Genomic DNA, 144,179 nt, shown 5'->3' on the forward strand with positions numbered 1-144,179 from the left:
TCATTTTCCAAAAGTAGGGGAAATGCTGGGCCCTGGAACTCATCTGAAAGGACTCAGGACCTAAGAATCAACTCAGACTGTCCCAAGCTGCTCCAGACCAAGGACACACCGCTGAAGGGCTGAGTGAGGGCTGAAGTTCAGTTCCCATTCTCAGAACCACAGTGCACCCTGGGCTGGCCCTGACTGCTTGAGAGTTTTTCTAATTCACACACAAAAGCAGAGTACGGCCCAACCCTCACTAACCTGGCAGGTCTGGTTCATTGGCAGAGAATTACAGTGTGGACTGCAAATAGCAGATGGCCCACAGGAAGACAGCTGATAACTGGGCTCTCAAGTCAAGTTTGCGATCCACACAAGACCAAGGAGAAAATCTCAGAACCATTTTAAACTGATAGAAATTCTCCCAAACCTGAATCTCTTTCTGTCCTGATGGAGTCCATCTTCTTTCACTCACCAACTGGACAGATTTAACTTTGGGAATAAAGACTCAGCAGACTCTAAAAAGCTTCCTCAGAAATCATTTCACATCCATATCATAATTCCAGACTGAAAAAAAGAAAAAAAGGCAGAGGAGGGTGGAGGGAGAGAGCCTACATCTTTCTTCCTGGTTCATTCTAGTTTATTTTCCCAACTTCTGCTAACATGTTATTTTCTCCATTTTTAAAAAATTGATTTACAATGCTGTGTTAGATTCTGTTATACAGTAAAGGGATTCAGTTATACACATATATACACATTCTTTTTAATATTCTTTCCCTTATGGTTTATCACAGGATATTGAATATAATTCCCCATACTAAACAGCAGGACCTTGTTGTTTAATGCTATATGTAACAGTTTGCTTAATCCCAAACTCCCAGTCCATCTCCCCTCCCCCATCCTCCTAACCGCTGCTCCCGCAGCCACAGTCTCTGTTCACTATGTCTATGAGTCTGTTTCTGTTTCATAGATAAGTTCATTTGTAACATGTTACTTTAAATTCTTGAAAAGTCCCCCTTGAGATGCTTCTGGGACCAGACCCTCCAGAAAGGAGAATGGAACCAGCTTGCATCTCAGGGCCCTAGGGCCAGAGTATCGAAGCCGGGAATAGGGCCTTTGCCCTAAGTCACCAGCCACTCCTTTATCACACGTTTGATTCTTACACGTGCATCGTACAAATTATTTAAAATAATGTCTTCACTCTTTAGAAAATGGGAAAAAAAATGTTAAAAAAAAAGTAAAAAAAAACCACACCAGGGTGACCCTTTTTTTCTAACCCAACACTGGAACTTGCCCAACCATTGTCACGTTTGTTTTTCAGAGAATTAAATGGCACTGTTGTGCAGCTTTTCCCTCTCGGAGGGGTGTCCTCTCTGGCCGGGGAGAACGGGCCTGGGCCTGGGTGTGGGTCTCTCTCGCCCTCTAATGGCGAGAGTGAAGCAGCGCGCCCACCTGGGAAGATGGGCTGCGCTTTGCTGCTGACGCGGGAAGCGATCATTCTAGGGGAAGTTGAGGCTCAGTATTTCAACGACCCTGTCTCACTATCACGCGGTAACCTCAGTAAGAGGGCTGTGAGCCCTGTTCCAGAAGCTTCATAGGGCTTCAGACAATAACGAACAGGCTCCTTTGTGCATGAGACCAGGGAAGGTGATGGTAGCAGCAGGTCCAGGTGCAACGAGGCCCATTTCCATAACTTGATTTTCAAATTCCTCCAAGAAACTGTGTCGCCTTACACAAGCCAGGGTGCTTCCTGAGGAGGAGTTCATATTCTGGGTGACCCTGGTTCATTTCTTGCTTTTTCATATTTTTGATGGAAATGTGTTTACCGAACAGAATCCAGGAGAGGCATCGCCCCAAACCTCTAAGTTCTAAATGCGTGCATTGTTCCTACAAGCCCACAAGCTGTTTTGGCCAGCTTCAGCTTTCAAAAGCAAACAGAAAACCTCCAAGCAGATGAATTAAATAAAGCCATCCTCCATTCCTGATTCATGTAACACCAAAGGAAGGTGATTGACCATCCTGATTCTATATTGAGGGTGGCAGTGTTGGAGGAAGCGGCTGAGGGCTACACCCGCTCACGTGACCTGGCAACCTGACTCTCGTTCGAGATCAAAGCCAAGAAACTAACAGGGTAATTCACCCTCCAACTCCACATGAGTCGCCAGTCTAGACTGATCAAATTAATCAAATAGTTCCTCTGTCCTAAGAGCTATATGAGGCCTTGTCAGCCACCTTTAAAATTCATCGTGAAAATGATCACTCAAGTTTCTGACTTTAGAGCTGAGGAAACCGAGAGGCGGTTCAATGCCCACCCACCACCCACCCCAGGGCCAAGCAGCTGCACAGAGACTCTGGGCTCAGGGCATTACTGTAGGGCCGTCTCAAAGCTGGAAAGTTATTCCCGGACATTGCAGTCACTGTTAAATTGTGGTAGACTTCTCTTTGAACCAGGATGTGGGATGAAATTGTTGGTGTTCTGTGATTCCATAGAAACATTTTGGCGTTATTAAGAGGTTGAATTACCTCTGGACCAAAGGAGCAATTTGAGGGAGAGGGGAAAAGGAAAAGAGATAACTTTTGCTGCTGAGAATCAAGCTGTTTATGAGTTAATTGAATCATCGTTAATCTCAGACTTCCCTTACTTCCTAGGAGTTTGAAGTAAGGATTTCTGGGAAGATTTTAGGTCATTCTAGGATTTCAACTTTCGTTGCAGGAACCAGCCAGCTTAGGTAGCTGGCAGTGACTGTTTTCCCTGATGCTGGGTTTTATTTGCGATCTTCCTCTGCTCTGTCCGACCTTGGCCTTCTCCTGGAGAAAATGTTTCCTGATCCTGACCCTGACCTTGGCATCATTCCATACATAAACAGCAGCAATGAGAATCACACCCTTCCTACCAACCAGGATGCTCATGCCCACAAGGAAAAACGCCTCCAGGGAAGGGACCCCTCAGGGCTGTGACCAAGGTCCACACCCAATTCCATCTTCAGGAGAATGGAAGGACCCTCCCCCAACACAGTCACTCCTGGAGATGACATCATCTTCCAGGCCATCAAGGAACACAGCCCGGATCACCCCAGGGGCCCTGCCCTCCAGGGAGCCAGCCATGGAATTTTGTGATATGGATGCAGGAGAGACAGTAGGAGCCCTGCTGAGCATCACTTTGACCCCAGCTCTGGGTCTGGGTTTGGATCGGCTGTCACTAAGCCCCTTGGGGTTGCGGAACCTCAGCTACAGAATAAGCCAGCCTGAAAACTGGCTTCTGGAGTCCCTCGAGGCTCTAGAATTCCACAAACCTTCCTTGTGATGCCTGCTCATGTTGTGGAGGGCCAGTAACAGGCTGGCAAGCAGGGGGAGGGCGGGCCTTCAGAGAGAGAGAGAGACAAATAGCACAGGCTACCACTCTTAGGTGGAATCTTATTTTAAAATGATATAAATGAACTTATTTACAAAACAGAAATAGACTCACAGCTTTCGAAAACAAACTTCTGGTTACCAAAGGGGAAAGGTAGGAAGAAGTAAATTAGGAGCTTGGGATTAACATATTCATACTACTATATACAACCACGGAGAAGGCGATGGCATCCCACTCAAGTATTCTTGCCTGGAAAATCCCATGGATGGAGGAGCCTGGTAGGCTGCAGTCCATGGGGTCGCTGAGGGTCGGACAAGATTGAGCGACTTCACTTTCACTTTTCACTTTCATGCATTGGAGAAGGACATGGCAACCCACTCCAGTGTTCTTGCCTGGAGAATCCCAGGGACGGGGGAGCCTGGTGGGCTGCCGTCTATGGGGTCACTCAGAGTCGGACACGACTGAAGCAACTTAGCAGCAGCAGCAGCATATACAACCAACAAGGACCTACCATATAGCACAGGGAACTCTACTCAGTATTCTGTGATTACCTGTATGAGAAAAGAATCTTAAAAGAGTGGATATATGTACATGTATAGCTGAATTGTTTAGCCAACACCTGCAATTAACACAGTATTGTAAATCAACTAATACTTCAGTTTACTTTTTTTAAAAAAAGGTGGGGCCCTTGTTCTTGGTCTCGACAGCGGCTCCAAGATCAAGTTCATGGTTCCCAAACATGAACAAGTGTGAAGATTATCTGGAGGGCTTGTTAAAGCAGATTAATGGGTTTCTGATTCAGTAGATCAGAGATGGGGCCTGAGAATCTACATTTCTAGTTAGTTCCCAGGTGGCGCTGATGCTGCTGATTGGGGACCACACTTTGAGAACCTTTGGCCTTGAGCTTCAAAGAGACACCAAGTACCGCCCCCTGTCCTCAGGAGATGCGTTGAGAGATGGCTGAGGGATTGTACACCTGCTCTACCAGCAAGACCGGGGCTCCTCCAGATAGATGTCAAGACCTGCACCTGCCAACAGGTTTCCAAATAGTCTACAGCCTGTCTCCTGGGGTTAGTCTCAGAGGAGAACATCAGATCAGATCAGATCAGTCGCTCAGTCGTGTCCGACTCTTTGCGACCCCCTGAATCGCAGCACGCCAGGCCTCCCTGTCCATCACCAACTCCTGGAGTTCACTGAGACTCACGTCCATCGAGTCAGCGATGCCATCCAGCCATCTCATCCTCTGTCATCCCCTTCTCCTCCTGCCCCCAATCCCTCCCAGCATCAGGGTCTTTTCCAATGAATCAACTCTTCGCATGAGGTAGCCAAAGTACTGGAGTTTCAGCTTTAGCATCATTCCTTCCAAAGAAATCCCAGGGCTGATCTCCTTCAGAATGGACTGGTTAGATCTCCTTGCAGTCCAAGGGACTCTCAAGAGTCTTTTCCAACATCACAGTTCAAAAGCATCGATTCTTCGGTGCTCAGCCTTCTTCACAGTCCAACTCTCACATCCATACATGACCACAGGAAAAACCATAGCCTTGACTAGACGAACCTTTGTTGGCAAAGTAATGTCTCTGCTTTTAAATATGCTATCTAGGTTGGTCATAACTTTCCTTCCCAGGAGTAAGCGTCTTTTAATTTCATGGCTGCAGTCACCATCTGTAGTGATTTTGGAGCCCAGAAAAATAAAGTCTGACACTGTTTCCACTGTTGTGGTTTGCAGTTTTTGAAGAGCTCTGCTATACTTCTTTTTTTCATCCTGACTACCCTGTGATACATAGAAAAGAGATATTATTATCCATATTTTCAGAAGGGGAAACTGTAGTTCCTAGTGATCCCATCTTTGATCATATCAAAAAGCCAAAAAGCAGTGGAGGAGGGACTCATGACCCACCCCAGGCACTAGTGGTAAAGAATCCCCCTGCCAATGCAGGAGACATAAAGAGACAAAAGTTCAATCCCTGGGTTGGGAAGATCCCTTGGAGGAGGGCCTGGCAACCCACTCCCGTATTCTTGCCTAGAGAATCCCATGGGCAGAGGAACCTGGTGGGCTATCGTCCATAGGGTCACAAAGGGCCATACACAGCTTAAGCACCTTAGCACGCACAAATGTCTATGTATAACTGATTCATTTTGCTGTACACCTGAAACTAACACAGCATTGTAAATAAACTACACTCAAATAAAAATTTTTTAAAAATAATAAATTAAAAATACTTGATCATCAATACCATAAAAAATCCTTGCCCCTTCATTCCAGGGTTCTCACCTGTCACAGGGCCTCATATCCCTTATTAGCGATGCTGTGAGGCTGGTGTGGGGTGGGGTGGGGGCATGAGTTCTGATTGGTACCACGAGAGTTGAGCAGTCAGTCTGATCATCAAACTCCTGTCCCAGCAAGCCTGAGGCCCTGTGACAATATTCTAAGGGCAAAAGGAAGGACAGCTATCAATGGCTTTCTGGCCAACCTGAAAGTTGGATCACTAGCCTCCCAGTCCCAGTAGGCAAGAGACAGGCTGGGCCTAGAAGGAAGGCAGTGACGGAGCAGAGAAGGGCAAAGGCTGGTCTGTGTGTGGACTGGGGTGCAAACAGCCATAGTAAAAGGAGAAAAAAATTATTAAAATAAGCGTTTGACAAACATGTACTAAGGTTTTGGCAAAATGATTTCTAGCGAACTGAGAGCCATCCAGAGTTGCCAGTGGGGCTCTACCTTGATGTTTCCTTGGCTGGGGTTTCACGCAGTCAACCAGCGACTTTCTCACCTAAATCTGGCAGCACCTACACCTGTTCTTCAATACTGCATTGGTTTGAGATGCAAATTGCTGGCTTTTGAGCTAATGGTCCAACAGGGATGCTTTTCTGCTTCTAAACCTCCTGGCCCTACATCCACCCAAAGCATTTCTCCCCCAGCGTTCGGGGGCTGTGGACAGGTGCACTCTAGTCTCCAAACACCACCTGCCTCCTGGCAACGCCACACTGGGGTCGTGATTCCTCCAGTTTTTTGTTTTTTTTTTTTTTTTTAATAAAATGGATTTAATGGAGCTGTTTGTTTGTCATACACTTGGTGGCAGTCTTCATGTCTTCCTAAGCCTTTATTTTTTTTATTTTAAAAACGAGACTAGAATAGCTGCTTTATAAGGTTACTGGGAAGAAGAACGAGGCGTTGTGTGCCAAGAACCTGAAACAACGCCCATCGTGGGAGATGCACCTGCCTTCCTTGTTATGTTGGCCTTGTCTGGTGAGGGTGACCCTGGGACTCCGGAGGCTCCAGGCAGGGGCTATGTGCTGCCCGGGTCATATGATCTAAGAAGTGAGACCCAGTAGTGTTTCCTGCTTCAGGGTCTCCCTGTGTTCTCTTGTTGACCAAACAGAGGTCATGATGATAATTCCTGCCGCCTGGGAACGTCACAAGGATCAACTAAGTATCACCCAAGAAGCTGTTTCATAAGCCATGATGATCAGTTACTATATTCTAAGGGGCTGACAACCCTAGACAGTGAGTTAAAAAGCAAAGACATCACTTTGTGAACAGAGGTCAGTATAGTCAAGGCTATGGTCTTCCCAGTAGTCACATCCAGTTGTGAGAGCTGGACCATAAAGAAGGCAGAGTGCGGAAGAATTGATGCTTTTCAAACTGTGGTGCTGAAGAAGACTCTCGAGAGTCCCTTGGACTGCAAGGGGATCAAGCCAGTCAATCTTAGAGGAAATCAACCTTGAATACTCATTGGAAGAACTGATGCTGAAGTTGAAGCTCCAATACTTTGGCCACCTAATGTGAAGAGCTGATTCACTGGAAAATACAGTGATGCTGGGAAAGATCAAAGGCAGGAAGAGAAGGGGGTGACAGAGGATGAGATGGTTGGATGGCATCATCAATTCAATGGACATGAGTTGAAACAAATTCCTGGAGATAGTGATGGACAGGGAAGCCTGGCATGCTGCAGTCCATGGGGTCGCAAATAGCTGGACACGATGGGGCAACTGAACAACAGGGGCTGACATTTGAGGAGGGACCGTGACCAGGAGGATGAGGATGAAGGAAGAAGAACCAGGAAGATACTGTCACAGACTTCTCCCATCCTTAATTATGCCCAAAGGCAACCTGCTATCTTTGAAAAGTCCAGCTCCCCAAACACAGTGGTGTTACTGGGACTGGCTCATTCCATGGGCAATGGTTTACTGTCAGTCTTTGAAATGAGATGTTGCAGACTCGCTGTGTGTGTTCCCGGGTCAACAGCATGCAGAGATAATGCCAGATGCTACAGTCTCTGGGATGCATGTCCTCTAGGCTACAGGACCACCCATCCCACCCCAAGTCAGCCAGTGCTGCAGAGATGGGGTGGCCAGGGCAGGGGCCAGGGGGACTGCAGTTTTCCCCTAAGGCACTTCTGCTCCACCAGCTGAGGCCCACCGAGCAAATAGCAAAGTATATGGACACTTGCTGTCCAGCCCGGAGTGACCTTTGAACAGGCGAGAAAATAAATAAACACAGAAGAGTTAGGTTATCACAAGGTTCATTTTCTTCTAAAGTAACAAAAGTCACGACCAGTGTGTTGAAGTCTGATACCCCCTCTCTCCCTCCCCCTGCTACGGGGTCCTCAGTAATAACATTACGAGCTCAGGCTGGAATGTCAACTTGAACTTTAACATTTGTGGCACAATCAACCATAACTCCATTTAAGGTCTTTTTTTTTTTTTAAACTTGATTGAGTGTTTCAATTTACCCTGCACTTCCTGAGGCCCTTGGGTTAAAACAACATGATCTAATGCAGTGAAAACCAGCAAGAAAATATATTCCTTATTTCCAGTAGCACCAGGACACTTGAATCTACCCAAAGCACACTTCAACGGTGTTAATCAGCCTAAAGACCAAATGGTTTTCTCTCCTTTCTTTATGTCCACACAGTCAACTCAGAAGCCGACCCTGCCTCACCCCAACTTTTGTTGGCATATAAACATTCATAGTTTCAGGAACAACTAAGCGTCTCTTGGAGCTAAAAGAGTCACTGAGAAGTTGTGAGGCTGATTAGACCAGGTGGTGCTAGTGGTAAAGAACCCACCTGCCAATGCAGGAGATATAAGAGAGGTGGGTTCGATCCCTGAGTTGGGAAGATCCCCTGGAGGAGGGCATGGCAACCCACTCCAGTATTCTTGCCTGGAGAATCCCATGGACAGAGGAGCCTGGCGGGTTACCAGTGAGGCTGCAAAGAATCAGACACAACTGAAGCGACTAAGCACATATGCAGAGACCAAGAAGAAAGGAAAAAAGTTCAGGTTTCTGTATTTGATTCAAATTCCGTAACTCCTGCCAGGAGTGGTGGGGGTGGGGTGGGGTGGGGGGAGGGTGGCGGAAGAACTCTATAATACTCTTGAGAACATAAAACCAGGAAAAGGACCAGGGAGAAATTGGCACTGACTTGGGCTTTAAAGCAAAGACAGGACTTGGTAGATGAAAAAGAGAAAAGAGGACAACCTAGCGAATGGAGTCACACAATGAAGGTGGGTACACTCAGGTGAGCATGGCATGCATGCACTCAACAAGTATTAGCAGGGCAGGTACCACATGCCAGGAACCGGACCAGATCACGGAGACAGCGAGAAACTCAAATATCTCTTGGAACTTGCATTCTCATGAAGGCAGACTGACAGCAAAACATAGCTGACTAACATAAGGAGATGCCAGGTGGTAACAAGTACTCAGGTGGAAGAAGAGAGCGGGGAGGGAAGCAGGGAGCCATGAGCCATTGTCAGGAGTAACCAAGGGATGCTGTGCTGTGCTTAGTCGCTCAGTCGTATCTGACTCTGCGACCCCTTGGACTGTAGCTGCACAACCCCCTCCCCCAGACTTCTCTGTCCATGGGATTCTCCAGACAAGAATACTGGAGTGGGTTGCCATGCCCTCCTCCAGGGCATCTTCCCAACCCAGGGATCGAACCCAGGTCTCCTGCATTGCAGGGGGATTCTTTACCGTCTGAGCCACCAGGGAAGCCCAAGAATACTGGAGTGGGTAGCCTATCCCTTCTCCAGGGGATCTTCCTGACCCGGGAATCAAACTGGGGTCTCCTGCATTGCAGGCAGATTCTTTACCAGCTGAGGAAGCCCGACCAAGGGATACCTCTCTACAAATGACCATCTTAGTGAGGTCTGGGGGAGGTGAGGGAGTGAGCTGGGTAGCTCAATGGGGAAGAGCCGGAGAGGACACCTATTGTATATTCTGAGTGCTTCTGAGCAGTAAATCCTTCCTCAACAAGGGAGAAGCTCTCACCAAACGACTGAAGGTCTGGAAGCTTATCGCAGGGTCCTACCTCCAACTCTCCCAAACCCAAATTTCTCCAGGCAAGCTGCTCGGACTATAGGAGAACTCGGACCAGATGGCAACCCTCCAATACTGTAAATACAGCTGGCTTTAATACAAATTTCTGGAAGCTTGGTGCAGGAAGGCCACAAAATACAGGAGGTTTCTGCAAAGTCCGAGAACTTGCAGCATCACCACCCCAAATAAACTCCGAGGGAGGAGATGCCACAAGAAGGCTCTGGACATGGGGGATGTTTTCCCAGCTCCAGTCTAGATACGTCACCGTCTTCTGGTTTTAAGCCCAATCCCGATTCAGTTTTCTACAAAAATAAACCCTCCCAGCCCTGATCCTGCAACGTTGCTGAGTGCAGACCTCATCTGGCATCAGCAGAAGGCTTCCAGAGCTCATGTTGAATCAGGTACCCACGAGCCCCTGGATGAAATATCAGGCCCCATCCACAGGTCCTCTCGGGTGTCACTGGCGACGGTGGCTGTTCAAGGCTCAGAGGGTGTCTAATTACACCATCATCACAGAACTCGAATTCCTCACTCCTCCTTTGAGTCAGAAAGTGTCAGCATTGACTCTCAAGCAGCTGCCTTGCACACTTTGCGCACGCCTGAGTCTCAGCTGTCTGCTGAGGGTTCTCCCTCCCCGAACCCAGTTCTTTGTGAACTTAGATCCTAGACCCTCCCCAGGCTGGAGGAGAGCTCTGCACTCCCACCGTGTCTTCCCCACCCCCACCCAGGAGTCCCCATGCCCTTCGGCAGCCCTCCTAGGGCTCAGACACCCTCCCAGCTGGGAAGTCTTCCTTTGCCAAACCTACACACGGGACAGGAACGTCCAGTCTCATTTCCCCTCAGAGCATCCTTAGTTGAGTCACGGGATGGTTCAGCACCATCCCTCTGGTGATGTCCCTCCACCTGCCTGGGGACCACAGGAAGTCACGGCCTGAACCTCCCCTTACCTGAGTCATTCCAGGTCCTCTCCAGTGCTTGGTCCTGCTTGGCACAGCCCGGGCTTTTGGAGCCCAGGGCTGGACACCATGAGGCCTGGTGAGGGTCTGGCAGGGCAGAACAGCTGTCCCCCAGCTGGACTGCAGCCCCACCCGCCCCCCCTGCCCTGGTCACAGAGCTGGTGGCAGAGGTGGGAGGCGGGCATCCCGGAGCAGGGAAGTCTGTGTGGTGGGACACACGAGTCCATCGCTGTCATGTCTGGGGACCCCAGGGGCGTGAGAAGGTGCTGGACTCGGTGCCAGCACACAAGAGCAGATGCTCCAGCACCGGGTCCACCTAGAGGCTGCCCTTCTCCCCACAGGACAGGCATTCAGGCAGCTCCCCGAGGCAGAGGCCACAGCCTCACGGTCCCCGCGGAGCCTCCAGGACCGTAGTGCCCCTGAGCAGGAGGGACAGAGCCAGTGACCACACCTACCTCTTCCAGCCTTCCCCCATGGCCACTCGGCCCTGGACAAGGAGAACCCACCTGTCCGGCACCCCCAGCCCTTGGCGAAGGGCCTTCACCCCTGAGGTAGGGGCCCAGGCAGCAGCCTCCCCCAACACCACCACCCCACCCATCAGGGAGCACCCAGGACCAAGAAAGGGGCCCCCTTCTGCAGAAGTAAAATTGTTCCTCCCAAATATTTATTTGGCATCTGCCAGAGCAGCTGTGGGGTGAAGGTTCAACATAGTTTCCAGCACCTTCTATAAACCTGGGTTATGACAGTGTGGTCAGACTTCACACCTTAGCACTGGTGGCTGGCCCAGCCCCCTCCCCACGGAGAGGAGGTTAGAGGAGCTTATTAACTGGAGGAGGAGGGGTCCCTTAGGTCTGGGGGTGGGGAGAAGGGGAGAAGGGAATGGGAGGGGGCAGAACAGGGGCCCTGACTTCTGTGTACTCCCTGGCTTCGCTTCTACCTGCCTGTCTTTTCAGTGGGCCTCTAGAGGCTTCCACACATAGAAGTTGCGTGTGACTCCCCCTCCTCCACGACTCCCACAGAAGAGGCCTTTCTTTCTTGGAGTCCCATCTCCTTACTGCCCCACCCCCAACCCCCGAAGCCCCTGACCCTCTGACAAGGCAGGCTTGGTTCCTCCTGAGAAACAGTCAGCTGGTTGGACTCTGTTCAGTGGTTGGAGCAGAAGTAAAGAAAAACACAGACTTGGTCTCTTCACCTGAACGATGAAATCCGCTTTCGTTCAGACCTTCTTCCAGCCATCGTTGGGCCAGAGAACACCTGTCCGGTGGCCTTACGATCCGCTCCCCACTCTGGAGGGGCTCCGAGAGGGAGGGTCGGGATCACCAGAGGCGATCACAAGACAGCAGACGTGAGCTGCACAGCCCCAGGCCTGTGGTCCGAGCGTGGGCCGAGCCTCCGATGGGCTGGGGTAGCTTCGGTCCAGGGTACAGAGAGGGACAGTCAGTATCCAAGGAGGCACAGCGCCGTCTGCCCTGCCTCCTCTGACCGAACGGCTACCAGCCTACCTCGTGTTGGGGTCTGACCGCCAGGGGTCCATAAAGGGCTCATGAAACAAAGTGAAGTCGCTCAGTCGTGTCCGACTCTTTGCGACCCCATGGACTGTAGCCTACTAGGCTCCTCCATCCATGGGGTTTTCCAGGCAAGAGTACTGGAGTGGGTTGCCGTTTCCTTCTCCAGGAGATCTTCCCAACCCAGGGATTGAACCCAGGTCTCCCACTTTGTAGGCAGATGCTTTACTATCTGAGCCACGAGGGAAGCCCACGAAACAAAGGTGGGCTTTTCTGGAGTGTGACCTCGTTTGATGTGTTCGGCAGGTCCATAGGGCTTCTTTGCGTCCTTGCCTCACTGGGGTCCCTCCACCCCCAGAGGACCTAGGTCCTAATGAGGCCACACCCATGGTCACACCCCTGCCCTCACCTGCCCAAGACAGAAACCCCTCCCTGGCACCTCCCCTGGCCTTTCCTAGAGGACCCACCCAAGAGGCCAACATCACTGCTCCTCTGAGCCGCCTGAGGGCCATGAGGACTGAGTGGGGGCAAAGGGGTCCTTCCACCAGATCACAGTGGCCAGCGGGGCAGGCTCCCACAGTGACCCTGCATCGTCCACAGCCGGAAACCTCCCTACTGCACTCCTTGATTCTTCCCAGAACCCTGGGGTCACCCTGACCCCTCCCCTCTCACATTGTCACCCGGTCCATCAGGCATCTCGGTTGGCTGCCTTCCTAGTCCTCCCAGAACCCTGTGTCCTGTCTCTGCCAAGCCCTTAGCATCTCAAGCCTGGGCCACTGCAGTAGCTCCCAAGAGCCATGCTTCTCCCGCTACACCACTTCCATTCAGGTGTTCTCAACACACAGCCCTTGAAGATGGCAGCATGATGTGCTCTGACCAAAACCCTCCTGTGGACCTATTTCACTCGGAGTTAAAGCCAAAGTCCTCACGAGGCCTTCCGGGCCCTCTGTGGTCTGGATCTGGCCACCCACCCAACCTCACCTCCTGCCGGTCTCCCCTGCTGATCACTCCACCCACCGCACCCAGGCCTGCTCTACCAGGGGGCCTTCACAGAAGCTTACTCTTCCTGATGTCCCCCCAAATGTGGCCAGCTCATTGTCCTCCAAATCTCAACCCTGTGTTTCTTGCCAACTGTGCTGACCTCCACCACACCATTCAAAATGGCAATAACAGGGGACTTACCAGGCAGTCCAGTGGTTAAGACTCGGAGCTTCCACTGCAGGAGCCATGGGCTCAAACTCATGTCCATCAAGTCAGTGAAGCCATCCAGCCATCTCATTCCCTGTTGCCCCCTTCTTCTGCTGCCCTCAGTCTTTCCCAGCCTCAGGATCCCTTCCAGTGAGTCAGCTCTTTGCATCAGGTGGCCAAACATGAGCTTGAGTTTCCCTGGATGGGAAACTAAGACCTCACATGCCTCTTGGTCCCTCAAAAATTTTTAATTAAAAAAATCTTTTTAATGGCACTACATCCCTGCACCACCCATCCATCTGGATGTTCTTACCCTGCTCTGCTTTTGCTTTATTCCTACCACTTATCACCTTCTAACTCACTGTGTAATTTACTTAAGTATCACTGGAAGGACTAATGCTGAAGCTGAAGCTCCAATACTTTGGCCACCCGATGAGAACTGCTGGCATGCTGGAAAAGACCCTGATGCTGGGAAAGATTGAAGACAGGAGAAGAAGGGGGCAACAGAGCATGAGATGGTTGGATGGCATCACTGACTTGATGGACATGAGTTTGAGCAAACTCCAGGAGATAGTGAAGGACAGGGAAGTCTGGCGTGCTGTAGTCCACCAGGTCACAGAGAGGCGGACACGATTTTAGCAACTGAACAACAACGATGTTTACCATTTAGTGTCTGCTTCCCAGTGGAAGTGCGCATGCTCCACAGGCCAGGGAATTTTGAGTTCAGTGATGTGTCCCAAATATAAGGGACATTTTCTGGCATACGAGAAGGAGCTCAATATTTCCTCCCAAAGGGGCAAGAAGAATGTCACCCTTTACCAACAGACGTCACAGCTTGTATGTGGGCCCTGAAGCCACCCTTGCTGGTGCTGCCGGACCTTCCAGAGCCCACTGTGAGAACACTCCTTTCTGCTAACTTGTACGTGTGTCTGACTCTCAGCAGTGCTGCACAACTGGGATTAAACTGGTATCACCGGTTTAAGCCAAAGATGGAAGGAAATATGAAAAAAGGGCAGGAGGGCTGCTGGAGGCAGCCCCTTCGATGTAGTTCCAGGTCAGAGAAAGTGAAGAGTAGGAGGCATTCTGGTCTCATTCACAGACCTAGTCTAACCCCCAATCACACATCACTACCTGGGCAGGTGAATGACAAGAGACATGCCGTGCCCAGAGCAGTCACTTACGCAAAAATAACTAATGAGCTCAGTTTGCCCATCCCCATGATGCTTTCTCTTGACAGGATGGCAAAAATGAAGACCTGACTGAGGAGGAAACAAATGCACACATCCCTGGTTTTAATGGAACCTCCAAGCTGAGCCTCAGCTTGTCCACGATATCCTCTTGGAACTCAGCCCCCTTAGTTTCTTCATCTTCCAATCCAGACCCTTTCTGAGAACAGAAAGCCTAGCCCTAAACCACACTGTGAGTTTCTTGCAAGCCAGGAGCCTTGTGCCCCTGGTCTAAGGCATTAAGTGTTCATGGTTGTTGAGCTAGACTCTGGTTTCCTTGCCTGTGATCTAGCTGTTATTCCTAGTTCATCTGGGCTCCCATCCCTGAGGACCAGTCCTGCCATCAGCCCCTGGCTGGCATCTTTCTGTATAAACGGATCACTCTCCACTTTGGGCTGCTGTCCCCCTGGACTCCTGACCTGCCCCACCCACTTGCTGGCACTCTCATCAAATGACCCCCTTTTCCCTCCCTCTCCTTCTCCTGTTTCCAGTTAGCACAGTTTCTTTCTCCTCCAAACCAGTCTCCAGCCTAGGGGTACTGGCACGTTTGACAGTCAAGCTCACTTTTGTGATTAGAGTGGGTGATAGGTGACTAGAACCTGAACCCTGCCAGCCACAGCCTTTGGATTTATCGAGAGTAGATAGAGGGGGTAGGCAGATGGCTTCCGGCAACAGCACATCCTTCCTGAAGGTTCCATGTTGCTCAGATAAATTTTCCCCTTTGTTCCCAGGCTCTACCCCAATCCACTCATCTCCAAGTGAACAGCTAAGTGATGTGTCCATAGGGGCACCAGAATAGTGCCCTGAGGGTGTTTTCCAGCTCTGAAAACTCCAACCCTATGATTTAAACACTAAACAGTAAACTTACAAAGAAATAGCCAAAAACAACAAAGCAACTGCTGTATATAAGGCAAGCATCTCAGTGGAGGCAAATTTGAGCTATTGTTGTGGGCACTGTTTACCATTCCAACAGGCCCAGAACCATCAGATTCAATGGGAGGAGGAGAGCTCATATAAAGGCAAGAGAATGTACCATAGCTGTGATTGCTTCCAGCTAAGAGGTGGAGGGTTCACTCATTCAATCAACCTTTATTAATTAAACTCTTACATGCCAGGTCCTATTCTAGGGGCTGGGGACCCTGCAGGAAACAGACACACACAAGCCCTGCCTTTGTGGAGTTTATTCCTCAAGCTGAGGGAGTGAGGCCACAAATACATAAAAACTCAATCTCTGTGAGGTTGTGCCATCCTGCCCTGAATATGTGGTTTTGGATCACGGACTTCTCATTTCACTGGCTTCTCTCATCGTGGAGCACAGGCTCTAGAGTGCAGGCAACAGAGTCCATGGGCCTCAACTCCTGAGCCTTCACTCTAGAGCCTGTGTCCCCTGCGCTGACAGGCAGTTCTTAACCACTGGGCCACCAGGGAAGTCCGAGAGCCTGGATTTGAATTCAGCAAGTCAGACTCCCAGGGAGTGCTCACCCAATATCCTCCCAGAGGAAGTGTGTTCATTAAAATAAATTCCTGTCTCTTCAGTGTCCACTCACAGTTCTAGCAGCTATTTGAAAGCATAGCCACCTTCTCTCTCACCGCAGCCCTGAAGCCTGGGGAGCTTCTTGCCTGCTTGGCTGATCTGCCTGAATGTAGCCCAACACTGCCACCTAGTGTCACCAGCCTGGCAGCCCAGTCCGCAGCACACACATCTACTAGAACTGCTGTGGGCTTCCCTGGTGGCTCAGATGGTAAAGAATCCGCCTGCAATGCGGAAACCTAGGTTCGATCCCTGGGTTGGGAAGATCCCCTGGAGGAGGGCATGGCAACCCTCTTCAGTATTCTTGCCTGGAGAATCCCCATGGACAGAGGAGTCTGGTGGGCTGCAGTCTATGGGGTCCCAAAGTGTCAGACACGACTGAATGTCTAAGAACATCCCAAGTCCTGCTGCAGTTTCCCTCCCGTAACCGTTTCCGTGGTGGCTCAGATGGTCAAGAATCTGCCTGCAATGCAAGAGACCTGGGTTCAGTCCCTAGGTCAGGAAGATCCCCTGGAGAAGGGAATGGCAATCCACTCCAGTATTCTTGCCTGGAGAATTTCATGGACTGAGGAGCCTGGTGGACTACAGCCCCGTCCATGGGGTCCGACACGGCTGAATGACTGACACTATCACTATGACTGCAAAAGAAGATGCTTGTTGTAAAACTTTCAAGTATGCTTGTAGAGAATGATTCTGAAAACTGACTTCTACAGGGCAAAGCCAAAGGGGCCCTGACTTGACCCCTGTATGGATATTTCTCTAATTTTCCTTTGCTCCCAAACTCCACCACATGGTATCTGTTCTTGTGATACAGTGTTATCTGGTTATGTAAGGTAATGTCCTTAGTCGTGGAAGAGTGTGTAAAGGAAGGTGCTACAATGTCTACTCTGACTGTCAGATGGTTTAGGGGGGAGGTAGGGGACAGGGTGGTGAGGTTGTGAGTGATTAACTCCAGAAGGCAGCACACAGGTGTTCAGTGAACAGTTCTCTTCATGTTTCATAAGTTTGCTGTTTTTCAAAATAAAAAGTCACAAGCATTACTGGGATGTGTGGGAAGAGGGGCCAAGCATGGTCCCAGTGTCAATATCCAGACTCAGCTCTTCACTGCTCACCTGAAACCATCACAATAGTGTTCATCGGCTAAACCCCAACAGAAAATAGTTTACAACAACAACAACAAAGCCTGGTGGTCAGCCATCTTCTACTACCTAAACGAGACACAGTCCATAGAGATCGTGAAGTCATACACAGAGGGAGCTGGACTTCAGGTGACTTTATGAAGCTGACTGTCTTATTGCATGCTGCATGCTAAGTTGCTTCTGTCACGTCTGACTCTTTGTGACCCCATGGACTGTAGCCCAACCAGACTCCTCCGTCCATCGGATACTCCAGGCAAGAATACTGGAGTGGGTTGCCATGTCCTTCTCCAGGGATCTTCCTGACCCAGGGATTGAACCCCGTCTCACGTCTCCTGCATTGGCAGGTGGGTTCTTTAGCACTAGCGCCACCTGGGGAAGTCCTGACTGTCTTATTAGCTCACCCTTTTATACACCAGATAATTTATTTTCCTTTTTTGAAATTTCTCTTATGATTGGTCTCTGTCACAGTCAGTTGATGTCATATCCTAATTTATCCATTCCCAATGATGACATTTGGAATTCAATAATAAAAATACAGGTATATGGTGTATTAAAAAAAAATATCCAGACTCAGGACACTGTGTGTGTCCTTGTGTGGGTCTCGGGGCCTGCGTGCTGCTTGTGGACAAATCAGATCCCGGGGGGCTGGATTCCAGCCAATGAAAATGAGTGACTTTCCCTGCTGGATAAGCTTGGTGGCTCCAACCAAATAGACTATGGTAAACCTTACCTGGAGTTACAGACAGAGGTGAGGACATGAGTGAGGATTAGGAAGCAGAGAGGATGCAGGGGTAGGATCCTGCTGGGAAGCACCTGCCTGGCTTGAGCCCAGGTTCCCTCTTTCTTGGTTGTTACATGTGTGTAACATGTGTGCCCTCCAAATGTGTGCACATGTTACATGTGTAGCTTCATGCCCCCTCCAAATGCTCGCTTTTCCTTCTCCATCCAGATGACATTCCTCTTCTGTTTCACACGAGCACAGGAGAGGAGTCAGAAACAACACAGAAAGTAACAACAGGGACACTGGGAAGGGCCCCAAAGTGGAGGCTGAGCCCTTCTCCCGTGGGGCTGGGGGCACAGGGGGCATGCACACGGCGGGAGGAGAATCCTCCCAGAGCGTGATGGGAACACGTGAGCCGGAGGCTGTGTCACCCCTGAAGTTTATCACTCGCATCACCCAAACATTCTTGCTGTGGACAAACACTGAGCTAAAGAAAATGGTTAAAAAACAAAAACATGCAACTCTGCGTAATTGGAAGCAGCGTCGAGGTGGGGCACAAAGGCAGTGAAAGCATGGAGGCCTAACCCCTGGGCTGCCAGGGGATAGTTCTAGAGGGCTTTATAAGCAAGTCTCTATGTCCCAATCCACATCCCTTTTCCCGAGGCCTGCTGTTGTTATTGTTGTCTAATTGCTTGGTTGTGTCTGACTCACTGAGACCTATAGCCTGCCAGGCTTCTCTGTCCATGGGATTTCCCAGGCAAGAACACTGCAGTGGGTTGTCATTTCTTCTCCAGGGGATTTTTCCAGACTTAGGGATCGAACTCTTATCTCCTGCACTGGCAGGCAGATTCTTTACCAGTGAGCCACCAGGGCCCCCTGTGTGGTTTACCTAAGGTCACTGATGGAGACTGTGAAAGCCCCCACTGAGTGCAGCCCGTTTTCCTCGCGTGGCTGGTCCTGGTTGAGAGAGGGTCCGGTGGGGCTGCCTGCACACTGCCCTCCTTCTGGTTGTGTCCAGGGCGGGGATGACTGGCCAGGGGACTTGTCCATGTATTTATTAACTGGACATCGTGTATGGCACTAATGTTCATCAATCAGTGCACTAATGAATGCTTAAAACAGGTCTGGGGGAGTGAAGCCTGGTTGGAGGGTTAGCCCATTTCCGTGGTGTCACTATTATCACTGTGGCCAATTTCGAGCGGCTGATAGAAAGTCATTAAACATAGAGTTGGGAATAAATGGGCATCATTGCACAGTCAGTGCCCTTGAGCTTGGCTTCAGCATGTTACAACCACCACAGCAGTATTTCCCAAACAGGACTGAAAGTGATAGAGGTGATAAAAAGTCTTTCTTTCTGACTGAGATTGTGCGGGACTGCTTCCGGTGTAGTGTCACTGAGCCCCGGTGTCATGTGGAGCCTGACACGCTATCCTATTCTCTTTCCTCACATCTCAGCTCAAGAACTCATCATAAGAGAGGCTTTTTTTCCAGGCTCCGTGATGTAAAACCCCTCACCTCTCCCTTGTGGGTCTCAAATCTATTAGATTTTGTTTCCTTCATAGCAACTATTTCTGTAGGTATTAAGCATTTTGCATTGAATTCTAAATTTTCTGTGCATTTATATTTTCAATCTGTTTATGCCTTCTTCATTGCCTTCCCTGGAGCAAGCACTTGACCCGCCCAGTATAGAGCACATTTCTACAGACGGAACTCCAAGTTGTCTCCCTGCTAAGAAAATTCTGCCCTTGTCCTTCCTCCCATTTTCTTATTCTGACATCACCTGACCGTCATCGGGGCCCAACCCCTCAGTTGCTCCCACCACCTTCTCCCTTCACCTTTTGGTTAGATCTGGTCAGTTATTGCTTTCTTTGAGGTTTCTGACCCTGGTTTGTTCGGGAGTGTCTGCTGTTCTTATATTTGAACAACTCACTGTTAACACTTGGGTCACTTTTTCTCAAACATTGTTTAGAACGTCATAGACGAGTGCTCCATGACCTCCTGTCAGGAAACGGTGCTGAAATCGGTACCCTTTCTCTCGGTTCTGCTAGTGAGGTCACAGGGCAAGCTGGTCATTTGCTTGTTTGTGTTCAAGCCCCCGTTTCTCCCATGTCTTCCCGTCTCAGGGCTGCAGAGCGTGTGTGTGCCAGGCTCTCTTGCTTCTGCGAAAACTCTGCTCTGAAGCAGGGGAGGTGGGGAAGTGGGGTTTCTCCCACCCTGCTCAATTGGCAGCCTAGTCAGGGGACTCATGTTTTCCTGGGCATGAGCTGCCCCTCTGAGCATCCTCCTGGGTCTCTGCCTTGCTGGTTCCTCTAGTTAGGCCTGCCTTGGTTTATCGTCCACCAGTTCTACACTCCCACCTTTGGAAATACCCAGGGTGACTTCTTTCTGACTGGACCTAAGTAAGGGGTGACTAGATGTGCTGACCTCCACCAACAGTTCTATCTTCATTTCTCTCCAGCCATTACCTTTCAAAGATTACAGAACAGGCTTGTGCTTTGTTCATTGTTTTGAAGTTTGTGGAGGAATATTTTGGCTCTTCAAATACTTTGGTTAAGCACTGGGGGATATCTTATCAGCTATCTTATCCTATAATTCCATTGTCGTGTATTTTTCGTCCTATCTTTGGCACACTTGTGCTTGTGAATCAGGTAAAGAGATATGGGTGGAGCCAGAGACTCTGTATTCGCATTTTACAACTTAAAGCTTCTCCAACCACAGAAGTGCCTTCTGCTTATCACTTTAACAGTTTTAGCTCATAAACATGATGAATGTTAAGGTATCAAAGTGGAAAAAAAAAAAACTGAAATTTAATGAAGTGGCTTGTTGACTTGATATTTCAGAATGACTGCTCCATCTTTCTTTAATCATGAATTTAAAAATTTTTTTAAATGAATGCATTATGCTTAAATACAAATTTGAGCGATCCTAGAAAGCAAATACGTAAGCTGTATATTTCATTCATTCATGTAAAAATACTTGAGCACATTCTAGGTGCTGATTTTTCTAGGTGATGGGAATATGTAATACAAAAACCTTGTTCTTGCACCCTGCCTTTTTCATTAAGGTAAAAACCCTAAACTACCTAAATAGGATGAGAAAACTTACAGTCTTCTCACACCAACATGTGCTGGTCAAACTGGGCAATTAAACAGTAGGCACATTAAAACAGGAAAAAGATGCCCGTTTATGAAATTCAGTTCGGTTCAGTCCCTCAGTCGTGTCTGACTCTTTGTGACCCCATAGACTGCAGCACGCCAGGCTTCCCTGTCCATCACCAACTCCCAGAGTTTAAGTTATGAAGTATGTGCATGCTAAGTCACTTTAGTCGTGTCTGACTCTGCAACCTTATGGACTAGCCTGCCAGGCTCCTCTGTCCATGGAATTCTCCAGGCAAGAATACTGGAGTGGGTTGCCATCCCCTCCTCCAGGGGATCTTCCCGACCCAGGGACTGAACCCATGTCTCTTAAGTCTACTGCACTGGCAGGTGTGCTCTTTACCACTATCCCCACCTGGAAAGCCCTTATAAAGTACACCCAGTCACAAAAGCAGGGAATTCTCACATCCCAGTTGTTTCCCTCTAGGACTGTTGTTCAGTTGCTAAGTCGTGTCTGACTCTTTACGACCTGTGGACTGCACCATGCTAGGCTTCCCTGTCCTTCACAATCTTCCCAAATTTGCTCAAACTCCTATTTATGAATAGGTGATGCTATCCAACCATCTCACCCTGTTGCCTCCTTCTCCTCTTACCCTCAATCTTTCCCAGCATCAGGGTCCTCTAGGATGGGTATATGTAATAATGACACTTTTCTACCAGTGACACATCTTAGAATGTAGTAGGTCTACACCCATCCTAAAAGATACAAGTATCTAGTTGGAAGTCAAGGCATCATCTAAACGAAACAAATGGCCCCATCAAGGCTTCCTACCTTGTGAACCCTGGACCCAGTCCCCAGCCCTATCAGTCATGCAGTCATGCCCTACAGCAGAGACAGTTCCTGGCGGTCCATCTCCCTGTGCTTACCACATCAGAAAGAGCACCTTGCCTCTCAGGGGATTCTTTACTCCTCAAATGTATTACAGGAGGCTCTGATTATTACTGATTCAGTTGACTGATCATTTGAAACATTTCATAACACTAGCAATTAAGATGGGTTTGGAGTTAGGTTTTGATAACTAAGTCAATAGTGATTTCTTAGAAAAGAAAAAAAGCTAGTTGCTGTTCTTGTCTCTCAAGGTGAGAATCAAAATCACAACTTGAAGAAAAAAACTCAGTAATCTTATCTTTGTAAACTGACTCTGTCCACAGCCCTTTAACACTCATAATTCATTCAACAAATATTTATGGAGTGCTTACTCTGTACAAGACACTTCCAAAGAAAACTGCATGCAAGCTTAGGGATACTGATTTGGATGGTGGGGTGGGGGGCAGTCAGGGCAGGCCTCTGAGATAAGACTGACTGGGCGGCCAGCTGTAGGATCAGGTCTTTGTGGACAGAGGAAGAGAAGACCACCGGGGTGGGGGGAAAGGGGCACTGCAGCCAACAACGGAGAAACAGCAGAGAAACCTGACATGAGATCATGGTGACACTGGTGTTTGAACATGTAAGCCAAAGGAGTTTTGCATTTTGTTCCGTGACAGCCTGTGCACGTGTGTGTGTGTGTGTGTGTGTGTGTGTGTGTGTGTGAAACCTCGGGGCCAAGTTTTGTTTGGATTTTGTTCTGTGACAGCCTGTGCACGTGTGTGTGACAGCCTGTGCATGTGTGTTTGTGAGACAGCCTGTGCATGTGTGTGTGTGTGTGTGTGACAGCCTGTGCACGTGTGTGGCAGGCATTAGAACCAAGATGAAAAGGTAGGAGAGTGAGGTTGCCTCTGGCTTAGAGGATTGAAACCTCGGGGCAGGGAGCTCTCAGGTGTCAAGTACACTTATGAAGGCAGACCTGTGGTCCTTGGTGATGGGTGAGCACATGCTATTAGAGCAAATGTATTTGGATCTTGAGCAACTAGGGCAACCATACTGTCAGCTACTGAGAATGGGAAGGGTGGAGGATGAAAGATCCCCCCTCCCTCACCCTGTCTTTTAAGAAAATTTGCCATGTTAAGGCAAGAATTAAACTCACTTGTTGGAAGCTCAAGAAGAGCCAAGGGCTGGAGATAATCTGGGTGAAATCGACCAGAGTGGGATTCTTTAGGTGGATTGCATTTTTAGGGCACTCCCCAAGTTCAGAATCAGGGAAAAGGGTACAGCAAATCCCAACTTTAAGTCAAATTTTTCATTAAAATAATGTGATTAAGAAATTATATGAAACACGACTGGAACACAACTGCTATTAAAAATTCTGTAGTAACCTGGTATTTTAACTATTTTTCCTCAAGTGCATAATTTATGCACTCTGACTTTCAAAACAGACTGTTCTGAAATAACTGCACAATATAGTCAAAACATATTTATTACTTTTCAGTGTCATTTTGTACACTCCAGTACAAATACAAGAATATAGCCATATTTACAGTTATTGAAAAGAAATCCGTATATTCAAACCCCACATCTAAATACAGTAGCTTTAAGTCCTGAACTACAATAGTTCTGGTTTGCAGTGAATGACTTCGCCCCCTGCCCCCTCCCCTTTGAAATAATCCCTTAAAGGTTGTGTTTAAAGAGAACAGATTGTTTCTGATATGGGTTAACAATTAATTCTTTGCAAAGTGTTAAGCACCTCCTTTCCAAGATTTTACAATTATGAAGCAGATATATAAAATCTGGAAGATAAAAATCACTCATTTGGGCTATTAAAAGCAGCATAATGTCTTTAAGAAAAGGCTGACACAGAGTTTTCAGTGTGCTTGAAGTCTGGCGGTACAGCCTGTTATCAAATTAAAGGTTAGTCAAATTAGTTAAGCAGAAGACAAAGGGAAAAATAGGAGGCTGGCTCTTCAAGGCTAAGACTTTCTAACAGACCCACCTTCACAGAATATTTTATTACATCACTTTTTAAGATTTGAATGCAACACTACTAATGTCCCTTTTAAAATAAAATCCTGAGGTTTCCTAGGGGCAATTTGTATCTCTGTTCTCAAATTCTCTGAACCACGGTGTCCACAAAATGAGATACATGCTCAAAGCCATGGCAACAGGACAACTAAAGGATATTCTGTTGGAGTATAGTATCTATTTTAATAAATATCCCCTGGTTACCTCAAGAAGGTTAGTAGCTGGACACCAAGTCTGTATTAGTATTAAAGTGCAGTATTTAAAATAATTCACTACAGAATAAGTGAATCAAATAGTGTAAAAATATTTCCACAAAATTTTTAATTGTTTAAAAATTCACTGGGAAATTTCAAATTAGGCATCTTCTCATATATATATATACACATATATGTGTGTATATGTATATATATATATGAGCAATTCCTAATTTAGGGATAAAAACACTTTTTAAAAGTCCAAAGAATAAGGTGATACAGATCAATAAACAATTAGAAAATTAAATTCAAAGTTACTTTAAACCACAAGCCAAGCTGCCATCTGATGGGGAAATATCTGCCTACCCCATCATCTTTCCAGAAAAGACACAGGACTACATCAGTAAGGGTTCTAACTTAACAAAGCTCTTACGAATTTCATGTACATGCACTAATCAAGCCCAGCAAATATTAACAATCTCACAGATATTAACATTTCATGATGATATAATTTATGACATTTGTCTTTTCTTACATTTTATCCTCAAGTTACAATAAAAAAAAAAAGTCAGTTTCCAGTATGATCTTAATTCTTAATTACACTGGAATATTTTTGTATTTAGAAAATATCACATTTTACCTTTTTAAATGTATTAAGAAGTCTGAGCATTATCTTCTATACTTTAAATATGCTTAAAGCACAAGAGCATTTTGAATTTTTGCATCCCAGAATGTAGCAACAATGTCTAACATCACAAAGTAAGCCCTTGGTGCTGGCAGTTCTGAAAGCACATGAATGCATCTGCCTCAACAGGAAAAAAAGTCTCTAAATTGGATAAGATTTTGAACTAGGAGATTTTTCTGCATAAAGAAACCCTTGTGATCTGATTTAATACTGGCAGTGTCATGCTAAGGCCACGTGACCAATATTTTAGCAAAGAAAAAAAAAAGCCAAGGTAATTTTATAGTAGCAATAGTTTCTTTTTTTATTTTAATATACTTTAGGAAACAATATACAAAGCTGAGCTTTCCCACTGTCTCCAGGTAACAGCAGGAAGCTCCAATTACACAAATTTAGCGTTTTGTGATGGCTAAGAACAGCAGTCAGCACCAGACTTGAACAGTTAGCTACAACACAAACATCCTTCAAAATGAAATGTCATAATAGCAAGACAGGTAAACCAGGGTTTTAACAAATGACAACCACTTGGGAAGTGACTTAATTGTTCTTGTTGAATTTCTTATTTCATTAAATAGTCTTATACACATTTTCCTGTTAATATGCTTTAAACAAAACCTCCCTTAAGGAATTATTTCAATGAAGTATAAATGTTCAACAAGAATAGTTTTGATAAAGAATCCCCAGGTAGTTCAAATTCTAATATGCATTGACCGAAGGTAAAGAAAAATAACAATTTTTGTTTCTTTTAACATGTTTATTACAACAGATACAATTCACATCTGACTAGCTTTGTTTCCTCTTCCCTCCCACAACCATGTTCATTGGGCCATTTCCTCATATTTGAGCAATCAATGTACTTTCAGCACACATGCCCAGCAGTACTTTTAAGTCCATTCTTACAGGGTGCAAATGGATTTCAATAATTTATACAAACAAGTGGGTTATGCTCAATCACTGCAATTTTAAGCTACTGTACACAGGAATGAAAAGGTTATAGAAAAGTGCCATAGCAACAGTGCCTTAAGAAAGGAGAAAAAGAGGAGCCTTAAAAAATGGATAAAATCAGATCAAGGATTTCAGAGGGAAATGGAACACACGGGAAATGAAAAACATTTCTCTGCAAAACAAATGGAGAAGCACTGCTCTTGATCAGGTGCAAGTGTGGAAACAGTTGTTTCATGATATTTTGTACACTGCCCATATGGTTCAAAATCGCATCCTTAGACACAGATCGCCTGGCGCTTGCACTGAATTTTTGAAAATGCAAGATTTCTGAATGATAAATTAACCCCCCAAATTTTTCTTTAAAAAAGCTAATTTTGCAGACAGGTTTACATGTAAAAGGCTAGGTATTTAGCCACCTCAGCATTGATTAGTTTTGGATGTCTAAGCTCTGTTACACATGGCTTCCCATGGCTTCACTCTACAAAACATATTTACAACGTGAAGAATACATCTACAAGAAATCTACATTTCAAGGGTTTTACAAATCAATCTTGTATCTTTCCCCTGAAGTGAATCTCACAGACCCCGACCCCTTGTCATTTCCTTTGCCCAGCTTAACGGTCCAAAGTCTACTTAAATGCAGCTCAAAAATGTTAAGACTGGGCAACAGATTTACAGTTCCTGTTCTCAACACCATGTGCAATTATTCACATCTTCACACCATGAAGGAATTCTGATTTTTTAGCTTTTCGAGTTCCTTAATTTGTTGTCTCAAAAATAGTATCCTGAAAAATAAAAGATGGCATTAGAGCCCATGCAGTCATTATAAATTTTACAGAAAAAACAAACTTTTAACTATAAAAGTAGCTTTACAAAGAAAATGAGTAACTACTAGCTATGATGAAGTAATTTAAAACTGTTCAGTCTAGTTAGGACAAAATAACCATTTGAAAATATGACAAATATTAAAGCATTGGGATGACAAAAGTTAAAATATTTCCTAGTTTTCTAACCCTTTCTCAATAATTACGAAGAACAATTCTCAATATAAATGTAGGTTCATAAAAATGGAGCAAAGTCCAGCTGACGTGCATATTTAAAACAAAATATAAAAACACAAACTCCACAGCTAACTAGATTTTTATGAACTTCGTTAACACTATTCCTCTTCAGTGAACTGTGACAATTACTGCTTGATATCTACATGGTCAAACGTGGTTTGTGACCGTGTTTCAGTAGCTGCACATCTGTCGAGCAAGCCAAAGTAAGGTTTTACATATGTCAGAACTACTTTCGAAGCAATCCTAGAGTAAAAAAAAATCCCAACTGATATTCAGGAAGTGCTTCCAGACTTTTTAGTAGTTGAAAGGTTAGGTTAAAAACTCACTTTCCCAAGTTTACCATAAACCATGACTTGGCATCTGTGGTTTCATGACAAGATTACATCTGACACAGTGACTCAACACAGACAGGATGTGAAGCCACTCAAATGTGTCGTCAATTTTGTACAGGCATTGAAAAAAAAATAACCTATACTATTTAACACAATATAGAAATCCTACTTGAATAAAACACTACATCATTAAGAAATACAAGACAGAGTTAAGGTGAAAACAATTAAAGAAAGCACATATACATCATTAAACTTCCTAGACAACTAAACTCTTCATGTAATTTCCAAGAGATCTATTGATGCTTCAAGGACAATGTAATCAGTAGTTTGAATGTCAACTGAGATATTTACCCTCAGTAAGAGGGCACTGCTCTCAACCAAAGAGGGGACTCCTGGTAACTGGTCGCTGTCAACATCTCACTTTTTAAATAAAACAAGTACCTTATGTAGTCATTATCCAAGAAAAAAAAGTTTAATAATAAAGCATTTATACCATGGGTTAAGAGAAATAAAATCTAGATGCCATTACCATTAGTCAGGAATATTACTAAATTATGAAACAGTTCACAGTATTATGGAATGTGATATATCAAAGAGAACTTTAAATTTACTTCAGTGAAAAGCTTACCTTTGCTCTCGCAAAGTTGCTTGAATTTCACATACTCGGACTAAAGATCTTAAATTTTTTAATTCAGTACAAATTTCTGACATATGAACGCTTCCCATGTTATGGGCTTCTTCTCGCAATCTTGATGCCTATAAAAGAAATGAAAATCTCATGAAATATAAGTCACATTCACATACAAAATAGAGAGTGTAACTTTATATCAAGATTATAGAATAAATATTTTCTTTTAAATCCACAAAAATGCTCATGGATTTGGGTGGGCGGGGGGGGGGGGGGCGGTGGCAGGGAATTTTTTTTTTTTAAACCCATCTCTAATGGTGAAATGTATTCCTTTAAGATTTCACCCCTCAGGCTTCTTGAGAAGATACTATTTTCAGTCTCATGGTAGTACAGCACTAAGATAGAAGGACTCATGATTTGTGATTAATAAAAAATGCTGGATCGGCCAAAATGAAGTTCAGGTGTAACACTGATAAAGGGGCCTTACTGTATCCCTGTATCAAGAGATACACAATGCATGACCATGAGCTTACAGAACATTTCCGATGGTTAGTCATTTGATAAAACGAAACAGCCAGTGGCAATAACTGGAATGTGCTAGGGTTGGTCCTTCATCCCCAAGTACAAGTGTTTTCTAACTTTCAGTAGTTAATTGAACCTTGAACAAGAGGTTTACACTGTGCAGGTAGGCCCACTTACACATGGATTTTTTTTCCAATCATCAACACCGCTGTTCTACACAATCCACAGTTGGCTGATCTGGGGGTGAGGGACTGTGGATATGGAGGGCTGACTATAAACCATACTTGGATTTTTGACTGTGTGGAGAGTCAGCCCCCCTACCCAAGTTGTTCAAGGGTCAACTGTACTAAAAGGATCAGAGTAGCTGGCTGAGTAGGAAAAGCATGCTGGCTTTGAGTCGTATCACTCTAGTAATTGAGTGACCTTGGTACAGATCATTTGGTCTTAAGAGCCTCATTAGTAGAACAAAAAACTCATGATCTGCACTGGTCAGTAGTTTTAGAAAATGGAACAAATAAATATAAAGCACTTAGCACAGAGCTAAACGCTGAGCACTTGATAATGGGAGCTATAATGATAATTAGAATATGTGAAACCACAGAAAGTTACTTCACAAATATCCTGTAAGTACATATCAAATATTTTACAAAGTAACCACAGACAACCTAATGAGAAATTAGTTGTTTTAAAGACGGCTCGAATCCACAGGGTCTGGGTTAGACTTTCTCAAAGTGGAACTGAGCTGCCAGCAAACCACAGGCAGAACACCTGCTGTGACTGTGATGTACCTGCTTCTCCGCATGATCTGCAGGCCATCCTTGAACGTGCTTGATGAGATTTTCATTGAAGTGTGCTGCGAGCGTCGGTGTTAGTGAACACGGAGGTCGGGCAGAGGAGTTCTGTGGTACAACTGCTGTATTTGATGCGTTACTACTAGACGTGTGATTTGGACCAGGTGACGGACTTCTCTGGCTGCTATGAGAAAAGATAACCGAATGTGGAGCATGGTTAAAAGTGGTTTCTAGGTATCCTAAACATTGCCTGTCAATACCTTTCATTAACTTAAAGATACCCAAATTCCTAATATCAACTTATTATTTTAATATTAAATAAGTATAATTTCAAATCCAAAGAATACTTATATCATATTCCTAATACACGTCTGAGGTTAAAAGAGCCCTTTGAACAGTTATGTCAGGGCTGAATTTAAAATATCTGTACTCAACCAAACTTAACAGTGGAACCTGTGCCTCTGTATACTACAAACACTAATAAGGATGTGACTAAGCAATGGTCACATTAGAACAGTTGTAGATATAAGGCACATCAATATATCTTAAATACATGAAGACATGGAGGGTGAAAAGTTCAGAGGTTTTGACTGTTTAAAATCAGAGTAAAGTGTGTAATCAGAGGGTGAAATAATGTGAAGCAAAACAGACATTTTAACTGCCTCACAATGAATGAGTTCAGTGGCAAAATAAGACCAAAAATGGGGAACACTCTGAGGTTGCTTATCTTCTTTTCACCTGTATGGTTTGGGCCAGATTTGGGGATGTGGTGGTGAGAATCAAGAATGTAATACCCCAAAGCTGACTTGCTAGCTGCCTCACACCAGACTTTGCTCTGAATGAATTTCAGTTATTTCCAAAAATGAAGTCTCCCAAAAGATGAAGGGTTTTCATCACTAAGGATATTTAAAATTATACTGCAGCCACTAAAGACTAAAGGTTCAGAGCTGAGGCTATCAGGAAGGTCTGACACACATCAGTTGGAAAATACTGACCCAAGTTTCAGATGTGAGGTTTTTGGCTTTATCAATAAACTCAAATCTAAAACTGCTATTGGGAAGTTATCATTTCCAATGAATGAACTAGTATAAAACCATGTGCTTCTACAAGTGAAGTGTCAGATATAGTTACTCCCCCTGTATTCCATCAAGCAAAATTTTAAAGAGAGAGCCACTTTCTTCAAAATAATCAGGATTCACTACTAGAGACAATCTAGTAAGATTTGCCTTTGTAAATTTTATAATACACCAAACTATGTTAGGCTATCCATGGATTCTTCCAAGATCAAGTTCTACTATGCATATATAATATCCAAATAATATGGTAATATAAAGAAAAAAGTGTTGTTTCAACATACAACATCAACTTACTTTGAGCGCTGAAGACTTCGAGGAGAGACAGGTTCATGACCTTGCTGCTTGTCAGCAGTTACAGGCTGCTGTGTGGCCGACTGTGAAACTGGTCCTTGCTTAACTACTGGAGTACTAACCTGGAATGTCAGAATCTGGTGAGACAGGCTTCTACCACATAGACAAACAGCAGTGGAAACTAGATAAGAGCAAAAGTTCTGCCAATGAAAACTCCCCAATTATTTCTGTTCAGTGATTTTTTTTAAAGGTAAGAATTGTCTTAAATGTTCACAATAGGATTAGTATTAGCGATACAGCCACACTTAATTATGTAAACTATTGTCATTTAGGGCCCAAATCTTCAGATCCCTCCAAGTCTAGTTAGTAATCTTGAACAATATAAAACATGGAGATTTAAAGAAGAGGAATCAAATGAGTTTCCAAAGGTCATGTAGATAGAAGGAAGTTTTGAGGCTTAGATCTAATTTCTTCATAAAATGGCCCAGGGCCAATTACTTAAGCCAACCAGCTTAAGAAACTAGTTCTCCTGATTTTAAACCCCATTTTCTTTCTAATATACTGTAACATCTTTTCTGATTTACTATTACTTCTGTATCAATAAAAATAAATATATTACACCACATCATACAAATAAAGATGCTTAAAATTCAATCACAAATGAAGAGAATGTATAGACTTGTCTGTCAGAGAATGAGCTATGGCCCATATGCAATTTAACTGGAGTGGGCTTCAAAGAGATGGCACCCTACAGAGGCAGACCAAGAGGTCCATGGTTACCACTGTGGACACATACATTTTCACACACACATGTGACAGTCAGCAAGCAGTTTTCAATGTAAGTCCAAAATATGTACAAAAGCATGTTCTTTTATAAAGAACATTTTAATAAGATCTATATAAGATCAAATGCCCACTTACTTTTAAAGACAATCTGAAAGGTTTATAATCCAAAAAACTACAAGCCATCTGCCTACAGGATTTGAAGTTGACAATGTTACGATCAACTATAAACTCAACACAACCACTCATGCCGTATACAGCCATCTTTCCCTGTGCTCTTAGAATACCACAAGGTAAGTTATAAGCTCTAAGAATAGGTCTCTTGTGCTGAAACTCACATTTTAATTCTTCTCTCATCAAAATACAAGTAAATAATAAGGAACTACACAGAAAACAACTGTAACTCAAAATTTTAAAACAGCAATCTACAACATACACAGAAACATGACTCAAGTCGGGAAGGGATGAACCAACAGGAAGACCTAAGAGCTGGCCTACCATCCACTTCAAGCCATGTTTCAATACATTTTTATTTTTAGGCTTCTGCTTATGATTTTATCTAAGTAAGGCATTCTTTGCCATGAAAGTGTCAAAGAGCCCCCTGTTTTACAGCTTTGAAAAACAATTTCCCCATACAGTTATCAGGAAGAGTTCAAAAAAAGTTAAAACGCATACATTTCAACTTCCAAATAGCTCAAGTTTTACTGGTGGTATGCTACAAAAGCACAGAATGAGGATGACTGGGAACTGCTTATGAATTTGTGAGCAAGAGTCAAAGAATGCAACGTAAAATCCGACAGCAGCATCCTAAGGTCCTGTTCACAGCCCAGTAAGAACAGAGACTAGCAACAGTCTAACTGTGCTGTGAGGAGCCAACGACATAAGGTTTTATTTGGACAAACAAGCAATATAGCTTCATAAAATGGGCTCTATATTCAGAAAGACCTAATGAAAATGAAAATCAGACTTAATGATTAAGAGTTAAGTTTCTATCAAATGAAGCAAACAGTAGCTGATGTGAAAATTAAGACACAAAGCTCTTATCACAGAAATTGACTCATTTCTATAAAAAAGTACGGGGAAATCACTGGAAAACATGTTCTCTCACAGATTGGAGTCTAAAAATTCTACAAAAATAAGACTATTAGTAAACCTTCTTTATCCATGAAATCAATAAAGAGAAAACAGCATCAATGCAGAGAAGGGGCACCGGTGCAACTCACTCCTCCAAGCCCTCCAGTGGCTGAGATTAACCTGCATCTATTCTCAATCACCAGCCATGCATCCCACCACCTCACTCCCAAAAAAGGGCTCTTCCTCCATACACAGTCTAGAACACCATGAAAACTTGTTTTAGCCAGAAGTGTGTTCTTTCCCAATTCCCCTCAGAGGCGATGTACCTTCCAGTCAGTTCAGTTCAGTGGACTCTCTGCAACCCCACACCAGGCTCCCCTGTCCATCACCAACACCAGGAGATTGCTCAAACTCACGTCCATCGAAAGAGTGATGCCATACAACCATCTCATCTTCTGTTGACCCATTCCCCTGCCTTCAATCTTTCCCAGCATCAGGGCCTTTTCCAATGAGTCAGTTCTTCACATCAGGTAGCCAAAGTATTGGAGCTTCAGCATCAGTCCTTCCAATGAGTATTCTGGACTGATTTCCTTTAGGATTGACTGGTTTGATCTCCTTGTGGTCCAAGGGACTCAAGAGTCTTCTCCAACACCACAGTTCAAAAGCATCAATTCTTCAATGCTCAGCTTTCTTTATAGTCCAACTCTCAAATCCACACATGACTACTGGAAAAACCACAGCTCTGACTAGACAGACTTTTGTCAGCAAAGTAAAATCTCTGCTTTTTAATATGCTGTCTAGGTTGGTCATAGCTTTTCTTCCAAGGAGCAAGCATTTTTAAATTTCATGGCTGCAGTCACCATCTGCAGTGATTTTGGAGCCCAAAAATATAAAGTCAGCCACTGTTTCCATTGTTTCCCCATCTATTTGCCATGAAGTGACAGGACTGGATGCCATGATCTTAGTATTTTCAACATTGAGTTTTAAGCCAGCTTATTGACTCTCCTCTCTTACTTTCATCAAGAGATTATTTAGTTCCTTGTCACTTTCTGCCATAAGGGTGGTGTCATCTGCATATCTGAGGTTATCGGTATTTCTTCTGGCAATCTTGATTCCAGCTTGTGCTTCATCCAGTCTGGCATTTTGCACGATGTACTCTGTGAAATGTACTCTTATAAGTTAAACAAGCAGGGTGACAATATAAAGCCTTGGTGTATTCTTTCCCAATTTGGAACCAGTCCATTGTTCCATGTCTGGTTCTAATTGTTGCTTCTTGAACCTGCATACATATTTCTCAGGAGGCAGGTAAGGTGGTCTGGTATTCCCATCTCTTGGAAGACTTTCCAGTTTGCTGTGATCCACACAGTCAAAGGTTTTGACATAGTCAATAAAGCAGAAGTAGATGTTTTTCTGGAATTCTCTCGCTTTTTCTATGATCCAATGGATGTCAACAATTTGATCTCCAGTTCTCTGCCTTTTCCAAATCCAGCTTGAACATCTGGAAGTTCTCAGCTCACAAACTGCTGAAGCGTAGTTTGGAGAATTTTGAGCATTACTTTGCTGGTGTGAGAGATGAGTGCACCTGTGTGGTAGTTTGAACATTCTTTGGCATTGCCTTTCTTTGGAATTGGAATGGAAATTGACCTTTTCCAGTCCTGCGGCCACCACCGAGTTTTCCAAATTTGCTGGCATATTGAATGCAGCACTTTCACAGCATACTGTTTCTGTGCTTTATTGTGCCATCTTTGCATGAAATGTTCCCTTGGTATCTCTAGGTTTTTTGAAGAGATCTTTAGTCTTTACTATTCTATTGTTTCCTTCTATTTCTTTGCATTGATCAATGAGGCAGGCTTTCTTCTCTCTCCTTGCTACTCTTTGGAACTCTGCATTGAGATGGATATAGCTTTCCTTTTGCTCCTTTGCCTTTCACTTCTTTTCTCAGCTATTTTTAAGAAGTCCTCAGACAACCATTTTGCCTTTTTGCATTTCTTTTTTTGGGGGGATGTTTTGATCACTACCTTCTGTAATAATGCCACAAACCTCTGTCCATTGATCTTAGGCACTCTTTCAGATCTAATTCCTTGAATCTATTTGTCACTTCCACTGTATAATCCTAAGGGATTTGATTTAGGTCATATCTGAATGGTTCAGTGGTTTTCCCTACTCTCTTCAATATAAGTCTGAATTTGGCAATAAGGAGTTCATGATCTGAGCCATAGTCAGTTCCCGGTCTTGTCTTTGCTGACTGTATAGAGCTTCTCTATCTTCTGCTGCAAAGAATATAATCAATCTGATTTTTGGTATTGACCATCTGGTGATATCCATGTGTAGTCATCTCTTGTGTTGTTGGAAGAGAGTGTTTACTAACACCAGTGCATTCTCTTGGCAAAACTCGGTCAGCCTTTGCCCTGCTTCATTTTGCACTCCAAAGTCAAACTTGCCTGTTATTCCAGGTATCTCTTGACTTCCTACTTTTGCATTCCAGTCCCCTAAAAGCACATCATTTTGGTGTTAGTTCTAGAGGGTCTTGTAGATCCTCACAGAATCATTCAACTTCAGCTTCTTTACCATTAGTGGTTGGGCAAAGACTTGAATTACTGTGATACTGAATGGTTTGCCTTGTAAACAAGCAGAAATCATTCTGTCATTTATGAGATTGCACCCAAGTACTGCATTTCGGACTCTTTTGTTGACTATGAGGGCTATTCCATTTCTTCTAAGGGATTCTTGCCCACAGCAGTAGACATTTTGATCATCTGAATTAAATGTCCATTCCAGTCCATTTTAGTTCACTGATTCCTAAAATGTTGATGTTCAGTCTTGCCATCTCCTGTTTGACCACTTCCAATGTACCTTGATTCATGGACCTGACATTCCAGGTTCCTATGCAATATTGTTCTTGACAGCATCAGACTTTACTTCCATCACCAGTCACATCCACAACTGGGCATTGTTTTTGCTTTTGCTCTGTCTCTTCATTCTTTCTGGAGCTATTTCTCCACCCTTCTCCAATAGTATATTGGGCATCTACCCATCTGGGGAGTTCATTTTTCAGTGTCATATCTTTTTGCCTTTTCATACTGTTTATGGGGTTCTCAAGGCAAGAATACTGAAGTGGTTTGGTTTGCCATTCCCTTCCCCAGTGGACCACGTTTTGTCAGAACTTACCTTTGGCTGTGATGAAACAGGAGGAGTACTGATCAAAGGTTTGATGGGGACTGTGTTTGTCTGGGGTGTGCTTATCCTTGGAGACACATACGATCGTGGGGATGATGCGTCAGACGTTAAAGACATTGGAGACTGATTGGATGGTTGGGCTGTGAAGAGTAAAATAAACCAGAAACCTCTGTAATTGATGTGGGGCAGATCTTTACAACTCTGCACATGCCCCATAACCCCAAAGAGAACACCTATCTGAAAAAGTCAGCATCTCTACCCACTGGGGCCACACTAACCACATGACCCGTCAGAGACCAGCCACCCAGTGCAGCACCCACTCCAAGTCTGAACACAGTCTCGCCGGGAAAGCATCCTGATCTCAGCCTTACTTCTTGTCCCCCTCAGATTCCCACCCCATGAGACCACCCAAAGGGTCTCTCAAGAGTCTTTTCACTGCACTGGTTGATCAGCAGTCCTGCTCACTTGAGCAGCTTTCTGCACTGGGGCTCAGGCATAAATCAAGGGACGCTTTTATTTCCCATCTGCTCCTTGGTGTCACCTCTAACTAGACACCTGCACGGAGAAGAGGGCTGGCTAACTCAAGGCAGGACTAAAGCATTTCCACATCCTCTGATCAAAAATCATCTAACACCAACTGAAACCAAAGCTCAACTCGGAAAACAGATTCAATGATTCACAAAGATTGAGAGCATACCATAGTTTATTTTAGCTTTGGAGCAGGATACCTCATTAACGACTTACATGTTGAATTAAACATATATACAGCATAAGATAAATGTGAAAAACCTGTTTCATCTAAAAAGGTAAAGAAAAATACTACTTGTATAAAGCAGTGTTAAAAAATCAAAATAAAATTATCACAGCTACTTTTTCTTCAAAGATTAAAAGAAATCTGTTATTAATCTCACCTGCCTGCCTTAAAGACACAACTCTAGAGGTATCTAAAAATACATAAATACCTTGTGTGGAGAGCTGAGCAGCTTGAGAAATCAGAGAAGTTATGTTGAAAGCAGATGGTCCAGCAGTAAGAAATTTGTGAATTATAGACTGCAATGAGGCTTGTGTCACAGCTGCTGTAAGAACTAGAAACACAGTACATCTTAAATTCAAATAAAAACACAGCAGCATATGTAGTATTAGTAAAAACTTGAAAATTCAAATGAGAACCCAGAAAAAAAATTGTTTCATACTAGAATTCCCAAATTAAGTCTAGAAGACAGGAGTAATACAACAGGTTTAGACATGGGGAATGATCTGAGGCAGAGGCAAAGAAACTGAAGGGGCTTATACAATAAAACAGTAGAGTTTCCTTTCCAGTAAAATTTAGGTGTTCAGTTAAAGGAAAACTCCTTGAGATGTTTAAAACAGCAGAGTACTCACTGGAACTTCTGACTATACCAGGAACCTATCCATACATAGGCAAGGTGCTTAGTACATTACTTGGAATGAACGGGATAAACAGCAACTGTTTCATGCAACTGCTTTATTAGATAAGCTGAGCACTCAAATCCTACATCAACACCTACCCTCAACAATCTTTCAAAAATGAATATTAAAAAGCGGGGTACTTTGGAATACTATGTATTTTTGAAGCGTAAGATCTTTTATTATCAACATTTTCTTAGGCTATGGTTTCTTCAAACTGTTTAAAAGTCCTACTTTGTCTAGTAAAACCTTTTCCTATCAAACAAGAGAATACAAAAATGTTGAGAAGAATAAGACTGGAAGACTAATGACCAACTAGCCTGAGATAGCTCCATTTTTATGATAAAGGAAGAACTTAAACACTTAATAGTACTTTTAAATATATTATATGAAAATGTATGCAAACAAAATTTTGTGATATTCCTAAGATTTAATACTTCAATCTGAATGGCTTACAAACTATATCCATTTTTACTCAGACTTCTTTGAGGTGGCTGTCTAAATACTTTAGTAGTACACTGAAAAGCAAAATTGCAATTAACAATGCAATTTAACTAGGTAAAACAGCATAACATATCCATTACTTCCCTTCTCAGAGATGTTTAAGTAGTTCAAGAACTACCTGAATTCCTACTCTTAGCTTAGTCCTAGTAATTAGCATATTTAAAATACTTCAAATTATACAGGAGGCTTTTTGAAATATGTTAGAGACTAAGCGTTTCTATCAATTTTAACAAATACTCTTTTTTTCTGTCTTCATTAAAAAAAAAAATTCACCATAAACATTAAGTTAACAAAACAATTATAATTATCTCTGCTAACTACCAGGTACACAGACAAGTCTTGGAGAATATACAGAAAAAGTATTGCTAATTCAATCATATTTTAAAGCATGCAGTTCAACGTAAATTTCAAAATGAAACAAAGACCATTCCATATTATACTGGGGATTTTACTAATTATGTCATTTTGCACACTGCAAATGAACTTTTGAGAAACTGTTACCATGAAAATTTACCTTCATTTATTTTGGATATGTCCACATTAGAATTATTAAGTTGCAGCGTGGCTTGCAAAGCAGGAAGCAACTGTCTAAGCAGATTTGGGTCCTGAAGTAATGGAGGTATTGGTGACTGTGGAACAGGAGAGACAGGAATTGCTGAAGCGGATGCTGGAGGTGCAGACGTGGGGTTCAGTCCAGAGGCTGAAGATGTGGAAGGAGTTGTGCAAGAGTGTGATACAGCCTTGTCTCCTGATGTAGATTCTAAAGACAAAGGAGACAATAAGGCTGAAAACCATAACTTGAATACTGGAAATTGTAACCAACATCAAACAAGCAGGATCCATTCATGTGCCAGGTACCTAACTCAAGTAATCTCATTACCAAGGTACCACAGAGTGGACTCGGGAAATAGTTGGCTGACTAGATATGAGGTAGATATGTCACACTCTGATTTCATAGATGATAAAACTGTACAAAAAAAACTATGTAACTTGCTTAAAGTCATCAGGGAAGGCAGTGATGCTACCAAACCTGTATCTGAGTTTCAAAGCACCCCTCTGCTTGTTAGTAATAATGTCTCAAATACATGTACAAGCACATCTTGTTTTATTGCATTTCACAGTTACTGCCTTTTTCATCTCCCCCAAATAATGGAAGGTTTTACAGCAACTCTGTATTGCAAGTCTACCCACACATTTTCCCAACAGCATTCTTTTTAAACTAAGGTACGTATTTTTAAAAACTGGAATACAACTGCTTTACAATAGTGTTTTCTGTTGTACACCACTGTGAATCAACCATGTATATACTATATACACACATCCCCTCCCTCTCGAGTTTCCCTCCCGAGTTTCCCTCCCACCCACCCCCATCCCACCCCTCTAGAGGTTATCACAGATTTTAGTCATAATGCTATTATTGCACACTTAACAGACTACAGTATAATGCAAAGGTAACTTTTATATACACCGGGAAGTCTAAATATTCATTTGTGATACTTGCTTCACTGTTGTAGTCTGGAACCAAACTCTCAATACCTCCATGGTACTGTCCTGTATTGACTACACTTCCAAATAAGGTTCCATTAAGATATAAAGGGACAATACAATTCTCCAAGAATTAATTTATATGCATCATAAAGTAAGGTGAAAATGTTCATCACCATGAAAACAGTCTACTTAAATATGAAAATCAGAATAGGCATGATGGAGAGCAATCCCAGAATGGACTACAGATGTGACAAATAAGAGGAGACTCCTACTCTGAACTTTTATACTTAACAACTGAGTTCTAGAATTACATACTCCTCTTCTGGAATTAAATATAGAAGGCAATGAACTATCTCTATTTGTATCATTTAAAGGTTATCAGCACTAAAAAAGATTCTTTTAATAGCAAAAAAAAAAAAAAAAAACCCTCCCACAAAATCCCAACCTCAGTGTTTCAATGTACACAAAAAAATGTATAAAACATGCATGAAAAATTATCATAATTTGAAAGCTGTCATTGCAAATTATTTACATAGATTTAAGGTAACTGAAATTAAAATCCCAACAGCATTTTTGGTAGCATTTGAAGAGGTATGGGTTAGTAAAAGCCACAAACCTCTTTAAGAAAAAGAACACAGCTAGTGAAAATTTAAAACAAAACCAATTTAAGGCAGATTTAACTTTTATATATACATTTAAGTCTTAAGAAATAGTAGAGGAAAACACAGAAAAATAACTTTGATGTGAGGATGCAGAAAATGACAAAGAGCAAAATAATTACACCCAAAGGACTGGTAACCAAAATACTTTAAGGAATTTCTACAAATCAAAGAAACACAAACAATAGAAAAAGGAATGAAAGACATGAAAAGACAATTCACAGAATAACCTGAATGGCTTAAAAAACAAAAGATCCTCAACTTCAGTGATAATCAGGAAAATATATATTAAAAAGCAACAGAATATTCTTTCACATTCATATTTAGAAAAATGTCCAAAAGTCTGAAAATACCAAATACTGATAAGGAGTAATAGAAACAGCATCTCAGATGGAACCTAAACTCATATAACTACACTGGAAGATAATTTGGCTTCTCTAGAAAAACTGGAGGTACATGTACTTCATAACCCAGTTAATTCACCTTAGGTATACACCCTTAGAGAAACTCTAATGTATGTAAATTAGAATATTCAATAATTCTTGAAATGGTATTGTGATATAAAAAAAAAAAAATTTAGCACAAAACTAGAAACAAACCGTATGTCTACCAACAGGAAAAGGAACACAAACTGGTAGTTTTATATCATATTTTATTAATACAGTCACTTTAATGAAGCAAAGAATTAAAAACAGAAGGTAATGATGTTTAGACTAGATTATTCAAGATATCCATACACTCTTACAATCCTGGCAGAAAGGCTGTTTTAATTCCCCCTATAAACCCATTTCCTTAAGATTTTCAAGCTCATATACATTATACAACTGAATTAAGACTGCTACTATGGTATATAAAAGTTTCACGAACACTGTATTTGAATATCACATTGCTACCTAGTAAGTACAAATCTTTAATTCCAATTCTAGGAACTAAACATTTGTTAATCTTCATGGCCCCAAAGAAGTTGGGAATTAATAGCAAGCTTATTGCAAAATAAGAAAAAACCAAACCTCCTCTACCAGCCTTTTAACAACACTGTTGTAATGGTCAAAAGTACTAGGGACAATAGCTCTCTAACATATTAGACTCAGAGCTGCTTTCAGTACATTTCATGTATGTGCTGATCTCTTATGATCCATTTCGGTCTCCACATCTTCATTTTTGTAAGACAGATATATTCATTTTACAAAGCACACATTTTAAAGGAGGGTCTGTAAGTCTTAGGAGACTGCTTACCATGTTCAGCTTTGCTTTCAAACATTTGTTTGGAATCATAAACAAGTACAAAGAAACTTGTAGGAAATAAGATCTTTCTTGTGAAAAGTTACTACATTTCATGAGGCAATTCTAGACAATAGCACACGTTTTCTCCAGATCATTATACCTTAAGTTCAGCTTAAGGAATAAACAGTTTAAATATCTTAATGATGTTCAGAATGAAACAAGTTCTATTTTTACTTCCTTTATGAACAATTAAGTCAGTACTTATATCCCTCTGAAATGACCCTTTTGTTGCTTTTACTTAAGTTTTCTTCTGCCTTCAAGGACAGGAGTTGGAGAAGGTGTTATTTCCACATTTGTTTCAGTGCTGCTAAATCCAGACTGGAAAAATTAACAGGGGCTCGAAAATTCTTCAGTGTTATTCCTCATTCTAGGAAAAGAAGAACACTCCAAAACAGAAAACTAATACATATCACTCTCACAGAGATAATGTAATAATGTAAATAAATGTTTGTTTATCCTATGGATACATGTCTTTCACAGTTTAAGAGATTATTGATGAACAGTATGGAAACCAGTTGACACCACTATTTATAGGAACCTTCAGCAAGTAACATCTCTAAAGGCCAGAAATTCTCTTTTTAAAAGGTTTGATTTTGAGAATGACTTTAGCAGAATTACTCATGAAGTTTAAAAACAAAAAAAAGATACCAGAGCTCCACCCCAGTTCTAAAGAACAGAATGGGGGTGGGGAAGTCCAAGAATATGGTAAACTTGCAGGAGTTCTATGGGTGATTCTGCCACACCTTGTTGGTTATGAAAAAAAAAAGATATTTAACTTTAAAACAAAAGGAAACAAAATTTATATTTTTTTTTATTTTGTGTGTCTGACTTTTTTAAGGCAATGTAGCAATGTCATCCTACCATATTTTAAATTGAAAATGAATTGTTACTTTCCTAACTATATTTTAATTATTTGTAATTCTCTAACCAAGTAATTAATATAAGCCATGAAATAAGTATGTTACCCTTTGATTTTAAATTGGATATATTCACTTTGATAAAACTGTCTCTTTATGAATTAATCATTTATATTTTTATATTTCCAATTTTTACCAGTAGAGGGAGTAATCTACCAAAGACTAGACCATTCACATAGAAATGTTATTATAACCTAACTTTTCAAGGCTTAAGTAATATCCACTCACCTCTTCTAACTATAGATACCCTTTCAAAATACTCATGACAGCATATATTAAAGTCAAAATTTTCTGACCCATATTTTTCTGGTATGCCAAATAACTCCTCAATCTGCAAAAAGATCTCTAAAGAGACACTGCACTTTAAAGAATAAAAGGTACTGACTACATTACTAAACAATTTCCTACAATGTTCTGACAGTTGCTGCAATGATACTGAACAGGACACAGGAACAAAGCTCCAACAACTGACGCAACGAGGGCAGCCTGCATGTTCCACTGTGTAGGAACAGTTACACAGCGGGGTACAACATGGAGACATAAGGGAAAACAAAGTGTGTACAAGTATAATAAGGAAAAAAAAACCATGAAATAGCTAGGTGACAACACCTGGTATATAAGCTGTGACTGTCCTTATTTTATAATTCATAATTTTAAATCTTATGTCTGTCCATAACTTTTCTAAGCATTTAAAATGTACATAAAAATAAGTATGGTATTGATGTTCTATAACAATTATGCTTTTGCAACTTGGTTTTTAATTCAATCAGGGAAATCTCTGATAATACAAAGGACAAACCTACTTTAAAGCTTAACCGATTTTACTTAAGTGACCTCCACAATAATCATCTTACACACTTTTACCAACTGTCATTAATCTTAAGAGTGAAAAAAATATTTTAATTTCCAATACCAAATCGGTAATCTTTCTTTTGAACTTTCTTTTTTTTTTTTTCTTTTGAACTTTCATGCTGAAAAATATACAACATACAACTAATCATTTTAACCATTTCTGGGTTTACAATCCAGTAGTATTAAGTGTATTCACACTGACACACAACCATTATAATTTCACCTGCATAACTTTTTCATCTTTCCAAACAAATGCTCAAACAATTAAATAATAGCTCCCCATCTCACAAACCCTAAGGAGGCACAGCTCTAGTTTGTGTTCATGAATTTGTCCATTTGGGGTACCTCATAGAACTGGATCACAATAGTTGTCCTTTTGTGTTGCTGAGCATAAGGTTTTAAAAGTTCATCCATGCTGCAGCGTGTATCACAATCTTACTACTTTCTAAGGCTGAGTAATACTGCATGTATATATATATCACATTTTGTTTACCCTAGGATTGTTTCCACCATTTGGCTATTGTGAACAGCGCTGTTGTGATCCTTGGTGTATAAATATCCATTTGACTCTGTAGCTTTCAATTCTCCTGATTACACTTAAGCAAGAATCACTGGAGGATCCTACGGTAATTTTATGTTTCACCCGTTGAGGAACTGCCAAACTGTATTCCACAGCGGCTGTGTTTCAATGTGTATAAAGTGATATTTCACTGTGGTCTGATTTGCTTTCCCTGTTGACTAATGATGCTGAACACCTTTTTATGTGCTTACTGGCCATTAGATTATGTTCTCTGGAAAAATGTCTTTTGAACTCCTTTGCCCAGGAGGAAATGGCCACCCACTCCAGTGTTCTTGCCTGGAGAATCCCAGGGATGGTGGAGCTTGGTGGGCTGCTGTCTATGGGGTCACACAGAGTCGGACATGACTGAAGCGACTTAGCAGTAGCAGCAGCAGCCTATTTCTGAACTGGGCTGTTCACTTTCTCGTTGAGTCATACGACTGTATATTCAGGATATTAACCCCTAATCAGATGTGACTTAACAAATGCTTCCTCCCATTCCATGGGTGGTCATTTCACTCTAGAGCCTCCTTTGAGGCAGTTTTTAATTTTGATGAAGTCCAATTTATCTATTTTTTCTTCTGTTGTCAGTGCTTTCGGTGTCATATCCAAGATATCAGCACCAAATCCAGTGTCATAAAGATTTTACCTTGTTTTCTTCTAAGAGGTTTATAGCTTTTATCTCCTAAGTTAAGGCCTTTGTCCCATTTTGAGTAAATTTTTCTAACTATTCTAAAGCAAGACAGGCAATTTAAAATTCCTCTTCTATAATTGCTGGTTCATATCCTTTGCTCATTTTTCAACTGGATTGTTTTTTTCATACTGCTTTGATGAATTCTTAATGTATCCTTTAACATACTGTGTTTTAAATATGTTCCAAATATTTTCTCTTAATTCAGTATTTGCTTTCAACCTTTGTTTCTTGTATCTCTGTCACAGAAAAGTTATTATGAACTTTTTAAGGCAAATGTGTTTTGAGTCTGATTTAAAAGATCTTCCTTGACTCACTCTCAAGTTATAAACAAATATTTTCTAATATTCTTTCACCACCAGTATTCCCTCTGTCCCACTATTCAAAATGCCATCTTTATTAACGTAATTTTAGTAAACTCACTGACTAAATCAGACTAACCACCTCTCCCCATTAATGTCCCCAGTTATTCAAACATCTGAGTACCTCTATGGCCAATTGGTCTAATTTTATATGAATATTTAGTAACCCTAAAAGTAGTTTAAAGCAAAGCAAGGAAGGGCTGAATGGTGGCCCACTTAAAACCAGTTATGACCTCCTCTGTGGGCTTACTGCCTTAACATACACTGGAAAGTCTTTGAGTTCATTTTAACTTCACCCAGTCGACAAACGTCATCGAACACAAAAAGGAAGTTTAGGTGACTAACTTATACCTCATATTAAGAATGACTAATCCCTTTCTTATTAGATTAAGACTATAGAAAGTCAAAGTCGCTCAGTTATGTCCGACACTTTGCGACCCTGTGGACTATACAATCCATTAATTCTCTAGGCCAGAATATGGGGATGGGTAGCCTCTCTCTTCTCCAGGGGATCTTCCCAACCCAGAGATCGAACCCAGGCCTCTCGCATTGCAAGGGGATTCTTTACCAGCTGAGGCACAAAACTATAGAGCCAGCATGTGACTGACTGACTCTTAAGACATGCTAAATTTTCTGAGAAATTACTTAAGGCCACTGACTAGGTCTGCTTCTGCAGCTACTGTTTACTTTTCAAACTTATTTTAATAAACTGTAACTCAAAATTATTAAATAAGAAATTTTAATCTCTTCTGACTTTGGCACTTGTTTGGCCAAATCAAAAAACAAGGACCCATGTCTCCTGCCTATTTTGTCATTTCACAAATCTGGAATGGAGGGTGGAGTCAGGACCAGTTTAGAATGTTCAACGGGCTACCAATCTGTAAAAATTCAGCATTTTTTAAGCTCAGAGTTTCTCTGTACTCTGTTGTCCAATAAAGTAATCTTGCCACCAGATGTTCAAATGTTACTATAACAAAGATATAAATCTGTAAGGAGGTAACCTGACACCCTTGTTTCACTCTACCTAACATTAGAATTATTATTCTCTGCAAAACCAAACAGCTTCATAGTTCCTCCACACTTCTATGCCTCAAGCAAGCACAGAATGATTTGCCTTAGGTTCTTTTTAATGGAAGATACACTGGCATTACATAGATCTATTTCTGGTTTCTTTAATTAGATCACAACATATGTAACACTTCTTCTCCAAATACATTTTTAAACCATGACCAAGGCAGGTGCTTGCCCAGCCCTCAACAGCGCATTACCATTCTTTCAGTTTATTCACATATCACAAATACCGACTGCCTATTCTAGGGATATAGAAGTGGTCAGGACAGAGATCCTGCTCTTGTATTTTTTATTAAAGCATTCTATTGCTGACACCCTTAAAATACAGCTTAGTTACACTATTAGCACTTAAGACCAAGACCCATCTAATATGAACCATCAACCTCTTAATTATTTGTTAAGGAAAATCCAAACAAGGAAATCACTATGTTGATGAGAAGAGTCAACAGGAAGCTTAACTGAAATAACACAGATGTCTCAATTGAGGGGAAAAAAAAGTATTTCAAATTATGGACCTTTTTACAAATTTAGACTAACTGGAAAACAATCTGAAAAGATGCAAATTGTTACACAATTTATTTAAGGGAATAATATTGTTTCAATTCACATGCAAGGGGAAGTACTATTTTCCTTATACACACAGGCAATTCCAAGGTTATCAGGTTGCTTTCTAGAAGCTTAAAATTATATGTAAAATTCTCACATAAAGTTTGTGATCAGCAAAGACACTCTGTAGAATGTAAACATGAATTATTTGTAATCTGTTTCATGACGTACAATTTTATGGAAAGAACATGGATTTTGGAGAAACCGCATCTTACAGAATACGTTCAGACTTCAGCAATGTTCAAGCTTTTCATAGCTAACAGACAATTCTTTTCCTCACAATGTGGTTTTAAAGAATAAAATGTAATCAAAATATTTAGCACCAAACTAGGTATAGTTTACTTTTTATTATGTTAAGTTTCTCAGGAATGGTGCTTGAAGCTTTGAAGGAGGGCAGGGAGTGAAAAAAAGTACAAAAAGCAATAAATCATAATAATGTCTAACCCTACATAGGACAGTCTAATTGAAGGAACTAAAATAATAAAGTGGTAAGTGCAATAACAGACCAGAAGAAAAGTGTTTGAGAGGTTAACTGACACTGAGAACAGAAGGACATCATAGCTGGCTCTGAAAAAAAGAGTCCTGAGTTCAACAGAACAGGAATGGAGCAAAGAATATATCCTTTTCTGCAAACGATCAAACCATAGAAGAGCATAATGTGATCAAGTATAAGCTTTTAGCAGATGAATTATATAGAGAATGTAAGAGTAAAATACTGGAGGATCAAGCTAGTTAAGACAGATGCAATCAGACTGTCAAGGACTTGCTATTGTCTTACTGAGAAGTATGAACTTTGATCCTTTGGATAAAACCACTAGAAAATTTTAAGCCAAGAAAGAACACAACCAGTATAATGATGTCAATGCTAAGTGCACAGACTGGGTAGAAGTTATCACAATTATCAGTTATCACACACACACAGTTACCAGAGCACAGCAGTTATCAGAGGTTATTTCAAGAGCCATGATCTGAGTCTCATGGCAGTGGCAGTAGCAAGAGGAAGGACATACACGAATAAAATCTGGAAGAATCCAAGAGTTGTTGATGGATAGGTAAGGGTAGAAGGCCAAGAATGTTAAAGAACACGGAGTAGTTGGGAGGATAGTGTTATCGCTGAGAACCTGCAAATTAGGGGAAAGGAAGGCATTTGGTACATGTTAACTTCTGGATACCAACTACTTAGATAAAGAAGCAGACATGTGTGTGAGTTAGAAATAAAGATTTGGGAGTTACTTATGTAGACAAAGTAGTCCTAAGAATTGCCAGCCAGCAAATGAGAACATGTTAGGGGGAAGAAAAAAGAAAAGTAACACAGTAAGAGACTAAACTCTATCGACATTTAAGGAGCAAGAAGAGAAGAATGGGGAAATTGAACAGCAGCAGTATTCTAGAAGTCAGGGAAGAAAAGAATTCCAAGATGAAGGTAAGAGCTGAAAAAAAGGCTGTTAAATGAACAAGAGGTAAAATGAGATAAATACCAAAGATCTTTTTTAAGGCCAAAGGATTTTTTTTTCAAACTGAGAAAGGCTTTTAAAAATAAAATGTTCTGTAACCAAAATAAAACTGACAAAACTGGAAAACCAAACTTCCTTTAGAAAGTACTACTAACTAACAATTAATGCATTAAATCATATTTTCTAAGAAATTCTCTTAGAAATTCTCTTGGAAATTTAGTTCTGCATCAGGGCAAATATAACTTGTACAATGAATTCTGATACACCATCTTTGGGGAATTTGACAACATTTGGAATACCCTGCTTATGTACTATGCACTATATGATAAAGCATGGTTTAATAATGTGTAAAAACTGCTACAGGGGAAGTTCAAACAACATACATAAAAGGAGAAGAAACTAGAAGCGAAAGAAACCCAAATACTTAAATCCTTTGTCAACAAATTAAGTCAGTGTGAAACAGTGGGCCAGATATTACAGTAAAAGCTTAAACACTCAATAGGTCCTTGTCACATCTCCTAAACCCAAACGAAAGAAAAATTCCTCAACGGTTTACCGATGCTAATCTGCTAATGAGTCTAGTCATGAGAGTGATGTGTTTACTTAATGCCTTTAAATTTCCTTAGTTTCATAAAACAGTGTTAAGTCTGGGACTGTGACTGGCCTATACAAATATGCTTATCCCATCACCGTGCTTCCCATTATCCATCATCTCCCAATTTTTTTTCTAACTTTTTTGAACATTCTATGGTTATTAGCACAGAGCTGGAATTTGGGTTGCAAATTTTAACCTCTTCTTTCAACTAAGTCCTAATTCAGACATAAAACTCCTTATCTTATGGCCCATAACTCAGCTGTCTAATTCACAAACTGAAACCAACAGTTGCGTGTTATGTGAAAAATGACAAGTTTTTAAATGTCTCTCTTTGTATTAAATTTTAAGTGAAAACTGAGACAATTTCTAGAGTAAATCATGAAGACAATGATCACAAAACACCCAAAATTACTTTTATACAAGTGTGATGGGACACTCATTTAGCTTTAGCAAGTTGTTTTATCCATTACTGTTATAAATTAAGCACTTGACTTCAAAGTGTTAAATGCAAAACCAGTTCTGAGGCTCCATAATTAAAAATAAAGAGAAAAAAACTAATTACAGCTAACTCAAGATCTAATCTATGCAGTAACATTCTAAAAGACTTTTTAAACGAATTTATAATTCAGAGTCTCACTGAAGCTGACGGAAATCATGTCATATAATCAGAAACTCACACTACAGTTCAACGTGCAGCATCTAGTAATAACGGCATACCTTTTCTTTCTGTTCTCTGAGCAGGGACAGAAGATGTGGGTGTAGGCAGTTTTGATAAAGTAGATGCTCCATTAGCATCAAATGATTTCTTTGGCTGGTGATCAGACTGTAGCGTAAATGGACTAGAAGGAACAGTGCTTGGGGTAGCAGTTGGATGAACCACTGGTTTGATGGGGTGCTGTACTGGCGTAGAACTACTGTGAGTCTCTGCTCTTGGCAGTCTGTAGTCTCTGTCATTGTGTCTGCTTGTCTGAGACAAAATATTCTGTGGGAGCAAACTACTGGCATCACTGGAATGCTTGTCTTCCACTTTAGTTCAGAGTTCGGAAAAAGAGATGTCGGAATGACGGAAGGGGGAAGAAAAAAGATTACGTTAGAATCCTGTCTTTAACATCAGCTAATTTAGCAACATACTTGTACTTACATCTTTTCTATAAAACTGCAAGCCCAGTTAGTGTCTGCAGTTTTACCACTAGCATATAAACATCCAAATACTGGAAGAGGAATTTCAGATCGACTATAAATATTAATTCTATACTCAGATTTCAAGTGGGCTACTAGTTTTGGGGGATTCTTTAGAACCACACCATAGTTCAAACAGAATATTTTTTTAAAAGATCAATATATGGATTTATAACATTTTACTCAAATTAAAAAAAAATATTTTAAAAACAGAAAAAGCAAATGATCCATTCTTTTAAAATATGGATCTTGGCTCTAATTGACTGTATCATCCACAGTGGTTCAACTGCAAAGAATTATTAGTTAGCCTGATTTTTCTGAATACTGAAGCAGCTAACTAGTGGGCTCTAAAGTTGTTGGTACTGGGGCTAAAACAACCTCATTTAGGGATGGCTGAATTTGTGAAGAACTCTCCATTCAGTAAGTAAATCAACTCATACTTTAAAAATGCTAACAAATACCAGAGTTAGTTATAAAATCAAGTTATAGATAATGCTATCTGAAAATAGAAGCCCTATATCTGCAGCAAAGTCAGAAAAATATACTTATGTTAAAAACAGATTCTCTTCCAACTTAAAGCCACAAAAATAAATTTTAAACTCAAAATACTTTTGCTTTTGCAAAATAAGTACAAAAGAAGGAAAATCTGAACAATCACAGTTAAAGAAAATCTATATTTATCAAAAATTCTCCAGCCTAAATTACAATAGTCTCCCCAGTAACTAAAGGATTAAAGCAACTTCCACGCAGAAAAACATCTTAAGATTCAAGCACATGATTACCAAAGGATGCCCTCCCTGTTGAATACAGTGTTATTTTTTTCCAATTCATGGTTCCTCCAAGTCTAGAGACCACAAGAGCACAAAGAAGGAAGTATGCTTAAACTACAAGTCAGTTTTCAAGTTGGCAATGTACACCTTCTAACATTATAGCCAAATAAAAGGTACTGGGTATAGTACTGGATACTGTAAAAAAAAAAAAAAAAACAAAAACTTTAGTCATTATCAAAACAAGGTCTTCTGACTTGAAGACTTAATGAAAATCAGGGTTACAGAAGATGCATTTATTACTGTACCAGAAAAAGACTGAGCTGCCACATCAGATCACAAACATCTGCTCCATGATATTAAATTATCAGTAAACTATCAATTTGAGTGCATATACAACTTAAAAGTTTATTCTAAAGTTTCTTCCTGAAAATAACACTACCACAAGCTTTTAGAGATAGATTTAACAGTTTAAAAAAAAAACAAAAACAAAACATGCCCAATTCCCATCAACCTTGTCACTTTCCTCATGAAGGAAATGCCCTTTGTTCTGTATGACTACAGCCAAAATGTATTCAGATGAAAATTAAAGATACTTCTCACATGTGTAAACTTTGGGGGTGAGGGGGGGACACAGCAGCAAAATCATAGCAAATGAGAATGCTACGGCCCCAACAGTTTTCTATTACTCACAACTCAAGACGAAACACGGTTCAAGTGACTTGATCTGCACATCCCCACAACAGGAACACTAAGCAAGTGTCTGGAAACACGATTGTCACGACTGGGGCGAGGAGAGGAGTGCCACTGGGATCTTATGTGTGGAGGTGGGAACAAGCTCTACATTCTACAACAGAGGACAGAATCCACCAAGAATGACCTGACCCAGAATGTCAGTAGTGTCACTGTTGAACACACCAAGGTAAAGTTTCTCTAACCACAGAGCAATCACTCTACGAGGCATAAAGATTAAAAATCAAACAAAACACAATACAACCACATCAGTGCAATTACAGTAGCAGCGATATCAAATTTAAAATTTCACCTATACAACTTCAGTGTCAAATTGTGGATTATTTGCAACACTGCCAAAAAACCCAAAACCCCAAAATGCTCTTAAAAATCCTTTCTTCTACCTTTCTCTCTTTACATGTAAAGTGTTCCCAATCCTCCTGCTCCCTGCTCCACACCTCTTTAGTGGGCTGTTAGGAAGAACAAAGCTTTAAGTGCTACCTTACATGCATACCAATGTACCAGACACAGAGGAAACTCTCCCAGCAGTTTTTGGTAGACAAAGTACTTCAAAGGCTTAGTAGAAGTAGAAGCAGAAGTAGAAGCAGCAATACAGCTAAAACCCTTTCTCAAACATTGTAAACTCAAAAAGTGTAATATATGACTACATTTCAACACAAACACAGACCCACTCTCCTCCTCTACACTTCTAGGAATTTAACTAAGTTATCCGGTAAGTGGGCAAGCACAGGAATAGCAGCACTGTTTACTGTAGGAAAAAGCTGAAAACCATACCAGTCTCCACAGACAGAGGATTATCTACCGGACATGAGCATGTCCAAAAAACATGTTGAGCATGCAGTCAACATAATAAAAGTTAAATTATAAAATGACAAGCAAATATATGTTTGGAAAAAAAAAAAAATTTTTTTTTTTTGGCAGTGCCTTAAGTCATGCAGAATCATAGTTCCTCAACCAGCGATCAAACCCCTGCTCCCTGCAGTGGAAGCACAAGTCTTAACCACTGGATCGCCTGCGAAGTCCTATATCCTTGAAACATTATTGAGTAGAAGAAAAGGTTAAGAACAGTAACATAATCTGATTTTGATATAAAATACATACACATGTAGTTTTATATACTATTATATGCAGCTAGAAAATAAGTTTATGTCTACAAGTGTTCCTGAATCATGAGATTAAAATATTTTCCCTCTTTCATTTTTAGTAACAAACACGTCTAACTTCTGAAATCATAAAGAAGAAAAACTGACTTCACTTCCGAAAGTAAAAACAAGACAGAGATAATTTTTAAAAAAACTATGGTTTTATTTTCTTAAAGATATTTTTTAAGCAGACAAAACTTGTATTTTCACTTCTGTCAACGTTTCTATTAGATCTCTAATTACCCGCAAGGGAGGACAAGTGCCTAGGTTATTTTGGAGGAACAGACACACTAGACGGTAATCTTTTCCTCTCTGGGAATCACCAGCCTCTTGTGTGGAGAGGCCCACCCTAATAACTAAAGTATGTTACCTTTACACCCAACTAGCCACTCTCCTGGATGCCCATAATTTATTCAAGAGGACCACAAGCTGGGCACTATGTATTTTTTAATCTGGAAGGAAAAGCCACTCATTTTTAGTTATTCACCAAAAGTCAGTTACTTAAGTAAAATGAGACTACAACCAAAGTCTTCTGTATCAAAATACAATATTCTTAATTTCTCAGAGTACCTTAAACCATTTTTATTTTCTAAAACTCAAGTACAATTTAATATAACAAATTTAATGTTTCCAGAAACACATTTTAAACATTCAGCCCTACAGAACTATATTATCTGTTTCACCTTTAATTTTTCCCATCAAAAGTTCAATATCCTTTATTGGGACCAAATATATACCTACTTTTTTGAGTTACAGAATGAGAACTCAAATATGCTTAAGTCTAAGAATTTCCAAAACACATCTTAAAATTCTCAAAACTTGATAAAGAGCCTAAGAATTCTATGTGGCATTTAAATTTTATTCTGGGCAAGACAAGTCACTGGGAATAGAACATATGTGGTAAAATCTTTAAATTCAAACTTTACTTGAATTAAAAAAAATAAATTTATGTTACCCATATTGTTCAACTTGGACAAAATCTGACCTTAAGAGAACATGAAGGTATGCCCACAGTACAGAGATAGCACACAGATCTATGATCATTATGAAACCATTTCCAGATACCAGGATAAACAAGTTTTCTCACTGGCAACACAAAAACAGGCATTTCATGTCACTATCTGTGTACCTTTGATTTAATTATTAGATTGAAATCCAGGAAGGTTTGCAGTGTCCAGTTTAAATGGGGGAGAGGGGTGTTGCGGCAGCATGAAATTTTACTTTTTAACCAACTCAGTGGCATCATAGCCATTATGAGTAGTGATGAATACACAGGTGTATTCATTCTACTATGTACTATTATATACTCTTTCCCTTTTCAAGAAACAAAATAATGTAGGTTACAAGGACAGATCCAGCATAAAAAACCTGTTATGTTTCTAACTATTTTACATTATAAGTGGCAATGCACATATATCTGTAAACTACTGGAATGAATCAAACACTACATTAGTTCAAAGAAAAAAATTAATACTTACTTCCACTGGCAAACCCACTAGTGGCTGTTGCTTGCATCACCTCTCTTCTGTAATCTCTATCTTTTGGGAAGCTATTAACTGCCATCTTGTTTGCTTCTTTTTGTCTCTGTTCTCTAAAAATAAAAAATAAACCCATAAAAATTACAACAGATACAATGAACCTACACAACATTCTGGTCAAATGCTTAAGGAAACAGTACATTGAACATCAAAGAACAAAGCAGTGATGTCATGTAACTGGTGTGGGACCTGGGACACAGCAACAATAGTAATGCTTCTCACTGACGGCAACATTACACTGATTATTTACATGCCATGAACCCCACAACTCAACACGGTAACAATAATTCTACATTCTACATGACGGAAACACTGTCCTACAAGATGAAGAATTCGAATACAAATTATAGAAAAGATGAATAAATGTAGATCAATATGTTTTAAAATTAAATATACTGTTTACAAGGACCTTGTGAACAGCTGCTCATCTGTCCTAGTTTTTTGGTTTTTTAAGAGAAATTATGGAAAACACAGACAATGCTCAACATTTCAATTAAGTAGAGAAGTGATGAATAGCACACTAAGAAACCTAAATGTAGAATGTTTAGCATCCTAAGATGTTAGCCTGTAGAATCAAGAATGAGAAATACTGTTCAATTAAGCACAAATACCTTTCAAGCCACTCTTTTGGTTTTTCCCATTGTGAAACTTCTGTTCGACAATTATAGTAGTATTTTTTCCCAGAAGAGCTAATATGCTCAGACCAGTCATCTGCAGAATCATAAGGCTTAAAAAAAATTAGAAAATGTTAATGTAATCATTTGATATATCAAGAATGTAAATGGTTTTATAAAGCACACATAGGGGAAAAGACCTGAGACAAAGGTGCCCTCATCTGAGATGGAATCATCTGCATGTACACTTAAGGAGCTCTTAGTCTAAGAAAACCTTCAACTGTAACAATGGTACACTCTATAAAGTATCAAATTAAACAGTTCAGTATCTTTACTAGGTACAAGAAAGACATGAAATTAATATCATACTGACCTTAGAAAAGCATTACAAAACCCCCATTAACACAATTTTAACTGCTGAAGTCTAGTCATACAGAGAATCCACTCAACTGACTGACCTGATGGCATGAAAGCACATCAGTTCTGAACACTTTAAGGCACAACAGTAATCTGTGTAACAGAGAACAACCTGCTTGTATTCACTGTTACTTAGTGGGGGATAAAAGCATACACAAGAAAGCTTCAGTATAAAGACAGGATATTAAAAGCTATGAATTTGCTCCAGCTTCACAATCCACAAGACATGTCAAGTATTAACTGAACTTGTCTCACACAACATACAGGATCATCAGCAGTACTCATTTTCCCAGAACTAAAATTGCTCTGTCTTAGTTCTCAGATACAGTCTCTTGCTGGTCATTTCATAGACACTATAAAATTATCATGAAATTAAAAATTACCTGAAAGGCCCAGTTCTCATGGAACTAATCTCAACAATGTAATGTTTAACTGCCTGCACTGGCTCCAGGAAATCTGGTAGAAATCCTAGTATTATATGAATTTACTGATAGCTGTTTACCAAGGAGCTCTGAGATTAAAATGAAGCAAAGGTTATACTTTGGGAGTTCATCCTTCTTCCTTGCTCACCACTGTGCAGAGGGACACAATTTGAACACTTTAGGAAATGAATTCTTATGCACTGCGTATTCGGCTTGAATTCAGCACATAGGAACAAGCTGAGAGAACATGTCCATACATCACAAAACTAATGAGTGATAGAAGAAAAGACCAAAACTCAGGTTTCCGGGTACCTATTATTTCCACTAAATCAACACCAATTTTGGAAATACCACAACAATTTTGAGCATAGCTGAAGAACACTGCAGATTCTGCTCTCAGGCTATTTCAAAATTGTGAAGCTGCCGGAAATCAGCCCAGTGCTTCCAAATCTCTAGAGATCAGGGGAGAGTCAACTCTCAACACCCACCCGACTCTAGCCAGGAGAAGTCTTCACCAGGCTGCAGGAACCCAATCCAGAAGGCAAAATTCAAAAGGGTTCTTCTCTACCATCTACCACCCCCTAGATCTAAATTATTATGCTAACAAAGCCCTCTATGGATGTATTTGCAAGATTTGGTTTGCTGGGCAGGTGATTACATGGAATTTACTGGTTCGGTCTAAAGAGGTTGAAGGAGATTTGGTCTAAAGGCTGACAGAGGACACCAGAGTAGAACAGAAAGGTCTAAGCCAGTGCTCTTCAAAAGTGATGGTTATGCAAACTGTGACCTGTCCTGGAGGAGACATCAGAATATATATCAACACACTGCTTCCCGAGCCCAAGGTCTTGTTTTAAAAAACAAACATATACCATACCTCAACTAAAGAGTGTATTTAATGACAACTAATTTCCGTTGTGGCACAACCTGCAGGACAGTGAGTTAAAAGTTCACAGACGAGAAGCTTGAAGAGCACGGGTCTATCAAATCCTAGGTTAGTACAAGTTAATATCTTACTTAACAAAATGCGCTCCAGGGTACAGCATTACAATCACATACTAGCAATTAAGTTCATCTTCTCCACCCTATTTCTATCCCTCAAAACAGGTTAAGGAAGAAACTTTTAAAGAAACAAGGAAATTATTTAAATGCTGATATGCAAAAGCAGGTGTTAAATGTTTTTCCCATTGTATTATTTTCCACTTTACTGAGGTATAATTGACAAATATAAGATATTTTATTTAACCTGGGTTAAAATAATCTTTTTTTTTTAAACCTGGGCTACCTAATATTCATCAATGCATCTCTTTCATTACAAAAATATTAATGAATGGTGATTTTATATTTTACTTTACTACTCAAAAAAAAAAAGTCCATTAGAAGTGATTTTAAGACATAGTTTGAAAGTAACCTTCAGATTACTTCAGATTGCTAATGTTCAAAAGCCAGCTTCTCAGGTAACATTAAAATCAGTTTGTAAAAAAATGCCATGCCCACTGGGTACATTATGATGAAAAAGACTACCACTTGAAGGTTAATTATATACCTAGAGTTGAAATTTACAGAAAGGGGAACCTTGATTCTAAAAACACATGACATTTAATCCCTGTTCTGTTGCCACTCACATACTGAAATCCCCTGACACCCTTTAGAATCTGGATGTTGCAAACTTTCTGATGCCCATTATTTATGCTGATTTCATTATGCCAATCTATTTCCTGAAAATCAAGATAATCAGAAACTGTTTTTCCTGAATAAAGAATTTTTTTTCACCAAAACAATGTCCACATGGCCCGCCTCTGTCCTACCAGCAGATGAATACAAAATCTAAATAGTCAGTGATGAAGGGAACATGAGGTTAGTGCTAGACTGTTAAATTAATGGGGCTATTTTTCACAAAAATGGATACTCATTGTAAAATATTGAGTATATTTCTTAGTGAAAATGATTCAGCAGAAGCAGTGTGATGATAACACCTGTCAAAGTTTATCAAGCTGCTGTCTGGATCTCAATACCATCCTTCTATGTTCTGTGATGCTAAGGCTGGGACAATGCAAATTACTTTCTACTTAGCCAGCTGGCTTTCTGTTAAGAGTCTGCCAATACCAGACATTAGAGGACTGAAGGGCAGGAGAAAGCAGCCACAGCGGATCCCAGTTTCTAGCTCTCAATCCAGAATCAGAAACTTTCATTATATCCCTCAGAGAACTGTGCTGGGCTCCTCCTCTGAGCAATTAGGTTCTGATAACCCCCAACCTCTTCCTTTTGTTTCCAGTCCTCAAGGGTAATCACTATCTATGCTACTTTTTGTTTTCTGTGTTTGAAATTCTGTGCTGAAATAACCAGTATGATTTGTTTTCATAAACATACCTTAATACTTAAAACTAAGCACAGTGTTTTTTATGAAAATCATTGATGTCCCAATTTTCTCTGGAAATGTACTAATAACACTGATTCAACAAGAAACAAAAAATAATAAACTCCAAGAGTTTTAAATACCACTTAAGGTACGATAACCACCTGAATAACCAAGGCAATGGCTGTAGGATTCAACCAATACTTCCCTGGCCTTTCAGTTAGTTGTCCTTTTGTCCTTCCTGTAACGGATTTTCCACACTGCTATCTGATGGTTTTTAAATTGCAAATATAGCACTTCCCTGACTAGGCCCTTGAGGAACTCTCCACTGCCTTCAGTACAGTCCATGATCCATGGGAAGCAGAAAACGCTGTGTGATCTGACCCCATTCTCTCTGTAACCTGAACTCCTACCATTTCTCCACACCAGCAAAACCTGTGTTCTCCAAACAAAGTGCTTTTTCACACTTCTATGTCTTTGTAGGTGCTGTTCCTTTCCATGCTACACGAATTCCAGATCTCTTCCACTACATGGATTACAGTCAGCCTGTTGGCCAGCACAGCCTCTTCATCCAGGCTCAGTCCCCTCTGGAGGGCTCCCCCAGGACCTTAACATGTACTGATCTAATGGTTTACGGACCTACAGTCAGTCTCCACTTTTTTTTCTGTTCTATACATAAAAAATCTAGCATCTGCTTGGAAAGTTGAAATGTTATTTTTGCATGAATGTATTGAACTTTCATTTGAATCCTAACTTTAAAAAGTTCAAACTACTTCATTAACAATTACTTCATTTTTAGAAAAACCTACAGTACCTCACTGGGTTTGATGCCTTTCAGGACCGAGATCTCTATTATCACTAATGTTTTATAGGGTATAGAATATATAGTAGATACTCAACTTATAGATTTTAATAACAAAAGTTTAAAGATTATGGGGAAAAAAGCTCAAGACACAAGTTTCATAATCTAAAGTTCTTTGTATCTCAAGTATCACAACAGTAAATTTTGCTCCACAAAAGAATGTTAATGAAACAATATCAAGATGGCATATTCAGACTATCCTCAGTTTTAATATTAAAGCTAGCTCATTAGTTCAGGTGCATTAAGATCAACATTGATTTTTAAAAATTTTGCAATATATTCAAAAAACAAAACTGCAAACGTTTATATACTTACTGCATCTGAAGTTTTGCTTGGATTATTGCTTGGATTAGAAGAATGTGAATTTGAACTATGAAGAGCACTGTGGTTGTGTGAATTTTCTTGGGGAGAGTAACTGGTCCCTTTAAAAAATAAAAAGCAAAGACAATTTTAAGTAAGTCATAGCTGATGTTTATACTGGGCTTCTGTCATACTACAGATATATCACTAATTCATCATTGTAAACCTGAATTTTTATCATTTCTAGGAAACTGTAGGTTTTTTTTTTTTTTTAAATTACAAGTTGTATTAAAGACACAACATACATAGAAAAAAGGCCAAAAGTTCCACTAATGAGAGAACAAAAGTGACAATTACCCAATTATCCACTGTCCATGGAATTCTCCAGGCAAGAATAGTGAGCTGAGTTGCCATTCCCTTCCCCAGGGGATCTACCCAACCCAGAGATCAAACCCGGGTTTCCTGTATTGCAGGCAGATTCTTTACCATCTGAGCCACTAGGGAAGCCTCAATTATCTAGTAAGTTTTTGCAATTACTTTTCAACTTCTTAAACAGTTTCCACACTTGCTTTTTCAAGTTTTGACAAATTTTAACTAAAACAGTATAAAGTTTTCAAAAGTTAAGTTTCAGGGAAGGTGCTTGCTTTCAAGATGATGAAAATGACATCATATCTCCTCACAACAGGACAGTTGCTTTAAAGTAACTCATGAATTTTATGAACCATGACCATCAGGGATGCCAGTTTTATCTTAAGAAAAGCCAAGATCTAAAAATCCAGACTTGATTAGTAATACAAAAAGCTCCACTACCCAAGTCTAACTGTTAGTATTTCAGTTTCATTCCATCAATTTTTCATCATAAAGGTAACATAATTCAACTTCCCACCTACTCCTTGTCCCAAAAAATGAACTAGCAAGTGGTATGGGGGCTACAAGATAATGAACAAAAGCTGGAAGCAGGAAGAGCAATTTAGATGGTCCAGTGGCCCTGGAAATTAATTAGCAGTCAGAATCAGGGTGGTTATGAGAACAATTGAGTAAGAATTAACTATTTCGATCAACAAGAACAACTACAGACCTACCTTTGTTTTATTGGGCTTTGCTTTACTAAACTTCACAGATACTGAGTTTCGTACAAATTGAAGGTTTGTGTCAATCTTACATCTATCAGTGCTATTTTTCCAACAGCATTGGTTCACTTCTTATCTCTGTGTCACATTTTGGTTAATTCTCATAGCATTTCAAATTTGTTCACTGTGATTATCTTTGTTACAGCAATCCGTGGAGAGTGATCTTTGATTTACTACTGAATTTGTTTTGAAACACCACAAACAACACCCACACAAGATGGCAAGCCTAAATGATAAATGTGTGTGTTTTGACTGCTCCCCCATGTCTCCCCTTCTCCACGGGCTGTCATTTTCCCTGAGACACACAGTATTGAAATTAGGCCAGTTAATAACCCTACAATGGCCTCTATGTGCTCAAGTGAAAGGAAGAGTCACATATCTCTCACTTTAACTGAAAAGCTAGACATGGTTAAGCTTACCGGGGAAGGCAGGTTGAAAGCCAAGACAGAAAGCAAATTGGGCCTCTTGCACCAAACAGTTAGCCAATGTGAATGCAGGAGGAAAGTTCCTGCAGGAAAATTAAAAGTGCTACTCCGGTGAACACACGAAGAAAGCACAACAGCATTACTGCTGATGTCGATAAAGTTTGAGTTCAGATGGAGAAAAGATTATACATACTAGCCACAACATTCCCCTAAGCCAAAGCCTAGTGCAGAGCACACTCTTCAATTCTATGAAGGCTGAGAGAGGTGAGGAAACTGCAGCGAAAAGTCTTAAGCCAAGAGGTTGGATCCTGAGGCTGAAGCAAAGAAGTTGCCTCTGTAACATCAAAGTGAAGCCACAAGTGCTGATGTAGAAATTGCAGCAAGTCACCAGGAGATAAAGCTAAAATCTTACATTCATGAAGGTGGCTACACTAAACAACAAAATTTTCAACATAGATTGAAACAGCCTTCTATTACTTTCACGGAGAGAAGTCGTCAATGCCTGGCATCAAAGCTTAAAAGAACAGGCTGACTCTCTCAGGAACTAAGGCAGCTGGCGACTTGAAGTTGAAGCCAATGCTCATTTACCACCTGAAAATCCCAGGGCCCTTAAGAACTATGCTAAATCTTCTCTGCCTATAAATGGAACAAAGCCTGAATGACAGCACATCTGTTTACAACATGTTTTCAGCCCACTGTTAAGAAAAAAGACTCCTCTCAAAGTACTAGGGCTAACTGACAATTTGCCTGGTCATCCAAGAGCTTTATGGAAACATACAAGATTCTTGTTGTTTTCATGCCTGGTAACAACTACTGTGCAAGCCCATGGATCAAGGAGTCATTTCAACTTCCTGTTCTTTTTCAGAAATACATTTCATAAAGTTATAATTGCCATAGACGTGAGTCTGACTGACCTAGGTAAAGTAAATTAAATACCCTCTAGAAAGAATTCATCATTCTAGATGCCAGCAAGAACATTTATGATTCATGCACATTAAGAGGTCAAAATATCAGCATTAACAGGAGTATGGAAAAAGCGCATTCCAACCCTCGCAGGTGACTCTGAGACTTGTCAAGACTTCAGTGGAGGAAGGAACTGCAGATGTGGTGGAAACAGCAAGACAACTAGAAGTGGAGCTGCAGATGGGGCTGAACTGCTGCATCTCATGATAAAACCTGAATGGATGAGGAGCTGCTTCCCATGGATGAATAAAGAGGTTTCTTAAGAGCAAAGCTACTGCTGGTAAAGATGTTGTGAAGACTGTTTGAAATGACAAAGGATTTAGAATATTACAAAAATTTGACTGATAAAAGCAACAGCAGGCTTGGAAATCACTGACTCCGATTTTGAAAGACGCAAAATGCTATAAACCAGGACTGCATGCTAGAGAAACATTTGTGAAAAAAAGAGCCAAGCCAGCAAACTGCACTGTCTTAAAGAAATTGCCACAGCCAACCCAGCCTTCAGTAATCACCACCCCAATCTGTCAGCGGCCATCAACATAGAGGCAAGACCTTAAGATAAGGATTCCTGAAGGCTCACAAAATAGCATTTTTTTTTTTTTAGTAATAAAAGTATTTTAAAATTAAGATGGTTGTTCAGTCGCTTAGGTGTGTCTGACTCTTTGCAACTCCATGGACTGCAGCATGCCAGGCTCCCCTGTCCCTACTATCATTCTGGAGTTTATGCAAATCATGTCCACCAAAGTCAGTGATGCTCTCTAACCATCTCATCCTCTGCTGTCCCCTTCTCCTTTTCCCTTCAATCTTTCCCAGTATCAGGGTCTTTTCCAATGAGTAGGGTCTTTCCATCAGATGGCCAAAGTACTGGAGCTTAAAGTATGTACATTTTTTAAGACATAATGCTATTACACACTTAACAGTCTATAGTATAGTATAAACTTTTACATGCACTGGGAAATAAAAAAAACTTGTGTCTCACTTTATTGCAATACTCACTTGACTGAAATGGTCTGGAACCAAAATGGCAATCTCCCCAAGGTATGCCCCCAAATGGGTAAGAAAGGTGGATTAGGACAGAAGACAACCTAAGGTTTCACATACTCAACTGGAATGGTCAGCAGATTCTAAGAATTCAGAAGTGGAGCAAGAAGTCTGTTCCACTGGAAAGGTGACAGGTAGGGGACTGGCATACAGTAATGTAAAAAACAAGCTCAGAATGAGTAACAGCAAGGCAAGAGGAAAGGGAATAACCAAGATTTAACGTTGGCTACAACACAGCTTATTGGGGAAGCTAGAAGCAGACTCAGAGACCCAATAAAGCTAATGATACGACAAAAGATATGTACTTAGGAAAATATAAGGGATACAAGAGGAAAATTTCCCAACAAAACAAGACTGCTGCTTAAGATGCCTAGTGGTTTCTTCATCTACTTGTTTAAATGTACCTTGTTGGATAGTATGTATTTATGTAAAACATCCTCAACTTTTAAAAAAATACAGTAAATAAATTCTTCAATAAACATTTTAAGACCAAACACAATCGAAAGAAGCAATCAGTCAAGGATAAGCTCCGTGTACAGGGACGTTAACATGCCAGCCTGAGATTGCTATTCTTAGAAAAGTCTGCTTGCACAGTTGGTCCTCGGCTAGCACAATGACTGTTCAGGAGGGTTCCCACAACAGCAACTGTTGAGTGGTTCACTGTGCCTAAGCCTTTCTGCAGATGATATGGTTTATGCTGAATACCTGCTTTCCTACTGGGAATCCAGACTTCTGGTTCAAATCAGGCAGAGATGCCTGCATAAGAATCCAAATCCAATAAAAACCTTGGGTACCAAATCTCTAATAAGCTTCCACAGTCCACAACATTTCACCAGTGTTGTCCCAATCCGCTGCTGGAGGAAGGAAGGGTGTGCTGTGTCTCTCTGCTGGGCCAAGACTCTCAGAAGCCTGCACCTGGTGTCCTCCAGACTTTGCACCACATGCCTTTTCCCTCTGCCGACGTCACTTTGTGTTCTTTCGCAGTTATTAAGACAAAGCCGTGGTAATGAATGTTAGGTCCTGTGACTCCTCTTAAGACAATCACCAAGCCTGGGGGGTGGTCTGGGGACCCCAACACATTCAGTTAAAAAGAAAAAAAATCCAAATTAAGACTTTTAAAAAGAAAATTTCAAATCTACACCAAAATTTGTACTTTTCAGGTGTAAACTTAAAAACTATTTTTAAAAACTCAGCTTTACAGTTGCATCCAAGTGAAAGAGAACTAGTTATATGGCCTAGAGAACACCACATTTATACCCTATGAGTTGAGAATCCCATGGCAATTTCCATAAATGTTGCAATAATGAAGGAAAGAATGGCCAGTCTTACCAACTGAAATGGTCCCCAGAGTAGTTCTGTAAGAAGCCTGGGTTAGATGCCCTGACATTTATTTGCATACGTTCTTGAGCAAGATGTAAATCTATGAAACAGTAGTGCCACACTAAAGATGTGGTAAAAGACATGTTAGGCAGAGTCCTTTATAAGCCTAAGACATATCAGAAATGAAATCTACTGATCTCTCTTAAGTTTAAGACACAGGAATTCACTTTAGTGTTATTCTTCGTATCAATGAAAATTCAAAAAAAAGTGATAATTAGTACTAAAGTGCTTAACCTCTGAACAAATGACATGTTAAATAGCTTTTAGGTCTGTTGTTCAGTGTTTTCAGAGGGCACAACATAACAATTAAAAACCATAAGCATCAAGACACACGAGTCTAAGACTTTAATAGAATCCAGAGAAAAAACTCAATCAGCCTTTAGGAGGAAAGCTATTTTCAGAAACAGGAGCTTTTTGATAGGGACTAGATTCCACATTCTATGAGACAGATTCATCTACAACACTTAGCAAAACTACCAACTTAAAAAAAGAAGTGAGGAGGAATGTCCTGGTAGTCCAGCGGTTAGGACTCTGCACTTTCACTGCTGAAGGCATGGTTTCCAACCCTTGGTTGGGGAACTAAGATCCCATAAGCAGAAAGGTGTGGCTCCCTAAAAAAGTGAGGAGCAAGATTAAGACACAGATATTTTATCGAAAGACTAAGAATAAACTGATATTCTTAAACAGAACCCAAAATAAGTAAGAGGTTGTACAGGAAGCATGATAAAGCAGGCAACAGGCTCTCTAGATTAGGGTCAGAAGGATGCACTTAAGAACTCAGGGCAGGGAAGATTTGTCTCTGAATAATATGACTATCATTGGCTGAACCAAAGGTAACTATTACAAAAGCTACAGTTTATATTATCTTCCAAAGTATTTGGGGGGGGGGGTGAGCATCCCATTGAGACTATTAATTTCTCCATGTAGTTCTTTCCAAACTGAAGTATCAAGCAGGCAGAAAAGCAAGGTCAGAGCAATGATTATGGTTACGATTTTCCACTGCCATACCTATGGAGTGCTACAAACAGTATTTCTTTGAAAACTCCCATAAATTTTTATATCCCACTCCATGATGGATTTGTATGTTTCAGGATAAGAAAAGTGTTTTTTATTTTGGTAATAGCAGCATAATGCATAGTCTCAGGCTGAGAGAAAGAATAAATGACCTGTGGATGGTAACATATCCAAAGAAAAATACAGCCACACATAAAACTTGAACTCAGACTTTCAATGCTAAATTCAGAGACATACATGTGTATATGCTGGTGAGAGACTGTCTCATAGATGCTGCTTGGCTCAACAAAGTAATGGAAGCAAAAGCTGTTTACACGTCTGATGACCTCTATGCTTTCTTTACATTACCAAGAAAAAGGCTGTCCACTTCAAAGAAAAAGAAATTATCTCCTTGAGAAAAGCAGAATTTGTGACTAAGTGGGATGAAACTGTTTTAAGTAACACAAATTTAAACCAACCTTAAGAAATTAAAGTCTGATGAAGCAAGTATTCGAGACTTTCAGAACACACGTGCAGCCAGCCATTTAAGTATTATCTACAGTTACTTCTATTCTCTTAATTGTGGCAATGACTGTGTGGACCGTGAAACTAGAATTTTTACTATCCAGCCCTTTAAGAAAAAGTCTGCCAACTCCTGGACCAGGCAAATGACAGACAGTTCATGTTAATAGTGCAAGATGCTACCCTCCTCCCTGACAGAATCTTCACTATTTAAAAGGGCAGAATAACCCCTCCTACTTGTCAACCTCTAAACTTCAGAAGCTAGATCTTAAGAGTGAGAAGGCTATAACCTACAGTCTGAGAAAGATGAAGTCCTAAGAGTACCATGGGAAATGGGACAAAAAATGTAGGGAAACTCACCTAACTCAGCAAGAAATGGGCATTAAGCAATTAGACTGCCCTCCCATTAGAAAAGGGAACTTGGATATTAAATGGCAAGTGGGAAGTACATACAATTCTATATAAACAAACAAGGCTAAGAAATGCAACTAGCTTTTCTAAAGATGAAATAAGTTTCCAGTCTATTCAGGGGCAAAATATGGCATTGTGTCCTTATTCAGAACATGGTAACCACTAGAATTCCCTACGACATCCTCAGACTTAGAAATTAAGTCTTAATGCTTTCTTCAAGAAACTGGCAAGAATATGTAAGGTACACCTATAATAAATGAAGATCACAAGTACATCCACCACCCCAAACTGCTATTCAAACTAATACAAGCAGATAATGTGCATGACTGAAGAAGGTTCAGCAGTGGACCTCAAATATCAATCTAGTAAAAAATGTAGAATTCAAAGTTAATTTCATAGTGATTCACACTCTATGAGATGGGACCTTAAGATTTGAATTTTTTACAGGCACTTTCTCTGTCAAGATGGTTTTGGTGGTCAGGATCCAGACCAGGGCTTCCCAGGTGGCACTAGTGGTAAAGAACCCGCCTGCCAATGCCAGAGACATAAGAGACGCGGGTTTGATCCCTGGGTTGGGAAGATCCCCTGGAGGAGAAGAATGGCAACCCACTCCAGTATTCCCTCCTCAGAAATTCCATGGACAGAGCAGCCCAGCAGGCTACAGTCCATGGGGTCACACGACAGTCAGGCACATTGAGCATGCACACATATATTAATAGTATCCAGCCACACTTTATTCCAAGTATTCTCCTAAGTTAGAATCAGAGACCACAGATATTTAAACATAAGGGGATTTCAGACTTCCCTAGTGGTCCAGGTCTCCAATGAAGAAGACAGAGCTCCATCCCTGGTCAGGCAACTAAGCCCCTGCACTGCAACTACTGAATCCGCACGTCACAACTAGAAAGCCCACCTGCCACAACAAAAATCTAAGTGCCAAAATTTAGATCCAATGCAGCCATAAATATTTTGAGAGAGAAAGACTTATGCTTAAAGGTCAGGGGGAGTGCACAAAAAAAGTCATCTACCTGTAATGGGCATTTCTGCCTAACAATCAGTATTTTCCTGAAACACCTTAAATTCTGCAAAATTGCACACTAAAAATAGAAGTTTTATGGGGAAAATAGGGTAGGAGCAAATCACTCAAAACTACACTTTATCATAACTGGAGCACTAACAAAAACTTGAACACTGATAAGCAGCTCAGTATGTTTGCAGATTGCTTCAAGGGATATTAAATTACTGGGGTTGAGAACATGGAAATGGGATTCTGGGTAACAAGGTTACCATCAAAAAAAATGGACAGAAAAGTATAAATTGCCACAGAGAGGAAGCCAAGCCAAGTGAGGAAAGCAGACTTGAATTTTCTTTAGAGGTCTTGCCTGTACAGCTAGATAAGGGCTTTCCCTTTCTATTTGAAAGTTATATCCTACTCCTGCTATTCTGATTTGCATTTCCTAGAAAAAAAATTTTCATGTATGAATCAACACAACTTCATTATATTGATGCCATTCTCCAATTTACCGACTGCATATGAGCTACCTGGTAATGAAAAGTCAAAGCTGTAGCTAACCGGACTTAACTACTCTGCACAGGACATTTTTCAAAGAACCATTTTGTATCTGAAAAAAATCAGCTCCTAATTAACTGAGCCTAGAACCTGGTTCTGCTTTATTCAACCTGAATTTTCTAGAAATGTAACTGTTGCACACATTGTACTGTATTGAGTTTTGTTTTGAACTTTTACCAAAATGTTCAACTCTTACAAAAACCTCATCACAAACAATAATGCCATATACTACACCTGCTGGCATCAAGGAGACATGACTTAGGACCAAAAATAATTAAACTTTAGACATAAATAAGAGATACAACTCTCACTGATTAATAAAGCTCTCACTTTCATTAATATAGACTATTTAAAAAAGAGTACTGCTATCCTGTATATTTATAACAAATGAATATGCTAAATATTTTCAGCACATTGATACCAACTGCTGCTGCTGCTGCTAAGTCGCTTCAGTAGTGTCTGACTCTGTGCGACCCCATAGACGGCAGCCCACGAGGCTCCCCGGTCCCTGGAATTCCCCAAGCAAGAACACTGGAGTGGGTTGCCATTTCCTTCTCCAATGCATGAAAGTGAAAAGTGAAAGTGAAGTCGCTCAGTCGTGTCCGACTCTTCGCGACCCCATGGACTGCAGACCACCAGGCTCCTCCGTCCATGGGATTTTTCCAGGCAAGAGTACTGGAGTGGGGTGCCACTGCCTTCTCCGTGATACCAACTACTCTGTGCAAATTACATTTAACATCATTTCCTTTGAAGCTGCCCTTTTATTTCCTACTCTTAACATGTGCAGGTGGTGTGTATTACTTTACTCACACTTGTCTACAGGCTAGAAACTGGGAGTTTACAAAACACATGCAGCAAGGAAAACTGAGTTGTATCCCTTCCTTACATCATACAAAATAAATCACAGAAATTAATATAAGAGCAAAAACTATAAAACTCTTAAAGGCATACTCATTGCCAAAAACACAAGCAAAAAAGAAAAAACAGAAAAATTAGACTTGGTCAAAATAAAAATCTTTGTGCTTCAAGGTACACCATCAAGAAACGAGAAGACAATCCACAGAATGGGAGAACATATCTGCAAATCTAGTAGGAACTCTCTGGCCAAAAGGTACATGAAAAGATGCTAAACATTAGCCATCGAGGAAATACAAATTAAAGCTGCAATGATATACAACTTCACATCCATCAGGATGGCTACAGTCAGAGCAACAGACTTAACAAGTGTTGGTGAGGATGTAGAGAACTGGCACTCTCCCACACACTGCTGCTACAGAAGTAAACACTCGGCTGCTTTGGAAAACAGGCTACCAGTTCCTGAAAAGGTTATATACAGAGTTATCATATAACACAGCAATTACACCTCTAGGTATGTGTCCAAGAAAAATCAAAGCACGGGCCCCAAATGTTTACTGCACACTACTTGGTACCGCCAAGAGACAGAAACACACCAAATGCCCCACAAATGATTAACAAATGAATAAAACATCCTATGTCTATACTATGGAATATTATTCAACAAAAAGGAATAAGTATTGCTACACGTTAAAACACAATGAACCTTGAAAATATTAAGCTAAGTGAACAAGCCAGTCACAGGACTATACGTTGTAGGATTTCACTTACATAAAACGTCCCTATAGGCCAATTCCCTTCTATAGAGACAGAAAGGAGATGAACGACTGCTGACATACAGTACCACAGGGGAGTGGGGCTGCAGGTACAGCTACAGTTTCTTTCTGAATGATAAAAACGTTCTAAAATTGGTTGTGGTGATGGCTGCACAGCTGTAAATGGAGGAACTGTATGGCAGGTGAATTACACATCAAAAAAAGGATACCGAAGTCTTATATATTTTATATATCTTATATTTGACTTTTACTTGTCTAGCTTAGAAGTCTGCCATCATTTCTCAAATCCTACTCCATGAAATGCTTTAAATAAACAATCTCTTGTGGTCACGGGAATGTGGTAAAGTTGCACATGATACCGTTTTACAGAAAACTTGAATGAACTTTAAAAGCACTGAGAACTGTTGGTGAATAAACTTTAACCTGGTGCAGGGGGAGGAATTAAGTACAGATATTTGATACAATATGAACCGAACCTCAAAATCACCATGCTAAGTGAAAGAAGCCAGTCACAAAGACCACATGTCCACAACAGGACAATCTATTAAGACAGCAGATCAGCAGTATGGAGTGGGCAGGGAGAAAAACGGGAATGATGTTAACAGGTACGGAAAAAAAATTTTCCCCCTAGGGGGTGGGGTGATAACTGCGTGGAATGTGAGTTATATCTTTTTGTGTGTGTGTGTGTGTGTGTGAGTTATATCTTAATGTTTTTTAAAATAACTTAAAAATTCTTGCAGGGTGGGGACGTTGGGTCTAACTAAGTTAAGAATCACTTATTTAGTGAAGAGTACTCAGTCAGGCCTCATTCAGGCAATCTGGGCTTCAGTAAAGATTTTGCCTCTACACTTGAAGATGTCACCTAACTTCTGTAGTAATCTCTACTTCTCAAATAAGGCAATGGTGTGCAAGACTGCAAAAAATGACAACTAAATATGAAATGCATATTATGGATATTAGTAACTTCTTTTGACCTCTGCCACCTGACTTTGTACTAGGCGACTGATGCAGATTTTAGAGTAAGATTTTTATCCTCCCTCTGTTAGCTCTTGGTGAGGGCTGTATTAACAAGGTAACCATGAAAAGTCCAGGGCCTTCAAACTGCCTATGCCCTCAAGATTCAGTGCCTCATACTTACATTCCTAAAAAAATTATCAACACAGGACTCTCAACTCTTCAGCGATCTCAGGCACTGGCCCTAATACCACACAGAGTAAACAGGCAGTGAGCACTACAGGGCCCTACAGGCTTAATCCTGGACTAAAAGCACCTCTTCTTCTTGACTCCAGTAGAAATTCACTGGATTCACCATAATAGCTAACTGCCCTCCCACTTTCATTCGTATCTCCAGTTCAAAACACTCACCACAGAATAATCAAAATAATCTTTTTAACATGTATCTCAGATCATGACATGTGTTTCTGAATTTCAATCAGTACAGAGGGAAGCCGTTCAAACTTCTCATTGCTCACTACACTTTGACTACACGGGCCTCTTTCATTTCTCTGAATATATGCCCAGTTCTTTCCTACCCTAGACCCTTCATACACTCTACCTGCTCACCACTATCTCCCACTGCTGTCTGTGTACTACTTCCTGGTCATCCTTCAGTTCCAGTTTAAATGCCAAGTTGTTAGAAAAGCCCTCCCTGATCCCTCAATCTAAAAACAAGTCCCCACTGAGAATGGATACATGTATATGTACGGCTAAGTCCCTTCCCTGTTTACCTGAAACTATCACAACATTGTTAATTGGCTGTATCTCAATACAAAATAAAAAGTTTAAAAAAAAAATTTTTTTTAAGCCCCCATTCACAGCACATCTGTCCTTTATAGTTATTTTTATGCAGTGTAATTAAACCACATCTCACATTGCTCCCTATGCTTTCTTATTTTTATATTAGCTGACTGGCTAGTCTAAGACAAAATGCATTCCTTTGAAAGAAAAATATAGGTTAGTATGAAAAATAACAAGAATTTTTAGTTAAATTTATAAAATTATCGTGAGACTCTAAAAGCATGAGTAGGAGACAATGCAGTTGAAAAACTTAAAATATCCTTCTCCCAAGCTGATGCCTTTAGAGACAGTACAGCAAACAAAAGAAAGAGGCAGGGGCTGGCACGCCTTTAGGTCTCCTAGTATTTTCATCTCCTGACTCTAATCAACTGAACAAGTGGCAGAGTTCAACTTTGGAAGCCTCATGGCACCCCCTCAATCTATGAACAAATGAACAAAGGAATCTTCAAGTAAGTGCCCTGTCCTCTATGAAATGGAGAGTAAAATTCTGTCAAAGCAAACAATATGAGCAAACGGCATAAAAGGATATGAGCACAGAATGAAAGGGTTCAGAGGGCAATGAGCAGAACTAGTCTGACAGGAACGTGTGGTTCCCAAATGAGATAAAACTATATTAAGCTAAATTAAGCCAAAGACATCAAGGACCCTGGAAAGCAAACAAAGAGGGTGTGTGTGGAGATTTTTATCTTTGCTTTTGGGGGGTTTTTTGGTGGTACTTTTGAATAGTACTGGGTGCATCATGAAAAAGCAGATTAAAAATGTGTCTTTAAGGAAAACATGAAAGACTAAAGAATAAGATTAAGAGGATTCTTTCTAGAGAAATGGTTATCTAGTATTCTCTCCCAGCTTCAAGCCACAGAATTTCTTCCTTACGTGGCTGCCTGCTCATTCTTCAGATGTCAATTCACGTTACTCCCTAAAAAGGCCTCTCCCTGACTACCTCCTACACCGGCCTCCCTTCCTCCCTGCCATTATCATTTATTTTCTTTATAACACAAATCACAACATGAAGTTACCCTCCTTGTCTACTTTATATTATGTCTCTTCCACCAAGAGAGAAACTTCCTGTGCATAGGAACCTTGCTGCCATGCCATGCTACAATACCTGATGTAACTACAACAATGCTTGAGTTTCTCAATAGACACATGAATGGAAACCCAATACCTCAAACAGGAGTGCCTCTTGCTATAATGGTGGTAGTGGGGGATTAAGGGTAAATAGCTCAGTCACATTCTTGGAACCTCTAGGCTCTATACAGTGTCATTTAAAAAGAAATGACATAGACAATCCCTAGAGTTTAGCTCTCGAAAAGGCTGGATAGTAGTTCTATGTATCATAAGCAGGTATACAAAGTCCACCTGTTAAATATGACACAGCAAATAGGTTTGAAGACATTCATGACCTGAAACACTCACTACAAATGTCTGACTTAAACTTACTTTAAAACTGACACCCTCCATTCTATTACCTAGGAAAAGTGCTTTCCCCAAACCTATAAGCTACATGAAAGAAAAAAGGCAGCATATTCCAGCAGTTACCTCAAGGAAAACACTATAGATGAGAAGTTTTAATACTGTTGTACTGTGTCTCTTAAAAGACGCTTACTCCTTGGAAGCAAAGTTTTGACCAACCAAGATAGCATATTGAAAAGCAGAGACATTACTTTGTCAACAAAGGTCTATCTAGTCAAGGCTATGGTTTTTCCAGTGGTCATGTATGGATGTGAGAGTTGGACTATAAAGAAAGTTGAGCACCGAAGAACTGATGCTTTTGAACTGTGGTGTTGGAGAAGACTCTTGCGAGTCCCTTGGACTGCAAGGAGATCCAACCAGTCCATCCTAAAAGAGATCAGTCCTGGGTGTTTGTTGGTAGGACTGATGTTGAAGCTGAAACTCCAATACTTTGGCTACCTGATGCGAAGAGCTGACTCATTTGCAAAGACCCTGATGCTGGGTAAGATTGAGGGCAGGAGGAGAAGGGGACGACAGAGGATGAGATGTTTCGATGGCATCACTGACTCAACGGACATGGGTTTGGGTGAACTCTGGGAGTTGGTGATGGACAGGGAGGCCTGGTGTGCTGTGGTTCATGGGGTCCCAAAGAGTCGGACACAACTGAGTGAGTGAAGTGAACTGAACTGTGTCTCTTAATACAGACATATACACACAAACAGCATTTACTCTAAAAACCCCACCTGTTTTTGCTGTGTACTCATCCTGCTTTGTATTTAGACAGGTCTGCAGTTTAGGGTGGGGTACTGGTGATCTGAGATTGGACACCTTGTATCTAGGTCTTCTCCAACTGGGACATGGTTGTATATTAAAGGGAAAAGTAAATACTGCTGTATCACCTAAACCAGTTTTATAAACATTTAAATGGTGCATGCAAAATACTACCAGGTATCTTAAAAACAGAAGCTCAGAATGATTAGGGATAAGACAAGCTGCAACAGATAACGTTGCTGATAATGTTTAACCTGCATACCAATTTTACTACAACATGCTTTCTGCAGAGATTATTATTATGTTATCTCTTCACTCTCCCTTGAGTTCCCCTCTCTGTTCCTCAACACCCACCCTGTCCAATCACAGCTCTAGCCAGACTCAGATATTACAGTTTTACTGAGGAACTGTTTCAAACTTTCAAGGAAAAAGTACATCATCTGTTCCAGAATCAGATTCAATCATTAAAATAACCAACCAGAAAATTCTGGCAAAAAATAACAAAAATCAAAGAAAAATACCAGAAGAGGATTCACATCTATATACACACCTCAGTCCAGGAATGCACAACAGCTTAATATTAAAAGTCTTGCATGAATATGAATCTTAAATTTTAACTTTTTTAAACATTCTGTCAACAAATAATGAGAAACATTTGACAAACTTAAATAAAGACTTAAATAAAGTGTTAACAACTAACTGTAGCAAATAGATGGAAAAGCTTCAAATAAGGAACGGTCTTTACATAACGATCATCCCATCATCAAGCAATACCCTTTTAAACCCCAAGAACCGTATTTCCGATTGAGTCTTTTACTATTTTTTAATTGCAATAGCTATTGATTTTCTAAAATCAAGAACATATCAATATTATAATCAGAAGCTACAGAAAAGCATTAAGAAGGGTAACTGTATCCTCCTAGGTTTTTTCTCACACATAGATCTAACACTCATAGAATCACCCTACTTTACATGTGGATTTTTCTACTTAATACCCAAGAACATCTTCACTAAATGTGGTTCTACATCATTTTTAACAGCAACATTATATTCCACGTTGCACTGCATAATGTAAGTAATCCTAAAACACTTATGTTCTCTATTTACCATCTAGGTGTTGGAATTCCCATCCATGCTAAAATGGAATAGGCAGTATCTAAAAAGAGCCATGTAAAACTCATCTTAAGAGATTGTTTCAAAATTTTAAAAATCATTAATTGAATGAGTGGAATAAGATATTTTAATAACTAAATGATTCAGACATCATTAAATTTAACAATGAAAATTACACTAAAAGCAGATTTTCAGATGAGTAGTGTTAGGACTCTGTGCTTTCACTGCCAAGGGCCCAGGTTCCATCCCCTGGTTGGGGAAGGAAGAACCCAGAAGCAAGGCAGCAAAAGTTTTCTACATGTGCCCTCCATAAAAACCTATCAAAATTAACTAAAGAAAAAAATTAACAAATCCAACAAGCAATCCAACAAACTAGTCCTGACAAATGATTTCAAGGAAAATTAAATCCATGCTCAACTGCAAAAAAATACTAAAAAGCCAACATCCAACTCCTCTAAAGTCTGTTAGGATACATATCTTAGAACTATGTCAGACAAGAAGAGGAAGAATTCTTAAATCATCCAGGCAGAAGCCTGTCACTTAAACAACAAATCTCAGAACTCTACAGAAAAGACAATGTGTTAAGAGAAAAAAAACTGATATGACCCAGAGAATTATTTTTCCAAGTAGACTGTTACAACTGAAAGAGGACACTCAAATATTTTAATAATTTAAAACTTAAGGTAGTCTTAATTTGGGAGGTGATGGTGTCAGCAGACTAACATAGACAATCCTAAGAAAATTCAAAATAACCAATGCACAAACAGAGAAGCTAGAAGCTGTACTTTCGAGACAGGCAGTGTGCACTGAACGAAGCTAAACTCATCTCCTTAATATCTGGGATCAACACAACTTATTTCAAAGTGTTTATTTTGATACCTTTTTTTTTTTTTTTGCACCAAATGACATACAGCAAATAATTTACTCAAAACACACTCTTTAAACTTTCCCTTTGTTGTTAAAAGCAGTCAACACTACACACACAAAGAACATTCACTTAACAAATGTTTCATTTACTGAACATTTATGATATGTCAAAGGCAGTGCAAGACCTAACAGTACAGAAATCATTCTTCTCTGAACCTTAGTATAGTTTTCCAAACTTTATGTATCCAAAAAAAAAAAAACCGAGGTGCTTTTTAAACAGTGAAAAATACCTATTCGCATTCACCCCTTTTAATGATATGAATATTTTCTGTCAACCTGACAGATACCAGGTTGAAGAACAACAGGTCTGCCAGTTACAGCTGACACTTGAACAAGGCGGGTTTGAACTCTTGGATATTTTTCAACAGTAAATGCTACAGTCTTACAGGGTTTGTGATTGGCTGAATCTGATGACTTGGAGGAACCGAGGAGATGAAGGGCCACCTATAAATCACACCACACCAGGATAAAGCCTTGCATTGTTCAAGGTTTAAATGCACTGCAACCTCTCCTGGTCACCTAAATCTTCAAAGGCAGATTAAGTAACAGAGTAATTTTACTGTTAACTGTACTTTAAGTTTTTTGACAATGGTAGCACAGGTCATCTAGAAGAAATGTCTGTTATTATCTGAGCAAAATGAAAAGCAAATCTGGTACATTTACCAGCACTTCACGCTGGATACAAATATTAAACATTAAATTAGCATACAGTAATTACACATCTTTCCTTTAAAAAATTCAGATATTTGTGTAATGACTTACAGAAAAATGTGATTAAAGGGAGGGTAATAAATGAAGATTAAGTCCTAACAGCAGCAATAGCTTGATAATTGGTGACAACATGATTTTTCTACTTGCAACGGTCATTAAGCAGCAATTCATTTACTCTGGCATTTGTAATAGAGAAATGAAGTTATTTCACACCAAAATATGTACATGAGTGTACAGCAATCCTGGTAATAGCCCAGAACTGGAAAGAACCCAAATGTCATTCAACACTGAATGGTTAAACAAACTGAGTACATTATACCATAGACTACTACTCAGCAACAAAACAGAAATACAACATGGACACGCAGTCCCTTGCTTCTCAAGGGAATAAGCTGAGTAAAAAAACAAAAGTCAATCTTACAGTTACATATCGTGATTCCATTTATATAACATTTTCGAAATGACAAAATTATAGATTGAGAAGACATCAGTGATTGCCAGGGCTTAGGAAAGAGTGGAAGGAGGGAAGTGGCTGTGCCTATAAAAAGAGTAGCACAAGAAACTGCTGAACTGCTCTATATCCAGACTATGGCGGTCGTCACATTCATCTACTCATATGCTACAGCTGCACAGAACAGACACATACCCCAAAAGTGCATGTACTCAATAAAATCGGTGACATCTGAGCGATTAGGGAATTGTATCAACGTCAATTTCCTGGTTGTGACGGTACACTAAGTATACTAATAGTTATGCAAAAAAATAAATAAATAAATAAATAAATTTAAGGTAGCCAGCCAAAACCAAACAGTTTGGGATTAGAATGCAAATGTGACCGCTCCTATTCTGCCTGTTAACAAGTATGGGTGGTGTGGTTTTGTTCTCTCATTGCCCTAATCAAAGTCATTCTTGCTGAAGGTGTTCTTTCAACATCACTGCCCTTCACTCTCCCCCACTAAACTTCCTAATCTCCACCAATGTATGTTTAATCACTCCTGATTACTCGTTGAACTTCCATGGCTTTTCTCTCATTTCCTGGAATCAGTCACCATCAAAACTTTCTCCAAATACATCCTTCTGCCTCCTAGAGACAACCCCAATATCAGCCAATTCTGTCAATGAACTATACACAACACTTTTCTTTCCCCCGTTCTTGTTCCTTAATTTTTAAGGGTTTTTTTTTTTGTTGTTAACATTTCCAGATTTGATGCCATTTCAGAGAGAAAATCCTGTTCAAATGTTCTGCTTAAAAATATGTCTTGTGTTGCTATCATTAAATTATCATAAGTGTGGAAAAATTCCCAGACTTATTTAAAACTTCCCTCCTTTCTTTCAACTCCAAAATCTCTAGAATACAACCACTATGGTTTGGCTATAAGCCAAAATTAAGAAAAAGCAGAAATTATTAGGCATTACTAAATACCCTAAGTATAGGAGAAGACTGATTACTTGGGAAGAGTAATGCGGAAAGAATATGGTTCTTTGTGCCTAAATCCAAATACATGGAGATCTTTCTGACCCAGTGATCAAACCTGAGTGTCATACAATGCAGGTAGATTCTTTACTATTTGAGCCACCAGGAAAGCCCAAAGTGTTAGCTGCTCAGTCACTGTCCAACTCTTTACCACAACACGCACTGGACCTCACCAGGCTCCTCTGCTCATGAAATTCTCCAGACAAGAATATTGGAGTGGGTGGCCATTCCTTTTATCCAGAGGATCCTGCCAACCCAGGGATCAAACCCCAGACTTCTGCATTGCAGGCAAATTCCTTACCGTCTCAGACACCAGGGACGCCCCATTTTTACTCAGTATCAAAAGACTTCCCAGGTGGCTCAGCATAAAGAATCTGTCTGCCAATGCAAGAGATGTAGGAGACTCGAGTTCGAATCCTGGTTTGGGAAGATCCTCTGGAGGAAGAAATGGCAACCTCCAGTATTCTTGCCTGGAAAATCTCATGGACAGAGGAACGTGGTGGTCTATTATCTATGGGATCACTAACAGTCGGACACGACTGAGCATTCACACACACGAATCAAATACTATCATAAAACAGAAAAAAGAAGAACATTTTTTGACTACCCTGTATATGGCAGGAATTGTTACAGATTTCATGCATAGTGTTCAGTCACTAAGTCGTGTCCGACTCTTTGCGGCCCCATGGACTGCAGCACACCAGGCCTCCCTGTCCTTCACTATCTTCCAGGAGTTTGCTCAAATTCATGTTCACTGTGTCAGTGACACTATCTAACCACTGCATCCTTGTTGACCCCTTCTCCTTTGCCTTCAATTTCAAGTATATCACTCCACTTAATTCTCAAGCAAATCTTTGAGGGAATAGTAAAAATGCCAATGTTACAGTTCAAAAAAATGGAAAAGTTTTAAATAATGAGTCCAAGGCTACAGAGTCACTGTGTAGAAGACAAGGGTTAGAGCCCTGGCCCTGACGGTCTTAATTTTACATTGTTTTCTTTGTACCACAGCACCCACTGCTAGAGCAGCGCAATCTACACAAGTGCATCTGGTACAGGAGAGCCAATACTGAATCAGTTCAATCTCTTCAAATAAAGGACAGAATGAAATGCCCAGTACTGTCAATTTTATTAATTTTTCTTACCTTTCTGATCTCCTAAAAGTATATTCTTAAATTATATTCAAATTCAGAAACAACTATCAACCAAAACTATTTGCTCATTAAATTATATTATTCAGCATCTACTGTGTTCAGGAACAAGATGCACCAGACCAAAAAGCACACTGGAAATGATCAGATTACTCTTTGTGTCAGTTTTTCAATTAACATCATTGCCCTTAAGGAACTGAGGGAAAAAAAAACATTTAGAAAAATCTATCAGAAAACAGAAGTCATTACAAATGTCTACAGCCTAACACAGATCACAATCAGCTCCCAGTTCCTTGTTCCCTGCCCTCATATACTCTCTCATCCTTACTGAAGCTGTAATTATTTCACCCACCATCCCACCTAATGAAAAAACTACACGTTCTGTAATCCAGTCCATCCCCCCCAACCATTAAAACACACACATCCACATATCCAAAAGTAAATTGTTTTAAACTATTTTTTATTACAAGCACCAGTTAAAAGTGAACTTTTCAGGTAGTTGTCAAAAGAAGATGTATACAGGTGTCTTTAAGAAACGAAACCAAACCAAAACAGTCAAATTCATGACAAACAACAAAATGAGGACAGTTATTTAAAATTAATCCTTCTATTTAACCAAAAAAATGGTACTACAATGTTATCTCCAGCTATAGTTAAGTAAACGGTAAACAATAATATGTATAGATACTATAATAGCATGTGTCTGTGTGTATATATTCCTACTTATTATCAATGAACTGTTAATGCACCAATCTACTGCCAATCTTTAATTTATACACTAAGTGATCTTGCTTCTCTAATTCAGAGATTAAATGACTCCATATCCTCCAACGGCTCTTCATCTTTTTCAGAGTAAAAGCCTAAATCCTTTTCAAAGCCTCCATGATCTGGCCTTTGCTACCTCTCTGAGATCATCTCCTATTACTTCCCCACTCTGAAAACAGGTTAGCCATCTTGTTTTTCTAACACATCTAACATGCTCTCATCAGAAGGCCCTGACACTATTCTGGAATACACTCCCTATATTCATAGGGCTTCCCTCATAGCTCAGTTGGTAAAGAATCCACTTGCAACGCAGGAGACCCCGGTTTAATTCCTGGGTAGGGAAGACCCGCTAGAGAAGGGACAGGTTACCCACTCCAGTATTCTTGGGCTTCTCTGGTGGCTCAGGTGCTAAAGGATCCACCTGCAATGTGGGAGACCTGGGTTGGCAAGATCCCCTTGAGAAGGGCAAGGCTACCCACTCCAGTATTCTGGCCTGGGGAATTGCATGGACTGTATAGTCCATGGGGTCGCAAAGAGTCAGACACGACTGAGCAATCTTCACTTTCATTCTATATTCATACGCTCACCTTTCTCATTTCTATACAGCAATCATTATCTTCCCTACTTCCAACATTTCCATATAGCAACCCCTACTTCCCAAGATTATCTTATTTCCTCTTATTCAGCTCTACTTTTCTACAAGGGGCACTTTTCTCTGACTCATATATTACCACTTTATTATCTCTCGCAAGACAGCGTCAGTTTTGTCAGGACACAGTCAACTATCTGCAATATCCAGAAAGCCTGACACATAGGAGGTGCTCAACACATTTACGCGTTCTCTATCAATGTCTCAGGGGAAGTACCATGCTCCTGCAATGGTTTTCTACCTTACACATTTCATCTGTTTTATCAACAAATTCACCTTGATTGATTTGTACAACTGCTCCTGCTACTGCTGCTAAGTCACTTCAGTCATGTCCGACTCTGTGCGACCCCATAGACGGCCTCCTACCAGGCCCCTCTGTCCCTGGGATTCTCCCAATGCATGAAAGTGAAAAGTGAAAGTGAAGTCGCTCAGTCGTGTCCGACTCCTATCAACCCCATGGACTGCAGCCTACCAGGCTCCGCCGTCCATGGGATTTTCCAGGCAAGAGTACTAGAGTGGGGTGCCACTGCCTTCTCCAACTACACATTATACAGTTTTCTGCTATCTTCTAACCTTTCACTTCTTATCAACCTTTGACTTTTAGGTGCCTGCCAATGATATCAACTAAAAAGCCTACATTGCATAAAAATCAAGTCTTACTCTTTGAAGAGTATCTTTATTCCCCAGGACAGCCCCACCTTGGGAGTCCCTGAACTTCTTGAGTGTACTAGATCTTACTGATTCTGAAGCAAACTCTTTATCTTACTTGCTTTCACTAATACCTGTAACTGTCGTCTTGGACACTGTAAAGTGCAACAATAAAGTCAGAAATGTAAAACTGAACTTACCTAGGTTGGTTCGCTTACATAAAACTTCTTACAATTTGTATTTATAAAAGGTAGATTGTTGCACATAACATTAGAGAACAAAGCAGGTAGCAGCAGGAAAAAAAATGAAGAAAAATAATCTCACAGAAATAAAGTTCTAAAGACCAAATTTGCTAAATCTCATATTCTTTATATAGGTAATGTTGATGTGTAACATTTACACAGTTTTATAACACTGCTGCTATATTGCATCAATATGTGATTTTAACTGGCACTAAAAACGTGATAAATTACACCTAAGAATATACTCAAATTTCTACTTGTTTTTAGAAAAACACCGTTTCAAGTTCAATAACCTTGACTATAAGTAAGCAATTACCAGTCTCAAATGTTTAGGGCAATCTCCATCTTAAAACTCTTATACATTTCATATAATGACAATAGTGCTAAGTTTTCATTTAGCAAAACAACTGGTAGCAGACAGGAAACAGTCTTCTACAACCCAAAATAACCCATTCACATCCAGGCCAAAAGCTGAGTGCTAATGTAAAACAGTTCACAATCACTGTAACAAACACCTGAAATTGTCTGATGCAACCAAAGCACTAACATGAGAGACATTTCCCTAGAAAGCAAGTGAAATGAAAGTTGCTCAGTCATGTCCGACTCTTTGTAACCCCATGGACTATATTTATAGTTCATGGAACTCTCCAGGCCAGAATACTAAAGTGGGTAGCCTTTCCCTTCTCCAGGGGATCTTGACAACCCAGTGACTGAACCCAGGTCTCCCGCATTGCAAGTGGATTCTTTACCAGCTGAGCCACAAGGGAAGCCCAGAAAGCCAGGGTATGCAAAAATCTTTACACACTGAATGTATGTTTCTGTGGTTTGAATCAAAGATTATCCCAAAGTTCTCAGTGTGACACACTACAGATAAAATGTTACTAAGGATTAGAAGGCATGCAAGTGTTGACAATTCCAACTGGATCCTATTCAGTCCCAAAGTTGGTCACACTTGCTTCCAGAAAAAAATGAAGGACATTTCTGCAGACTTACAGGGCTCATGTTCACTTAGTATCAAAGTTTTGAGTTATAGTTCTTTATAAAGTTTTAAATATATTTAAATATTTTTTAAAAATTTAATTAAAGCTTAACCCAGACCTTTCTGCCACTAACATAATATGGGAGTCACTGTAACTCCATTATTCATACAGCACAGAGCAGTGGCTGTCAAACTTTTATGCACACCAACCCGCAGGTTTGCTGACATTCAGGTCTCAGTACCCAGAGTTTCTGACTCAGGTGGAACTGAGTGGCATTCTTAAACACCTCAAGTGATTCTGAGGCAAGTGGTCCATGAACACCACTGTGAAAAAATGGTACATGTTTCTGACCATGAAAAAAAACAAAACAGAATGCTTCTCTAAAACATAATATAGACTTCTCTGAGACATTCTGAAGTATGTTCTGAAGAAGACTGAAAAACTGAGAAGACTTAGAATTACTGGCAGTATATTTTATAATATATGGTCACTTTTTATTCAAAAAAGCCCTTTGTAGACCCTAAATAATGGACTAGCTTTAGTCAACTAGCTAAGTGATAGAAGATACCCAGACCGTGAGGCAGGAATGTACCTGAAATGCTTGAGGAGACAAGGAAGCCAGTGCGGTAAATCTTTCCAAGTGAACAGTAAGATCTAGAGACAGGTCAGAGAGGTGACAATGCTGGAGTTACAAATCGCATGGGCCTGTGGGCCACTGTTGAGGACATCTGAGAGGGTTCTGAGCAAAGGAGTAACATGATAAGGTTGCTGCACTGCTAATAAACTGTAGATTCAGAAGGTAGCAAAGGAGAAAGACTGGTTAGGAGGCTCGAGATTATTGGTCAGACTAAATGAAAGCCTATAGTTTCTACTTAACAAAATGTAGATGGAGAAGGCGATGGCAACCCACTCCAGTACTCTTGCCTGGAAAATCCCATGGAGGAGCCTGGTAGGCTGCAGTCCATGGGGTCGCTAACAGTCAGGCACGACTGAGCAACTTCACTTTCACTTTCATGCATTGGAGAAGGAAATGGCAACCACTCCAGTGTTCTTGCCGGGAGAAACCCAGGGGATGGGGGAGCCTGGTGGCCTGCCATCTATGGGGTCGCACAGAGTCAAGACACGACTGAAGCGACTTAGCAGCACCAAGAAAAGCAGGCTTGAGGGGGGAAAAGGAGCAGCTCAGTTTGGGCACTACAATATTACCACCGGAAGTAAAGTGTTTTATGGGATATCTGATTTGCTAACTAACCCAGACTGGGGATTGAGAGGTTGGAGAAGCAACCTCTAAACTGAAGATGAAACACAGGAAAAAATGAACTCGGCAAACTGAGGCAGGGAGAGACAGTATTCTAAAAAGACACAGCATGCATGACAGAACTCCAGTTATTATCTTCAAACAACTAAAAGAGGGCTAGAGAAACAGACATGCGGCAAGCTGTTTAGGGAAACACTTGTACTTTTATCTTAGGGGCACTGGGAAGACACTGAAAGATTTTTACATAAAGAATGAGCAAATGTGCTTTTCTTAGAAGGCAATTCTGGCAGCAGGGTGGATAATGAACTGGGGAGAGACGGGGTCATAGACCAATGCTTTCATTTAGGGAAGAGGGAATCCTGATCCCAGTTAGAAAAAAAAATGAGTGGCTTCGAGAGCTATTTCAGAGGTAAAATCCAAGAGACTCAGTAAGTGGATACTGGGGAAACGGAAGGATAACAGCATTAAGGAAGTCAAGAGCAAAGGAAAGGAAACCAAGATGCAAAGAGAACTTAAGTCCATATAACCAGTAAATGGACAATCAGGATACTTCACCCACACCTCACTGAATCACACAGCTACCTACATAGCATTATAAATACTTACACTAAATTATGTGCATTTTGAAATACTCATTTTCACCAAAAACAAACTGCCAAATTTAGGTATAAACATTTACACTCTACTTATATACTTTAAACTCAAGACTCTTCCCTCAACCTTAAAACTCCACAACTGCATGACACTTTTGTTTTAGAATTCTGTAAAGTAAAAATGAGAAAAGGCTGTATGTTCAGAATAAACAAGAATTTCTGGAATACGAAATTAGTGTTTCTTCCCTTTTTAAAAAGTAAACCCACCAGAAAATGGTATTTGGCCAATAGATTAAATAAAAAATATTAATACTCAATGTTTTGAGAGTCACAGTGATTTTATCCTGACAATGCAAAAGAATGAATATTGTTATTTGGTAGGCATCTTAAGACTTAAATTGGAAGCTGTACGACAGGACTACAAACTAAACCACTTCTTGTATAAACAAAAATGACTTTTAAAGAATATACCATACAGTGAAAACTTCAGGGTTTGTGTTTGTAAGTCTTGAAAACGCTCACCCTTGTTTCTCCAGCTATCATGCTGTTCAATCCTTCTCTAAACAGTGACGCATGCGTGTGCATGCTAAGTCACTTCAGTTGTATCTGACTCTCTGTGACCCTATGAACTGTAGCCTGCCAGGATCCTCTGTCCACAGGGATTCTGCAGGCAAGAACACTGAATGGACTGCCATGCCCTCCTCCAGGGTATCTTCCCAACCTAGGGATCAAACTCGTGTCTCTTCCGTCTCCTGCATTGGCAGGCAGGTTCTTTATCACTAGCGCCACCTGGGAAGCCCTAAACAGTAATGAAAATATTAAATGAACATCAGAGAAAAATATTCCAAAGTAGTCTATACAAACAAAAGTAGTCTATACTTCCGGCAGGGAGAGACTTTTGGTAACCATGGAATGGCAGGACACACAGCAAATATTTAAAAGCGTAAATTAAAGCACAAAAATTCAGAAGGCTCTCCTACACACATTTCAAGCCATTTATTTGGAAAGCACCTTGTAGATTATTAATTCAATCTTGTTTAAAAAAAAAGGGAAGGAAAGAGAAAGCATCCATAAAGTTGTAAGGTTTCCCCATAATCAAAAGGCTAAGAATCAGCAAACAAAAACTACAAATCCAGACCTCAGGACTGGTGCTCTTTCACTGTACATTTTCTCACCTTAACCCTTGTTACCAAGCTAACAAGGCTCTACTTCTAACAGCATGCCATTCTAAAAGATACACACACCCAAGTACAAAGGAACTCTTTTGCAGTTTAAATCCAGTTAATACTCAATCCAAAGGGTTCCGGCTCTATGATAAACATTTTCTCTTTTTTAGGTTTCAAATTTTATTAGGTACTAGTTCTTTAACATGATGCTTTGACATGTGTATTAAAACCCAAACGCCAATCAACGAGGATCTTCTGATATAATACTGCTAAGTCACTTCAGTCGTGTCCGACTCCGTGCAACCCCATAGACGGCAGCCCAATAGGCTCCCCCGTCCCTGGGATTCTCCAGGCAAGAACACTGGAGTGGGACACTACAGAATGCAAAACAGAAGCTCCCCACACGCATCCCTGGCTTCCTCCACTAACACCAATCTTAATGCTACTGAAAGGTTTACAGAGAGATAATATCTAGTATGTCCAAGAATAGACAGTCAACAAACCAAAATTTAAGCACTACTCTGACCAACAATCCTGACTTTCTCCACCTGATTTGATCAATCCTGAGTCAGGTGGTGCTAATAGTAAAGAACCCTTCTCCCAATTCAAGAGACCTAAGACACATGGGTTCGATCCCTGGGTCAGGAAGATCCCCTGGAGGAGGAAATGGCAACCCAGTCCAGTATTCTTGCCTGGAGAATACCACGGACAGAGGGTTACAGTCCAAACATTCACAAAGGGTCGGACATGACTAAAGCAAGTTAGCAGGCACCCAAGCACAAGTCTAGATATGGGAGAAAGCATATTGATACAGTGTTCCAACATAAATTAGTGCTTGAAAGCCAGAAGACAGCTTTTCAAAAACCACACATATCCTTAAGAATAAACACAGAGAAAAAATTAAGGTGACAAATGTGATAATTTAAAAAAAATAAACATTAGAATACACATATACCAAAAAAAAAGTCAGATAGGAACCTTTAAAGCCTTCACCTTAAGGCATCTCCAATGATGAAAACTAGCACTTAAGAACTTCTCCTCTGAAAGCCTGGAGTATATTTACTGAAGTGAATAGGCTAATTCTTTAACCATCAAAGAATTTGCCTATTAAAAACTAGCAATTCAATGAAAATACTGGGGAAAAGGGTAGAAGTAAAATTGGCCAATATTGTTTGGTCAGTATTGTTTCAGATCAAAACCAAATGGGATTTAAGAGAAATGAAGATCAATCTGTTACTATGGCTCTTGATTTTCAGTAAGATGAGAATTCAACCCCTGAAGACTTCAACTGATTTTCAATCCATTGCTGGATTGAAATAGTCTACATTCTTTAAATGAGTTTTAAAAGTCATTATTCTCTCAAAATTTTACTGTCAAGAGCTAAAGTATGCCATATTATAGCTGTATTCTTTTTTTTGCTGATACAAAACGATCTTCAGTTAACATTTTAGTCACTTTAAGGAATAAAATCACAACACAATGAATCACTAATTAAAAATAATTAGGGCAGTAATTCTCAAGGGTGAAAAATAGAGCACCACATGTGAGAATTTCTAGGAAAATTCTTAATTTCAATAAGCTTCAAAAACATTATTTAATATTCAAATACTGTAAAATTTGGAAAAAAGACCACCAACCAAAAAAGGGGGAAGTAAAGCCCTCAAAAACAAAACCAAATTATTATTCTGCCTAATATATCACAGAAAGCTAAACTGTAAGAGATCTTCTTAAATAATGGGGCATGAATTTAAAAGGATTTGAGAAACAATAATTTGTAAGAGGAACAGTAAAAAAAAATAAAGTCTATAAAAATGTAAATGTCATTATTCAAATTAAATATATTGAAGAGAATAAGGCAACTGATACCAGTCTAACTATCGAGGTAACTTAAAGAAAAGAACAGATAATAACGTGTTGGAATTAACATACCAATTACTGTACACAATTTTTTTGAAGTTTAGTTTCCTGAAAACATGAATGAATTATTTGTTTCCTTCATAAACAGTACAAAAGCAACTTCAATCCAATCACTTTAAGAATTTTGGAACAGTAAATTCTTATTATTTTACTCTTAAATGCACCTGAAAACAAACTGTAGTTTACCATCATTCACCTGTTTCTCACATGTACTATGTGTGTCAAATGGCATGTAAGTGTAACATTACTGAGCACCTACATTCATATGCCAGGCCCTGATACAATAAAATTAAACACAGTCTCTGCCTTCTAGGAGCTTAAGAGTAGGCAAACCATGTATGTAAACAATTACAATTCACTGGACAGGAACTTTAAGAGAAATAGGTTCAGGGAAGGCTCATATAATAAAGAACTGGGATCCTGAAGTATTAAGAGGTTTGCCAAGCGGAGTGACTAGAGGACAGTTTTGCTGTCAAAACCATAGACAAGGGGGACAACAGTATTTGATGTTCTAGGACTGGACACGACTGTACGAGAGAGGAGAGGGTGGCTGAGATAAGTTTGGACTCGGCCACGGTGACTCAGAGTATTTTTTTCCCAGAAGATTTTTAATTCAAGTTTTCTAGCTACCATTACAAGCAGAAAATTTATTCTGAGTTGCCAGCTTTCCAGCATGAACGTAAAAGCTTTTCTTTTCATTTCAGGGTCTTCTATGTATACTACATAGGAAGACTATCCAGGTAAGTAAGCGTATGAAGAATTAGGGAGGAAAACTCACAGATTTGGACAATCATGTTGTTAACACATAATATAATATTTATGTATATTATTATTATATTATTTCATAAAGTATGTATATTTCTAGTGCCAAGTCTTTACTCAGACAGCAATGCATAAGGAAAGAGACAACAGACACACCTGTAAAAATGAGTTAGGAAGAGAGTAATGCGGTCTAGAATTCCTCCTAAACACATGAGGAAAGGAAAGGAAAAGGAATCAAGGATAACTTCCCAAGTAGTACCCAGGTCAGGGAATACTCAAGAACAGACTTCAGGAATCCATGGAACATCACATGAAATATGCCTAATAAGCAAGAAACCCTGTGAGCCTGGAAATCCAAGGATAGGGTGCAGCAAAGACAGAACAATGCAAAGAACACTGACATGTCAGTGCAGGTAAATGAGACTCGGAGCTCAGAAAGAGCTGCTACCAGCTGCAACGAAAGGAAAGCCAAGAAAATTAAACATCAAGAAGCTATCAGTAAGAAAGGCAAAATCACTTCAAAGGTCTTAAGAACATCTGGAAGGTTTTCAGTGGACTTGGCAGCCAAAAGATTATTAGCAATTGCAAAAGGAGAAATCACAATACTGCAGAGAGAAAATGCCGTAACAGCAATGGGCTAAATTTAAAAGCATTAAAACTTCTTGGGTGCATTAGCCACATTTCAAATACTCAATAGGCACATGTGGTTAGTGGCTGCCACACTGGACAGCTCAGATATTCAACACTTTCAACTACACATTTTTTTGGACAGTGACTAACTAACCTAAACTCTTTCAAACATGAACAGACAACTTCAAACAGCAAATGCCTGAGGAAATCAGTAACATACAAGAGAGGCAGCAAACCCCGACTGAAAACTTTCTGCGGTCATATATTTGACATGGAAAAAAACTAAAATATTATATAAAATCTCAAGAGTTTCTATTGAATCAAATTATAAGGCATTTAAAAATTAAAAATAAATCATCCAAAAAATAAAACTTTTAACAGGTGAATAAAATGAACACAGCTTTCAGTATAACTATGGCACTAGATGGAGAAGGCAATGGCACCCCACTCCAGTACTCTTGCCTGGAAAATCCCACGGACGGAGGAGCCTGGTAGGCTGCAGTCCATGGGGTCGCTGGGAGTTGGACACAACTGAGCAACTTCACTTTCACTTTTCACTTTCATGCACTAGAGAAGGAAATGGCAACCCACTCCAGTGTTCTTGCCTGGAGAATCCTAGGGATGGGGGAGCCTCGTGGGCTGCAGTCTATGGGGTCGCACAGAGTCGGACACGACTGAATTGACTTAGCAGCAGCAGCAGCATGGCACTAGAAGAACCTGTCATGGGAGTATTCTCCCCAGAGTATAATGTACTCTGTTCTCACTCAAAAAGTTATCCCAACACCTACTTTTTACCAATCAAGAGGTAAGAATGAAACCAAAACACATCTAACACCGATTCCAAAGGCAGATGAATCAGAAATAACTTTAAAGACTGGGGGAGGGTGGCAGGAAGAGGAGAAAGGATGCAAAGTCTCTTTCTAAGGACTATCCTCAGGCTAAAATAGCCCTTAGCAAAAGTATCCAAATAAGACTACACACAGGGAGAGACTGGTGAAGGTGAAATCCTAAGATTCTCAAGCTGGACAGGAGAGCAGGGGAAAGACACAGCATCCCAAACGATAAGCCACTTATAAACAAGAACTAGGTTTGATGTGGACTTCTCATTTGCAACTATGATCAGTTATCAATTTAGAAGTAGTGTCAAAAAATAAAATGTTTAAAGATTCAAGGAAAAATGATTTTAATCTAGCAAAAAGATCATTCTCCATATATAGAAACAAAATGAAGACATGTTTGAGCATGCAAAGCCTCAGATTACCACCCATAAAAAAATAAGTGATGAATCTTTACATGTACAGAAAGGTAGAACACATAGAGCAAAAAATGCTTTTAAAAAATAAGTACAATCAACTATCATGTATGGGAAAAATCACCTGTTAAAAACAGATCAAGTAAAAATTAAAAATACAAGGGTTTCTATTGCATAGTATTATATGATAGAATCTGTATAGTATAGCAATAGTAATCTACTGCATCCATTTTAGGACTTGATTTAAAGAGTTCTAAACTAGATCTAAAGAGAAAAATACATTATTTTCAAACATTTCAAAAACCTCTGCTAGAATTAAAGTATTCTGAGATAACAGGAAAAATCTTAATTTCAAAAGGCCAATAAAATTGGAATAGCAAAAAGTCAAACAATTTTTAAAATACAGATTTATAAAATTGATTCAGAAACTTGAAAGCATACTTTTTAAACAGCTTTGGCTTTTAAAAAAAGGAAAATCAAAACTGAAATCACATTTAGGCTTGAGTTAAAATGAAATCATTCTATAACTCTGCATTAAAATCAATGCAATATGAATAAAGCAGCAAAGTTTAGAAAATTTACAGGTCAATCCATTTTACTTTACAGTGTATGACTCAGAAGTTTCCCTACTAGAGAAATTTGATAAGAGTTCACAAACAAGACTGTAATGGGTCACCCAATGACAAATACGTGTTCAAACTGATCTATCTAGATTTGACACCAGAATGTTTTTCCTTCAAAATACAATCAAGTGCAATCCCTCTTAAATTCTACTTCTACCTCCTTAAGCCAAAACCTAATCACCTCAAATCTACAGTACAACAAGCAGTGCTAACCATACAAGGCTTTATATAACCAAAGGCTGGCAAATGTGCCCCAAATCAGTACACAAAAGAACAACCTCAAAGCCTAACTGTAAGGCTTCCCTGGTAGTCCAGTTGTTAAGTATCTGCCTTGCAATGCAGGGGACACCAGTTCCATTGCTAGTCTGGGAAGATCCCACGTGCCGTGGAGCAACAAAGCCCATGTGCTGCAGCTACTGAACTCACATGCAGCAACCACTGAAGCCCAGGTACCTTAGAGCCTGAGCCAAGTCACCAAGAAGTCACTGCAACAAGAAACCCAAGCACTCCAACTAGAGAGTAGCCCCTGCTTTCCACAACTAGAGAAAGCCTACATGCAGCAAAGATAGACCCAGCAGAGCCAAATATAAATTTTTTAAAAAAGCGTAACTGTACAGTGTGCCCATGAACAAGGACATAATGGGGAAAAGCCGTGAACAAGCATGTGATTCCTAAGATAACAAAGTCCAACTGAACAACTAGCAAATGAGGGCCCCTAGTAGTTCTCTTGCTTTAAAGAGGCCACTTAAGTCTTCCATACACTATGTAATGAAAATGAAAATCAACTTATATATAAATTAAGTAGTAATTATCAACGTCTGCACTAAAAATAATAGTTTAACATTTAAATACTAAAATGAGTGCTACATTTTAAAATCTGTTCTTCCCAAGAATCAAGAACACCCCAATTCTAAAGTCCATATTCAGTTCAGTCACTCAGTCATGTCCGACTCTTCGCAACCCCATGAATTGCAGCACACCAGGCCTCCCTGTCCATCACCAACTCCCGGAGTTCATTCAGACTCACGTCCATTGAGTCAGTGATGCCATCCAGCCATCTCATCCTCTGTCGTCCCCTTCTCCTCCTGCCCCCAATCCATCCCAGCATCAGAGTCTTTTCCAATGAGTCAACTCTTCGCATGAGGTGGCCAAAGTACTGGAGTTTCAGCTTTAGTGTCACTTACTAAACTGATTGTCGAGGAAATAATAAATAAAACTGGCCCAAATCAAAGAGGAGATTTTGAAGGACCAAGTAACTTGGTCTACTTTTGCAAAATAAGGAACATTGACATTTAAGCTATATTAAAAAGGAACTACCATAATTACACAAAAATACAAAGTTAAGGCTAGTCTTCAGCTTTAGAAAGAATAGCCTTGTGACTTAACCCTTAACAATATTCCTTATAACTTAAACATCTCATGATAAACAAGACTTAATCTCTACATATACAGTATTAAATAAGAAGGCTTTAAAACCTGAATAAGGAGCTAACAATCAGCAGGGACAAATCATCACAGAAAAGGCTGTAGGACAGCAAAAAACACCACTTCTAACTGCCCATCTTACTGTGTCACAGATCCCATGTTTCCCTCAGGGCTTCAACAAAAGTTTGCATAATCAACCAGCGCACACTTTATAAAAAAGTTTGAAAAGTCAGAAAACTTTTTCTTCGTAAGTGTATTATTAAATGCAGAAATATTCACCATGATCTCATCTGACCAAACATTCCAAAATAATATCTTTTACTAGAGTTGCTTTTTGGCTACCAGAAAGGACCAGTTCTGAATATAATACAGTTTAGTCAAAACCCTTCAGAAGATGCCAACACAATGCCATGCTCTTTTGGGCATGCTGTCATGTAACTCAGAAGAAATCAGAGATTAAACCAAAAGACTAGCATTATCTAAATACATCAGCCATGCTCATGAAAATTAAATGATTTTAATTTTCATTACATAGTGTATGGAAGACTTAAGTGGCCTCTTTAAATTTTTAAAGTTTTGTTTAAAAAGCAATTACAGTTAACCCTTGACCAACAGAGGTTTGAACTGCATGGGTCAACTTACACATAGATGTCTTTTCAATAAATGCATTGATAGTACTACACGACCAGAAGTTAGTTTAATCTGAAATGTGGAATCATGGGTAAGGATGATGGACTGTATAAAGTTAACACACAGAATTGCAGTGCGGAGTGGGGGAGGTCTGTTGCCATCCCAACTCAAAATCCTGTTCAGGGGTCAATCCTACTCCTAAAGGTCAATTTCAAGAAAACTGTTTGCTAATACCCAAAGTCAATCTGAGTATACCAACTTGGGTAAAGGCTTTACTTTCCAAAAGGACAAAAACTAAATCAAGTTTAGCACTGAACTGTCTCAGGAAAGCCTGATGTCATGGCATTGGGAGGGTTGGGGGGAGACATGATGTGCCAAAGACATTTCATCTGAAGAAATAGCAGTGGCTTCAGGTACTACCCAAATAGATCCTACTGGTCTGTCGAGCTGCTAATACTAGTAAGACACTCTAGTGGCCATACCAGTTCTACTCTAGGGCATTAACTACCACATTAGATGCCACAGGATGCTAACTTCACTATTTAATGTGTAAGTGCATACAAATTATACTATTATCTGTGACTCAGACAGAAGGTGACAGAAGAGAATTCTTTGAAACTCAAGAAAGCAGACTATGATTTGGCAACCAACCACCCTACTTCTAGAGTCCTAATGATAAAATTCACATTCCTTAATCTCATTTTCTCCGAGGATCCTCCTCTTGTGTGTACTCTCCCTACATATGCAGTTGGTAAATATGAAATTAAACCAGTGTTTGTTTTTAAAAATTCAGTTTTCTATGCTCCATCCTCCTCCATTGCTCTGATTCACGGTACTTCAGATGGACTCAGGAACTTTCAGCTTTAAAAGCTTCCTAGGTGATTTGAACAGACAGCCCAATTTGGGGTAATCATAATAAACATGTGTTTAGGTTTCCCCTTCCATCAATCCTAAAAATCTCTCAACTGCAGAGTTCTGGGTATGAGCAGGGAGCAAGTCAGCACAGCCCTGCAGGCCCCTTCATGCAGCTCTCACTGACCAGGTTCCTCAACTGGCAAGTGAAATATCTAGGATGCTCCTTTCTACGGAAGAAGTAAGAATCCAAGAGTAGCTTGAGGCCTGGGGCTGCTGATCTGACTGACACCAACTCCTAATTAGTCAAGGAATAAGAATAAACCTAATAACTCACTATGTCAGTCTGAACACTCAGCTAAATGCTTTACAAGTGTTTCAAATACCATAATTTGCATTCAACCCCACAACAATGCTCAGGGAACGGACACAAAAACACACATTAAGTAACAGGCCTAAAGTCACCACCCCACTACAAGTATCAGCGCCTGGCCTTAAACAACTAACTGAAAAATGGCTTCACCCACTGGTTAAGGATGAAAGGTAAATATGCACATTCTCTGAGCACTAACTGAAAGTTTACCTCCTCAGGCCTCTCAGACTGATACTGTCAACATACCTAGTATTGAATCCACTGAGAAAATATACTAAAGACAAGTCAAATAAAACCATAAAATCTAACCATTTTTAATAGAAACTCTACAAAGGCTACGTATAGAATTCTTCTGGTATTTTATGGCACAAGGAGGAGTCCTATAAAAACTGACAGGATTTGAGGCAATGTCATTTTCCCTCCTCTGCATTTCCTGGTTTTACTATAATAAATTTGTAAGAACAAAGAACAATTTTAGTACAAGCAGCACTAAACAGTCCAAGGGCCCATTAACTCCAACCTTGCCTTGCATAAACGTCCTATTTCAGAACTCAAGCGGATAAAAAATTTTAGAAAAACAGGAATATGTGTAAAGCTAAATATGTCAACAGAGTGACCATATTCTCTAGAACTCTGCTGTCCAATTCAGTAGTCACTAACCACATGTGGCAAGTAGGCACAGGAAATGAAGCTGGTCCCAACTTTATTATGCTATAAGCACAAAACAACAGATATCAAAGACTTTGCAAAAAATTGGAATCTTTAGTTTTAAAAAAATCAAGTATGTGCTGAAATGAATATTTTATATACATTACATTATATAAAATATGCTAAACTCACTTCACTTTTACTTCAACATGGCTATCAGAAATCTGCACAGGTGACTTGCCTTTGTGGCTCACAGTTTCTCTCCACTGGGCAGTGTGCTCTAGCACCCTGTTACTCATGCGCAACCAGCAACATGGGCAACATCTGGGATCTTCTTAAAAAGGCAGAGCCTTGGGCCCCACCCTAGACTGACGAACTAAAACATGCATTTCAGCAAGATCCCCAGATGTTTCGTATACACATACAAGTTTGAGAAACACTGTTCCAGAAAACCGCAATTTCATTTCCTTAAATCATAATGACAAACCCAGTATTCTTTCATCTACCCATTTACTAAAACGCTCCATAGTGTGGAGCACTGTTCTAGGCCGCTGGGATACTAGGGGATAAAAACATTAAGAAACTCACTCCCTATTCTGGTGGAGTGTGTTCCAGAGGACAAGCAACTGTCAGTTCTGCTATAACACTGCTTTTTTTTTTAAAATCTAGTTTGAGTCTTATTGATTTATCAGGAAACTATCTGAGCATAACACAAATTTCCCACTTACCTACAAACAATTTCATCTGCTGAGAAACACCAGCTGCACCCAGCTGACCAAGCTACATACACATTCACAGGACAGACACACATCTCAAATACCTGCCAGTTACCCCAGTTCTTCCAGTTAGGAGTCATATCCACCCACAGTTGGTTACAATTTTCAGAGGGTTACTTCAGATAACCTTCCTTCCATCATTTCACAATAACTCATAAACTGCAACCTTTCCACAAGCTAATTTCAGGTCATTAGCAAACTAAAATGCTATTATTAACTATACTGTTAGTTAACTCCTTAACCATTTAACAAAGTTATATCAAAATATTTGTAAAGTTCCTCTTTTAATGTGTCATTGACAATGTTTTTGAATACTGTGTCCCTATCACATTTTCCGTATAAATCCCAGGGTGCAACTTTGCACGGTATGGTAACTTTCAGTAACATGTGCTATAACAGAATGACTAGAAATAAATAACATCAGGTCACTTTAAGTACAAGGAAGGAACAAAGCAGCAGACAGGACAGAGGATGACAGGGAGCTGTTTGAGTCATCAGAAGGGTAAGTGGGCCTCTAGGGGAGGGGGTGCTGAAGCTGACACCCTACTGGAATGAGACGGCATCAGGAGGACATTCAGAAAGATGAGCATCCCAGAAACAAGGAGCTGAACTCTTGAGACCAGAACAAATTTCCTGAGGGCCAATGCGGACAGAGCAGCACAAACACCCAGACACCAGATTTTACAAAGAGCCTATTACAGGCATTGGTAAGTAAGAGGGTCAAGGGAGGGTCTTGAGCTTGAGTGATATAAGCTGACTGGCATTTTATCTGGACCACTCTGGCTATGTGTTGTGAATAACAGTATGAAGCAAAAAGGATGCGGGACACCACTTAAGAGGCTCTTGAACAGCCCAGGTAAGAGGAGAGAATAACAATTTTAAGTATATACCACAGTTCAACTTAGGATCTCTTGGCCTTACAATGATGTGGAAGCAACAGGCATGCAGAATGGAAAGCACACTTCTAATTGTGAATTCTGCTCTCTTCCCAGGCTAGTGATATACCAAGGATGGGGTGGCAGCAGCAGGGAGACGGACTTCCCAGTCAGCCACGTAATTAGAAGGGCAAACAACTCCTACACTTACAGCCAATTCTGCTTTTCACTCTCAGTACAGTAGAAAGTTACATGAGATATTCAATACTTTATTATAAAGCAGGCTCCGTGTTAGGTAATTTTGTCCAACTGCAGGTTCATGTAAGTGTTCTCAGAACATTTAAGGTCGGTTAGGCGTATTAAATGCATTCCCAACTTATGGAATTTTCAACTTTTGATGGGTTTATTGAGATGTAACCAAATGGTTATAGTTGGAGTACAACTGTAAGGTAGAGATAAGGTTCTACATATAGCAAAAACACTTGCTTTCTACTTTCAATAGCTAACAGTAGGCTACATAATTGGATTATATGTTCATCGTAAAACAGGAATAATCCTGATCAGCCTAATTCAAAGGGTTGTGGGACTGGATATAAAAGGGCTTTCAAAATTACCAGGCATCAAATAAATCATAAAAAGGCGACTCTTCGTAGGATGTATTTTCAAGCCCCAAAAAACTGGTTTTGAAATGACTGACAATCAACAACTCCAATACTTAGTATAAGGTCCCAGAAGCAGAGTCCAGGTACATATGTGGGGTATGAAGATACCCCAGCTCACTGCTAGCTCCACTCTTTTCAGCACCGTAACAAAATGATTCACAACTTAACCCAAACCATCCTGCACAAAAGAATAAGACAAAAAGAGGCTTAACAGAAAGATCATCTAGAATATATATTTTCTGTGAATTATGAACCCCAAATCCTAAGCATGTTCACCAAGAACTTTAAATACATCTTGCATAACTGAATCAGTTCAATTAATAATGCCTTAGGCAATCCACTCCAGTCTTCTTGCCTGGAAAATCCCAAGGACGGAGGAGCCTGGCAAGCTACAGTCCATGGGGTGGCAAAGAGGTGGACACAACTGAGCAACTTCACCTTCTTTCTTAAAATTTAAGATCTTAAAGTAAACCATACCAAAATAGTTTTGACTGTGAACTGAAATCCATTATATCATAATAACCACCTCTTTAAGAATACCAAGAATGGGTTGCCATGCCCTCCTCCAGGGGATCTTCCCAACCCAGGGATAGAACGAAGTCTCTCATGTCTCCTGCATTGGCAGGCAGGGTCTTCACCACTTGTGCCATCTGGGAAGCCCGTTTCTAGACGAATCTTACTATTGGCTCCTTTCACACAAGTCAATATTCCCTCATCCATAAACTATAAAACAGGGATACTATTTGTTCTACCTACCTTCCAGGGTCAATGCAAGGATCAAATGAGACTGTTCATTTTTATAGCACTTTCTAACGTAACAAATGCAAAACACATTTCATTTTATTCCAGTGTAAGGTTATTCAAAGAACCACAAAAGTCATACTATGCAATTATCAGTCTATTTAATGTGAGAATACTAAAATATTACTAAATTACATTTTAAAAACTATAAAAACAAGTTATCCCCAAATACTTCCTACTGAATAACAATTCCTTCAAATGTTACAGTAATTGTCATTTGAAAATTGGATTAAATTTCCCAATTTCTCCAAATATGGGTAAATGACCCCCAAAAAAGGGGGGGGTACTTCCATTATGCAGGGAAAAACTTTAAAAAAAATTTAGCAATGTAAACACTAAGGCAATTTTTCCTTTGTACTCAAAAATATTTGAATACTAACTTTAAAAGCTATAGAAAATCACTTAATTCCCACAATTCAGGCAACGAATAGAGAGTAATTTTTTTCGATTTCAATTAACCAACTGAGCTAAGCTATCTCCCCCCAAAAGATGTTTCTAACAGTTAATTCTTAGAGGGAAGATAAGAAAAATGGGACAACCCCCAAGAGGCTGAACTTTTGTGGAACAGCTTTACATAATTCCTATAAAGCTACCCTTCATTCTTAAACTCACTGGTACTAGCATCATCCTGAAAGTTATTTGGTAAAATTATCGGTAGAACTAGTCAAGAAAAACATACTTTCCTGAAATGGAAAGAGCTTAAAAATTCCATTAAGTACAAATTCAACCTAAGCTATAAAAAAAAAAAAAAATCAAATGACTGTACCTTAGATTCTTGCTTTTGGTTATTTTTAAACAAAAGATTATATTTTGCAAGTTGATCACAGTATATGTAAAAATAACTTTCCACCAAGTAATTAACTTTTAGGTAATATTATGTCACAAAATTTCCCTTAGTTACAATAAATAATCTAAACTCCCTTTCATAAATCCTATTGGATAAAAGTCTCTAATTCCTTTAACTGTACAAACTTAGTTGGAATAAATCCTTTTACACTGCAGACTTCAATCTTCTGCAGGGAGTAACAATCCTCAATCCCTACTTTCTGATTTCTTACAGTATTAGTATGTCTTAAAAGTCTTTTTATATATTACTCTAAATTGGCACTTTAAGGAAATCTAAGGTGACATGAAGAACTAAAAAAAAAAACTGTGATGTGGACAGATGCCAGTAAAGCCCGGCAGGGCAGTGTAGGGTAAGGTAGAGGGTATATAGACGCTTCAGTTAGGCATTTATTAAAATCATTAGATTTTTTAAAATCCTAAAATAAAAATCAATTTTATATTAGTTCAATAATATAGTAACCTGTTCTTATATTGTTACTCACACATGCTGAGTACACAGAGAATCCAGCTCACTTGCATTTGACTTTGAATAATGGTTTTGATCTTTATGTGAAAAATTTATCTACATATACAATTGAGTTTATAAAGATAAAAATATCAGGGAATACAAACACCTACAATGAAATTACACATATTCACTTTAAAATGTTAGTTTCAAACTCTCATTGTTAAGAAAAAAACAGCTAGAGTCAAAGTATAATGACTTATCTTAAGAATTAACTGAGGAAGAATCACCACTTCACATCTTTAGAACACAGAATTAACATCAAAGATGCTCTCTGCACTCGAGAATACAGATCTCATTTTATAGTATTTGCTATTATTCCTCCGTGGTGTAAAGTTATATGGCAGCCAAGTGTATGAGAGATAATATAGACCAGAGATGAAGTTAGTATTAGTTAAAAGGCTCCAGAGGAAGACAAGCAAATAGCTAAAAAGCAAATCAGAAAAGGGGCTTACCTTAGCAAATGACTAGATCAGAAAGATAAGTTTCTTACAAATGGAACTAAAGAAACATCAGCAAGCAGATGCAAATAAAAAGGAAACTAAAAGCAAACAAGAGGAAGGAAAATGAAAATCAAAATGAAGGGGCGGGGGGTGGAGGGGTGGGGAAGAGTACAAGAAAAAAAAGCAATAAGCTAAAAACAAGTAGCTCTCCAGAGTCAGAGCTTTTAGCAACAGCTTCAAGGACAGGACCACATCTCAGCATTACTTCCAGGCACACCACACAACTGCTGACACACAGTGGACGCCCAATGTTTGCTCAATATTTAAGCATTAAGCAACAGAATGTTCTTCCGAGTATTTCACCTGTAAAAGAACTTAATCAGACACAGTTCACTGTAAATGCATGAAAGCATTTACAGAAGTTTCCTAGAGCACCTAAAATAACCCTTTTCTGGATTTGGGGGTAGATGACAGATTAACCAGATCATAATCACTAAAAGAGAACCTGGGATACTTATTATCTTTAAGGAGATGAGGTGCCACATCCTATTTAGTCACAATCACTAAAATTTTAAAAAGACAAAGCACAATATAGTACAAACAGTACTGCCTTCTAAGACCTAACATTTGAAATGAAATTCACTATAATAGTGACTGGTAATAGAATCTCAGGCTAAACATAACACTACACAAAACTTACCCCGAAGATTAATATTAATTTTGCCCCCCAAATTCTAACACTTATTAACCAAATCCACCAGCTGTTATTTCCAAATATGTTTATATGTGTAAGTAGCATACAGCTATGCTATATTTAACAGAGAACTATATACCCCTCCCATTCAATAACCATCCAAATATTCCAAATCCATGCAATCTTTTTTTTTTCCATGCAATCTCTGACCACTATTAACTTCCTCAACCCAGCAATTATATACAGAGGAGGTCAATGTTTTCCAATATCTCATCACACTGAATATAGCTGATTTCTATCCCAGGAGGCAAAAAGAGAACTAGAAGAAGCAGGATTTGAAGATAGTTGAAAATCAGAGACAGAAAGCCATGAGGGACTCTGAGTTTCCTTATAAGCTTATAAAAGCACAATCAAAATGGTGTATTTATTTCAAACACATTATCTATTACGCAATTTAAGATCTTATGAATAATAGAGATCATTGACTTAGCGAAATCGGTTTGTCCCTCAATGAATGCCATATGTAGACAGGAAATCTGATTATTTTGGTAAATTTTGGATACATTAAATCTGAAAACAATTTATTTTCAGCCTCCTACCACAAAAAACTTGAAGCAAAGTAATAGCTGAAGGGTAAAACCACTGAAATGAACTTTTAAAAAGGTGAGTATCTGAGTAGATATAAAAGTTACATTAATAAGACTCTGGAAAATATGAAAAATAGTATTTTTCTTAAAAAATCTAACAAAAATTTCCTTATCACAAATGACTTTCTTAACCCACGAACTGTCTCAAAAAACCTTCTAAATTTTTAAATTCATACTTTACCACAAGAACACACATCTGAACTCCTTAAAAAATAAATTCAAGTAGAAACAAGGATCTCAAAATAAACCAAGCCAAACTTCAATCTTGGAAAGTTGAAAAGCTGAAAGTTCCTTTCTTGGAGAAATGTCCTGCATGTCATTCACCATTAATAAAGCACTGGTAGGCTACATTCATAAATGCATCCTCTAATTATCACCCACTGGGGTCGAGCTGTGGATGCTGGGGTCAGCATCTTATTTCTACATAATTTGTTTAGGAATCAAAATATTCTGATGACATAACCATTTAGTAACATTTGCAAGCTGGAAATATGACAAACTTTTTGTCTTACATAGAATTATTAATAAATGTAAGTTTCAATAAAAAAAACCTACTCACCACCATCCCTCTCTCTAACTCTGTGAATATGCACATTTTTGGCCTTACTGTGACCTGTGCTGTCACTGTATTTGTTTTCAGGACTATCAGATCTCCGCAACATTTTGTTTGGTGGTGAAGGATCTGCGGCGTCTCGCATTTTTTCATGTCTGTGATCACCACTACTGGGGTGACTCTTCGATGAATACTTAAGTGCCTGTAAAACATCACCCCCCCAAAATAAAAAAGAAATCAAACTTTTAATTTCGTAAGTTAGTTCTATCATAAAATTTGCTATATTAACTACATTCAGTTTTATGCATTGGTAAAACTGAAATTTTCTTTTTTAATTCTGCCTTTAAGTTATTCACACAAGACTTAAACATGAGTTATTGTAAGGCTCCTCACACATATCAAAATATGTTTTTTAAACAAAACCTTCCATTAATCCATCTTGTAAACACAAGAAATCAACCCTTTGGCAAATTAACTCAAGCTTTTCTGGGAGTTAAAAAGTTTAATCTAAAGTATTCACTGAGTACTACTGTAATGTTTTTGCTCTGCAACTATGCTTAACACAAACAAATAAGCATAAACACGTTTCTTCAATCTGACCTAAAAAAAGCATCAGAATTCAGAGAATTCTCATCAGAATTTCTCCAATTCTTGGATTCAAGTAAGTAAGGCATTTCAGATCTAGTTTACTCTTGCAGGCATGGGAAACAATTTTAAGGTATAGAAATATAGGCTCTTATTTCTGACCTATCCTAATGGAACTTAATGGAACTCCCTCAAAAAACATTTAATATATTTAAGACAACCATTATATAGCTGTCTTTTTAAATGCATAGTTAACCATGTTTTAGAGTGTGATTCAACAGTTTAATCGCTGACCTATCCAAATGTAATGCACAATGTTTTACCCGTCAAGGAACCTAGATTTTTAACTAGAACTTTAACTCATGCTATCCAGAAACACAACCGTTAGCTTGGAAACCCGCTCTCCTATCCTTTAAGTGGTCAGATGCAAGAAGTATTTACTTCTAGGGTCACCGCAGAGATACAAATTAATGAAATTCCCTCCCACGGAAAACAGGGGCCAACTCTTTCAAAAAAATTTTTACAATGTTACACGAAGCTGTCACAAAAAGAAAACTATGTACCTAGAACTCCTTTCATGACAATGAATTACCCAAGTACTCAAAGACCTCAATTTCTACAGAAAGAAAAGCGCCATCTTTCACTAAAGACAATTATGTGCACTGAAAACAAACTGGGAAGGGGTAATGGTTTACAACACACTTAAAGAGTTGCAAACCCATTAGTGACTTCTTCCTGCCCTTCCGTCTGATTCTGATACCTCTGCGCTAACTTTTAGTTCCCCCAAAACAACAAATGAAGGTGATTCCAGAGTTACTGAACACCTCGTCCTACCGAGTCCCGCACACCCGAATAACCGAGTCAGGTCCTTCCTGGATGAGAATCAATTTTTATTCCCTTCCCCCCCACCACCCCCACCCCCCCGCAAAAAGAACTTGAACTTCCTCCCGTCACCTGTCAAACTAAGCCCCCACCCCTAGCCGGCGAGCGCCCCGGGAAGCGAGAGCAGGGTTTCCGGCCCCGCCAAGCGGGTTTCGCGTCTGTGGCCCCGAAGGGCCTGCAGCGACCTGTGAAGCCTGCGCTCGAGTAGCGGCTCCTCCCTCCCCCGCCGGCCCCGCCAGCCCCGAAGCCCGCGCCCGCCCCGTGGTACCTGGTAAGGCTGCGCGTCCCCCCGCCGGTCGTGACAGCTGGAAAACAGAAGAAAAGGCCACCTGAGGTAGGAGAACGGGCCCCCCGCGCGGAGCCCGCAGAAAGCCCCCCGCCCCGAATCCCAGCGGCGCTCCGGCCCCCGGCAGCCCGCCCTCCCGCCGCGCGCACACGCTCTCGCTCACACCTCTCACACGCACTCACACCGGCTCCCGCCGGCGAGGGGCCGCCGCCGCCCGCGGCCGTCCACCCCCGACTCCCCCCTCGCCCGCCGCCGCCCGCGCGGCCGCTCCCCCTCCCGGTCGCTCCGGATCAGGGTTAACAACAAAAATGGCGGCGCGGCCGGCCCAGATGAGAAGGAGCGCCCCCCCGCCGCCCGCCCCGCCGCCTCGAAACGAAAAGACGATTTACCCATCACTGAGCCTCTGCTGTTTCCTCGCATACATTACCATCAATGCCCGGCCTGTGAGCGTGTGTCGGGGAGGGGGGAGCGGCCGCGGGAGACGGCGGCGGCGGGCGGGCGCGCAGGCGGCGGGCGGCGCAGGCCCGGCGCGCCCTCGGCGACGCTCAGCACCTCCCCGTCACTGGCGCCGGCGCTCCCGGGCCATCTCTTCCGTCCGCACCACGCTCACGCTCAGCTCAGGCCGGGCAGCGGCGAACCGGGGGGTGGGGGGGAGGGGGCAACACGACGCGTCCTGCTCGCCCCGCGGACAGCGCGACTGCCTCCTCCGCCTTCTCCTCCTCCCGCTCCGCCGCCTCCTCCCCACCTCCCCCCGCCGCCGCCGCCGCCGCCGCCGCTGGGTCCTTCGCCGCCTCCTCCTCCTGCCGCCGCCGCCGCCGCTGGTGCCGCCGCTGCCGCTCCACCAACTACATCCGGGCAACTCGGCCGCTGCGGCCTTCGGAAATCCTCGGCAGTTTCCGCCGCGCCCCTCCTCTCCCACCCTCGCGCGCGCCGGAACGCCACCTTCGGCAAACCTCGGCTCGTCCCGGCCCTCCTCTTCCTCCGCGGCCTGGTTCGCCTCCTCGCGACCCGTCCGCTCTTTCCGGTCGCCGCTACCGGTCCGCACGCGCCCTTTCGGCCGCCGCCGTTCCGGTTTAGGGGTAGTCGGGCTCGGGGAGCCGCCCGAGGCTGGTCCCGGGGGCCCCGGGGCGCGCGGGGCGGGCAGCGTCTATGGGAGGAGGCCGGTGGGGCGTGCAAGGAGCCATCGCGGACTAAATAAGGGCGGCTGCGCTGCTGCGCGTGCGCCCGGCGGCGCGGGGGGCGGGGGGCGCGCGAAGGAGCGCGCCGGCCGCCGCCCCCGCCTCCGCCCCCGCCCCTGCCCCTGCTGGCTCCGGCCGGGAAGCCCGTGGTTGGGCGGCGGGCGGACGGTGGTGGGCCCAGGTGCTCGCTCCGTGCGCGGCGGCGCGAGCTCCCGCGAGGCCCTCTCCTAGGAAACCGGGGCCTCGCTCCCGCCTCAGACCGGCGGGCAGACCCGGAGCTAGGCCTTCGGCCTCACAGAAGTAAGTCACCCCCGGAAGCGCGGGGAAAGGGCCGGTGGTGTTCAGGGTCACCGTGCTTTGTGCCCGAAGCCCGTGCGCCTTCGAAGACCAAGGTGAGGACCCGCGGAGGAAGGGCGAGCGCCGCTGCTTTGAAACACCCGATGAACCTGCTGATGTAGAGGGACACTCATATTTTCCACCCCCAGCCGCGACCTCCCCACCGTCTCCTTTATTTCTCGTTTTTCTCTCTTTTAGCTCGTCCGCGCTCAGATCCAGTCATCTGGAGTTTTTCGCAGGTGAACTAAGGCCTGGTGGTGGTGGTGGTGGTGGTTTAGTCGCAGAGTCGTGGCCGACTCTTTGCGACCCCTTGGACTGTAGCCCACCAGGCTCCTCTCTCTGTCCATGGGATTTTCCAGGCAAGAATACAGAAGTGAATTGCCATTTTCTTCTCTTGGGGATGTTCCCAACCCAGGGATTGAACTTGAGTCTCCTGCATTGCAGGCGGATTCTTGACCAACTGAGTCACCAGAGAAGCTCCAATAAGACCTGGGAAGTGCTAATGAGTTGCTGCAAATTGAATTTTATAGACTGCTACAGGCACAGTGGCATATTTAGGGGGGAAAAAATCCAAGTATACTCCCCAATTAAGCTTTACGTGTGTGTGTGTTGGTGATGGTTTAGTCCTTAAGTCGTGTCCGGCTCTTTGTGACCTCATGGACTGTAGCCCAGCAGGCGCCTCTGTCCATGGGGTTTCCCAGGTACACGAAAACTGGAGTGGGTTGTCATTTCCTTCTCCAGGGGATCTTCCTAACCGAGGGTTGGAGCTCAGGTCTCCTGCTTCGCAGGTGGATTCTTTACCAACTGAGCCACCAGGGAAGCACAAATAAAGGCCTCGGGGCAAGGCGGGCGGGGCGCTAAATGATTTGCTGCAAATTGAATTTTATAGACTGCTACAGACTCAGTGGCAACATGGGCATATTTGGAGGAGGAAAATCCAAGTATACCCTCCCAGTTAAGGAGCGTGTGTGTGTGTGTGTGTGTGTGTGTGTGTTTTGGTCGCTCAGTGGTGTCAGACTCTGCCACTACACAGTGACTAATAGGCATATTGGAAGAGTGAAAAAATCCAAGCTTACCTCCCAGTTAAAGGTGGGGGAGGGGCAGTGTCTATGTGTGTATTGGTCGCTCAGTTGTGTCAGACTCTTTGCCACCCCATGGACTGTAGCCTGCTAGGTTCTTTTGTCCATGGGATTCTCCAGGCAAGAATACTGGAGTGGCTTGCCGTGCCCTTCTCCAGGGGATCTTTCTGACCCAGGGATGGAAGCATAAGTTTGTTTTGTCTCCTGCATTGGCAGGCAGGTTCTTTACCACTATCACCACCATGAGAAGCCCAGCCTTTACTGAGGGTGATGGTATTCAGGTGGTTTTATTTCTTGTAAGACAGCATTAACTACAAAGGATAGTAATAAACGTAAACTAAATATACAGCTATTTACATGGAAGAAAAAGGCAAGGTAGGAAATCAGAAGAAACAAGATCCCTTCAAAAAACTGATTTAAATGGTATCTAACTGGTTACATTATTGCTGACCTAATCAAGAGATGGGACGATGTTGGGGGAAAGGGCCAGAAATCGCAACTGATGGAAAACAACTTTTTTAAATCAGGTAGCCTTATTTGTCAAAAGGTCAGATTATTGCTGTTTGGGAGGACCAGTAGAGGCCTACTTAGTGCCTTCAGATGCTGTCAGTAACTAAGAAGAAAACTGCCAGTGACTGAAATGGAAGAAAAAAGAAAAATGGAGTCTTTTAAGTGCAATTTCTAACACTTTTGTAACAAGACATTACATTGGAAGAGCACAGAAAATAGTACAGAAGTATCATGCACAAACATCTTGAAAACTGGCAGCAAAATTTATTACTAATGTCTTGTTTAATGATTAGATGTTTGCTGAACCTGTTATACGCCCTTTGATCAAAACAGCAAACTGGGCTGAGCTACAGAGAGAAACAGCTTTAGCAGTGTACAGTCCATACTGGTTATTCACAGATACTGCATTGGCAAGTTCACTTTCTCACTAAAATTTATTTGTAATCCCCAGATCAATATCCATAGTATTTCTGGACATTCATGGTAGAGAATGTGACTTGCCTGATAGGCACTGATGAGGGTAAAGGCAACACTCAGTCTTATTTCAGCTCTCATACTGTAAACGTGGTTTTCACGATACACACATAGTCATGTTTTTAGCATTTTTTTTGTTGCTTTTTACTGGTGATTTTCCTGTTTTAAGTGCCCCTCCACTCCCACCCCAAACACAGTGCTGAACTATTATCTAGTACCCCTAAGCACAAGACGGCTGTGATGTTTTTTGTGGAGAAAATGTGTACTACATCGGGTTGATTTAGGTATATCATTAGTACTCTTGCCCATGATGAGGTCAGTGCTGATGAATCAACAATATATTACAAAAGATGTCTAAACAGAGGCTTCCCTGGTGGCTCAGCAATAAAGAATCCACCTGCAGTGCAGGAGATGCAGGTTCGATCCCTGGGTCTCAAAGATCCCCTGGAGGAGGAAATGGCCGTCCACTCCAGTATTCTTGCCTGGAAAGTTCCATGGATAGAGGAGCCTGGTGGGCTACAGTCTATGGGGAAGCAAAAGAGTCAGACATGGAAGTGACTAAACCACCACCACCACATGCCTAAACAGAAACACACATAGAGTTATCAGTTGAATCAGTTGACGAAAATGTGGTCAGAGTATCTCAGGACCCCATCCATGTGTTTATTTCCCCAGGAGCAGTTCAGTGTTCCCAGTGACTGCAGAACACAGCTGCCTCAGATGATGAGAATCGACTATTTACTAAAGTACATATCTAAACGTTAAACCCATTTTTTTAAAAATTTCACCTCTGTAAGAGAATCTAATTCCATCATCTGTTGTTATGACTCCTGTCTTCCTCTACTTTACCTACCTGACCCGTATACCCTGCTCAGTTCACTGTATGCTTGAGGAAAATGAGCTGCCAGTATTCCTCACCCTTTATGTTACTGAAAGTTCAGCCTCTGCACAGGTGCCATATCAAATCCTGGAGACAGAGTTTAGGGTGAAGAAGAAAATATCTTTATTACTTCACCAAGCAAAGGGAAACACACCAGGTTTCTGCCTAGAAAAACCCCAGAGGACTTGATGTTACGGTTTTATAACAGTGGTTTAAAGCTGGGGTCTCTAACAAGATTAGGATATGAGCCCACCAGGCTCCTCTGTCCATGGGACTTGCTAAGCAAGAATACTGGATAATCTTCCCAACCCAGGGATAGAACCCACGTCTCTTATATCTCCTTGTATTGGCAGGCGGGTTCTTTACCACCTGGGAAGCCCTTCATCTCAGGTGGACGGTCTCCTAATCTTGATGGTCCCTTTAATCTTGCCTCAGATTGTTTCTTGTATGCTTCTCCCTTAATCTGCCATTTGGAGCTTAGAGAAGGTCGTGGAGGCTGGAGTCTCCTACAAGAAATAGGGAACAGAAAGGCCTCTATGCCCAGGAGCCTGACTGGGCCCTGCTCAATTTCACCTCTCCCTAATTTCTCTTAGCTGTGTACCCTACCCAGCTGTTTAACATCTTCCAAACCTGACATTACATCCTGAGTCTTTGCTGCGTTGCTTCTTGTTTCTGTAAGAAAATGGAATCAGAAATGTATAACAGCTCCGGCCCACTCCCACTCTTGGATCTAGCAACGTTCCTCCATCTGAATACACTACTAGCCTCCATAACTGAATGGACAGTCCAAATTCCTATCCAAGACCAAAATGGCTACTTTTACATTGAGTTCCATTTTACTCTTGGAATTGTTCTCTTGTAAAAGTTTCCCCACTCGATCATTTTTGTCTACTTATAAACATTCTAATAACCGCCCTCTGGGGGAAAAAAATCTTGATCATGTCTCCCTCCAAATGCTACCCCATTGCTCTGATCCACTCCTATACAGAAAAACTTGAATGTCTGCTACTCATTCTTAAACCTGAAAGTCAGACTTGATCCCCAAACTCCACTTAAACTTATGCTCTGGATCCTCAGGAGCCTCCATGTTCTCAAATCCACTTTTCATTTCTCAGTCTTCATCTTACTTCACCTGTGAGCAGCATTTGATAACTCATAGCTGATGACTTATTCTCTTCCTCGTGAAGCTCCTTTTCTTGCCTGCTGGAATTCTGCTCTCTCATGTTTCTCTCCTGTTTTCTAAATGATTCCTTAGTCTCCTTGCTGGCTCCTCGCCTATCTTAAAATCCACTAATGGCTTCCCATCTCAGAATGAAAGCCATGGACTTTGAATCTTACCATGGTGTACAAGGCCCTGCATAAACCACTCCCACCTACGTTATCCCCAGTTTCGCATTCAGGACTTTTTTGCTTGCTCGGTCTTCTCCCACCTCTCGACCCTCCACTTTCCTCCACTACACCAAGCATGTCTGGGTCTCAAGATCTCTACTCTAGTATCCTGCTTGAGTGCCCTTCCCCTTGGCAGCAACTATGCTCATGCTATGTCTCTCCTCAGATGTCTTTCGAAAAGGTCAGTACTCTGAGAACTATGTAAACAGCACCCCACTTACTCTCTCTTACTCTTCCTTACTCTGCTCAGTTTCCCTTTATACCACTTGCCCTATTATGTCTTGTGTATTTCATTTAATGGTTGGCTCTCACTAGAGTGAAGGCTCTATGTGATAGAATGAGATAAATATTTGTTGAGTGAAAGATTTAACTACAAAAATGTGCAAAGGAAGTAGCAAAATATTGTTAAGTCTCAAGAGAAAAAGTATATGGTTTTATTTCTGCTTGCTGTCTAAAACAAACAGGATTATTAATTCAGTCCTGCTGTCACAAATTAAATGGGGAAAAGCTGGATTATCCCTAATATAAAATACTGTAAAAGGTAACATTTGAAAATGTATATAAATTTGCATATGTAGCTAATCTTATGTAGATTACTTGCATGCCTTTCTAATGAGAGATCTCAAATTTGTAAATGAGCAGGAGATCTGTATTTCAACCAATAAATTAATACATGTCAGCCACTACAGGGGAGAACTATCAGCAAAAGGCATCGGTGACCCGGATTTTAACACCATCCTCTTGGTGGAGGAAGAATAAAAAACTCATGTCCTCAAGCCTCTAGTTGTAAAAGAGACTTTAAAAGGTTTTGCTAGAATATTTAAAGGGTCACAAAATAAATATATTCCCTGAAATTTTTACTTACCTCTTTTCATTTCTCTTTTTTCCTCTCCTTGCCTTTCTGTCCTGTGCCTTGACACAGTGTAGTGATTCAGAGCATGGTTTTTGAAATCGGAATGACATGATCTAGCGCTCTGGCTACATGGTTGACGATTAGCAGTGTAACATTGTACAGATTACCACAGTCTCCAAGATTATGCTTCCTTGTCTCCAAAATTGGCTTGATTGGGTAAAGGGCTGTCTGTAAAAAGTGAATGAGGTTCGGTAAATAATTTAGCACCACATGGCATATACATGCTGCAGTACAATCTTTAAAAAAAAACAACTGTATGAGGAATTACCCACAGAACTTAGAATACAACCTGAGTCATAATACTGTGCATCTCATGTGAAATGGATACTCAGACATGGTGCATGGGTGACCCCAAGTTATGGACCAGTCCCTGCTCACAAAACCATAGTATTCAATGTAATTTGCATGACACTGCGAGTATATAAGCACATATACTCACTGATGAAAATTGTAGTCTGACAAAAACATTGTTTAAAGTTTCACATGTTAGGTTTTGGGAGGTTTTCTTGGGGCTTCATCCAGGCATGTGGGATGCCAATAACTACCCAACCAGGGATCAAACGCACACCCCATGCAGTAGAAGCACAGGGTCTTAACCACTGGACTGCCAGGGAAGTCCCAGGCTTTACTTCAGATTACAGTAAAGCAGGCTGGATCCAAAAAGGAAGCACTCCATTTTACCAGGAAGTTACCCCAAAACAGCCAGTCATCCAACCAGTAAGGGAGATAGCACCTCTTGGGGAGAAGTGGAAGTGCTGTGGTGATGGTACACAGGCCTTACTGCTCCGGTTGATTGATCCCTGGTTTATCCAGCTCCTTCCTCAGTGTAAACTTTCCTCTGCTGACTTTGCAAAACAATATCAAACCTCAGGAGAAAGGTAAGCAACTTTTCAAACAGAAAAACTGATTCTTTGTTTTAAAAAACGTTCATTGTATCTACTTTTTACCAATTTTACTCTTTTTGTGAACAAATGGTTTTTAATTTTTTTTTAATGTTAGGAACTATATAAACTAGCAAAATTTCTCCCCCCAAAAAGCTTATCACTGCCTGTAAGGCTTCTCTTTCACCCTTCAGCTATTTGTCTTTGAATCAAAGCAGAGGGAAAGCCTAAAAGCGGTTTCTTGGGGCCCTTTTAGTCCGTTAAGTTTTGGAGAAATTACACCACTTTGGTATGTTTGGTAAAGCACAATTTGCCTATAAGACTGGTGAATTCTAGGACTTTCCCGGTGGTCCATTAGTGAAGAAGCCACCTGCCAATGCAGGAGACACAGGTTTGATCCCTGATCCAGGTACATCCCACATGCCTCAAAGCAGCTAAGTCCATGCACCACAACTGGGCTCTAGAGCCCAAAACCAGAGAAGCCACCGCAGTGAGAAGCCCACGTACCACAACGAAGACTAGCTTTCCACGGCTAGAGAAAGCCTGCTCAAAGCAGCAAAGACCCAGCTCAGCCAAAAATAATAAATAAATTTTAAAATTAAAAAAAAAAGACTGGTGGACTCTAGAGGCTCTAATGCAGTTTGCAATGATTTCTTGTTAAAGAAGGGTTTCTCCTGGTCCTGCAGATAGCAGTCGCTACCCCTGTCAACACTCTCCCTACAGGATATCATTTCTGCAAAACCTTCCAAACACTCACATACAGATATTTTGTTCCATGAACTCCTGAGATATTGCAGGATTGGGGAAATCATAAGAGGTATAGTGGGTTTCCCTGGTACCTCAGCTAGTAATGAATATTCTGCAATGCAGAAGACCCCAGTTCAGTTCCTGGGTCAGGAAGATCCACTGGAGAAGGGATAGGCTACCCACTTCAGTATTCTTGGGCTTCCCTGGTGGCTCAGCTGGTAAAGAATCCACCTGCAATGCGGGAGACCTGGGTTTGATCCCTGGGTTGGGAAGATACCCTGGAGAAGGAAATGGCTACCCAGTCCAGTATTCTGGCCTGGAGAATTTGCAAAAAGCTGGACACAACTCAGCGACTTTCACATCACTTTGAGAGGTATAATGTAAGCCAGCTTAGGATAGAATTTATATGGTACCCAGTTTTTCTTGCAGAATTTAGAGAAATACTGTGATATCACTCATGTCAATGTCCAGTATTTCCTAATTAAGCTTCATTTCAAGATGGGTAACTTTGGTAGAGATATTCTTTTAAGTTCACTGTTGGCCTGCATTATGTGCATTTAGGCCACTGCATTAAACCCATGGCAGCAGGGAGCACACGGGACTTCTGAGCAGGTGTCTGTACTTGCAGCCCAGCCCAGCGCAGCAGGGCCATATGACTCCATCGGCACAGCTCCAAACTTGTATTAGTGTTGACTGCTTGATACAGGTAGTGTGCAACTCTGTGGTACCAAATTCCCTCCTTTTAAAATGTTTTTCATCTGACTTTTCATCCTTTCTTGCATCATGAAGTATACTTTTAGAAAAAGGGATATTCATCATTATGTATTTTAAAAGCCATCTTACTTCAACATCTAAAAAATTTCATCTGCAAAATTGTAAAATCGATATTCGGTGTTTTTCTACATGGAAAGTGACTTTCCTGTCTGAAGGAATATTAAATGTATATTTTTACTTATTATTTATTTGGCTTCATCAGGATTTAGCTGGGGCACCCGAGATCTTCCTTGCAGAATGCCATCACTTAGTTGTGGCAAATGGGATCTAGTTCCCTGAGCAGGGATGGAACCCAAGCCCCCTGCTTTGGGAGCATAGAGTCTTAGCTATAGGACCACCAGGGAAATACCCTATTCGACGGAATATTGACCTGTTTATATAGTGAATAGATTTACCTACAGAACACTACAAATATGAAAGCTCTCTGTGGCAAAAAAGACTTCCTGCCCGTATCTTTTTGTTCTTAGGAGAACACTTGATTTTTAGTGGGACTGTCTCTGTCCAGAAGACTGTATTTCCTTATTTAAACCCTGTATCTTGAGGTTGCCATGTGATCAACTTCTGTCTAGCAGGATATAAGCAGAAGTGCATGGAACTTCTAGGGAATCCTTGAAGAGAAAGGGCTATTCCACCTCTCCTTTCTCTGGCACAACATGATGTGATGGCTGGAACTTAACTAGCCATCTTGAGCTGTGAAGTGGAAGCTGTGTGCTAAGGATGGTTTCCTGGCACAGTGGACAGGCGTATCAGCCCAAGAGAGACTACCGACAGCCAGATTTTTTTTCTGTGAGAAAATAATCTGCTATTTTGGTAAGCCACTGTAACACGGGATTTCTTCTTGCTTGTAGCTCAGTCTAAGTCTGCTCTCAAATATGGAAAGAAATGATCTGAAACTATGTTGTACTGTGCTCTAAGTTGTTTAATTTGGGGTGGGTGATCATGGCATCTCCATTTGATGAAGAAATTCAAATCTGAATAATGTCGCCACAGTAAAAAAAAGAAAACAATACAGCTCACTTCAGTTTTTCTTCCCAAAGATGTCGGTACCTTTACCATGATGTTCACTTCCTTTGAAAGAATAATATGTCTTGACAAGTGAAATAGGTTATCTAAAGCAAAATACCATGCTACTTTAAATTTGCTAACAGACTCTGTTGTATTTATTTTCAATTCTTGTGTCTGTTGCATTTGTGGAAAATTCATGTTCAATGAATTCAGGAAATTAATGTTGAATTAATATTAAGTGAAGTTTGTATTGAAGATGATTGCTTCTAGAGGGCTGGTACCTTATTTCTTGATCTAGATGGTGGATGCATGTGTATTTACTTTTAATCCATTAAACTGTACATATGTTTATGTGCTTTTCTGAATATATTTCATAAAAATAAAGGACTAAAGACGTGAATTTTGTGGTTTCTTTAAAAATACACCTTTCACTTGTTTTGAAGCAAATATTTTGTTTTTGACAAAAAGAAATGTAAAATATAAAATTCATATTATTAACAAATTCCTCAATAATATATTGCTTTAACCATTTTTATCAAGTATATGTGGTTTTTTGTTGTTGTTGAAACCTTTCAGTAATTGAACTAACTACATAATTCCAGAAAGTTAGCAGACTTTCTCTATATAACATCCACTTTAGCCAAACCCTTTAATAAGTAGAATCTAGTTGAAATAGAACCACTTCACGTCTTGTAGAACAAGCCTAGGATGAATGAATTGCTAGATTAGATTTTATTACAGGTGCAGTAACATTCTAAGACATATTTCTGTAAAAGTACAGCATCGTAAAAGAGTGTTAGTCTCCACTAGTGTGTTTGGACAAGGCACTAGATTTTGAGTTTTAGTTTGCTATATCCATAGAAGATGTATACTAATCCCTGCCCTCCTACAGTTGTAAAAATACAGTGAGATATGTGCACGTCCATTGAACAAGCACTTCATAAACCTATTGTTATTAATATACAGATTTAATTTAACCTTTTTTTCCTCTGCCCCTTCTAAACCCAGCTTACACATCAGGAAGTTTTCAGTTCACATACTGCTGAAGCCTAGCTTGAAGGATTTTGGGCATAACCTTACTAGCACACAAAATGAGTGCAGTTGTTCTATAGTTTGAACATTATTTGGCACTGCCTTTCTTTGGGATTGGAGTGAACAATGACCATTTCCAGTCCTATGGCCACTGCTGAGTTTTCCAAATTTGCTGACTTACTGAATGCACCACTTTAATAGCATCATCTTGTAGGATTTTAAATAGCTCAGCTGGAATTCTATCACCTCCACTAGCTTTATTATAATACTTCCTAAGAGTTGACTCATTGGAAAAGACTCTGATGCTGGGAGGGATTGGGGGCAGGAGGAGAAGGGGACGACAGAGGATGAGATGGCTGGATGGCATCACTGACTCGATGGACGTGAGTCTCAGTGAACTCCGGGAGTTGGTGATGGACAGGGAGGCCTGGCATGCTGTGATTCGTGGGGTCGCAAAGAGTCGGACACGACTGAGCGACTGAACTGAACTGAAGGCCCACTTGACTTCACACTCCAGGATGCCTAGGTGAGTGACCCACCATCATAGTTATCCCGGTCATAAGACCTTTTTTGTATAGTTCTGTGTATTCTTGCCACCTCTTAATCTCTTCTGCTTCTGTTCGGGCCTTACCATTTCTGTCCTTTATTATGCCCATCCTTGCATGAAATGTTCTCTTGATAACTCAAATTTTCTTGAAGAGATTGCTAGTCTTTCCCATTCTGTTGTTTTCCTCTGTTTCTTTGCACTGTTCATTGAAGAAGGCCTTCTTATCTCCTTGCTGTTCTCTGGAACTCTGCTAAAGATGAAGCTCCAATACTTTAACCATTTGATGTGAAGAGCTGACTCACTGCAAAAGACCCTGGTGCTGGGAAAGATTGAAAGCAACAGGAAAGGAGGGCAACAGAGCATGAGATGGTTAGATAACATCTCCATCTTAGTGGATATGAATTTGAGCAAACTCCCAGAAATAGTGAAGGACAGGGAAGCCTGGCGTGCTGCAGTCCATGGAGTCCCAGAGTAAGATACGACTTAGTAACTGAAAAACAACAATTTAACATGGACATGGTCCAGGTTGATCCAAGTTCTCTGAGGCCTTATGTGTCAGCAGAGGGGGTGTATCAGTTGGGTTAAGCAGTACTAGCTGCCTTTCCAGGCACTCTGACTTCTCGGGAAATTTGCACAACACAGATTTATCCCTCCATCCCCTCCTAATCCAGTGTGGGTCAGGTGGGTCTCCTTGGTGGCCCTCCTACTGAGAGGAGAGACATGGGATTGGGATGTGGAATGCCTACATTTTACAGCTCTTCCACATTAAAGTCCTTTATTCATACTTTCAGCTTCTGTAATGGGAAAGAAAACAGAACTCACACCTGCCTATTATGGTCCTATGTTCTTCCCCCTCAAAGCCCTTGGGCCACAACTGTTTCTGCAGCCCCATCCCACCTTCCGGGAAACATGCGTATTTATGACACTACCTGGCACAACAGGCAGCTTAAAAGAGCCACTTGATTTAAAGCAGGAATTCTTAATATTGAGTCCATGAAATGGCTTTAAGATAGTCTGAGAATTGCACTAGATTTTATACAAAACTCTGGGCATGTGTTGTGATGTTTATTTTTTCAGAGAATCCATTGCTTTCTTTGGTCTCAAGGGGTACTCAAAAAAAAAGAATTATGATTTAAGGTGAGATTTTCCTGGTGGTCCAGTAGCTAAGACTCTGAACTCCCAATACAGGGGGCCTGGGTTCAATCCCTGGTCAGGGAACTAGATCCCACATGTTGCAACTAAAACCCAGTTACCCAAATAAATATATTACTTTAAAAGCATTATTGATTTAAGGCAATAGGTAAGAGGAGAAAAACTATGAAATTAGCTGCTCTCATTTTATATTTAACACTACCTGTAGTTTACAGCCTACTTTCTATAGATGACACATGGACCATAGAGGTTCCACACACGATGAATGACCAGGCATTTTTCATATGTTATCTTTAATATTCACATTCACCTTGAAGGCAGATATTCTCATCCCCTTTTTGCAAATAGAGAAACTAAAGCATAAAGATCACATAATATGCCTCAGATTACACAGCAAGTAAATGCAAGGAATACCTATGAACCCAGGGTTTCAAAATCAAGCTTCAAAATCCTCATCTCATACTGAGCAATTTAAGTGTTTACCATCCACTATAAATAAGCTGTAAAAGACAATATGGCCTGAACACATTCCTGACTTTTATTTTCCTGCAAACTGAACAAACAAAATACTGGTCTTTAGCAGAAATGTCATAGAAATTTCTGTGGTTGACTTGAAATACTCCAACATTGATGAAGATCTGTTGTATACAGAACTGGCTACGGATAGAAAAAAAGACCAAGTAACAAAGACGAAAAGAGAAAAGAATTTCTAACTTATTCATGCTTAAGTAGATGGGTAGATATGTAGAAATATGTGCTTTTTTGATTTTGAGATAACTACAAATAATTTTAAGTAGCTGTATTGAACTGGTGAGAACTTTTTTTTCTATTTTTTTGCTGAATTTTCTAAATTTTCACTTTAAATATCAAAATTCATTTAGAAATGGTAAATATGTCCCTGAAGTATCCGGAGTGACTCATGATCCTCAGAGAGCACTGTTGAGTTGGTATCCTGGAGCATTTCTGGCAATAGAATCTGGATTTTTTTTTTTTTCTTTCTTTCTTGAGAACATCAAAAACCGACTCTGGCTATAATAAGCAAAATGGAATTTATTAGAAGAGCTTAGAGAATTCCTGGAAAGTTGGGTCCCCCAACTTGGACAAAGAACAGGAACCAAGTTGCTCTCAAGGGTCAGCAAGCAAGTTGTCAGCAAAGTTCTTGCAGCAGTAAGAATGTCTTCTCAGCTGGTAACTGTTTCATCTCAGTGCTTCAGTGATTCAACGTTAAGTCTCAAGAGTGTCTAACTATCCAGTCCTCAATAACAGGCTCAATACTCCTCTCCCTGCTATTCGCCTGGTCCTACAGCCTTTTGTTCCCATGAAGGAAAGAAGCCACTTCTTCCAAAAGTGACTCACAGTAAAGGGTTCTCAAAACAGAGGCTGAGAGTCCAAATCAGGCAGTCAAACAGTAACTAACTGCCCCACCACAAGCAGCCATCCACAGGTCACTGACACGAGGCTCTTAGTGTATAACTTTTAGGAAAGGAAATTAAAATGTGAAATGTGTTAGTCAAATTTCTTAGTTTAGTTACCTATGCTGAGCAAAAATATAATAAGTGTATTCTATAAAATGGGCTTCCCAGGTGGCACAGTGGTAAAGAATCTACCTGCCAATGCAGGAGACACAAGAAACTCAGGTTCAATACCTGGGCCAGGAAGATCCCCTGGAGAAGGAAATGGCAACCCACTCCAGTAGTCTTGCCTGGAAAATTCCATGGACAGAGGAGCTGGACAGGCTACAGTCCATGGGGTCACAAAGAGCTGGACGTGACTAAGCATGCACACAAGCAATACCAAAAGAAGTACAATAAGGAAAAGAAATTGTGAATAGTCAATAACAAAAGAAGGAAGAAATAGGAAAAAAGAAAAAGAGGTGAAGAGACAGACCCTGCAAAGGAAAAGAAAGGGAGGCTGTCAAGAGAAACATGGGTGCAAGCCTTTGGCAAGCTCCTCCTTCAGGCTTGCTCCATCTACTACCATGAATTCCTCATCACCCTCCCTTCCTGACACCGTTATTTCCATCAGTTCCAGTGAGCTCCCTGCACCTACAGACAAACCTACACTCTACAGAGATTTAGAGCCCATTGAGATCTCAGGAAGTCAGGAGAACCAATCCCTACCAAGTGCAGCTTCCTTGCACCATCAACACAGGAGCTCCAGAAAGCCACAGGTGCTGGGCGCAGCAGCCCTGGAAGGGCTCCCGTGGAAATCTGATGGATGGAGATAACCTTCAGAACCTGTTCCTCCCTCTTTCTTCTTCAGATCCCTTCCAAACAAAGCTCTTCCAAAGGAGGACAGAACCCTTCACTAGGGGAATCCAATGCAGCAAACCAGGGCTCACTCGCGTCTGTCTCTGGCCTGAATTTCACCAGGACATTCACCCAGGCATGCTTTGTTGACAAGTACTTTGTGGCGAGGCTTCACATTTTCCCTCAAATCAGCTAAAACAAAATCTTAGGTTTACCTCTTTGGTTTTCACATTTTTCTTCTTTGAGCTTAAGTAAAAGGGACTGTTACAGAACCAAACTTGGGTTCACTCACCTACAGACCATAAAAACCCCAGGGTCTGGTGAAGGAAAGTGCAGCATTTTGAAACTGTGCAACTCAGATTGAAACTTGAACCCAGGCAAAACCCAGATTGGAATTTGAACCAAGTCTTTTAACTGAGATCACACACCTGCTCTGAGGACTTAATGGAGCTCAGGTTCTTGATATTTCATTGCAGAAAGAGTTCAGTGTGAGACAAAATGATAGGTAAGAGGTGGATTTATTTAGAGAGAAACACATTCCACAAAGTATGGGCCACCTCAGAAGGCAAGAGCTGCAGCTCAGTAGGAGGGTGTCAGTTTTTATAAAGGTGGGTCATTTCTTAGGCTGGTGAGTGGGAGGGGTATTCCAGCTATCTTGGGGAAGGCTATGTGCTAGGTCACTTCAGTCATGTCCAGCTCTGCGACCCAATGGACTGTAGCCCACCAGGCTCCTCTGTCCATCGGATTCTCCAGGCAAGAATACTGGAGTGAGTTGCCATGCCCTTCTCCAGGGGACCTTCCCAACCCAGGGATTGAGCCCCCATCTCTTAGGTCTCCTGCATTGGCAGGTGGATTCTTTACCACTAGCACCACCTGGGGAAAGGGTGGGGGTTTTCAGAAATTGGGCCACGACCCACCTTTATGACCTTTATGGACTTGCAACTATCATGATGTCTGTAGGGTAATTACTTAACTTGCTGATATGTTACAGTAAGTGCACACTGAGACTCAAGGTCTAGTTAAAGTCAATTGTCTGCCATCTTATATTTGTTTGATGCTACTCAGTCTATGTTATGTCCTCAGGCTATGTCATTCCTTTCAAGATTGTTCTCTAAATTCCCAGCCTCCTGTTTCAGCTTGGCCCCAATGTGGGGCCAAACAAGGAAAATGGGCAGTTAATTCTCAAAAGGCCCAAATTCCCCAAAGGCTTTCAAGGAAAGGTCTTTAAGGACAGTGTGAAGAAGAGGGCTTCAGGGTATGTGATCAGCTCATGAACATTCTTCTGATTGGTTGGTGATGAGGTAATCAGGAATGAAAATCAGAAACCTTCCAGTTCCAACTGGTCTTGTGTTTACAAGCTGGTGATCAGTATGCATTTAACTTCTACCTGGTGGGGGTTTCAGTACTTGCAAAATAGCTCAAGGATATGGCTCAAAATATTATCTGTAGCCCTTGAAGAGGAGCTAAATGTCCTTGACTTTAATGGCTAAACTATCATTATCGTGTCTTGCTGGACTGTTTTCCTTTGTTTCTGCATTTTCTTACTTCTCTGATTAAATGTGTTCTTTGGAACTCAGGAAGGCCTCAGAGACTAAAGTTTTTTCCATAAACAAGAGGCAGACAGAGGACACAGTGGGGGATCTGTCCCTGGAATGCCCCATAGGATCCTGCTCAGGTACTGGACTGCTCTTAACCAAAAACTTCCAGCAGCATGATCACTGGTTACAGAAATCCTGAAAAGTCCAAACCGCCCTAAATTATAGTCTACTTTGAAAATGAATACTGTATTAGACAAATACAAAAAGTCTTGAGAGTGGGATACTCCTAGATGTTTGTCTGCAACTCTAAGACTGTGATTAAAGTCCAAAGTAGGAAGAGGTAGAGAGAAAAAAATAGATGGTGATAAAATCTTTCTATTCTGTTTTCTCAAAAGAGCATTTTTCTTGTCCCCTTCTTTGGGAGTTACCCTGTTAACTCCCTTTCCATATTAACAGTGTGTCTCAACTTTGGCCAAGTTCTGCTATATTTTGTAAACCAACTTTGTTTTTCTATCAGTGATAGCAAGCACAGAAGCTTTTAAAGAGGAATGACTGTATCAAGACTAAGACTTGAGGAAGAATAAAAAATTGGTCAATTTAGGCTTCATTTTATAGCATACGCTTTTTATAGCATGTATTTTTCTTAAATTTAGCATATATTTTTGTTACAGAGCAGCAGACATGTAGAAAAGGTTTTTTTTATTTGGAGACTTGTTTAATAAACATGTTGGCACTTGTTAGGAAAAGCCAAAACCTTAAAAAGGAGAGTTGTAGACTTCGCAACTTCTGTTTGAAAATAAATATAGACTTGGCAGTCTATCCTGGTAATTGGGTGATAGGCATATGATAATATTTAATGCAGAAGACAACGGTTTCAAAGAAAATCAGAGTACGAGTCTTGTGTCACTGAGATGGGCTGGTAAACACTGAGAAAAATCAAAAATACTTTTAAGTTTTTAGAGCAACCATGCTTTCTGCAAGGATTTAAGAGCCCAAGAGCTACCATTTAAAAGAGAGAAGCCTGACACCGAATTCTCAGAAAAATGGAACTGGAGTTAAGAACATTTTAGTGTTAAACTGGGTAGGGGTATATTTGGCCACCAAGAGTGCATCTTTTACTTAGACTGGAGGCCAGGCTTTGGGCTCAGATGGAGAGGAATGTGTTTCTCTACTACGCAAGAGAACAGAACAAGAAATTGAGTAGCTGCTTTAAATCCTCTTAGTAGCAGATAGAGTCTGTATGTATCTAAGCTAACTAACTATATGGCTCTGGTCTTGGCCTGGTCGTGGAAAGACATGGGCAAGAATGAAAACTGAAAACAGTCTAAATGACAACTCTGTGCAGGGACATCAGTTAAATGGCTTTAAGCAACACATATGCTTATTCACCCCTGTTGTACAAAATCCATGCCTAACGATGAGCCAGTTCTGGAGTCAACTGGTTTATACACCCTACATGGCTGACAACAAAGCAGATCTGGAGTAAGGGAGCACATGTGACGCGACTCCAAGGACACCAGTCCGTCTTGTGGACTCAGTTCTCTCTGGTGTACCTGTGTGTTTTTGAATGTGCCTTTGCAGTGCCTTCCTCAGGAGACTGTCTATTTCCAGTCCTTAAATCTGGACTTGACCATGGGACTTGCCCTGCAAATGCAGTGCAAGTGGAGGCTTGACCAGTACCTGTGCACACAGCCCCTCCCTCCCTTGCTGTTGAAGACTCTGCCTGTTACCAAGTCTAAGCTCATACTGCTTAATGCGCAACAAGCCAATCAATTGAGAAATAAGCTGCTGAGGCTAGGAATAGTGATTTTATTCAGAAGGTCAGCAGGCAAAGAAAATGGTGGACTAGTGTCCCAAAGGTCCACGTTGCTGGGGTTTGAATGCTAGTTTCTTTTATAGAACAAAGAGGGGAAGGTGAGCAAGTAAAGTGAAAAAGGTGATAAGTTGTAGTAAATATTTCCTGGTTCCAGCCAGACTCCAGAGGGGGTGGGTTAATTTCTTCTTTCCTGCATCCATTCACAGGTGGGCTTCACTGGATGTTTCCCATAAGCTAAACAAAGGTATTTTCAACCTTAACACTCAGGCATGGGAGGCAGGATTCCCGGAGATAGACCATTATGTACATTTTAAGCTATAGACAACATCCCTTTAGTGATGAACTTGTAACAAAAGCATAGAGTACAAAGGTTAATGAAAAAGAAACAGATCCAATATGGATTCACATTTGCTCTTCCCTATCACATAACCACTTTTCAGAAAAAGCTCAGGCTAGTCCTGTAAAGGATGAAAGAGTACATGGAGAGAGGACCCAGAGTACATGGAAAGAGGACCCAGCCATGCCAACCAATCCAGCTTCTCCAGGTGAGAGCTACACACTGCCAGGGAACTGAGAGCTGCTGACCCTACATGGAGCAAAGACGAACCCAAAGGACTGACCCACAGAACTGTGAGCAAATACTGATACTCTGCTTTTTAAGTCATTACATTTGGGGGATGATTGGTTATACAGTAAAAATTAACACCATTACTTTAAAAGTAGATGCTAATTATTATTGTTCAAACAGAAAATTTTGCTTTAAATCTTTAGCAAACATGCATGATATGGAGATAATTTTTTAAGACTAAAATAAATCTAATATATCTTTATTTATATACTGAAAGTGTTAGTTGCTCGGTCATGTCTGACTCGTTGCAACCCCACCAGGCTCCTCAGTCCATGGAATTCTCTAAGCAAGAATACTGGAGTGAGTTGCTATTCACTTCTCCAGGGGATCTTCCCAACCCAGGGATCAAACCCAGGTCTCCTGCAGTGCAGGCGGATTCTTCACTGTCTGAGCCCAGAAATATTTTAAAGAATAATGGACTTTAAAGCAGGAGTTAAAGAAATACAACACTTAGCTAATTCAAATATCCTCCATTATTCAATCCAGGGGCCAGCAAATTACAGCCCTCAGGCCAAATCTGAACCCTGACCTATAAAGTTTTGACTGACCTATAAAGTAAACAAAGTTTTACTGGAACACAGCTATGCTCATTTAATTATGTGTTGTCCAAAGTGCTTTCAAACTGTGGTGCTGGAGAAGACTCTTGAGAGTCCCTTGGACAGCAAGGAGATCCAACCAGTCCATCCTAAAGGAAATCAGTCCTGAATATTCATTGGAAGGACTGATGCTGAAGTTGAACTCCAGTACTTTGGCCACCTGATGTGAAGAGCTCACCCAGTGAAATGGGATGGTGGGGAAAGATTCCTGATGCCAGGAAAGATTGAGGGCAGGAAGAGAATGGGGCAGCAGAGAAATAGATGGTTGGATGGTACCACCAACTCAATAGACATGAATTTGAGCAAACCCCAGGAGATAGTGAAGGACAAGGAAGACTGGAGTGCTGCAGTCTAGGGATTTGAAAAAAGTTGGATACAACTTAGTGACTGAACAATAGCTTCTTTAATACTATGATACCAGAGCTGAGTAATTGAGACTAAGACTGTGGCTTGTAAAATCTAAATTATTTCCCATCTGCCCCTTTACAGAAAAATTTGCTGACTCCTGTTTTAGTGATTATATTTCAATAAATGTTAACTGTTGTCATTGTCATTATCATACATTGTCATCATCCCTATTATTGTAGCCAATGGGATGCATGTGGAAAATAGTCTTCCCTTGATCAAAGAGCAGCCACCTAATCCTACAAAATTAGTATTCCTAATCTTTACATGAACACTGTAGTCAGCAACGAAGGGAAACACATACCCTTCTCCTTATTTGAGTAAGTACTAATAGAGAAACTTTCCTTCTATTAGAATGTATTTATTTGCCATCTAAGTCTACACATATAATTTTTACTTAATTGCAAAGATATGATACATTTAAAAATCTTTTTAGATAACCATTGACCAAAATTGGTTTAAAATGTAATATGGACAAAAAGCAAAACTTAGATTCAATTTATTATGTGAAACTAGTTATTAGTGCTGTTTAGAGGTGGCAAGAATACACAGAACTGTACAAAAAAGATCTTCACGACCCAGATAATCACGATGGTGTGATCACTCACCTAGAGCCAGACATCCCAGAATGTAAAGTCAAGTGGGCCTTAGAAAGCATCACTATGAACAAAGTTAGTGGAGGTGATGGAATTCCAGTTGAGCTATTTCAAATCCTGGAAGATGATGCTGTGAAGGTGCTGCACTCAATATGCCAGCAGATTTGGAAAACTCAGCAGTGGCCACAGGACTGGAAAAGGTCAGTTTTCATTCCAATCCCAAAGAAAGGCAATGCCAAAGAAAGCTCAAACTACCGCACAATTGCACTCATCTCACATGCTAGTAAAGTCATGCTCAAAATTCTCCAAACCAGGCTTCAGCAGTTCGTGAACTGTGAACTTCCTGATGTTCAAGCTGGTTTTAGAAAAGGCAGAGGAACCAGAGATCAAATTGCCAACATCCGCTGGATCATGGAAAAAGCAAGAGAGTTCCAGAAAAACTTCTATTTCTGTTTTATTGACTATGCCAAAGCCTTTGACTGTGTGGATCACAATAAACTGTGGAAAATTCTGAAAGATATGGGCATACCAGACCACCTGACCTTCCTCTTGAGAAACCTATATGCAGGTCAGGAAGCAACAGTTAGAACTGGACATGGAACAACAGACTGGTTCCAAATGGAAAAGGTGTACGTCAAGGCTGTATATTGTCACCCTGCTTATTTAACTTATATGCAGAGTACATCATGAGAAACGCTGGGCTGGAAGAAGCACAAGCTGGAATCAAGATTGCCTGGAGAAATATCAATAATCTCAGATATGCAGATGACACCACCCTTATGGCAGAAAGTGAAGAGGAAAAAAGCCTCTTGATGAAAGTGAAAGAGGAGAGTGAAAAAGTTGGCTTAAAGCTCAACATTCAGAAAATGAAGATCATGGCATCCGGTCCCATCACTTCATGGGAAATAGATGGGGAAACAGTGTCAGACTTTATTTTTGGGGGCTCCAAAATCACTGCAGATGGTGATTGCAGTCATGAAATTAAAAGACGCTTACTCCTTGGAAGGAAAGTTATGACCAACCTAGATAGCATATTGAAGAGCAGAGACATTACTTAGCCAACAAATGTCCGTCTAGTCAAGGCTATGGTTTTTCCAGTGGTCATGTATGGATGTGAGAGTTGGACTGTGAAGAAAGCTGAGTGCCAAAGAAATGATGCTTTTGAACTGTGGTGTTGGAGAAGACTCTTGAGAGTCCCTTGGACTGCAAGGAGATCCAACCAGTCCATTCTAAAGGAGATCAGTCCTGGGTGTTCATTGAAAGGACTGATGCTAAAGCTGAAACTCCAATACTTTGGCCACTTCATGCGAAGAGTTGACTCACTGGAAAAGACCCTGATGCTGGGAGGGATTGGGGGCAGGAGGAGAAGGGGATGACAGAGGATGAGATGGCTGGATGGCATCACCGACTCGATGGACATGAGTTTGAGTGAACTCTGGGAGTTGGTGATGGACAGGGAGGCCTGGCGTGCTGCAGTTCATGGGGTCGCAAAGAGTCGGACATGACTGAGCGACTGAACTGAACTGAACTGAGGGACCATGTGAGCTGTTACTAAAAACCTTAAATCTGTATTTCTACAAAGAGTACAGTAGCCTATGTTTAAAGAATGTTCTTGACCAGAAAGTTAATAAGCTAAAAAGTCATTTCCAGTTTTCCAGTTGAGACAATACACAATACATATGAGAAAACACAGGAGTTTGACGAGTGACAAGATTTGAGAAGATAGACCCAAGAACTAAAATGTATATGACGATGAATACAATAAAAATTGGAAAATTTTTTAAACTTGGAAGCATGGGTCCTGTGCCTTATTATCTAACTTTTAGAAACATTTATGTATTTATTTGGCCATGTCTTAGTTGTGGCAGGCACGCTCAGTGGTCGCAGCATGTGGGCTGTTGCCCTGCAGCATGTGGGATCTTAGTTCCGCAACCAGGGGTTGAACCTGCATCTTCTGCATTGGAAGGTGGATTCTTAACCACTGGACAACAAGGGAAATCCCTGGGTCTTTTGCCTTAGAACTCATTGTTTATTTTGTTTTCTTTATGTCATAAAGCTTCTAAGAGTTTTCTGTCATTCTTGTAAAATTTTAGGAGGATGTCACTAAATATCAGTCTCTCAAAATGTATTCTGCTTGGCACATGATGGCTGCATCAAACTTACATTTTCCTCTGTTGTTGCTTTGGTTACTGTCTACTTTCTCTTTCTGAAATTGTGTCTGTCCTCCTCGATAGATCCTACATCTCTCTCAATCTGTCAAATTTTCTTTCATTCTTTTTTTATGTGTCTGGAAATTTATGTTGACTTAGATTCTTAATTCATGAAAGTGATCTAAATAAAAAGAAGTCAGCTTCAGATATATTTAAATTCTCAATGTTTTATATTTCTCTTGTCACAGTTAAGATATATTAGTGAAATAGAGCCTTACACATTAATAAATGCTTAATAATTTTCCTAAATTTTATAAAAGTTTTCTTATCAGAAACATACCCAGTGATCTAAAGAGGTTGGCTAATAATGAATACTCATTTCATAAATGACTCATAAATAACAAAAGTAACTAGTGGCAGCGTAGGAGTAAAATATATGGATTCTGAATTGAGTCTGAATGAGTCCACAGTGGGTAAGTACTCGTGTCAGCCTACTCCAAAATGAAAATATCCCCTTCTAACAAATACATTTTACTTCTCTTTACAGTAGTAGCAATTAATGAATCTTTTAATTACACTTACACGTTATTCTCATCAGCCCAGCTCCCAGTGGAAATATCAACCTTGAACAAATACTTGTAAAGGGTAACTGTTAAATATATAGTGCCATGCTAAGTCGCTTCAGTTGGGTCCGACCTGTGCGACCCTATGAACTGTAGCCAGCCAGGCTCCTCTTTCCATAGGGATTCTCCGAGCAAGAAGTGGATTGCCATTCCCTTCTCCAGGGTTAAATATACAGATCAGATCAGATCAGTCGCTCAGTCGTGTCCGACTCTTTGTGATCCCATGAATCGCAGCACGCCAGGCCTCCCTGTCCATCACCAACTCCCGGAGTTCACTCAGACTCACGTCCATCGAGTCAGTGATGCCATCCAGCCATCTCATCCTCTGTCATCCCCTTCTCCTTCTGCCCCCAATCCCTCCCAGCATCAGAGTCTTTTCCAGTGAGTCAACTCTTCGCATGAGGTGGCCAAAGTACTGGAGTTTCAGCTTTAGCATCAGTCCTTCCAAAGAAATCCCAGGGCTGATCTCCTTCAGAATGGACTGGTTGGATCTCCTTGCGGTCCAAGGGACTCTCAAGAGTCTTCTCCAACACCACAGTGCAAAAGCATCAATTCTTCGGCGCTCAGCCTTCTTCACAGTTCAACTCTCACATCCATACATGACCACTGGAAAAACCATAGCCTTGACTAGATGGACCTTTGTTGGCAAAGTAATGTTTCTGCTTTTGAATATGCTATCTAGGTTGGTCATAACTTTTCTTCCAAGGAATAAGTGTCTTTTAATTTCATGGCTGCAGTCACCATCTGTAGTGATTTTGGAGCCCAGAAAAATAAAGTCTGACACTGTTTCCACTGTTTCCCCATCTATTTCCTGTGAAGTGGTGGGACCGGATGCCATGATCTTTGTTTTCTGAATGTTGAGCTTTAAGCCAACTTTTTCACTCTCCACTTTCACTTTCATCAAGAGGCTTTTGAGTTCCTCTTCACTTTCTGCCATAAGGGTGGTGTCATCTGCATATCTGAGGTTATTGATATTTCTCCAGGCGATCTTGATTCCAGTTTGTGTTTCTTCCAGTCCAGCGTTTCTCATGATGTACTCTGCATATAAGTTAAATAAGCAGGGTGACAATATACAGCCTTGACGAACTCCTTTTCCTATTTGGAACCAGTCTGTTGTTCCATGTCCAGTTCTAACTGTTGCTTCCTGACCTGCATACACATTTCTCAAGAGGCAGGTCAGGTGGTCTGGTATTCCCATCTCTTTCAGAATTTTCCACAGTTTATTGTGATCCACACAGTCAAAGGCTTTGGCATAGTCAATAAAGCAGAAATAGATGTTTTTCCAAAACTCTCTTGCTTTTTCCATGATCCAGCGGATGTTGGCAATTTGATCTCTGGTTCCTCTGCCTTTTCTAAAACCAGCTTGAACATCAGGAAGTTCACGGTTCACATACTGCTGAAGCCTGGCTTGGAGAATTTTGAGCATGACTTTACTAGCATGTGAGATGAGTGCAATTGTGCGGTAGTTTGAGCTTTCTTTGGCATTGCCTTTCTTTGGGATTGGAATGAAAACTGACCTTTTCCAGTCCTGTGGCCACTGCTGAGTTTTCCAAATTTGCTGGCATATTGAGTGCAGCACTTTCACAGCATCATCTTTCAGGATTTGAAATAGCCCAACTGGAATTCCATCACCTCCACTAGCTTTGTTCATAGTGATGCTTTCTAAGGCCCACTTGACTTCACATTCCAGGATGTCTGGCTCTAGGTCAGTGATCACACCATCGTGATTATCTGGGTCGTGAAGATCAATATACAGACAAACACTTAAAGCTGAAAGATTAACCTCTTCATTTCAACAAAAAGGAATCAGAATCAAAAGGATTAAATGGTTTGTCTAAGATAACGCAGCTAGAAACACAGTTTCTTGATTCCTAACTCGTTAATAAACAATCCATTGTCTTAACAATCAGCACGACAGAAAGATGTGCCTTGGGAACAAGTCAGACTTATTAGAGAAGAACATGCTGGGCACAGAGCCACTTCTGGGTAAAACACACCAAAACAGTCATCGGAGAGCCCAGGCATTAGACACCAGGCACCAAACTCAAAAAGGCAGTGAATTAGGGAAAGGGATGTATCAGAGTAAGCTGATGGGCTTCCCTCATAGCTCAGTTGGTAAAGAATCTGCCTGCAATGCAGGAAACCCTGGATCAATTCCTGGGTCCAGAAGATCCTCTGAAGAAGGGATAGGCTACCCACTCCAGTATTCTTGGGCTTCCCTGGTGGCTCAGCTGCTAAAGGATCTTCCTGCAATCTATCAGACCTGGGTTCGATCCCTGGGTTGGGAAGATCCCCTGGAGAAGGGAAAGGTTACCCACTCCAGTATTCTGGCCTGGAGAATTCCATGGACTGTGCAGTCCATGGACTTACAAAGAGTTGGACACGACTGAGCCACTTTCACTTTCATAGTAAGCTGATACTAAACAAGGACCCTGAGCACTACCAGACACACATAAATAAAATGAGTCTATAAAGTGGCCTCCCAGTCTCTGGGCCAAACCCACACCTACTTTTCTCTTACTTGTTTCTCTCTCAAAGCCTCTGCTTTTCTCTGTCTCTTTTCCCAATCTCTATTCCCCTCAAAATCTAATTTTAACTACATTATATTCCATCAGTATTTTTTTTACAGGCAGGGAAGAAGGCAAAATATACAAAACACAGTATAATTTCCCCTAAGTCCCAAATTCCTTAAATTTGACTTAGCTATGTGATTTAGTAATTTTCCCTATGTATTTAAGAGTAAGTTAAATATAAAGCTTTATTTTTTCCCTTTAAAAACCCTATAAGGTTGCTGCATTATGCACTTCATGATCCATATTTTGGGGGGAAAAAAAAGCTTAAAGAAAAATAAAGATTGTTAAACTTACCCTGCATTCCTAAAACTAGAAGTATCTCTGTTAATCTTGCTAATTAGAGGATTAAGTACCTTTAAAGAAATAATCTTTAAAGAAGTGCCTCTACTGTGAAATTCATCAGATAGAGATTAAATTCCTATAAAGGAACAGGAATGTAGCAGAAGCCTACTTTCTTCTGAATGTCGCAGAAGCCTACATTCAGCCTTGATGAAGCATTAGTGCTTGTCCTGTGCCTGGAGATGGCAGCCAACACATCAATGATATGAAAGGACTGTTTACTCTCCTCACATTATCAAAAGGTAATGAAAACTTGAGAATTTCTCAGTGGTTTGGACGACACATGAGTACAGGCCAATTTACAGTTATTCTGTGATCCTATTTTAGTCTCCTGTTGATAATGGAGTCCCTACTGTGTGGTTTTTTTTTTAATCTCTTACTTTTTAGTAAATTGACATTCAATGTGTGAAAGGTCTATTTCTATCACATAGTGTTATTAGGGAAATTTTCATCTGAAATTGTGAGTACGTAAAGTTATACTTCTAGCTTCTTGAGGTTATGATGTTCTAAACCCTAGGAGTTTGCTTCCAGGCCTGCTTAGCAATCCTGTCTGCAAAGCAGGAAAGTTCCAGACTCTGGACTAAGTCAGATGCTCTGTAAACTACACAAAGAGCCCTAAGTCCACAGACCACCAGCCCAACAGTAAATCAGACTCTAACTACTAAAGTCTGACTCCTTACCCCAGTATTTCTGAGAGATTGGCTCCCCATTTACAGTCTGCACCTGAGTGCTCACATTTCCCTTAAGAAGGTGGGGAACTTGTTGCTGCATTTCTCCATGGTTCTCTACCCCCAGCCCCCACAAACTGGGCATTTCTCCCTCCCCAGCCCATCCAGGAGAGTGCATGGCTTGTGCCTTTGAATATCACTGATTAGTGACCATGAATCCAGTACCTACTCCTAAGCCCTCCTGAGAATACCGGCTTCCTAAATCATCACCTTATGGGCAAAAGTCAGCTCTACTTGTCCAACTGGTGGCAGAGATCCTGAGAATCGTGGATCATGGAGGCAAAGGTGGCCCTTCAGAAGGTGCCATTCTCATATATCATGTGTGCTAAGTCGCTTCAGTCATGTCTGACTCTGGGACCCCATGGACTGTAGCCCACCAGGCTCCTCTGTCCATGGGTCCCTCCAGGCAAGAATACTGGAGTAGGTTGCCATTGCCTCCTCCAGGGGATCTTCCTGACCCAGGGATCAAACCGGCCTCTCCTGCATTGCAGGTGGATTCTTTACCGCTGAGCCACCAGGAAAACCCCTTCTCATATGGCAGCAAAAGCGAATTTGAAGCTCTCTTGGTCTATACATCAGTCTATAAAAATAATTAAGTAAGCCTTCAACGTGACAGCCACTAGTTTTGGAGAGTCAAACCGGCATCCAACACCCAACATCCTGAATTGCTGTCTTTCTGAGACCGGAGGGAAGTGATGAACCTACTGCATTTTGAAATGAAAGCAGAAGTCACTCTGCGGCAGGGCTGTAGCTTAACGTTTTCAGCAAGATGTGGATCCTTTATTCGCTCTCCACTTACAATGCTCTAACTGCAAGTCTTACAGGAAGATTAAGGCCTAAGTCCCAAACGTGCCTTGGATCAAACCACCATTTCAGGTGAATCAGAGGGTTTCGAAGCCTGAATAATGCAAATTACCGGGGCTTCCCTGATGGTTCAGTGGCTAAGAATCTGCCTTGCAATGCAGAGGGAACATTGGTTCCATCTCTGGTCTGGGAAGATCTTACATGCTACAGGGCAACTAAGCCCGTACACCACATCTCCTGAAGCCCCTGCCGTTGCAGCTCCTGAAGCCTGCGTGCTTGCATGCACCACGAGATAAGCCACTACAATGAGAAGCCCGTGCACCACAAGGAAGAGTAGCCCGCACTTGCCGCAACTAGAGAAAGACCATGTGCAGCAACAAAGACCCAGTGCAGCCAAAAAATAAATCAATAAAAATTTAAAAAATAAATCTTTTTTTTTTTAAGTCATGCAAATTACTGTCTGTTGTGGCCAGAAGAATGTGCCTCTCAGATTTTCTAGGGCAGGAGGTAAAATTGGCCTCCAGTCGTGGCTGCTGACATGCTGGCAGCCAGGTTAATCTTCCTACAGGCTGCACTGGCCAGTGACCAGGCACGTTAGGGGTTTCACTCCTGGGAGAAAGGGGCTGTTCTGATGGAGGACCTTGGCTCAAAAGCCCCTTCCAGATTGGTTGAAATTTTCTTAGAACCACAGAGCAGCCCATGGCATTCCTCAGCACTTTTATTCCTCCTCCCACTCCATCTCCCTTCCCTCTCTCCTTCATGGGCGCCAGACCTGCCTCAGGGTCTGCTGGCTCTCCTGCCTCCTCCTGCTCCTTCCCCATCATCCCTCACTGGTGTTTCCCCAGTACATCTCTTATCCATCTCATCCCTGCTTGGCATCCGCTTCTCAGAGGACCTGCACAAAATCACTATTTAACTATTCTGTTTTGCATGTGCAATTTAGGACCAAACGTACTTCCTGACGGAGAAGGCAATGGCACCCCACTCCAGTACTCTTGCCTGGAAAATCCCATGGACAGAGGAGCCTGGTAGGCTGCAGTCCATGGGGTCACTAAGAGTCGGACATGACTGAGCTACTTCACTTTCACTTTTCACTTTCATGCATTGAAGAAGGAAATGGCAACCCACTCCAGTGTTCTTGCCTGGAGAATCCCAGGGACCGGGGAGCCTGGTAGGCTGCCGTCTATGGGGTCTCACAGAGTCAGACACGACTGAAGTGACTTAGCAGCAGTACTTCCTGAATTCAGGTCCAAACATCATTCATTAGAAGAAGGAAGACTTAGTCATGAAAGAATATGCATGTGAACTACCTGTATTGACTAATGAACTCTGTTGACCTAAACATGCAGAAAAGCATTTCAGTTCTGAGTAACTTAAAATCTCTAGAGCAAGGCCCTGTAGATTAGAAGAGTTATTGGAGGAGCCACAAGGAAAGAGGTGAGGCCAGAAGGTCTCCTCCTCCTACGTGCAATGGGTGAACTTGGAGACAAGGTGATGTGACAATGGAGAAACTATAACACCGCCTTGAAGCTTGCCTGGGGGTGGACAGGGCTCAGAGGGACAAGCTGTGCCCTCAATACCCAGTCACTCATCCACACAACAAAGTCCACAGAGCACCTGCTCCCCGGCAAGCTCGCCCACAAGGATGACAGAGGCAGTCCTTTCCAAGTCATCACTTTGCAAGCTCCCTTTTGTTGATGTAAAAATAATAATAATAATAATCAGATTATTGGAGGTGGCCTCCTTATGACAGAAAACCACAAAATTCTGTAAAGCAACTATCCTTCAATTAAAACAGTGTTTAAAAATATAAAGTTTAGTGAAATTAAAAAAAAAATCAATAATTAGAAACCCCAATTAAATAGAATTGAGACCAGCAGGGGGCGTTCTCACGCCCTATGATGACAGCAGAGCCCCACAGGAAGAAAACAGACTCCCTCTCTTTCCTGCTGGGGACTCAACCAATGACAAGCCCTGAACTCCTTGTTCACTATGGCCCTCCCATCCGACTTCCCTTCCCCTCTATAAAATCAGGCTCCTCCCCTTTTGTGCAGTGACTTGCATGTAGTCCCCCATGGTTGCAGACCTCAAATTGCAATTCTCTGCTGATCTCAAATAAACTTCTCTTTGCAGGAGAAATATTTGGCTGTTTCTGATCAATATTAGGAACACAGGCACCCATCAATGTTTCTACCCTCTGAGTTACTAAGTTTTCAGACCATATCCAAGAATCAGCTTGACCTTTATTGTTAAATTCTCTTTGTAAAAAGTACATATATGGGATTTGGTTAGAGTTTCCTTTATGTTTTTCTATGTGTTTGAAATCTGTAATATTAAAATAGGTAAAAGTGAAAGATGATTTCATAGACTAAAAGTTTTCCCTTTTTTTTAATTGTGGTAATAATTTCACACATACAGGAAAGTTTTGTTTGGAAAGACTTTCCTTACTGAATTGTCTTGAAATTTGTATTGAAGATCAGCTGACTGTACACTTAGGAGTCTAGACCTTACATTTTGTTTCATTGATGTGTTTATGCTGTGTCTTAATTACTTTATCTTTTTAAATTTTTGTTTATTTATTTTTGACTGCACTGGGTCTTCACTGCTGTGTGTGGGCTTTCTCTAGTTGCACCAAGTAGGGGCTGCTCTTCATTGCAGTGGCTTCTCTTGTTGCACAGTTGATGCTTAGTTGCCGAGGCATGTGGAATCTTCCTGGATCAGAGATCAAACCCAGGTCCTCTGCATTAGCAAGCAGATTCTTAACCACTGGACCACCAAGGAAGTTCCACACTTTCGGAAAAGTTGAAAGAATAAGAATAGTACGAAGAAAATCCAATTGTTTCCTTATTAGTAGTATTTTTCCCCCTTCAGTTTATCATTTGCTCTAATATTTTTTTCCCTGCATTGTTTGGGGTAAGTTACATACACTAAAGCTCTTTATCTCCATAAACATCACTATTTCCTAACAGTTTCACAGTTATTAACTTCAGTAAATTTAACACCATGCTATGCTTTTATCTGGGCTTCCAGATGGAGCTAGTGGTAAAGAACCTGCCTGCCAATGAAGGAGACATAAGAGATGTGGGTTCAATCCCTGAATTGGGAAGATCCCCTGGAGGAGGGCATGGTAACCCACTCCAGTATTCTTGCCTTGGAGAATCCCATGGATAGAGAAGCCTGACGGGCTGCAGTCCCTAGGGTCACAAAGAGTCCGACACAACTGAAGCGACTTAGCATGCACGTATGCTTTTATCTAATTTAATCTATTATTGGGCTTCCCTGGTGGCTCGGTGGTAAAGAACCTGTCTACCAATGCAGGAGACATAAGAGACATAGGTTCGATCTGTGGGTCAGTAAGATCCCCTGAAGAAGGAAATGCAACCCTCTCCAGTATTCTTGCTTGGGAAATCCCATGGACAGAGGAGCCTGGCGGGCTACAGTCCATGGGTTTGAAAAAAGATGGGCACGACTTAGCAACTGAGCATGCATGCATACCATCTATCATCGGTATCAGTGTTTCAGTCTTGTCTTCTTAAGTTAATAATGTCCTTTATAGAAAATTTATTCCCTCCAGCACACAACTGAATCCGGGGTCTGTTGTTGCATCTAGCTGTCATGTCTCTTTCAGTCACCTTTCAATCTAGAACGTTTCTGTAGCTTTTCTTTAAGTGTTTGAAGAATGCAGCTCTTCACCCCTTTTTAAAATAGAACATTCCTTGCTGTGCATTTGCCTAGTTTCCTCATGATGAGATGCAGGTGTACCTTCTTGACCGAAACACTACACAGGTAATATACCCTTCTCGGATCACTCCTGGAGGCATGTGGTAGTCCTCTGTTCCTCACTGGTGATTTCGATCTAGAGCATATGATTTGCTGTTTTCTTCTCCCTTTCAACCAACAAGTAGTCTGTCGGGGGAGACACCAAGCATCTACCAAATTGCCTGGATTGAGCATCTTGATGATTCTTCCCTGATCCAGGCTTTACTGTGAACTTTCAGCTCCAGCACACCCTTCACCTTGACCAGTGAGCCCCCAGTCATTTATCACTTATTCGTGGTTATTACCTATTAATATGGACTCATGGATTACTACTTTCCCCATGGCTTACAATGTATTAACGCAATTATTGGGGTGCTCACATTGTCCTGGACCCAGCCTGTGGAAGCCCCATCAAGTTGGCTCCTGAGTCTTTGTGATGGAGCGTAGGTGCTTTTTCTTTAAACCTGCATTGTAATAACAAATTCTACGATTGCTGAAAAAAATTTTTAAATAAAAATGAATTGAAAAAAATGCAAATCTCCCCTATAAGAATTTCAGGCTGCTCTATTGTGCCTTGAGTTGTATTGCTTATAGTCCTTTTTGTTATAAAGTTTTTTTTTCAATAAGTTAAACGTTTCTTGAGAATTCATGGTATTAATACCTTATGTTTGCAATAATCTATTGAGGCACAAAGGGCAGATAAAAGAAGTGTAATCTATGGTCTTCTATTAAGGAATTGATAATAGCTATAAACAGAAGATCTCTTTCAGTTCAATTCAGTTCAGTAGCTCAGTCGTGTCCGACTCTTTGCGACCCCATGAACTGCAGCATGCCAGGCCACGGCTCCTTTAGTATTTGAATAAGAAATGTAGGCAAAACATACATAATAGTTATCAGACGTTAAGTAAAACCTCCAACTTCTAATCTTCAGTCAGTTTGAAACCCAATCAGTTTGATCTTGGTGCCAGTCCTGCCATCTTGAGCTTTCCCAGGGGCTGTGGACAGTCTGAAACCCACACCCTCCACGTTCCCCTGCCAACAGAAGCATCGAGAGATGCTAGTGGGTGGAAGGTAAACACATGTCCATTCCAAGAATCTGGTGCGCACCTGCAGACACAGACAGCTGTGCACTGAGCACCCCCCACTTCAGGAAGGAGGGACTGGTGGGAACTTTTCTCTGATCCCTGTCATTCCCATCTTCCTTATCTTCAGAGGCTAAATTCCTGATTCCAGTAGTAATCTCACTAAAACTACTTAGGTGGCTACCATTTTCCTGACTAATACCATGTGACTTAGTTTCTTATTGTTTAAACTTTTATGTATTTATTGTTTATTTTGGCTGCGTTGGATCTTCATCGCTGTGCATAGGCCTTCTCTCATTTCAGGCGGTGGGAGCTACTCTCCAGTTATGGTGCATGGACTTCTCATGTGGTGGCTTCTCTTGCTGCGGAACACAGGCTCTAAGCATGCAGGCTCAGTAGTTGGGTGCACAGGTTTAGTTGCTCGTTGGCATATGGGATCTTCCTGGACCAAGGATCAAACCTGTGTTGGCTGCATTGGCAAATGGATTCTTAACCACTGGACCATCAGGGAAGTCTGATTTCTTATTAATTTGTCACATACTTATATAGCATTTACCATGAGCGAGGTTTTACAAATATTCACTCATTTCATCCTCTTAATAACCCTACAAAGGAGGTAAATCTTATTGATAGGCACAAAGGTAACTTGCATAAGGTCACAAAGCCAGGAAGCAGCAGAGCTGGGGCTCAAACCCAAAATATTAGGTTCTGGAGTTCATGCTTTTATTCTTATAACCTTCTCAAATAATAGCTATGAGACTGTATTTGTCTGCTTGAGATGTTATAACATAATACCATCAACTAGGCAATTTAAACAACAGATGTTCGTTTTCTCACAGTTCTGGAGGCTGGAAGTTCAAGATCAAGGTCTGGAAGTTGGTTTGCTGTGAGAGCTCTCTTGTTGACTTGTAGAGGACTGCCTTCTCACTATGTCCTCACAGGGCTCTTTCCTGGGGTGGGGGTAAGAGAGAGAGAGTTCTCTTGTCTCTTCGTACAAGAAATACCCCTATCAAATTAGGGCCCCAAGCTTACAATCTTATTTAATCTTAATTACTCCCATAAAGGCTCTACCTCCAAATAGAATCACATTGAAGTTAGGGCCTCAACATGTGAATTTTGATGGATTCAAACAGAAACAAAAATAACAGCAACAAACAGCCTTGCCCACTGTTGATGGAAATCATTAGTAAAGGGTCTGTAATAGAAATGAAAAGGAGTCTTATTCATGCCAAACTGAAGACTACAGCCAGAGAGATAGAGATTCAAAAAGCCCTTGAAATGTGTTCCCCTGGGCTACAAAACAGGGGAGGTTTTAAAGGAAAAAACTGCAAAATCACAGCAGCTGTTCATCAAGAATTAAAATTGGAGCTGCAAGAAGTAAGGAGGCTTGCTAAGCAAGGATTGGTTGTGATCTGAAATGGTTGTGTAGTTACAAGAGGAGACCCTGAGACCTAAGGTTGCAGCTGGCATCTGCCATCAGACACTGTTATAAGAACAGCTGGTGATGTCCTTGAATCTGATATAGTTCAGAAAATTCAAGTTCCCACGGATGCAGGAAAGTGCCTGAAATCACATCCACAGTGGTCACCGGCTCCAGCTGGGTGCCTGAACCACAGTGACTCCAGTCTGATTTTCAAATGCATTCTTTCCTTTAAAGGTTAAAGCAGATGTACAGTGCATGTTTAATGGGCCACAAAACAGGCTGTTTTAGTTACCATAAAGTTTAGATTCAATCATGTATAAGCCAAAATGACTTCCTCACATCTCAATAGGTGAGAACTTCTCCCATCATTACATCATTATGTCTTGTGGCCCTGAGAATGCAGCATCCTGTTCCCTGGGCTCCAAAGGAAATGCCTGGTTCTCTTTTTTTTTTAACCTCCCTCTATCATGGGACTGTGCCCAAGTTATTCGATCTTGCTGAGCCTTGCTTTCTCCACCTGAAAGTGGGGTAGTAACACTTTTTCTGTAAGGTTGTTGTGAGTATTAAATAAAACAACAACACAAATTTCATAATCTAGTCCCAGCCACATAACATCTACTCCATATAGCTGTGCCCCCTGTTTTCAGTCCTCTTGAAATGATACTTATCAACACAGCGTGTCCACCCTAGTCCTACTTTTTCACCAGCATCTGTGGACATTTGTCCACCCGTAGGTCATGTGAGAGGACAGATCCTAGCCTGGCTCACTCTGCCCTACTCTGCCTCTCTGAGCAAGCTTTACTCTGCAGATATATGAGGTAGAAACCGAATACCCCACTGTGTGTACAGCTGGGGTCCCCCGTGTACACACCCAGCCTCCACCCAACAGCCACACCCATGCTACTTGTAGAACGTGAGGGAAGACAGAGGCTGCCCCTCTGCTGCTTCCAGAAGCATTTGATTTTTCCGAGATGGGAGAAGCCAAGACGTGAGCTGAAGGCCCCTGCTCTGAGGTGGGGATCAGCAAAAGCGATTCCCTGCGACAGCGAAAGCCCTGCACTCTCAGGACCTACGTGGGGCAGCAGGTCCCTGGCTCTTGGATTCACACGGTGACCGAGGAGGCAATTTACTCACGGGGCCAGTTCTGCGATGTTGGTCTTGAAGTTAGCTCTGAAAGTTCCATCAGAGTCTTCCTTTCCAGACTTTTTGAAGATTTTGCCGACCCAATCCCCTGTAGAGTCCCTTTGTGCTCAAATGTCCTGGAGTCATTACCACCTAAAGCAGACGCTGTCTCAGACAAGTGTGCAGAGATCAGAGTTACACGGTACCTGAGGATATAAGGTCTATGGAACTCACACCCTGAAGTTTCCTCTGTGCTTGCTGTGGTCACCCCAGTGCCCAGAACTGCCCAGCAGAACTGCCCAGTAGACACTTGTGAAACTGTTGACCCAACATTGCCCCTTTATTAGTTATTGATCCCTTATTAGTTACCTGCCACTGCCTAACTAATCATCTCACATTTAATGGCTTAAAACAATACACATTTGTTATGGTTTCTATGGTTCAGGACTCTGGGATTGGTGTGGCTGGATGATTCTAGGCTGTGGTCATCTCAAAGCTACCTGAAGGAGGCTCCCTTGCCATGCCCCCGACCCTCACCCCAGGCTGTTGCAGGAGTCCCTGTTCTTCACCGTGTGGACCACTTCCAGCTGCCAGAGTAGACTCACAACCCTGCACTGTGATTCTCTCCCCACGTTGTCCCTATCAGAGAGCAGGTGACTGACTTTCCCATATGAGTGATTCAAGGGTGAGGCAGACGGAGAACCACATACATCTGAGACCCAAGCTCCAATCTCTGAATAACCTATGTCTTAGAGATGACATCTCATCTCATGCCTATTAAGGTGGCTATTATCAAAAAACAAGAACAAGTGTTGGTGAAGATGTAGAGAAATCAGAACCCTTGTGTACTGCTGGTAGAAATGTTAAATGGTGCCACTGCCATGTAAGTCCATTTGACAGTTCATCCAGAAAGTTAAGCTTTGAATTATCATATGATCGAGCAATTCCACTCATAAGTATATACCCAGAAGAATTGAAAGCAGGGACTTGTATGCCCATGTTCACAGCTGTGTTATTCACAGTAGCCAAAGGGGGAAGCCACCCAAGTGCTCCTTGATAAACAAGATATGGAATATACACACAATGGAATATTATTCAGCCCTAAAAAGGAGGGAAATTCCAAAACATGCCACAACATGGATGAACCTTGAGGGTATTGGGCTAAATGAAGTTAGCTAATCACGAGAGGACAAATATGATTCCTTTTGTAGGAAGTGTCTAGGATAACCAAACTCACAGATAAAGAAGAATGATGGCTGCCAGAGGGTGGGGTCAAGGGGAAATGGGGAGCTGTTTAGTGGGTGCCGTGTGTCAGTCTGGGATGAAGAAAATGTTCTGGAGGTAAATGGTGGTGATGGTTGCTCAACAATGTGAATGGAAGATGCCCACTCACAGCTCCTGTGGGTCAGGAATCTGGGAACAGCTCTGCTGGGTGATTCTGGGTTTGGGCCTCTCACAAGATAACTGTACACTGAACTGTTGTACTGAAAATGGTTAAAAGGATCAGTATTACATATATTTTACTACAATTTTAAAGAGTAAATTAAAAATAAGATAGAAGTGACAGCTCATCATTTCTATCAAATTCTATTGGCTAGAAGTGAATGACTAGATCCTGCTGACACTCAAGGAGAGGGAACTAAGCTCCACCCCCTGAGGGGAGGAGTGACACAGGATTTGTGGGGGTGTTTATCCACCTCCACACCTGTTCAAGGCTTCCATTCCAAAATAGGCACAGTTGGTAGAAAAGTAGAAAAATATACCAGCTACTCAAAGTATGAATCACAAACTACTTCGGGGTGGACTTCATGTGCAGGATAATCCAAAAGGCAAGGATAAGTGTTCCTCCTTGGGTTGTACTTCGATTTATCTCTTTATACCCATGGGCCCTGGCACCTAAATTGATTTACCTCAGAGAGTAAAATACTGATAAGGAGATTAGCATATGTATAAAATAGATTATCCAAACTCAATGAATTATTCTTTTAGAAAATTCTATAAATCATTTTCACCTCTATCTACACGCCACTCGTACCTCCCAAGACTATCAGGCAATCAGGCTAAAGGTGTGCTCTAGCTGAAACAACTAAGAAAAGAAGTGTTCAGTTATGAACTGACTCTTTGCAACCCCATGGACTGTATGTAGCCCACAGGTTCCTCTGTCCATGGGGTTCTCCAGACTAGACTACTGGAGTGGTTTGCCCTTCCCTTCTCCAGGGGATGTTCCTGACCCAGGGACTGAACCTGGGTTTCCTGCATTCCAGGCAGATTCTTTACCATCTGAGCCACCAGGGGAGCCCAAGGAAAAAAACCTCTAACACAGGGAAGAGTACTCAATATCTTCTAGGAGTCTATAATGGAATATATATATTTATGAATCACTTTGCTTTACACCGGAAATTAACACAATGTCATAAATTAACTGTATTTTAATACATTTTATTTTTTTAAAAAACCTTTAAAAGTAAAAAAGGAGAAAGAAAATTCTACCTTTTATGATTTCAAATCAAATGTAATTACCTGAAGGACTGCATCTGAAGTGGCACAGTATTTGCAAGGACAACATTCAAAATTTGCAATCTGTGATTTTGTTGACTTGTTAGGGTAAGTATATAAAACCATATTCTAGAGGCTTCTTGATAGATTTCCCTGTGATCACCCTGGGCCTCTCAGTCACAGAAAGGAATAGGCATGATCTTAGGCTGGGGGTGGTCATAGGAGAGGGCGTGGCTGGAGAGAAACCCCTGCGCCTGTAATTCCTTTATTAACGTCTTTAAAGTCCTGTGCAGGGTAAAAATCAGACGGAGCTCACTCTCAGGGCAGGATTTCCACTTCTTCCCAAAGGAATATACTAACAAAAGTGTTTTAAATAAGTTCTCTCAAGTAGTTTAATTTTTCCTCTGTATAATGAGGATTTTATTGTTTTTCTCTCTGATTTGTTCATCTATTTCTTTCTGCGTTGCTTTTTCCTTTCTGAAGAAAGGCCAGACTATTTCCAATTTAAGCCAGCACCTCGAGGCTTTTTGTAATCTTGTAGCTGCTCTCCTTCCTCTTCTTTTTTCCTTCCCCAGAGCTTATTACAGAAGGATTGCAGCTATTTCTTAATTTTAAACAGTTGCTTTCTGGGGCAAAAAAAAAAAAAAAAATCATGAACAGAATAAACTTTAAAAAATCAGCACCTCTCTGTTGCTTTTTATCTTTTTAATTTGTCATTTGACTTGCCTGTGGTTTCATCTCTTCCAGGAGACAACAGATCTTTATCAGAAGAGTTAACTTACATTATGGCAATTTTTAACACAAACTGGGATTTTGACGTATTAGGGACTTCCTGTTATTGCCTTTCCCCAGATCTCTCTTTTATCCCCCCAAATATCTCACCTCCTTTTCTCCCCGTTTCTTCCCCTCTCTTTCTTTCTCTCCTGGGGGTAAAGGAGTATCAACTAGTTCTATTTCTATTTCTGGCACTCACCGACAGTCTTGTCCCTAGAGGTTACTCCATTGCTCAGTAATTACCCTATTTCTATATAAGCACAGGTGCCTTGGGTTCAGAGGCCTTTTCCTTCTGTCTTTGTTGAGGGAATGGAAACAGCTGAGGGTGTTTCATTTGGGGAGATTTGCTAATGTATATTTTCCCACTCCTCTGCTAGTGGAGGTGGAGACAGGAGTTCAACTGAGTAACAACTAAAAATTTTAAAAATTGCTGGCTGTGAACTGGAGCTTGTTGGACCTGGGCTCATTTGACTCCCTGACATCACATCAGTCAATTGAACCCCTCAGACTCCAAGTTCATGTCCCTGGATTGCAAAGCCTTCAGATCTTAAAGGTTCTCATTTTCAAAACAAAACTAAGCACTAATTACCAGTTTAATCATTTATCTTCTGACATTAGCTCAATATTTTAACCATCAATAATCCAAAGTCCCTCAAGAAGTTTGTACCACACTAAGACAGAATTTTGTTCAAAATTCTGAAAGCATGAGCTGTTGTTTTCTGGACAGTGAAGCAAATATCAGTGTTGAGACTTGGGTCCCCAGGAGGCTAACTCTGAGCTGGAGATGAGCAGGCAGGATGTTTGCAAAAGGGAGGCCCCGGCACCAGAGGAAGGAAGAGCAAGGAAAGAAACAGGACCGGGCAACGGGTGACAGTGGGCTCTAGGCCATGCTTGATGTCCCCAAGGTGTCTCACTGAGAGAGGCCAGGTCAACTGGTCGCTGGACGTGGGCCCTATCTCCAGTGTTCTAACATCTTTCGTGGCAACTCACATGACCCTAGGCTGTTACCCACCCAGGGCAGGAGAAGACTGGATTTCCTGCTGGACTGAGGCATACATGGGTTTGTGCCTGGATTATACACCTGCCCTCAAGTTCCAGCTAAACACATCCTTTACCTTTCCCAGACGTTGTTGTTCAGTCGCTCAGTTGTGTCTGACTCTTTGCGACCTCATGGACTGTAGCACTCTAGGCTTCCCTGTCCTTCAGTATCTGCCAGAGTGTGCTCAAAGTCATGTCCATTGAGTCCATGATGCCATCCAGCCATCTCATCCTCTGCCACCCCCTTCTCCTCCTGCCCTCTATCTTTCCCAGCATCAGGGTCTTTTCCAGTGAGTCTGCTTTTTGCATCAGGTGGCCGAAGTATTGGAGCTTCCTGGGCATAAGCCCCATTTATTGTCCATTTTATGAAAACAGGGCCCAAGGTGAGAAAGGGCTGATCTTTCAGGAACCACACTTTCCTTGCCCTCTGTTCCCTCCCTTGCTCCACCCAGTGAGCCCTGTGCTCACTGCCCTCACAAGGGTGCAGCACTCAGTCTTCCCCTCGGGGCTCTGCGGGGCCCCAGCAGTCTTCCAGCGCTGCTGTCAGAGTACATACCACCCTCTGACATTCGTGAATGACCTGTGTTAAACCCACAAATGTAAGTAGAAGAATAAGGCGGAACCACCTCAAAACCATGAGAAATCACTCTTTCATAGAAACAGACAATGTGCTTAGTCCCTCAGTCATGTCCAACTCTGTGACTCCATGGACTGTAGCCCACGAGTTCCTCTGTCCAAGGGGATTTTCTGGGTGAGAATACTGGAAGACATTCATATTTCCATTCAATTTTTTCTTTTGTTAGAGTTGTAATGGAAAACATTATAGGTTCTGTGACTTGTTTATATTTACAAAATAACATTTTGTTTTATATCTTATTTGAACTAACAATAATAAATCCCTGCCATTTCAGTGTGGCTAGAATCAAATAGTGCAAAAATAGTGTGAGTGCATAAGGAGGACGTGGATATGAGTTTGGATTCTCTTGTATCTTGTTTTCTATTTTAAAAATAATATTAAAGTCATGAAGGAGCAGAAAGCATGGTGAGCAAGTACTACATGGTATGAAGAAAGAGAAAAAAATCAGTAAGTTATGCAAAAGGATGTCTCAAAGAAAAAGGGGGAAAAGAAAAAATAATCCTTTGGCGGCATCAGATTAATCTCAACTCTAATTCATGATGTGCATGATATGAATTTATGTCTTGCTTATGAGCGAAAAACATTACTTAAAAATTTTTGTTCTTATTGTGTTAGAGTTTCCATTGAGTTTCATGTTGGTACCGGTGAATGCTAAGAGCTCATTCTTTCTCAGGAGAGTGCTAGAAACAGCCATGGGCCAGAATTAGTTTTATATTCCTTACCCCATTTCTTTTTTCTTTTTAATTAATTTTTTTAATTAAAGGATAATTGCTTTACAGAATTTTGTTGTTTTCTGCCAAATATCAACATGAATCAGCCATAGGTATACATATGTCCCCTCCCTCTTGAACCTCCCTCCCCAGTTGTTACAGAGCCCCTGTTTGAGTTCCCCGAGTCATACAGCAAATTCTCACTGGCTTTATCTATTTTACATTTGCTTTACCCCATTTCTTACCTTACCTGTAGAAGAGAAGCAAAGGGGAGATGAGGGGAGATTCATATTCTTTCCACTGTCACATGGCTAATACAGGCACAGGTTACCCCAAAATATATGCTCTCTACACCATCCACCATGACTCCTCAATCAATTGACTTCTGCCTTCTGGGTCAACCTCAAGAACTTATTACTGAGAAAATGGAATTGACAAATTCTAACAGAATGCCAGGGCCAGGTTCTTAGGATTTCAGAGAAATAATTTAGGAGCCAAGAACTAGAGCCTTTTAGTTGAGGACAGGATAGCTAGTTCTTATAAAGCTGACTTAATTTGAGGTTCTAAATGTAGTATATGTGTGAATTTTCCACATTTTTGTAGATTCATCAGATTCTGAAAGTCCCACGTCACTCATTTAAATAATTTACGTGCTAAATGATCTGACATGGAAGGCAAAAACAGCAATAGAGACCAGAGACTATGCTGATGGAAAACAAGGAAGGCAAGTATCAGTAATAGAGAAAAAAGGAAAAAAGGAAAGTGGTTCTTGCCACCAATCTCTATCTTTTTTCTACTTTTCTTCGCCTAATAGCTCAGCTGGTAAAGAATCTGCCTGCAATGCAGAAGACCCCAGTTCGATTCTTGGGTCAGGAAGATCCCCTGGAGAAGGGATAGGCTACCCACTCCAGTATTCTTGGGCTTCTGTGATGGCTCAGCTGGTAAAGAATCCGACTGCAATGCGGGAAATGTGGGTTCAATCCCTGGGTTGGGAAGATCCCCTGGAGAAGGGATAGGTTACACATTCTGGTATTCTGGTCTGGAGAATTCCATGGACTGTATAGTCCATGGGGTCACAAAGAGTCAAGACACAACTGAGTGACTTTCATATATATATATATGCACACATATATATATATAAAATAATTTTGTCATCTGTAGAGAAACAAAAGCCAGCCTTGAGACTCAAATAACTAACATCAAGAGGTGTGAAAGGATGCAGGGTCTGTGTTTCCTCTTTCCTCCACAGCAAGGGTACAGTTAGGGGATTAGGAAGGGTTGGCACTGTTTTTAAGGCTGGTCCTAAGTTTAAACGGCAGATATGGCTGAACTGAGCCATAACCAGTGTTGGGTAAGATAATCACAGGTTAAAAAGGGATTCCAGGGATTTCTCTGGTGACCCAGTTAAGAGTCTGCCTTCCAAGGCAGGGGACATGGGTTCCATCCTTGCTCGGGAAACTAAGATCCCACATGCCATGGAACATGTAAGTCC

General features: G+C 41.0%; 1 protein-coding gene across 8 annotated transcripts; it reads right to left on the reverse strand.

The window, feature by feature from the left end:
* Positions 1-23,344: 23,344 nt before the first annotated feature.
* On the reverse strand, positions 23,345-102,772 carry WAC (WW domain containing adaptor with coiled-coil). Of its 8 annotated transcripts, none has more exons than XM_061436255.1 (14): positions 102,658-102,772; positions 101,687-101,723; positions 99,958-100,153; positions 58,293-58,399; positions 53,921-54,036; positions 53,250-53,362; positions 48,648-48,956; positions 37,907-38,152; positions 36,423-36,545; positions 35,452-35,600; positions 30,430-30,548; positions 29,057-29,243; positions 27,747-27,874; positions 23,345-26,510 (listed from the first exon to the last, which is right to left on the reverse strand). In XM_061436255.1, the coding sequence occupies exons 3-14, from the start codon at positions 100,094-100,096 to the stop codon at positions 26,441-26,443; spliced, it is 1,806 nt and encodes a 601-aa protein (XP_061292239.1). In that variant the 5' UTR covers positions 100,097-100,153; positions 101,687-101,723; positions 102,658-102,772; the 3' UTR covers positions 23,345-26,440. The 8 variants fall into 8 exon arrangements, with proteins under 8 accessions (XP_061292239.1, XP_061292243.1, XP_061292240.1 ...); XM_061436259.1 differs by having other exon boundaries at positions 99,958-100,170; positions 101,686-101,723; XM_061436256.1 differs by lacking the exon at positions 102,658-102,772 and adding an exon at positions 102,132-102,223.
* Between the last annotated feature and the right edge of the window lie 41,407 nt (positions 102,773-144,179).

This window comes from Bos javanicus, chromosome 13 (genome assembly GCF_032452875.1).
Source record: "Bos javanicus breed banteng chromosome 13, ARS-OSU_banteng_1.0, whole genome shotgun sequence".
Lineage (NCBI taxonomy): Eukaryota > Metazoa > Chordata > Mammalia > Artiodactyla > Bovidae > Bos > Bos javanicus.

Bases quoted from the DNA above. Each gene is read 5' to 3' on its own strand.
- WAC (XM_061436251.1), bottom strand. From the start codon at position 102,134: ATGGTAATGTATGCGAGGAAACAGCAGAGGCTCAGTGATGG. The intron at 35,601-36,422 runs GTATTTATGTAT...TACTCTTCACAG, and splicing joins TGCTCAGCTCTCCACACAAG to CCCAACCATCCAATCAGTCT. The intron at 29,244-30,429 runs GTAAGTTGATGT...CTTTTCTCATAG, and splicing joins CGAAGTCTTCAGCGCTCAAA to CAGCCAGAGAAGTCCGTCAC.